General features: G+C 32.8%; 13 protein-coding genes, 1 long non-coding RNA gene and 1 pseudogene across 28 annotated transcripts; 5 read left to right on the top strand and 10 right to left on the bottom strand.

Annotated features, from left to right (window-relative positions):
- Positions 1–8,679: 8,679 nt before the first annotated feature.
- On the bottom strand, positions 8,680–9,989 carry LOC110670017 (transcription factor JUNGBRUNNEN 1). The gene is made up of 3 exons (XM_021831940.2): positions 9,662–9,989; positions 9,185–9,489; positions 8,680–9,115 (listed from the first exon to the last, which is right to left on the bottom strand). The coding sequence occupies exons 1-3, from the start codon at positions 9,864–9,866 to the stop codon at positions 8,732–8,734; spliced, it is 894 nt and encodes a 297-aa protein (XP_021687632.2). The 5' UTR covers positions 9,867–9,989; the 3' UTR covers positions 8,680–8,731.
- A 4,647-nt stretch (positions 9,990–14,636) lies between these two features.
- Positions 14,637–15,826, bottom strand: LOC110670016 (glutathione S-transferase F9). The gene is made up of 3 exons (XM_021831939.2): positions 15,556–15,826; positions 15,398–15,446; positions 14,637–15,288 (listed from the first exon to the last, which is right to left on the bottom strand). Exons 1-3 carry the CDS (start codon positions 15,697–15,699, stop codon positions 14,849–14,851), a joined length of 633 nt encoding a protein of 210 aa, XP_021687631.2. The 5' UTR covers positions 15,700–15,826; the 3' UTR covers positions 14,637–14,848.
- Positions 15,827–18,039: 2,213 nt separating this feature from the next.
- On the bottom strand, positions 18,040–22,011 carry LOC110669985 (protein JASON-like). Its single transcript, XM_058153236.1, has 7 exons — positions 21,729–22,011; positions 21,243–21,291; positions 21,012–21,082; positions 20,340–20,587; positions 19,167–19,902; positions 19,000–19,082; positions 18,040–18,489 (listed from the first exon to the last, which is right to left on the bottom strand). Exons 1-7 carry the CDS (start codon positions 21,897–21,899, stop codon positions 18,381–18,383), a joined length of 1,467 nt encoding a protein of 488 aa, XP_058009219.1. The 5' UTR covers positions 21,900–22,011; the 3' UTR covers positions 18,040–18,380.
- Positions 22,012–31,625: 9,614 nt separating this feature from the next.
- On the top strand, positions 31,626–34,292 carry LOC110651989 (aspartyl protease family protein 2). Of its 2 annotated transcripts, none has more exons than XM_021807472.2 (2): positions 31,626–31,866; positions 32,274–34,292. In XM_021807472.2, the coding sequence occupies exons 1-2, from the start codon at positions 31,782–31,784 to the stop codon at positions 34,010–34,012; spliced, it is 1,824 nt and encodes a 607-aa protein (XP_021663164.2). In that variant the 5' UTR covers positions 31,626–31,781; the 3' UTR covers positions 34,013–34,292. The 2 variants fall into 2 exon arrangements, with proteins under 2 accessions (XP_021663164.2, XP_021663165.1); XM_021807473.2 differs by having other exon boundaries at positions 31,629–31,867; positions 32,385–34,292.
- Positions 34,293–36,278: 1,986 nt separating this feature from the next.
- On the bottom strand, positions 36,279–40,728 carry LOC110651986 (probable alpha,alpha-trehalose-phosphate synthase [UDP-forming] 7). The gene is made up of 4 exons (XM_021807466.2): positions 40,152–40,728; positions 37,505–39,512; positions 36,876–37,149; positions 36,279–36,733 (listed from the first exon to the last, which is right to left on the bottom strand). The coding sequence occupies exons 2-4, from the start codon at positions 39,481–39,483 to the stop codon at positions 36,422–36,424; spliced, it is 2,565 nt and encodes an 854-aa protein (XP_021663158.2). The 5' UTR covers positions 39,484–39,512; positions 40,152–40,728; the 3' UTR covers positions 36,279–36,421.
- Positions 40,729–40,858: 130 nt separating this feature from the next.
- Positions 40,859–46,418, bottom strand: LOC110651987 (ATP-dependent zinc metalloprotease FTSH 2, chloroplastic). 3 transcript variants are annotated; one of them, XM_021807468.2, is made up of 5 exons: positions 46,207–46,418; positions 44,013–45,227; positions 43,624–43,937; positions 42,905–43,145; positions 40,859–41,275 (listed from the first exon to the last, which is right to left on the bottom strand). In XM_021807468.2, the coding sequence occupies exons 2-5, from the start codon at positions 45,225–45,227 to the stop codon at positions 40,934–40,936; spliced, it is 2,112 nt and encodes a 703-aa protein (XP_021663160.2). In that variant the 5' UTR covers positions 46,207–46,418; the 3' UTR covers positions 40,859–40,933. The 3 variants fall into 3 exon arrangements, with proteins under 3 accessions (XP_021663160.2, XP_021663163.2, XP_021663161.2); XM_021807471.2 differs by having other exon boundaries at positions 46,048–46,393; XM_021807469.2 differs by having other exon boundaries at positions 46,149–46,393.
- A 14,666-nt stretch (positions 46,419–61,084) lies between these two features.
- LOC110665058 (WD repeat-containing protein 26 homolog) lies at positions 61,085–73,578 on the top strand. 2 transcript variants are annotated; one of them, XM_021825036.2, is made up of 5 exons: positions 61,085–61,319; positions 63,632–64,450; positions 68,841–68,942; positions 70,757–71,386; positions 73,197–73,578. In XM_021825036.2, exons 2-5 carry the CDS (start codon positions 63,653–63,655, stop codon positions 73,410–73,412), a joined length of 1,746 nt encoding a protein of 581 aa, XP_021680728.2. In that variant the 5' UTR covers positions 61,085–61,319; positions 63,632–63,652; the 3' UTR covers positions 73,413–73,578. The 2 variants fall into 2 exon arrangements, with proteins under 2 accessions (XP_021680728.2, XP_058009217.1); XM_058153234.1 differs by having other exon boundaries at positions 63,552–64,450.
- Positions 73,579–74,071: 493 nt separating this feature from the next.
- LOC110665059 (oxygen-evolving enhancer protein 2, chloroplastic) lies at positions 74,072–75,671 on the bottom strand. Its single transcript, XM_021825038.2, has 4 exons — positions 75,282–75,671; positions 74,877–75,109; positions 74,701–74,751; positions 74,072–74,529 (listed from the first exon to the last, which is right to left on the bottom strand). The coding sequence occupies exons 1-4, from the start codon at positions 75,535–75,537 to the stop codon at positions 74,269–74,271; spliced, it is 801 nt and encodes a 266-aa protein (XP_021680730.2). The 5' UTR covers positions 75,538–75,671; the 3' UTR covers positions 74,072–74,268.
- Positions 75,672–79,107: 3,436 nt separating this feature from the next.
- LOC110665057 (reticulon-like protein B8) lies at positions 79,108–84,690 on the top strand. 9 transcript variants are annotated; one of them, XM_021825029.2, is made up of 8 exons: positions 79,162–79,214; positions 79,477–79,552; positions 81,027–81,148; positions 81,340–81,529; positions 81,619–81,799; positions 81,902–82,049; positions 83,976–84,045; positions 84,382–84,690. In XM_021825029.2, exons 4-8 carry the CDS (start codon positions 81,349–81,351, stop codon positions 84,549–84,551), a joined length of 750 nt encoding a protein of 249 aa, XP_021680721.1. In that variant the 5' UTR covers positions 79,162–79,214; positions 79,477–79,552; positions 81,027–81,148; positions 81,340–81,348; the 3' UTR covers positions 84,552–84,690. The 9 variants fall into 9 exon arrangements, with proteins under 9 accessions (XP_021680719.1, XP_021680721.1, XP_021680720.1 ...); XM_021825033.2 differs by lacking the exon at positions 79,162–79,214 and adding an exon at positions 79,228–79,387 and having other exon boundaries at positions 81,035–81,148; XM_021825032.2 differs by lacking the exon at positions 79,162–79,214 and adding an exon at positions 79,228–79,387.
- Positions 84,691–84,899: 209 nt separating this feature from the next.
- Positions 84,900–88,481, bottom strand: LOC110665056 (putative receptor-like protein kinase At3g47110). Of its 2 annotated transcripts, XM_058153228.1 has the most exons (3): positions 87,682–88,481; positions 85,714–87,213; positions 84,900–85,497 (listed from the first exon to the last, which is right to left on the bottom strand). In XM_058153228.1, the coding sequence occupies exons 1-3, from the start codon at positions 88,382–88,384 to the stop codon at positions 85,079–85,081; spliced, it is 2,622 nt and encodes an 873-aa protein (XP_058009211.1). In that variant the 5' UTR covers positions 88,385–88,481; the 3' UTR covers positions 84,900–85,078. The 2 variants fall into 2 exon arrangements, with proteins under 2 accessions (XP_058009211.1, XP_058009210.1); XM_058153227.1 differs by having other exon boundaries at positions 85,714–88,481.
- Positions 88,482–90,529: 2,048 nt separating this feature from the next.
- LOC131183373 (uncharacterized) lies at positions 90,530–92,527 on the bottom strand. Its single transcript, XR_009151482.1, has 2 exons — positions 92,078–92,527; positions 90,530–90,722 (listed from the first exon to the last, which is right to left on the bottom strand). It is a non-coding gene; the product is annotated as an uncharacterized LOC131183373 (long non-coding RNA).
- An 801-nt stretch (positions 92,528–93,328) lies between these two features.
- Positions 93,329–97,093, bottom strand: LOC110665055 (uncharacterized oxidoreductase At1g06690, chloroplastic). The gene is made up of 10 exons (XM_058153226.1): positions 96,713–97,093; positions 96,338–96,429; positions 96,218–96,258; positions 95,945–96,109; positions 95,834–95,856; positions 95,633–95,704; positions 95,245–95,412; positions 94,466–94,548; positions 94,037–94,099; positions 93,329–93,871 (listed from the first exon to the last, which is right to left on the bottom strand). The coding sequence occupies exons 1-10, from the start codon at positions 96,933–96,935 to the stop codon at positions 93,686–93,688; spliced, it is 1,116 nt and encodes a 371-aa protein (XP_058009209.1). The 5' UTR covers positions 96,936–97,093; the 3' UTR covers positions 93,329–93,685.
- A 493-nt stretch (positions 97,094–97,586) lies between these two features.
- LOC110665053 (protein NPG1-like) lies at positions 97,587–104,122 on the bottom strand. Of its 2 annotated transcripts, none has more exons than XM_058153224.1 (6): positions 103,989–104,122; positions 103,246–103,482; positions 101,541–101,793; positions 100,211–101,421; positions 99,779–99,926; positions 97,587–98,372 (listed from the first exon to the last, which is right to left on the bottom strand). In XM_058153224.1, the coding sequence occupies exons 2-6, from the start codon at positions 103,417–103,419 to the stop codon at positions 98,053–98,055; spliced, it is 2,106 nt and encodes a 701-aa protein (XP_058009207.1). In that variant the 5' UTR covers positions 103,420–103,482; positions 103,989–104,122; the 3' UTR covers positions 97,587–98,052. The 2 variants fall into 2 exon arrangements, with proteins under 2 accessions (XP_058009207.1, XP_058009208.1); XM_058153225.1 differs by lacking the exon at positions 97,587–98,372 and adding an exon at positions 98,392–99,675.
- Positions 104,123–107,026: 2,904 nt separating this feature from the next.
- On the top strand, positions 107,027–116,898 carry LOC110664991 (uncharacterized; annotated as a pseudogene).
- A 6,632-nt stretch (positions 116,899–123,530) lies between these two features.
- LOC131183141 (protein LIGHT-DEPENDENT SHORT HYPOCOTYLS 10-like) lies at positions 123,531–126,320 on the top strand. Its single transcript, XM_058153223.1, has 2 exons — positions 123,531–124,231; positions 125,904–126,320. The coding sequence occupies exon 1, from the start codon at positions 123,666–123,668 to the stop codon at positions 124,188–124,190; it is 525 nt and encodes a 174-aa protein (XP_058009206.1). The 5' UTR covers positions 123,531–123,665; the 3' UTR covers positions 124,191–124,231; positions 125,904–126,320.
- The last annotated feature ends 11,726 nt before the right edge of the window (positions 126,321–138,046 follow it).

Here is a 138,046-nt window from a genome sequence, read left to right as displayed (position 1 = left end):
AGACCCTTTTTATAGATGGCAATGTATAAGATACCTACGAAAATCATCATATCTGAACTCGAACGTGATTAATATTATTAAAATCTAAACTCGTTCTAAATCCGATTAAAATTTATTCTCAACTTTCTGAATTCATCCTAAACTCGATTAATATTACTCCGCAAAAAACCCTAATCTATTTAATTTTATATATTTCAATTAATATTTTACATAAAAATTTATTTTAATTAATAATTTATATTTTAAAAATTTAATAATTTTATAAATATTTAAATTTTACGACGGATATTATTTTTCAAATCCGAACTCATTTCAAATTTGATTATATAAAATTTAAACCTGTCTTATTAAGATTCGATCAGATCAAGTACTCGTAAAAACCTGATCCGGTACTGTCCCTAATCCCTTTTCCTGCCATTTTTTATGCGATTGAGAACCCTAAAACCTTAAAATGGAAAAAAGTTTGAATTTTTAATGAGAGAAGATTTTTCAACTACCTATCAATGTCAAATATCCGACTGTAAGCTTCTTCACAGATCTTATTGAATTGGTCTTGATTAATTTTGCATCGTCCGATTGCCTTGTTAAATTAAAAAAAAAAAAAAAGTAAAATTAATAGCCCAATTTAAGAATTTTTATTTGGTGAAACTGACATACATATAATAATTTCATTATAACCGTTGATTATGATGAAATTCACGTGAGACTCACTATATACATTGATTTCATTGTATAGTTTTTTTCAATTTAGACCTTGCTGCTGTTTGGTCCGGTTGAAGGTGATTTTGATTCAATGATTCAAAGGACTTTGAATCGGACCATATGAATATGATATTTCAATCTCAATTTTGATTTTGTTTTATTTATATCTAACCAATTGTTTTTTCTAATATTTTAAAAGGAAAAAATCAGTTTGAATTTGGAATCAAATCAAACTAGATCAATTGGCTCAAATCCAATTCAATAAGGAGAAAATAGTTATATCACTTTTGATTCGAGTTAAACTGATCTAATTCTGAACCTAAATCAGACTATAGTTGAGACTAAGCATATTAACTCCATCTGTCAATTTGACACTGTTAGTTTTAAAAAAATTATTTATAAATATAATAAAGTTGAATCCATACTTTCACCGCTCTTAAAACGGTATCAATTTTGGGCATTTTATAATTGTAAAAAAAGGTTAATTTTGTCTTCCGACAATTTGTTTCTTTTTTTTTTTTGGCAAAAAGTCTTTTAAGTCCCTTAAAATCAAATAAACTCTTATCAATTTAGTTGATGCATTTAAACTTTTGACAATTATTTTTACTATCAAAATGTTGAAAATTTGGATTAAAGAGGCCTAATCACTATCACGTAACTTACACGTGATGAACATACTTTAGTTGACGTCCTCTACTACTCTCTCACTCACTCTCTCTTTGTATTTTGAAGCTGTGAATCTTTGGTAGTATAAAGAAGCTTTGCATTGATTAAGGATATGGCTTTGTCATCATCATCAACACGATCGACAACAGCTACACAACGTAATTTCATTAATAAAAGATAAATAATTGAAAATATAAGCGTTGTTCATTGTTATTATCATTTAGCATGCCTTGTTCTCAATGTAAAAAAAGAGCTTCAGGTGCTGCACGATCCATTGACACTAGGCATTGCTGGACTCATGTTTAATGGAACACACATAGTGTCAAGTGGAAGCTTCTAAAAACGAATTTTTTATTCATAAAAGTTTAAATGGATCAACGAAATAGACAAAAGCTTATTTGACTCTTTAAGAGTCATTAACAAAGGCTTATTTTACCTTTTTTCCCCATTTTAGCTTCTTCCTTTGTTTTTCCTACTGCCAATGCCGTTTTTTCTTTTCTTTCCCTATCCCTTTGAATGCACACAAGGGCTCCCCCTACACCTTCAACAAGTGCACGAGGGAAAATGACGTCATTTTCCTCTCTTTACGACATTTTGATAGGGAATAGATCACCTACTCTTGCTTTTTTCGTCCTCTTCTGTCAATTTCTTTTGAACCTACCGTATGGGTACCCATACCGATTCATGCTTGATTCAGAATTGGTGTAGGGGAAGATGATATAGCTTCGTAAGTACATTAAGTCATCAACTAAAGACACTAGCCTTGAAAGGATTTGAAAAGCTATACTAAAATTGGATTTTTTGTTTTGTTAGCTGATCTCTTGGTCATTTTTAGTTCTTGTTATGCTGGTTTAAATTGCATGTTTTGGATATTTCTTTATTTTATTTAACTCTAGCTTGATTTGCATTTTTTGCTTTAATAATTTTTTTTTTCACCAGTATTTATGTACGTGATTGATAGATATTTAATTAATGTTCATTTCTATCACATAACTTAAGAGTTAAACTCTCTACTACTCTCTCACTAACTCTATATATATTTTGAAACTCTAAATCTCTGGTAGTAGAAGAAGTTTTGCATTGATTAAGGATAGAGCTTCGTCGTCATCATCCAAGAGGGCTTGAATTTATTTTTGTGATATTAAGTTCTTTTAGTGGATATCCAAGAGAAACATAAATCTATTTTTGTGATATATACAAGAGCCTGTATTATATAAGTGTGAAGTCTTTGATTTGTTATGTTTTAAACACTTTACCCAAGAATGCATTCTACTATATTTTATAAAGAATGCTAAACATAAGTAACTACTACAGCAATTTCAAGTTGCATTATTCAATTTTTTACTGATAATTACTTTGTAATTTAGGATTTACAGAAAATTCAAATATTCTTCGACGTAGTTTGGATTAGAATTATTTGGGTGAGTCTACTTTAAATTTTGTCAAGAGAATGAAATAATAAGTCTCAAAACATCACTTTCCTTCAAATGATTGTTCATCATCCACAGCAACACGCGAGCTCATTTCTAGTTGGCATTATAGATGGTAGTTGAATACTATAGCTTCAAATTTTAATTTTTTTTAATTTCTTTTTTTTATACAGATAAAATTTTATGTGTATTTAATAATCTAAACCTAATTAACTTGCAATACATTACATGTTATAAAATGTATCCCACTGCCTTGCATACACTAGCCCAAGCCCAACAAGGCTATTTATTTTCTCAATTCATTGTTTTAAAATATATTCTATGTTTTATGTAGTTTTTTACTTTATGTATGATTATTATTAATTAATTAATTATTTGTTTTACCGTTTAAATATTGACACAATTTATTAGCATTCAATATTTTTTTCTTTAAATTTATATATAAATTTTATTCCATCTATTCTATTTTCTCACAAAAATCTAAATAGATTGAGCCATATTGTCATTTTTTTTAAAGAATTTACTATCAAGGTTCTTAGACTGCAAATTTATTTAGTTTTGTGATGCTAAAATTACCTTAATTGGTATATTAATAAATAATTGCTTGATTTACTATAAAAGTAATTGCATGAGGTTTTTATTTTCATAGATTTACTTAGTTTAAATGTAGATTAATTATAATTTATTAATATTTTTAAATGCAAGAACATATTTTGTATTTTTTTAATTTATTGTTCAACCTTAATGATGTTAATTTTGACCATAAGATTATGAAAAGTTTAATTATATTTTTGCCTATATTTATGTGAATTTCTCTTAAATTAATTTTGAGTTGTTATCTTTGTAGATCTTTTAAAAAGCCAAAGGCCCATTTTCTTAAATGGAATGAAAAATCAGGATAAAAATCAAACTCAGCTAATAATCATGTAACTTGAACTTATCTGAAATTAAAGGTTTTACTTGTGGAGTGTTCACCAAATCAGAATACAAATCATACTCTGCTTCATAATCATGTAACTTAAGCTCGCCCTTTTCTTAATATGATAATGGTGCCCAGCCAAACTGAATTTTCCAAAGTCAAAAACACTAACTTTGCGTCAAATCCTCACAGCCGGCAATACAGCTTGGAAACCAGAAGAGTAATGAAACATGGAACCATCATGTGCAGAGCTCCATTCATCAAATTACTCGTCTTTTCCACAAACGGTTTCAAGTGGTAGTACTTCACTATCCTTTCACACAACGTATCAAAAAGTGGATCAATGACGATCAAAGGCTCTCTGTGAGACGAATAGCAAATGGTATAGTCCAAGAAATGCATCCGAATGCCCTTAGATGAGCTAGCTTTGATATCATGGTAATTGCAAATAGGTATCGCTAAGTCTGACTCTAACCACCAGCGAATGTAGATTGTATTAGATCCATATTCACATACAAGAATTATTGGCATCCAGAGAAGGGAAAAAAAAAAGAAAGGCAAACAAGAAAGTGGTCATACATAATAGTGTTGCTGACAAGCCATCTATGTTCTTCCTCTTCTTCGTCATACTCAAGCTGGGGGGAGACGAAGGCATCATGTTCTGAAACACTATTTTAACACCATTTAAATGCCGTTTAAGTCACATGATCACGTAACCCCAAAGCCCAATTGTATTATTTTTAATAATTGCATTATGACCCAATTAACCTCAACTTTATTTAGAGCCAATTAACTATTTTAAAATATTTGAAGGGCATAAGCAAACTTTTGGCCTTTTTAAAGCAATAAGAACGAAGGGGGAGCGTAAGAAAAGAAAATAAGACAAAAAAAGAAAAATAAAAAGGTAATTTGAATTTTTTTTTATTTTTCACCACAGTTTGAAAGTATTAGTTACAAAGAATTCCCATGCTGCTGCTGCTGCCTTTAGTATTGCACAACTTCCTTATAATTATGTATTATATTAAATATTTAATCTTTAAATTACTATGATGATTTATATAATTATTACCAAAAAAGAATCTTATAATTCTAATTTTATAATTATAAATTTATAATTATAAATCTAACTCATTAATCTTAAAATAATATATGCAATGAAAATTTATAAACTTACTAAAAATATATAATTAAATTTATATTTATATCTATAATTCATAATGTAGTTATTACATAATAACCTCTATAACATCCCTCATTATTTTCAAAAAAAAAAAATTAAGAATACTTAATAAAATATTGAATAATACAACAAATAAGTTTTAAAATTACCTTTTTTAATTTTAATTATTGTTATTATTACTACGCATAAATGTAAACAATAATATATTTTAATAGGATAAATAAATAATTTAAATTAATATTATAGATTCTATAAGTAACATTTTAATAAAATTTTATCTATAATCCTTTCATTAATCTTAAACTCTAATATCTCATTTAAAATTATATAAAAATTTAGTAATATAAGCATTAAAGAAATACATGAATAACTATAATAGTAATTAAAAATCTAATAAAAAATTATAATCTTAATCCTAATTTTATAAGTAATTAACAAAAGTTTATGCATAATTTGTTATTGTTATTCATTTAAAATTATATACATAATTAAATTACATTATATCTAATTTCAGTAAGTAAAAAAATTAATAATATAAAATTATATAATTAAATATAAAAAATTAAAACTACAAGAATCTGATGATTATAATATGAATTTTTATTTAGTATTATTTTTTTCTCTAATTATTCGGACATAATTCTTTTTGTTTTCTTATAAAATGTATACATTCTAATAAGATCAATACTATATCATAGAAATTATGAGTTTAATAAGATGCATGAACATTATTTATTTATAATGTTGATATTTTTTTATTATAAAAATTTTCAATCAAATAAACTCTCTTAAATGGTGTGATGATGTGTTCCAAGTTTAGCTTTTTACTATTTTATAGAAATTACATAGGAGAACGTATGAACTGCCACAAAAATACATAATTAATTTTATAAACCTCCTAGATTTATGAAATTATATTTTAATTATAAAATTTTCATACTAAGTCTGATGCCTATGTAGAACCATAAAATATTTAGGATCTAATTAAGTCTTTCAATTTTTTTAAAAAAATTAAATAAATCTATTAAATTTTTAACAATTATCAAATAAGCCATCAGAGACAATTAAGCCTTAGACTACAATTTACCTTTAAAATAAATCTACTCAAAGCTGTGTAGCTATCTTCACCAATCCTATCTATTTGATTTACAACATTCTAATAAATAACAATTGCATATTGAAGTAGATTGATAAGTTATTCTCACCAAATCATTCAAGAAACTTCTTTATTGAAACTATAATGAACATGATAAATCTACAAAGAAACTTCTTAAATCATTCAGAAAAAATAATTTATCAAGCAAAATGATTTGTGATTTGATTTTTTCAAAAACATCTTCAGTGTTATATATTTTTTAAAACTTAATCATATCATACTAGAATAACACCCTCGCGTTGCTTCGGCATTCCAAGATTTATAAATAGATGATATTTAATGCAAGAGCTCACAACCATCATTTCTATATTCATCGTAGACTATACAGGAGATGGATGTATCACAAAATTAGTTTTTGATGCTTATAAATTGTTCGATTATAAACATCGATTTGCTAAGTCTATTCAGTCCGATGCACAATCCATATGAAAATACCTCAATGTACTTGAATATGAGAAGTTAATGGTAATTTCAATATAAAAAATGCCCTATCGCTATAGCAACGCAGGCGTGGAAATAGGAATATGAATGACAAATATTCAACAAAAAATAAAAATGGCTCTGCTTGGACAATCTTCAATATTTTGTCAATGGAAATCCCAAAATAAAGATAATTAACTCAGTAATAGATCATTAGAGAAAGAAACTTGGAGCAATTTTCATCTTCAACAGACAAAAGTAACAATAATGCACACAGGATGAAAGTTGATTGGATCAACGCTAAATAGTCAATTTTATCATGAAGCCACCATAAAAAGAGGAGCAAATCTAAAGGCAAAGAATGAGGTAGACAAAGCTTCAAAGCGTGTGGAGCAAGCATGAAGCAGCAGGAGCAAAACAGAAGAAAACCACAGAGCAAAATAGGGGGAAAACAAAAGGTGCCATTTTCAGCAAGTGGCGCAAGCAGAATTGTCGAGGAAACATGGGCAAAAACACCAAGCAGCACCAAAACCAATAGGCCCTCCCTCAACAATCTTCCCTACATTTTTAATGAAAGTCACAAACTGAAACCTAACAACCAAGACTTTCATCAGAGTACCAATCACTAGAAACAAAGTTGAATCAGGCAATATTAAAAAACCAGCATTCTAACATAAAACTTCTTGAAGAAAATTAATTTTATGCCTTGGCTATTAATTAATACCTAGCAACTAAATCTTTAATCAGAGTACCAATGAACTGAAACAAACTTGAACTGGCCAATGTTAAAAAATTAGCTTTCTAACATAAAGCTTTAAAAGAAAATGAAAAAATTGTTTTCCAAATTTGGCAGGCGACAAAAATTTTTTGCCTTTAGCTATCAATTGGTCTTTTCATATAAAAAAATTGTCAAATCTAACAACTGACGGCAACCAATGCAAATTAAATAACAGCACAGCATACTTCTCTCTCCCAACACAGCTATTACCATACCTCTTTCCCAACACAACTATTACAATACATAATAACAACCTCGGCTATCCTGATGCACTTTTTTACCAAACATCGCGGATGACACAAAGGCAATAATACACTCACCATACATGCATACAATCAAATCTAGAGAAATCACCAAAAACACAATAATTTCCCTGAAATGACAGCCCAAAATTCAAAGGGTTAATAGTATCTAGCAACAATTAGATGATAACAAAGTACCAAAAAAATACATAGCCTATACCTCCTTCCCATGGAAAATGCAAGAGGCAAGAACAGCAAACGTTTGTTTTTTTTTTTTTTTTTTTTTAAACACCTAAGCAAAATGCTCAATGACGCTTGTACCACCAGTTGCAACGACAAGTCCAAACTTAAATATCTGAGCTTCTTTTCTATTCATAATTTGGCACAAACTCATTTGTGTTTTTGACAACCTAAGCAAAAGTTCAATAGTATTTTCACCGCCTACTTGCAATAACAGTGACGTTACCTTTCTTCAAACTTAAATATCTGAGTTTCGCCTCTATTTATAGTTTGCCACTAATTCACTTTAATAGCAGAGCAAAATCAACTTCTAAAAAAGATGTATCTATTTTGATGTAATTGACTGTATGTACATTTGTAAATTGGTCATGAGCAATTGTACAGATTTTGTAATAATATTATTTTGATTTTCTAATGTAATTTTTGGACTGATAAATATAAATTAATTTTTCTTTAATGCAATATGCATGAACTTAATTATTACTATTTTTGAAATAATTGAATTAAAATTTTGAGTTGTGAAATATTGATTGAATTGTGGAGTTTGGAGGAAATTGTGCTGATTTGAATTATGATGGTGGTTATGATTTGATGAAGTGTTATATTAGAAGTGTTTTCTACAGGTAAAATTTTCGGTTTTCTGAAATACAGTCAGTATTTTGTCGAAATTTTTCTAAAATTTACGGAAAAATAAAAATGGATAAAAATTTTACCAAATCTTTAAACTTCAAGTAAATGTTTTTAATACCTGCTAGAAAGGCTCACCACTTTCAAAAAGTAATAAAATTGTTTTAAAATTTCTTATAGTGTATTTAATATATAGGTTATCGGTAGACGGAGTCGATAATTCATTTGTTATATTACGGGATCATGTTATGCCTTAAAAATGAGTAAAATACAAAGAAAAAAAAATTCGGAAGAGTATAAAGAGTTAGGGAAAGATCAATGAGGAATTAAAAAGGACATGCATGTATAGTTCTCTACATCGATCAATGCATTTATTTACTGTCATAAGCTAGAGATGGATCAATGGCTAGGTCAACCACTGTTCTTAGCTCATCCCAGTTTCCATTTGCAAAGAAATCATGATCTCCAATTGGATTCCACAAGCTTTGATGAGCTGCTGGGAAGGAAGCTTGATGGGTTATGGAGTTAAACTGACCCATTAGCAAGTTTGTTCTTTGATTTGGTTGAACCAACGACGATGAATCTCCAAAACTCACTTGTTGCTGGTCACTAATGTTTTCAGATTCAAAGCTACTGCATGTCTTTGAAGTTGAATCAGATGGGTTTGGCTTCTTTGTTGTTTGCTTCAAATCTACAGGTTTGTACCTTTTGCTAGATGGTATTCGCTTGAAAATTCGACAAAGCGTCCAAACTTCCTGCATCACCATGAAAATGGGTTATTCTTTATTAATAGAGAAATGGGAATGACAAGAAAAGTATCTTACAGCAATATTGTTATGAGGTGAAGTGTTGGAATTGAGAGGAAGACGAAACTCATGCATCATCCAATCAGTTTTAGTTCCTTTTCCAGCAGTTCCACGGTAGAATACAAGACATTTCTTGAGGCCAATGCATTTTTTAGATGCTTTGATTATTGATGATGATGAGTAAATTGGCTTGTCAATTCCTGTGGCTTTCCAGAATCCAGATCCTGTTACTCTATTTGGTCTTATGCTGTTCCTGTATTTTCTTCCTCTAATGCAGAAGAAGTACCACTCCTTATTGTCTCCCACTACACTACTAATAACTTCTGCATCATCCACCACGTTAAAATTTAAATAAATAAACTAATAAAGGGCAAAGTCCATGAAAATTATATAATAAGAGCAATAACAGCTAATAACTCCTGATCTCAAAATAAATAAACTAGTTGGGATGGGTTATATGAATATTTTTTTGCTGGGATAAGAGATGTTACATACTTGGAAGTTCCCAGGGATCATATTTGTAGATATCAATGTGTTTGATAAGTTGAAGAGCGATGGGTTTGTTTTCCACCTTCCGGCGCAGATAGAAACCAACAAGCTCTTCATCTGTGGGATGAAATCGGAACCCTGGAAGAGGAGCCATCTCTTCATCCTCCTCCTCATTATTAATATTAATCCTTTCTGAACAACTACTGCCCATCTCTCTTCTCTGTCTGGAATATCATATCAGATAGAGCATGTATGTGTATATATTAAGTCCTCTCCACTATCCATGTAGAAGCTTCTTATTATATTATGATGGATGAATTGGTTTTGTTCAAGACAGGACTTTTCAAATTCAACATCATATATATATATAAAGATAATTTATATAAAAAGATTGTAATAATAAAAGTGTTTATATGTAACAAAACATATAAGAAAATAAAAATCGAGGCCTTAATAAATTCAATAAATAATTAAAAAAAAAGTTGAAAAGCAAAAAACACGTATTAAAAAGAAAAAAAGTAAAAGGCACGTGAGATAGGGCCCTTTGAAAATGGGCACATAAACGTGTACAAAAGTCAAAAGCGACAGAGCATACTCTTTGACTAAATGTACAACCCAACATTAACATACCTTAAAATTCAAACCAGCGTACCCTTTCAAAACTTTCAATGATTTGGAATGTACGCAAAGCCCAACATCATATAAATTAATAAATCATAATAAGAATTTTCTTACTTTTAACCAACTTGTGTATACTCGTTTAATGAATAATTGATATATTATTAAAATAATAATAAATCTTGTATTATAAAATATGATGAATTTCATTATAAAATATAAGTTTATAATTTTTAATTAATTAAATATATAAAATAGCTCATACACTCAAGTATATCTAGAAATTTTCCTTTGAACATCAAATTAAAATGTCAATATGATGCTTGTCCATTAGCAGAACAAAAGAAGCTTTCATTTAGTATAAATGAAATACAACATTTGACATTCTACATATAAACATTTGGGTCCTTTTGTTATTTATTCTTCACATAGTAACAGATATTTCCTAGCAACTGTTGGTGATTACTACGTATAAAAATGGAGCCACCTTTCACTGTTACTAACAACAGCAAAAAGATTTACTCACCCCTCCTGTCATTTCAATTCCAGACCACTCACTCAGTCCCCAATAATAATAATAATAATTATTGTTATTTATTTTTTATTTTAAATTAATTTAAAACTATTTTATTATTATTTTCATTAAAATAATTTTGAAACAATTTTATCTCTAATAAAGTGTAATTCTCAATTTTAATAGTGTTACAATCATTTTAACATTTTGGTTCTTATTTTGATCTCTTTATTTTTTTTAAAAAAATATTATTAAAAATAAATACTTTATTTTTAATAATATTTTTACATATCATGGAATCTTTGAATATTTTATCCCAAAATTTTTCTTTTAATTAGTCGAATATTCTAAACCAGAAGAAATGCTTAAGTTGTCTTTAAACTTTTATTAAAGCATTTTATTCTTTTAATTAATTTTTAAATTTCTATCTATTTATTTTTATAACACCCTAAAATTTTAAAATTTATTATTTTATGAGTATTATTGATATTTTAATTTTATTTAAATTTTAAAAAATTATTTGAGATTTTTCGGATTTTAAAAATCGGGTTCGATTTTCTGAAAAGATAAACTTTGATGATTTTTAAAAATTTATTTAAAGACCACGTAGTAAAAATAAAAATATATTTGGAGTCTACAAATTTTTCTGAGTTTTCTAGAATTTTTTTTGGAATTTTTGGACCTCGTTTTCGGTCCCAAGGTAGAGTAAAAATTTATAATTTTATATCCTAAATCGAACCGACCGAATCAAACAGGATCGGATCGGACCGGTCGAATCGAACCGGTCTTCTTCTTTTTCTTCCTCCTCCCCGCGCGCGTCCCGACCTCCCTCCCCTTTTCTCACGTTTTCTCTCTCCTCCTCCTACCGCGCGCCGCCTCTCACCGCCACCACGGCCATCCTCACCGTCCCAGCCCACCGGCCGCAGCCTGGAACGCAGGTAAACGGCGCTCGAAGCTACACGACACGCAAGCGCGCAGCTTCGTCTTCCCGGTCGAAATCCGGCCGATCCGGCTACCAATCGAACCGGGTCTTGTGTCTAAATCCATCTACTCGTCGATAGCTTTACATAGACACCAAGAACACCGAAATCCATTGAGCGATTTGTCTAATTTTTGCCCGGGAAGTTTTAGCCCATTTTGACTTTTGAGCTAAATTTTTCGCAAACCGTGAACCCCATGAGAAAACCGAGAGTACCATAGCGCTCCACTCGTCGAGAGCTTCGCGGCAATATAAATTTCAAATTTTTCCGACACCGTTTTTTGGTGGGTCCCACGGAACTTTGCAGTGTTTTTCCGAGCATTAAATGAGCTTAGAAAATTCCGTAAAATTTATGTACTAACCCCCGTGTTGTGGGATTCGTGTAGGTATCATCAATTCGCGGAAATTCGACAGTTGTCCGTGCCTGTGAATTTCCGACCAGACAGACCGGCTACCGGAAAAAGTCTCCGAATTGAATCGAAGTTTTGACTACCCCACCATTGTCAAACGTCCCGAGCGCGTCCCTGGAGTCGGAATCGGCAAAGGTAAACCCGAACCTTGCTTTTTCGTAATTTTCTAGTGCTTAAATAGGATTAAAAATCCATAAAATATTCGTGGTAGTTCATAAAATTATGATTCTTTTTGCAATAGCCTAGTAATATTACTAAGGACCGCGGGGCAAAGTTTTAGAATTTTTAGAGCTTGTTTGGGCAGTTTTTGCAAAAATAATCAATTATAAGGACTAAATTGAAATTTTACATATTGTGATGGATGACTGATTTGATGGGCCCAGGAGGGGCTGTGTGATGTGATTGAGTTGTGGATATATGAATTGTGAATATAGAAGTATATTTTGAGCCCTTTTGCAGGTTGGGTAGGTCCTAGGTATAGGGGACACTCTGCCGGATTTTCGGCACGACTTAGGACGTATTTGGTCTTGTTATGATTTGTATTGAGTCAATTGTATTAAATAATTGTAATGTAATTGTCAGGTGAGCGATGACCTCCTTCCTCCGCTTGACCACCACAAAGGACATTGCCAAGTCTGTGAGTAAAATATTAATTTGAATTGTAATTTCAATATTATTATACGTTTAAGCATGCCCATGCATCACTTATATGTATGTATCTATGTAGTTAAACTTTAGGCACGTTTTATGTTGCAAAGTGCCATGGATGTTGTTGTGGTAATTTGGAGCAGTGTGTGTGCGTTGGCGTGCATGTGATGTGGTGTGTACTATGGATAGGACGGGTAGTCACGGCTTGAGATCTTCGCTGGGACCCGATCCTTCGGGGGTAGTCACGGCTTGAGTTCTTCGCTGGGACCCCGATTTGGTTTATTAAGCGAAAGTCCGGCTTGAGTTCTTCGCTGGCACCAGATTGGATTTAAGAGAACTGTATAGGGGATCAACTCCCATATATTATGATTGATATTACTGGGTGTGTGAGTGCTCCAAATTACCTTTTTGCTGTTATGATGTGAATTTATTGCTGATGTTGCATTTCACTCTACAGGGTGCATTAGTTTCAGATAGTTATAGAGATTATGGTTAAAATTGATATTTTACTCTCTGAGTCGAACGCTCACTCCTGTTCAATATTCCTCCTGGGGTTAATAAATAGTTAGGCTTACTACGGGCCTCGGGGGCTTTAGGCTGGGCCAGGTTCTAGTACCGGTCTGGTCCATAGATTGGGTCGTGACAATTTTAAATCTTAAAAAGTGTTCATGTATGATTTCAGTTTTTTTTACTATTTTTTTTTCATCTTTGTTATTTTAGTTGTTTTACATTTTACTATTTAATTATTAAATTTACATTAATTATTATTATCCTATTTGAAGACTTCTTTATTTTATGATAAAATTGTAATTATTGTTATCGTTGTCTAAAAAATATTAAAAAAATAATGTCTATATTTTTTTTCATAATATCTATTTAGAGTTGTTAATATATTTATTTTATAAGTAACTAATAATTAAATTTATTTTGCTGATAAATTATGACATAATTATAATATAATTAGTTTATTCTATAATAATTAAAAAAATTTTAAATAATATACACATACATTAATTTTATATATTAAAACTATTATCATAAGAATAGTGTTAGGCTTCTTTTAGATAGGTTGATTAATTTACTCTTTCTAATCAATATTATTATTATATCCTTTTGTAACTAGGAATATAATGAATAAAATTAATAGATAAATGAGAATAAATATAATATTAGGTATATTATAATTTTATATTATATATAATATCAATGACAAAAAGGCTAAGATAAAATAAAATAAAAAAAATAGGAGCATATTATATGTTATTACAATAATTTTTAAAAAAAAATTTCAAATAAAATTATAAATCAGAAGAGTAACTTTAGCCGATATATTAGTATTATATTCTTTTGTAACTAGGCTGTATTAAATATTTTTATTATCAAATTATATCTTATTTAATATATTATAATAAATAAATAATAAATATTATATTATTTATATAAATTGATCTTAAACTAACTATATACACTTACCTAATACACTTACCTAATATGCAATATAGTAAATGATTAAAATTTTATTTAATTCAAATGACTGAATGATTTTAATAATATTACTAGATTATAATTTTATTTTTAAGATGTAAGTATATTATTTTATATTATTATAAAAATATAATTGCACAACACGGCATCGCGTGGGTTTAAAGCTTGTTTAATCTTAGAGCAAGGAAATTCTATTTTGAGAATGCAACTCATATCATGTCAATAATTTATGCATGTAGGTTAAGTGTGTGATTAACTTTCTAATCCTTCTCAATAATTGGTTAATTAAACATTATGGTGTAATTTTATTTATATAATACATAGAGAGAAAACAACTCTAATTAGGGATTTCATACATAATAGTTGAAGTCTGAAGACAATTACAACACATTATACTTGAAGATCCCATACTTAACACCACAAGAAAAGAAACACAACAAGGCAATTATCCAAACAAAGAACATAAAACCCCAATAACAAAACACAAAACAAACATAGAAAGGGAGGGGGGAGTCCTTAACATTGATCAAGACATCATCTTAAAGTTGGAGGACCTTCTTCCAAGATGGCCTGCTGCTAATCTGATCCCACCAAGCACTCACATGCTTTCTACTCCTAATCATATACTCCTTATTTATTGGACCCACCAAGTACTGGGTGAAGGGTAAGTGGCTAAGGTCAGCCAAGCTAAAGAAATCTCCAGCCAAGTAGTTGCTCTTTGAAAGCCTCTCCTCATAAACATCCAAAACCTTTCCCAGCTTTTCTTCACTCTCTTTGATCACCTTCTCATCAGGAGGAAAACCCAAAGCTGAGGCAAATAAGATGTGAAGGGTCAAGTTGTAAATATGAGGGTGGAAGTTTTGGGCCTCCACCTCTAGCCATTGCTCCACTAATCCCCTCTCTTCAATGCTCTTTCCAAGCAAATCAGTGCCTTGTGACTTGTACTTTTCAGCATAATACCTTATGATTGCTCTTGATTCTATCCATCCAATCAAATACTAATCAAGATCAGATCAAATCAAGGAAAAGACTTACTTAAAAATTGATTTGACAGAGGATTATCGATCATTAATTGATTAATTAATTACCGTATAAAGTATAATCTCCATCTTGAATTACAGGAAGTGCTCCGAAAGGCTTGAATTTTGACGAGAAACAGAAGCAAATTCAGAGCAAATCAACTTAAATATAAACACAAAAACATATATAGATATAAATATAGAAAGAAAGAAAGAAAATCAGGAACCTGTAACTTGAGATACTCAGGGCTTCGATGCTCTCCTTTGATGAGATCCACAGGAACAGCCTCAAATTCAATACCCTTCTCAATAAGGCAAGCGAGAACTCGCTTCGGAGAAGCATAAGCAGTTCCGTACACCTTCACCACCATTTCTTTTAGGATTTTGATCTGAGATTTCAGGCAAGAATAAGTGGCTGAGTGACGCCTCCCATTTGTGGATTAATAAAGAGCTGAAGCTTAAAGATGGCGTTGGTTGGTCAGGTTTTTTAATTTTTTTTATTTATATGAATATTATTATAATATTAATATATGGAGGGTTGGCGGATGAGAGCAACACCATGTGAAAGTTGCGCATATGCATGAATATCCACGTGTATTCATCTCTGCCGTGGTTGGTAGGAATATTGGTCCCCACTTAACCACTATGGAAATTTTAATGGAAAATTTTCTTGAATACGACTTTGCCGTGCCCAAAATTTATTCGCTGCGTTCTATAATTATATATTTTAATCAAATTTAATAGAGTGGTTGAAATTTAGATAACAATCAATTACATCCTCCACCTTCTCTTTTGGATTTAGAAAATTACAGCGGGCTTCTCGTAAGCCGCATCATTTTTGTGATGTGATGTATAAAATCAATAAAATAAAAATGTCGATTATTAATCCATTTATTTTTTTTTTCGACGATTAGTTTCATCCTATTATTATACTTTCAAATTTTTTTTTAAAAATTATTTATAAATCATGTTGATATGCTTTAATCTTATTTATATGAAACACCACATGGCATCCAAGATGTACAGAATAATTCCTGATTTGATTTAGGACAATGATGAAGCCAACCATTACTTTTAAGGGCCAAAGTAAAATTTAATATGTATTTATATATATTTATAATTTTTTTCATAAAATACAGATATTTATTTATTTCATCCATATCATAACACCTTTTTGCTCCTTTAACTTCATCATTATTTAAGATTAAATTAGATCCTTTAATAATGAATGAATCGATTCAAAATTATTAATTCTAATTCACATTAAAAAATAATACTCTTTCTCAAAATTATAATTCCAATTTTAGTTTCAATTTCAATCTTGATTTCAATTTGATTCAATCTGTTTTTAAATGCAATGATCTAATTTTTTATTTTTTTAAATAAAAAAATTTTAATTTAACTCTAAGTGAAATCAAATAATTCTAATGCAATTTTTTAATTATTCACTAGTAAGCCAAAAAAGAGTCCAATTAAATTTCAGCCCCCATTTTATTCCAAACCGGCCTAGGCTAAATTGCCGAAATCACTTTCTAGAAATCCATATTCAATAATAAGTTGCGGATTTCAAAAGCCAACAAGAGCATTAAAAAAAAAATGAATTATTAGGCTGTGGCCTCATCTATTTTGGAAATAGCAAATGAAATCAAAAAATAAATTATTCAACATGAAAAAAATAAAAATAAAAGGGAAAATGACTCTTCTTAACAATATACCTATGGATATAAAAGTTTCTAAATCCGTGGATTTGATCCATTTTTCTGATTTTGTCCTTATTTTAATTTATAGAGGATGATGACAGAATCATATTCTCCTCGTTCGAAATCTCGTGATTACAGTAATATATTATTATTTTTTATTAAAAAAAATTTATTTTTTATTAAAAAATAATTTATTTTTATACATTTAAATATTATTATTTTAACTAAATATATAAATATATTATTAAAAAAATATGTAAAATTTATATTTCTAATTATATTTTATTTTTTAATAAATAAATTTATATTATATATTAATAAATTAAAATAAAAAAAAAAAATTCCATAGGAAATCCGTCCCCTCACACTCCAGCAGAAAATACCCTGTCACCCCAAACTCTTGTGAAATAGGAAAAAGAAGAGCTATCCACATCTCCTACCCATCACGTTGCCATTCTTAAGTATATCAATGAAATTTAGGCTCTAGTACTAGAATTTACTCAAAGCTGTGAAATAGAGTTGTCTCTAAAATGAAAAAAATTTAAAATTAAAATCTCAATCCAACTAAATAAAAAAAATGTATGTCTTCACATATATAAAATCAAAATAAAATTCCTTCCGCCCCTTAATTTCATCAATTAAATTTTAAAATCCAATAAAAATTCGATCCATCATAACAAATGGAGCCCGAGTTCCCGAGTACCAACTTCCTTAGCTCCTGATTCTGCAAATACATGAAATGGTTTACTAAGGTCTCTCTTTTTTTTTTTGGGCCCGCCAAGGCAATTGCAAGAGTTATTGATTGCAGATGTACTCGATTCTTTTCAGATGTCAGAAAAAAAAAAAAATTCAGCATCATCCTAGAATTTGCATTGATTTTTTTTACTGGTTTTACGAAGACGGAAAAAGAACTGTGCATGCTAAAGTAAAAAGGGGAGCTGCAAACACCACATGCCCACCCAATATCAGCTAAGAGAGAACACTTGGTGGGTAAGAGAAGAAAGATGTCCCTACAGGAAATTGAAAGGCATGATTTGAATGTCAATAGAAGACACGTCGAATTCTTTATATTAACATGAGCAACATGAATATCCCATTCCAAAGTAAGTTTTTGCATTACTGACTTGAATGTACACTGCAAGCAGCTGCTGATGCTGTTGAGTGTTTTGACACAAACATGTTAACAGTTGTATTTGCACCATCAGCTTCGAAGTTCAATGGCTTAAAAATCCACAACCATGATATTTGATGCTTCAATTGAGATTCAAAAGAGGTTAAGTGCATTTGGCGACAGGTCAACGGTAAAATAAACTCACAATTCATTGGAACATCAACAGCGATATCTTTACTCATCAGAATGAAACAACTGACTTGGAATGTGTTGAAGCCTGTAACTTAGAAAGAGCAGTATCACTTTCATCGTGCTCATCAAAACCTATGGGTTTCCCATTGACTTGCTTGCTGTGCACATCAAACAAAGAAAAAGTTATCATTTATATACGTGGCAAAGGTTTATGATCCTCAATGAATAGGTAATGCTCTAATTTCAGCCTTTTTTTTTTTTTTTTTAATTAAGGCAGGCAAACGAAAAGAAAAATAATATGAAATTTTGATTAAATAACTTGTCAGTTTCGCTATCATTTTACATAAAGCAGCTTCTGCTGATCCAAAATGCTATCCCAAACTGGCACACAGTAAGTATGTCTTCATGTAATATAAATTAAATTATATTGAAAATGTAGTGCTCACTGTCCCAATTTTGACCTTGCAGAATCAAAGTTCCTAACTTCCTGTTGGGCAAGAGGAGAGGTTTTGGGAGGAAAGGCAATATTTGCTCCTTTTTAAAGTTGCCTCCACAGAAGAGGCATAAGTTTGAGAGGAAAGGCAATTTTGCCTCCCGACTCATGCCTCATTTTTTTTCCCAAAAACTTAGATTAGTACTATAATGCATGAAAGGTAGCAGGCACATACTTTTGTGAGATAAAACTCTCTTCAGACAGTGCCTTCTCTAACCTCTCCTCAAATGGTGTTGCATGCCAACTCACTTTCTGATCCTGAAAGCAAAGGGAGCATTCCTTAAATCCAGCTGCAAATGTCGCAAGCGAGGAGAAGAGAATAAATATAGTTATGGAACATACTTCCTTGTATTTATTAGTTGAATTTGGGATTCCATTCCCATCCCACCACTTTGGGGAGATACGAGAAGGCTCATTCTCATTCCAATGAGCAGCAACCATCCCAATGATAGGCCTGTCCATAGGAGTTCTACCAAAATGGAAATTTTTGCTAGATGCAGTTCCACCATTTGGATCATCCTTATCATGTGCAAATTGTTGAGGCTTCAACCAAGAAGACAAGCTTGCTTCCACCTTCAATTCCGGCACAGAGGAGGCTTCTTTCTCTCCAACTGATTTAGGTGTCGAATTTTCCAGCTGCACTGAAAATTCTTTCAGCTGACTTGACAATTGATGAGAACTAGAATCATCTTCCTGCAGTACCTTCCACTGAGAGGCATTCTCAACTGGATTCAAGACTGGATACACATACTGAGACCTAATCCTAGTCTTCCCATTTGCTAAAAGCTCTGTAGGGAAAACTGTTCCAGGTGTTTGCATCTCATCTGAAAGTTTTAATGGAGTTGGTTTAGGAGAAGGCTTTGATACACTCATGTACCCTGGGGATTCAAATTTCCTTAAAATCTGGCACCCATTTTCAAATGAAGACCCTTTAGACGAAGAGGTATCAAAATTGCATTCAAAGCGAACAGACTTGTTTGTGGGTGGAACATTTGTTGCCATTTTGAGACTTCCCACCTCACCATCTTCAATTGAGGTGATGGATATCCTTCCAGTGTCCTGTGCATTGGGCATGCAGCTACATGAAAGAAATGGAACGGCATTTATCAGCCATCGTGTTTTTTATGAATGAGTTCTAAGGCATAGTAAACAATAAAGCATGTTGATTTCTAAATTTTAGCAGATGGATTCCAAGGCATAAAAAGCTGTGCAAAATGTTGAACGATTTGATGAGCATTTCATATATCGCATCATTCCCAAAAGGTTTCAAAGCTATAAAATAGAACTTTTCACAGACCCTTCTTAACAGCGACGAACTTCCTTCTTTGAAATCATTAGAAAGGAGTCGGTGAATAAGATTGCCACAAACTATCACCAAGCCGATTGGGAACCAATTTTAAAAGGTTGAAAAACAAGACAAAAAATTTCACTTCCATGTGAGATATGCTTAATAAGAGGTTACTTGTGTTTGTGATCAACTTTTTGATGACCATTCATTACGATTAGAAGTTCGACCTGCTAGGTGTGTGCTCTGAAGAGGCTGAAAGATTTCCCCACTCTTCATAAAGTTTGATGGGAGTAGGGGGCTGATCAATTTGCTGATCCAACTGAAGTTTCTTGATGGAAGTGTTGGGAAGCCATGAGTGGAAATCTGAAGACTCTGAATCTTTACCAAGAGGAGCTGAACCGTTTAACTTCTGAGATGCTTTACGAATTTCAGAAGGTGTCTCAGATAAAGTGCCACAGGCTTTCAGAAATTTGGCCTGCAGGGAAAAGAAGACGACCAAAAATATATAAAATTAAATAGCAGCTGAATTCCTATTAGTCATAACATTAAAGTTGCATATATTATTTAACAATCTACAGATAAAAATGACCAAATTATAATAGTAATAAAAATAACCAACTCTATTAGAAAGTTGAGGTTGAACTAAAAGGATCAGGAAGAAATTTAACGATTTCAGACTCCAATATAATCTAACAGTAGAATCTTCAGCAAAAAGCCCATTCATAATCTTCTAAATGGAACCTCCAATGTATTAAAAAATAATCTAGGGTACAGAGGTAGAGGTACACCAGGAATTTTGCTAACTTTATATTGAAAGCAACAAAATAATATATGCATGGTTTCAAGCAAACCAAATAACCCATTTCGATTTTCAAGCAAACCAAATCATTAAGGGATACCTCATTTATCAATTCCTTGTTGATTTGAGGAGATCCCGAATGATGGCTTTTCTTGTCATTGTCTTCTCTCTCTGTTAGAGGGGAGAAAAAAAAACAGTAAAAATACAATTCAAAAGGAAACGGCGGAGGGGGGGGGGGTGTGGGTGGCGGGGGGTGGCTGGGGGGTGGTGATTATCAGCTTGAACTAAGAAAAAGAGCAATAATATATGAAGGATATTGAACATTATTTACCTTCAGACAAAAATAGATAAGATAAGCGATTTTTAGACACCCAAGCTTCCTGATTGACATTCACAAAACAAATAACAAACAGTAAATACCGCAATTGAATAATTTTTTATTCCGCATGATTTACTACGCAACCAAACAGATATTGTGAATTGCAAACACAACTACAGATCTTCCACTAAAAATTGGGAGAGAAAGAGAAACCTATCTTTTCCTCAAAATCAAAAATCACTTTTCTTATCTTCCAGAGTCAACAAAAGAAGACAAAATTCCTTTCAATTGAAACTCATAATGAAAAAAATAAAATTGCTAATAGAGTTCCATTTTCCTAAAATTCTGTCCGAGAAAACGCTCTGTTCTAATGAAATTTCTGTGCAACCAAACAGGAAGAGGAACAAAAAATTAAACATAAATATATATATATATATATATATATAGAGAGAGAGAGAGAGAGAGAGAGAGAGAGAGAGAGAGAGAAAGCACGAGTACAGTTGGTTCAGATCGAGAAGAATCAGAGGCCATGTGAGGTCGCCGGCGATCATTCCTAACACGAAAACAACCAAAGAAACAGCCCATGGCTCTTGACACCGATCTGTCAATAAACCTCAGCACCGATATGCAAATCAATCCAGTTTCTCGCTCCAACAATGCGCATATCATATCATCCAATCCGCCTTTTTTTTAATTCGATTTTTCTCCTTCTTGAGGGATTAATCGGAGAGAGAGAAAGCGAGAGAGTTGTTGCGTCGTTTTTGAAATTTGAACTAACTAAACGAGGGAAAGAATTTAAGCCTCCAAAATGAAAAAAATTTTGCTACGTTTGTGTACGTGATGGTGTATGGACCGTCCAATACATGCCATGTGATTGCGACACGTAGGCGGCTTCACGTGTTTGGACGATGAAAGATTACTTTCGATCTTTCCCTTTTCCAAAAAAAATCTTATTTTGCTAAAATTCTTTTGTCTTTATGCTTTTGTTGAAAATGTTCAAATTATTAACCTTTATAGTAATAACGTTGCTTTCTTGAACTGAATTTAAGTCTCACTTTTAAATTTTATCTAAATCCAAAAAGATTTGATTAATCTTTTTTAAATAAATAATATGAATGGTAAAAAATTTTAAATCTTTAAAATAAAATTAAATATTTAATTATATAAATAAATAAATTTTTTATTAATCATATTTTATTTTATATTACCTTTTTGGTATGAGCAGATCTAATTTAATAAATTAAAAAATACTTAAAAAAAAATTTACTATAATTTCATGATAATTATAATTACTATTAGAGCCGTGCATGTTTTTAGTATCTCAAATCAAATTAGAATAAAAAGAAATGAATGTTAAAATTGATGTTATTGTTTTAATTCAGTTTTTATTTTTATTAAAATATAAATTAAAAAATAAATTGAATTGAAAAACTAAAGTCAAAATTAATTTTATATAGATGAAATTTAAAAATTCAATATATATAATATATGTCATTATAATTGCAGCTGTACCAGTTTGTAAGTACTAATGGTTACTTCGTGGTCTATAATCAATGTAGAGTTGTTGTGACTTGCAGCTTCTTCACAGTGCTGCAGAGTTTCAAGGCTTTTGGGGGTCTGGGGGAAGTGGGTATAGTATTTAGTAACACTCGTTAAGTTTGAATGATCAGACAAGGTCTATAATGACTTATCACTGTTAGCTTTAGTCCCGCGCATGTTGTTGATTTCTAGAAGCTTGATGCTTGAATATTTGCATAAACCAACTGAAATTTGAAATCATCCATATTTATTATCTCTGTTTTTCTTTATATGCATATTTCTCACCATTGGTGCAAAAATTGATATACTTTCCAGAAACATTCTAGAGCAAGGTTTTCAAATTCGGTCTGAAACATTAACCCAGTAAAAATAGAGGATTAAGACTATAAAATTTAGCCAAATCGAATCGAGTTCAACTAATTTATTAATAAATAAATATTAATATATATATTATAAAAATAATAATGTAAAGAAAACCGTCGGTCCTGGGTTCAATAGTTGCACATGTTAAGAGGTCCATTTTTCCATTTTAAATGGAGGAAAATCGTGATTTAACCACACCAAATCGGTCAGTGGTCTGGGTGACGATTACCCCAGTCCCACTGGTGGAATCAATCCGATCCAATTCTGAAAACTATGTTAGAAAGCATAAAAGGAAAGTGACACCTATACTTGGTATCTATTTGATAGGCACCAACGGGAGATTTGAGGTGTATTGGTAGGTGGACTAGTTGGGTGAAGTATTCAAATTGTCGGTCAATCTTGCAAAACAAACCAAGGTAGAGGGCCAAGTGGCCCTCTACTGTTTTTAGTTTGGCCAGAATAACCAAGGAGCGAGTCGAGCTTTGTGCTGCCGGGGCATTTAATGCGAGGTCCGTTTAATGACAGTAAGCTAAATACTGCGAGGAGAAATTGGGCTACAGATGGGAGAATAAGAACGAGAGGCCCAATATTTGACTGACGGCGTCCTTAAGGCATCTTACTCATAATGATGACTTGGAGTAGTCATTATTCGCATCTCATACCACGTCGGCACGTGAGGTCTCATGAGAGGTTTGAATGCAAAATAAAGGCATATGCGACGGTCCAAGTCCGGTGTCATAAAAATAGGGACCGGATTGTTTTTCTTTTATTACCATTTAACACTGCTACTTATTGTACAGGTATAGGGCATATATATTTGTATTTAGGTTTTTTTTTTTATTTTCTTATAATTTTTTCTTCTGATTTCTCAAATAAAAAAATTATAGTTTTATATGTTTTTTTTAAAGTACTCAAATACACTTTATAAAATTATTTTCTCTATTTTAAAATTTAATTTTTGTTGTGAATATAAAAAAAATTATTAATTTATATCATAATTTTAAAGTTTTGTTAATTTTAATGATTAGGCAACTTAATTGTAATTATCATTAACCTTTGAAATCATTGAAGGCTATTAAAACCATGTCATTGTGATTCTTATAGATATTATAATTTTTTTTTTAGTTTGATTTTCATTTATTACGCTAATATGAAATAGTATAATTTCATTCAATCTTATTAATTAATTTTAATTTTGGAGTGGACAAAATTGATTTCTAATCCAACAGTCTAAAAAATGCACAAAAATATTTATGCCTCAAACTTTTTGTTTTAACTATTAAATAATTTATTTTAGATATTTTAAAAAGTAATAATAAATAAATTTTAATTATGAAATTGTATTAAAAAAAATGAGTAATTGAATTTTATATTTAAATATTCATTTTGATTGTGGTAACACCTAATTGAATATCAATTTCCTATTAAAGTAAATTAAGATAAATATTCATTCTAATTTCGATTAGGTGTATTTAATATAAACTCGATCTCATATAAAAATAAATTTTAATAATATTAAGTTAAATATTTATATCTAGTTTTATGTATAATTAATTAATTAACTTATAATGTGAATGGAATGGTGGATAATATGTAATTTCTTTGACCCATTTGGAAGTAAAACAATTCATGACTATTAAATTGTTTGTATTGCAGAAAATAAATGAAAAACAAAACTATTTAGTAATTAAATATTACATATTTTTGGGAGTTCAAGTCTTGATATGCTATTCTCCACGTCTTTGATTAAATTGACAAAATTTATAGTCCATGCTTAAAAAAAAAAATATGATGTCACTTGAAATGACTCAGAGTGGGGGGGGATAAGAAGATTTGAAATTCTTAGAAGAGTTCAATGTAAGAAAGCAAAGCAGTTTCAAAGTCTATGCATGGGCTGTGTTTTTTACATTGAACATTGAAATTTTGTTAAAATCCAAATGCAAGAAGACAGATTTTGTAATGGAAATTATCAATTGTTCAAAATCTTTTGGTTTCCAAGAAACAAACACTTCTTATTGAATATTGACAATCAACTTTGAGGCAAACCAAACGTTGGAAATCTCACTTTTCCTTGCACCAAACAACAATTCTTCAGCAAATTCCATCCTTACAAATCCTCGTTCGTTCAATATTCAATTCTCATCCCATATTTATTTTAATCGATGATATAATCGAAGAGGCACGTTATCATTGAAAAGATAAATAATTAAAAAATAAATAGATGGCATATTTTTAATCAATATTCTCTCAATTAACATTTAATAATTAAATATTTTTATATTTAAAATATATTTTTTTTTTCAAAACACGTTATTTTGATATCTAATCCTCATCTTCAAATTTAGACTTAGTCATTGAATAAATATAACCTCTTAATCACCAAGTAAATGGAAAAAGGGGCACTGGATAAATTGTTGTAGTTCATGTGGTCAAAGAAATCATGGCAAGACTAAATTAAAAAAAAAAAAAATCATTATCACCGATTTGTATTTACATGTATTTTATTAAAAAAAAAAAAAAAAAAAAAAGCTCACTCCATCACGTGAATCAGCCAAGTTGAAGTAGGACCGCTCGCTTTCCTCGTTGGTAGCATTTATTACTTCAAAGTATTTCCATTTTTTTTATTTCTCTTATACGATTTACACCATCTTTTCCCTTTCATTTCCTTTTTTATTTCAACATATAAATTATTTGAAGAGATTTCATTTTACTAAAATGTTTTCTTAATAATTACAGGTAAATTTTAAGTAAATTTTATCATTGTCTAATATCAGACGGTTAAAAGAATTTATGTGTTACCATTTAAATTCTTTTACTTATTAATTAGTATAATACTTATGTTATATATGAGTAATTTTTAATTTTTATTTTTTAATTATATTTTAAATAAGATAAATTATTATTATTATTAAATTAATTTTAAATTAAAGTTTCACTTTCATTTTATTTTATTTGAATAAATTTTTACCTATTATAATAATAATAAAATTTTAATTAATTTATAGTGTAATTAATTAAAATATCTATTTAATTTTTTTTAATATATATATTAATAATAATTTTCATGATTATTTTATTTAAAATGTAATAAAAGTATTTTATTTAAAAAATAATTTAAATATTATAAAATTTTTATATTTTATCTCATAATTTATGTAAATTGATTTTTTTTATAAATTACAAAAAATATATTAGATTAATGAAAAAAATAATATTATTTTAAAAATATATAAATATAATATTTTTTATTAATATAATAAAAAAATATTAAATTACTAATAATAAATTAAATTATTTAATTTTAATAATAGTAAAAATATATAACATTATTATTAATTAAAAATAACATTCTATTATATTATTTTTAAAAAATACTATATCTAAGTGTAATTTTTTTTTAGTAACTTGATACACTTTTTATAAAATAATTTTTTAATAAAAATGATTATCATTTAACATAAATTTATGATAATAACATAAATACATTTCATAAAAATTAAAATTTTAAAATATTGTTATTTTTTATTAATATAATAAATATTAAAAATATATACTTTTTTTAAGAAATATATTTCATAATTTTAATACTGTAACTTTAATTTTTTTTAATTATTTTTATTTATAATTAAATTTTTTATACAATAACATTTATAATTTATCTTTAAAATTATATTTTTATATAAAAATATAGTGAATCGATAATTTATACATAAAAATATAAATATTTAATTAAAATTTAAAAATTATTATATTAAAAATTATTGTTAAAAAAATATAGATAATCAAAATATTAGTTATAGTTGTAACACCCCAAAATTTTAAATTTTATTAGCATTTTTGGTATTTTAATTTTATTTAAATTTTAGGAATTTTTTTTGAGATTTTTCGGATTTTAAAAATCGGGTTCGATTTTCCGAAAATATAAACTTTGATGATTTTTAAAAATTAATTTAAAGACCACGTGGCAAAACTAAAAATATATTTGGAGTCTACGTATTTTTCTGAGTTTTCTGGAAATTTTTCGGAATTTTTGGACCTCGTTTTCGGTCCCAAGGCAGAGTAAAAATTCAAAATTTTGTGTCCTGAATCGAACCGGCCGAATCGAACCGGCCCGGATCGGACCGGTCTCTTCTCTTTTTCTTCCTCCCGCGACGCCCTCCTCTTCTCTCTCGCTTCTCTCCTCCTCGGCCACCGCCTCCTCGCCCTCACGGCCTCCCACTGCCCTGGCCCGGCACACGCCAGATCGGCCGGAACGCGCGATCTCACTTCCTCGCAAGGCTGCGTTCGCTTCCCGGCTAAATCCGGCCGATCCTGCCACCAATTGGACCGGGTCTTGTGTCCAAAATTATCTACTCGGCGAGAGCTTTCCATAGACACCAAGAACGCCGAAATCCATCGAGCGGATTGTCCGATTTTTGCTCGAGAAGATTTTAGCCCATTTCAACTTTTGGGCTAGATTTCTCGAAAACCGTGAATCCCACGAAAACCGAGGCCACCAAAGACGCTCCATTCGTCGAGAGCTTCGCAACGACATAAATTTCAAATTTTTTCGACACCGTTTTTCGGTGGGTCCCACAGAACTTCGCAGTGTTTTTCCGAGCATTTAATGAGCTTAAAAAATTCTGAAAAATTAATGTACTAACCCCCGTGTTATGGGCTTCGTGTAGGTATCCTCGATTCACGGAAATTCGACGATTGACTGTGCGCAAATTTCGGCCGACATGCACTGCTAGGAAAATTCTCCTAATTGGACCGAGGTTTTGGCTAGCCCCCATTGTCAGATGTCCCGAGTGCGTTCCCGAAGTCGGAATCGGCAAAGGTAAACCCGAACCTTGCTTTTTCGTAATTTTCTAGTGCTTAAATAGGATTAAAAATCCATAAAATATTCGTGGTAGCTTAGAAAATTACGATTCTTTTTGCAATAGCTTAGTAATATTGCTAAGGACCGCGGGGCAAAGTTTTATAATTTTTAGAGCTTGTTTGGGCAGTTTTTGCAAAATGATCAATAATAAGGACTAAATTGAAATTTTACATATTGTGATGGATGACTGATTTGATGGGCCCAGGAGGGGCTGTGTGATATGATTGAACTGTTGATATATGGATTGTGAATATAGAAGTGCGTTTTTAGCCCTTTTGCAGGTTGGGTAGGTCCTAGGTATAGGGGGGACTCACGATTTTCTACACGACTTAGGACGATTTGATCTTTTCTTTGTTTGTATTGAGTCAAATTTATTAAATAGATGTAATGTAATTGTCAGGTGAGCTGGGACAGCCTTCTTCCTCCGCCCAGCCGCCACAGTAATTTGTCGTCAAGTTTGTGAGTAAAATATTAATTTTAATTGTAATTTCGATATTATTATATGTTTAGCATGCCCATGCATCACTTATATGCATATATTTATGTAGTTAAACTCTAGGCACGATTTATGTTGCATTCATAACTGTTGATGTGCCATGGATGTTGTTGTGGTAATTTGGAGCAGTGTGCGTGCGTTGGCGTGAGTGTGATGTGGTGTGGACTATGGATAGACGGCGATCCACGGCTTGAGTAATTGGGACCCGATCCTTCGAGGGGTAGTCACGGCTTGAGTAATTCGGGACCTCGATTTGGTTATTAAGTGGAAGTCCGAGCTTGAGTAATTACGGCACCAAAGTTGGATTTAAGAGAGTCAGATAGGGGATCAGCTCCCATATGTTATGATTGATACTACAGGGTGTGTGAGTGCTCCAAATTACCTTTTTGATGTTATGATGTGAAAATGTTGTTAATGTTGCATTTCACTCTACAGGGTACATTAGTTCTAGATAGTTATAGAGATTATGGTTAAAATTGATATTTTACTCTCTGAGTCGAACGCTCACTCCTGTTCAATATTTTTTCAGGCTACAGGAGGATTTTATTTTGGATAACCTGCTTTTCTCCCTCGCAGGTCAATTATTACTGTTTGTATAAACTTGTTAAATCTTAGAATTTCCGCATGTGTTAGAAATGTTATTTGATTTGGGTCTGTAAACTAAATTATTATTTTGGGACCTGTAAACTTAATATGCTATGCATGTTTGATGGATTGGATGAGGGAGCTGAGCTCCCATTTATTATTATGTTGATGAGTATGTGGAGGGTGAGCTGAGCTCCCCAATTGACTATATATTGTGTTTACAGGTCGGGTGAGTCGAAAACTCCCCGTTGGTAAGTCCATTTTATGGCGGACTGTCCGTTTGTTTTCTTGATATTGGGCCCAAATGGGCCTTAGAGTTGGGTTAATGAACAGTTAGGCTTACTACGGGCCTCGGGGGCTTTAGGCTGGCCCAGGTCCTAGTGCCGGTCCGGCCCATAGGTTGGGTCGTGACAATAGTTGTATTAGATATATAATTATAATGAAATAAAATATTTAAAAGTTTAAGAAATATTAAATAAAAATTTATAAAAAAATTAATAATTAAATATATATTAATTAAATATATTTAAATAAATAAATTTTGAAAATGATAAGTAATAATTTTTAAAAAAATAATAAAAAATAACGTAAATAAAAAAAGATTTGAAAGCATTTAGGTGAAATTAAAATATTTGATGAGAGAGTAGTGTTTGATATGCATCACATGTCTCATATGACATACTATATACAGCCAAATAAATAAAAACTATTTAAATAAAAATTAATCTATAATTAAATATTATTTAATTAAAAATCGATAACAAGTATTAAAATTAATTTTTATAATAGTAAAATATTTTTTATTTACTTAGTCGTCTTAATTAAATGGTTATAAGTTAACAATAATAATAATAATAATAATAATAATAATAATAATAATAATAATAATAATTAATTTTAAGAAAGTGAAATAAAAAAATATTTAATTATTAATATAAAAAATAATACATACTAATTATAAATAAATCAAATATCTATATTTTTTTTTTATAATTTTTTTATGTAGATTTTGTCTTTCAAATTTTTTAATAAGGATTTCATAATAAAAATAAAAAAATATAATAATTTAATAAAAATATTTATTAAAGATATAACATAATTTAAGATTGATTAAATTATATGATAGTTTATTGTGAGATAATAAATTAATGGTAATTTTTTTTTTTAAAATTAATGAACATTAATAATATTTTATTATTATTATTATTGAGGATAAAACATAATAAATAATATTTTTACATAAAAGAATTTATAAAAAATGATATGAATAATTTTTAAATATTATATTTAATTATAAAAAAATCTTAATTTTTAAGAATTAAAATTAAAAAATAATAATAATTTAAATTATAAATGTTATGGTAGTATTGTAAGTAATAATGATAATTAAAAGATAAATAAAAAAATTAAATAATAATTTTCATAAAAGATATTATTTATGATTTATTATTAAATAATAAATTAATAATCAATTTTTTTTAAATTAATGACTTATTATTATTATTATTATTATTATTATTATTATTATTATTATTATTATGGAGAGTAAAATTTGATAAATAATATTTTATATAAATAAATTTATAAAAAAATAATTTAAATAAATTTTAAATATTATATTTAATCATAAATGTCTTAATTTTTAAAAATTAAATTTTAAAAAATAATAATTTAAATTATAAATATTAAGATAGTATTGTAAATAATAATGATAATTAAAAGAGAAATAAAAAAAATTAAATAATAATTAATATTTATAAAATAACATAAATAATTTTTAAATATTACATTTGACTATAAAATGTCTTAATTATTAAAAAATTAAATTTTAAAAGAAATTATAATTAAAATAATAAATATTAAGATAATATTGTAAATAATAATAATAATTAAAAAAAATTAAAAAATTAAATAATAATTAATATAAAAGAGAATATTCATAAAATGTGATACAGCAATCTTTTAAGAAAAGGTGCTATGTGTCATTTTCTTGAAAATACTGTTTTATTTTATATATATATATATATATATATATATATATATAAAATTAAAAATAAAGGATAAATGATAAAAAATTAATATTTTATGAATAATATATGAAATTCAATAAATAACAATAAATTTAATTTACCTGTTTTTTTAAATTGCTATTAATAAAATTAACATATGTGATAAGAAAAAAATTATTAATAATAAATTTAATTTAATATTATCATTTAATTAAATGTTAGCATAAAAAAATTAAATATTTTAAATATTATCACGTAATATAAATATAATAATTTAAAAATCTTATGTGATAATAAAAAAAATTTGTTAATTTTATATATATAAAAATAGATTATTTTCTTATTTTTTCAATTATTACAATCTCAAAATAATTTCTCTTACAAGTCGATTTTTAAAATAATCTATTCTCAGGTGGTGGTGTAACCTTAATGAATAATGATACTCAACTGTTATACATAATATCACTTTTACTGTTGTAATAAACAGATTTATAAATTTGTAATGTACTCTTTCTGTGTCACTTTCTTGTAGAGTTAGTCAAAGAAAATGGGTTTTTGTTTGGTTATGGGTTCAAAAGCTGGATTGATTTATTATTAATCAAGGTCAAAGGCACCACTACATCACTGAATAACCTGTTTTCACGCGAAGAGACTTTTACTTGATTTTTATTTTAATTTTTATAATCCGTGTTCAGCAAATGAAACAGGAAACCAAGAGGAAGAAACCCAAAAACAAGCTCAAGAACAAGGAGAAGAAGAAGAAGAAGAAGAAGAACAAGACCAGGTAAAAATCACCCACCAATTAAACCATCATTTTCTCTTCTATTTTCCCTTTTTAGTTTGAATCCCACCATTAAGTGCAGACTGCGCTCTTTTATTATTATTATTATTTTTTTAATTTTCTCCTTTCTTTTTCTCTCTTCCCCTCATTTCATGTGAAACCGCGTCTCCACAGTGCCTTCCTTGAAATATAGTAATTCAAAGTCTAAGTTTTTGATTTTGATTCTTAGCTTCTAACATACAGAATCCATAAATACTTTAGCTTTGCTCTTCTCTTTTGTTCATTCATTTTTTCTTAAGCACCAAAACTTTTCCTGTTCTCATCTTTCTGGGATTTTTTTTTTCCATTTTCTTGGCTGAAAACCCAGTCGTTGTTTATCTGTTTTTTAGTTTCCTACAAACGGTATTTGCTTGGATTTTCTCTTTGACCAAACAAGAAGTAGTGGTTGCCATGTTCTCCAAGTTCTGTTTCCTTTTTCTTCTTCTTTTGCTATTTTCTGGTGCTTTTGAAGCGATTGCAGGAGTAAATGACCACAAGAATAATGTAAATCGCAATATCTCAACTCTTGCGGGAATCGAATTGCTTGACCACATGACGTTCAATGCAGTTTCTTCTTCAACAATAAAAACAGATTGTAGCCTCTCCAGTTCAAGGAAAGACCAACCAACAAAATCAATAGCTGCCCTAGAAGAGCAAGATGACGATGATGATGAACTTGATGGTGATGAAGGAAAAGATTCTAAGAAGACGGTGAAACTTGAGTTAAAGCACAGGTACAGGCCGATGAATCAAGAATCTACCGCAGAAGAATCTTTTATCGCTTCCACCACTCGGGATTTGAGCAGAATTCAGACTCTACACAAAAGGATTGTTGAGAAGAAGAATCAAAATGTCATTTCAAGACTAAAAAAAGACAAGGAGCAGCAAAAGAAAGTGTTGAAGCAACCTGTGGTTGCCTCAGCAGCATCTCCGGAATCTTATGCAACTGGGATTTCCGGGCAGCTCATGGCAACCTTGGAGTCAGGTGTCAGCCTTGGCTCTGGAGAATACTTTATGGATGTTTTTATTGGTACCCCTCCTAAACACTTTTCTTTGATTCTTGATACTGGCAGTGATCTTAATTGGATTCAATGCGTTCCCTGTCTTGATTGTTTTGAGCAAAATGGGCCTTATTATGATCCTAAGGACTCCACTTCTTTTAGGAATATAAGTTGCCAAGATCCTCGGTGCCATTTGGTCTCATCACCTGATCCTCCCCAGCCTTGCAAGGCTGAGAATCAGGCATGTCCTTATTTCTATTGGTACGGTGATAGTTCAAATACAACTGGTGATTTTGCACTAGAAACCTTTACGGTTAACCTTACATCGCCTGCTGGGAAGTCAGAATTTAAGCAAGTAGAGAATGTGATGTTCGGTTGTGGTCATTGGAATAGGGGCCTTTTTCATGGGGCTGCAGGCTTATTAGGACTTGGCAGAGGGCCTCTTTCCTTTGCCTCCCAGCTTCAGTCTCTATATGGTCATTCCTTTTCGTATTGCCTTGTTGATAGAAACAGTGACACTAATGTTAGCAGCAAATTGATCTTTGGCGAGGATAAGGACCTCTTAAGTCATCCTGACTTGAATTTCACTTCTTTGGTTGCTGGGAAGGAAAACCCAGTTGATACATTTTATTATGTTGAAATAAAATCGATCATGGTTGGAGGAGAGGTGCTAAACATACCTGAGAAGACTTGGATTGTGTCCTCTGATGGTGCTGGTGGTACGATTGTGGATTCTGGTACTACACTCAGCTATTTTGCAGAACCAGCTTACCAGATTATAAAGGATGCATTTGTGAAGAAGGTTAAAGGCTATCCAAAGATGAAAGATTTCCCAGTTCTGGATCCTTGTTATAATGTCTCTGGGGTTGAGAAGATGGAGCTGCCTGAATTTGGAATCCTATTTGCAGATGGAGCAGTATGGAATTTCCCAGTTGAAAACTACTTTATTCGTTTTGAACCTGAGGAAGTTGTTTGCTTGGCAATTCTGGGGACTCCTCAATCTGCTCTTTCCATTATAGGAAACTATCAGCAGCAGAATTTCCACATCATGTATGATACAAACAAGTCTAGGCTGGGATATGCACCAATGAACTGTGCTGATGTGTAACATTTCTCTAGGATTGAAATGGTAAGGGAAGAAGCAGTACAAATTGGTGTTTCTGGAAGGCAATTTTTGGTTTTATTTTCAAAATAGTTCTAGCACACAGAAAGTTAGATTCATTTTTTTCCTTCCTTTTTTTTTTTTTTTGAGATTCACCTAATTATACTCATAAACATGACAATAATCTATCTCACAAAGTGTATCAAATCCAGTTATATGCACTTTTTAATTACTATTATTTAATGTTATTCATGAAGCTGAGCAATAACAAGCTCATTCTTGTTAAGATGTAGGTGTGGTTGATTATTCTGTGTTCTTTTCTTGCGCTTCCACCTTTGATTTGATACTGCTAGTTGTTATATTCGAGGAGACTGACTGAATAAGTAAATGTTTCTCGTAAGCCTTAAATATCAGAGTACTTAGATTATGCTTCTGTGCATGCTCTTTTAGAATAGCAGAAGATATTGCCTTGGATTCATTCATTGCAGATTCAAGAGTTCATCTTTTTTGTTTTGAGTTCATGGTTTTTACCCACGAGTTTCAATACACTTACTGATATTAAAGTCATCTTTTGAATAATGAAATTTCAAATTTGAAAGAATTCAATTAAAAAAAAAAATTGTTGTTCCTGCATCAGCAGCATAATTATGATTATGAGATAAGAATGTGTTTCAGATGTGGACACATAGAGTAGAATCTTGGTTGTTTTCTATCGTTAATTGTTATATCAATGTAATTAAATAGTAGGTCAACTGTTATGTGCGCAACCCAAGTGCTGTCTGCAGACAAAGAAATGGTCAACCCTTTCGGGTTTACACTTATTATTATTATTATTATTATATTTTCTTTTTAATTTTTCTTTTTTTATGTGCTTCAAGATTTTGTAATTTGATTGACTTGAAATTCTAGCACTAATTGTATTATTGTCTCCTCCCCTCAACCCCTGCCACAAAAGCCCTCATCCCCACCTCCCTCTCTCTCTCTCTCTTTCTCTCTCTCTCTTAAAAGGAATAGCCTCCTCTCTTATTTCCAACCTTGTTTTCAGATTTAGCTCAATTAATGAATAGTGATGACAGAGTTAAAAAAAAAATTAAAATTTAATTGAGGTCTAATTGATATATTATTAAATAAATATTAAATATATATAATAAAATTAATAATTCTTTAAAAGATAATAATAAGTGTATTATTATAATTAGTAATTTAATATATTTTATAAATAAGTATTAAATGAATATAGTCAAATTTCAATATAAATATATTTTTTAAAAAGTAATTTAAATTTTAAATTTTCAATAATAATATTTTATAACAAAATAAATACTTAGAAATAAAATTTTTGTAATAATAAATTTATTTTCATCAATAAAAAAATAAATGTTAGTATATTAAAATTTTATGGCATAATAAGTAAAGAATTTTATATATATTTTTAGATATTAAAAAATTCAACATAATTCAAGTTAATACATTAAGATAATAACATTAGTTATTCAAGTTATGAGTTTATGAAAATTTTTTTTTTTTAACTTTTACACGTTAATAATATTAATTATTTTATATTTTTAACTTAATTTAAAAGAAAATCATTTATTTTTTTGTTTAATTTATCTTAAATTGAATCGAAATTGGATGAAATTAAACTAAATTGTGTCCCAATCGAAATCAAAACAATTACTGATTGAAAACTGCCATCGAATTGAATTAAAATCGGCTCAAAATCACCTATGAAATCAACTGGAACTACCTCTACTTAGTTAGATTCCAATTTCACTCTCATTAAATGCCCTGAACTGATGGTATCAATCTAGACCTGCTTCTAGTTATAGGCTCTTGGTCTTCCCCCATAGCAGGTGAAGCTAGACACCGCCGAGCTGTAAAACTGACTCTTCCAACTTCACCAATCGCTTTCAGTGGACATGAGTTCCAACGTTAATTCAAAACTACCATCAAGTCTATTTTTAATCACTTAGCAAATAAGCCTACCACCAAACTGGCTTTCTTTCAATGAACAAATTTAAGGGGCTTTGTAATGGGCATAAAAGAGCCCTCTTCTTCATCTATCTTCCACACCATTTATAAGCGGATGGTCAACCAACCTCATGTTTTGCCTCAAAATATTGGCTTTAATTATTCGAGGCTTTCTGATAAAAGAAAATTTCAAAGCTTTTTACCTTTTTTAATTTTAATTTTTGATATTTGATTATTTTATCAATAATTAAATTTTAATTCTAAGCTAATTAAGATTAGCTATATGATTTTTTTTTTTTAAGGAAAAAGGAGGTTAAAATTCGATATATGGTAAAAAATTCTATGTAACTCCAAAAACTCTAACAATGCTACTGCTACTACACTAGGAATACTCCAACCTAATCCAAGAACCACAAAAAGTTTTATGTAACCTGAGAGAAGATTTCAAGGCGAACTTCCTATTTCTTCTTCAGATAATGGCAACGGATCAGAGACTTCAGCCAGAGATTCAAGCATACTTATGACTTCGGCCGTGTCATCTAGATAATATTTAGCTTTGCTGGGCTTTTGTCCAACTGTGCAGCCAAATACTGAAGCGTTCAGAGAAAGAACATGTCCCAACAAGGCGTTATCAATTGCTTCAAACATGTCTTCATCAGATCTATCATCTCCAATGCACAGCACAAAATCAGCCTGTTTCCCGATGTCAACCATTGATTTAAAAATGTTTTCTGCAACCAGGCCTTTGCTGACTCCCTGAAAAATGAAGAACACATTCAAATTTCCCATTTCTGACATACATCGGTGATCTAAAACAATTGAGAGACAGGTGAACGAGAACTTAAACGCACAGAAGCATAATATCCTACCTGAAAATAATTAAAATATGGCCACATACCTGAGGCTTGACTTCCACAATAAATTGACCACTCTTTACAGCAACAGGTTCATTTGCTAAAACACTCTCCAGATGATCCAACATCTCTTTTGCCTGCGCTGATCCAAAAGTCAGGTCTGCATCCCGATATTGCCATACTAAAGCACTTTCCTTGGTTTCAATGGAAGAACCATCAGTAGCCTCAGTATACAATTTCATTACAGGCTCAGCAATCTGCATCCATCCATATTCAGAGCTTGGGCCATAGGTTTTCCAGTCTTCACCCTGTGACCGCCTAAAAAGTTGCAAAATAAAACCTTGTCAAGTCCCTTCTTCTTTTATAATAGAAGAAATCTGACATAGCTTTGTGTTAAAATTTCTGTCGGTTTTATTGGATATACCAATATCTTATGACACGTTCTTTTATCATAATATGTAACACAATAATATCTACACTAATAGAAACTCAAACATTATATATGAGAAATTGAATAACAGCAGACAATCTAAAACATTAGACACTATCTTTTATAGTCCAAGCAAGAGGTATCCTTGCAGTATGGGTCCAGGGGAGCAACCTCAATATCCTAAACCATTAGAGCCCCAAGTGGCCAAAAAACAAAGGGAGAGAGAGATAGAAGGAAGCAGACCTCAGAAAGTACCCATGTTCTGCTGCAATTCCAAGTTTCCTACAGGTAGAAAACCACTTGCTTAAGCTGTCTCTACTTCGTCCACTGACAATGAAAACTGTATTTTTCAGATCCCCACAGAGTCTATTCAGGATTGAGATAACATCCTGACCTGGAGACTTACTGATGGAGTTTTGGGACATCAGAGTGCCATCGTAATCCAACATTATTGCCCTACTCTTAGCCCTTTTGTAAGCTGAAACAATGATAGCTACTGAAAGCTTTCTGAAATTAGGATCAAGTGCCAGTACTCTGAACCCAAAGCCAATACCAACTCCCCAACACTTTTTCCTGAAATTATCAGCACAATTTCTTTCCAAGTCTTGCAAGAAAATTTGTGACCAATAAGCCACATCATGTGTGCTAACATACCGACAATGCTTCTCATGCCGCAGCTGTTTTTCAGTGTCAGAAGCTGAAATAGCCTGAATCATTGCCTCCGCAGTTGCTTCAATATTCCAAGGGTTGACACGAATTGCCCCACTTAACGATGGAGAACAGCCAATAAACTCTGACATCACTAACATGCTCTTCTTTGATCCACTGAAATTGGTACATGATTCAGAACCAGATAATCCCTGCCTGCACACAATGTATTCGTAAGGAGTAAGGTTCATCCCATCCCTCACAGCTGTAACAACAACACACTCAGCAATGCTGTAATAGGCAATTCTTTCACTGATGGTTGGCCTGTCAATGAAAACTATTGGTTCATATCCAGGCTGCCGAAATTTATTATTGATCCTCCTGCAACTTTCTTGTATTTCCACACATATATCCCCTAAATCAATTCCTCTACCTCTTGCAGGGTTTACAATCTGGACCAGAACAGCTCTTCCCCGCCACACAGGGTTGTGCCTGAGCATATGTTCCATTGCCAAAAGTTTCAAATTGATACCTTTGAATATGTCCATATCATCAACACCAAGCAACACAATTTTCCCTTCAAACTGCTGTCTGAGCTGGCCTACCCAGCATTCCTTATCTGCCTGTTTCATCAATGAAAGAATCCGACCCATATGAACCCCAACTGGCATAATCTTGATCCCAATAGTCCTTCCATAGTATTCTAGGGCCAGGTAGCCCCTCTTCGACTCATATTCCAAACCCAACATACGACTGCAACAGGACAGGAAATGTCTAGCATAATCAAAAGTGTGGAAACCAATAAGATCAGTGTTCAGTAAAGCCCTAAGTATTTCTTCCCCTACAGGAAGGGTCCTGTAGATCTCAGATGATGGAAATGGACTGTGAAGGAAAAACCCCATTCTTATCCGCTTAATGCGCTTTCTCAAGAAAGTTGGAAGCACCATCAAATGGTAATCGTGAATCCAAATAAAATCATCATCTGGATTTATAACCTCAACCACTTTTTGTGCAAACAATTTATTCGCAACTACATAGGCTTCCCACAATGACCGATCAAACAGACTGCCGTGATTAGCAGACAATGGCAACATGTAATGAAAAAGTGGCCACAGCTGCCTCTTGCAAAAACCATCATAGAATTTTGTCAAAACATCAGGTGGTAGAAAAGTGGGTACGCATTTAAATCTGTCTAATAAAATTTGCGAGACCTCATCTTGTTCCTTTGGAACAACATCAACCTGCAATGACCCAACAAAAAAGACCTCCATATCTTCAGGTAAACCATCCTTAAGTTGCAAAACCAGTGAATCCTCATTCCAACTAAAAATCCATCCCTTATTATCAGGTTGTCTCACTGCTTTCAAAGGAAGCTGGTTTGAAACAATAATCATCCTGTCTGTAGAAACCATTGAGGGGTTATCAGATGACGCACTAAGTTCCCTATCATCATTAAGCTCAGAGACATTCCCTGGAACGCTCATTACCCTCGGAAGCCGCCTCTGCTCTCTAGAGATTTTTGGGAAATTCCCTGCTGCCAAGTCTAATAAATTGGTGCATGATCTTGACATCATCTTTGTTACTTCTAATTACAAAAAAAAATCTGCAAAAACGGATTGGTCTGCGTAAAGCCATCATCATCACCTATTTAACTTTCATCGGAATTAAAAAAACAAAAACCCAAAACATATCGCAATATGCATTGAGGATGCAGCCAACAACCGTATGATCCATTTTTTAAACATTCTTAGAGACAGAAAGAATCAACTTCACACGTAGTAAATGTCTTTCAAATCCTCTTCAATCCAAATTGGAAGAAAAATAAAAATAAAACACAATCTTACACTATCCATTGCATCCAAACTCAAAAACAAAATCACTGTCAATATCAGTCCAGAAGTGGATATCAAACTAACAATATAATATATATATATATATAAAATAAAAAGCTCCATTATTCTTTTTCTCTTGAAATTATGCGATGCAATTCTGTTTAAAAACCCGTCTTTTCACATAAACCCTAACACTAAAAATACAAAAACCATAGCCATTACACCATCCAGCCCTTACATTCCACAATTCAATCAAAATCAAACTACGATACACATATCGCAGCACCAAGAACAACACATTCAAACGTTACGCAGATGGATTAAACACAAAATGGGAAAGAATGCCTCTACGTAGCTAATCCCACCAACATCCACCAAAAAAAAAAAAGAACGTAAAAATTCAGACTAACCTTCGTTTCCGAGGCAATGAGAACTGAACCCTGTTGAATTCTAAGTTTTACGTGAATTTGTAGGGTTTTATCATATTAAGAACATGTACATATGAGAATCTCTTAGGTCTGTTATTTGCAAATCCATATATAATCATCGCCTAGTGTAAAACAGGAAAAAAATATTCGGAAGATCTTATTCTCATTATCAAGAATTAATATTAATTAGTTTCTTCCTATTTAAAGCAAATTTCATTAATGATTTCTTAATGATGTTGTTTACGCATTAGAAACACGTAAAATTGCACTTGCTAGTCACTTACTCTTCCTGACAGTCAACCAGAACTGGAGCTTTTCATGAGCCAAGCCAATGGAAACTGTGATACGTAAATGTGCATCTCTCCCGTCAAGTTAGCATTGGAATATATGGCATTGGATAAGGTCAGCCAGCCGACTTTTTGCCTAGACTGCCAGTTGGCATCGTGCCCATTTAAGCTTAGAGAAATCACGTCGTACCGTCGCGTTTTTTTATTTTTGGAGCGTGGCTTGCGCGTGTTCATGAGTAGGATTGCCAGATAGGATTTGGAGCGTGCAAGCACGGATTAATAATACGTGACCCTGGCCTTTGAGCTCCAGGAGGCATGGGCTATGTTAATTGTGAACAGCTAATAATTTTTATATTGCCGTATGGCCACTAATGGACTTCAACTCAATGTATGGCACTGTGATTACCAATTAATTATAGATTTAACCTTGAAGATGTATGATCGAAACGTCAATAAGTATGCTGTGATATATACTAATTACACTGTCACCGGGGAAGGTACTGAAGGAGGCACCCTATTTTCTGCAGGAATCTCAACATATTTTGAGAGGATTGCTCGGAACTCATCACCGGTCATCGTTTCTTTCTCAAGTAGGATTTCCACAATCTTGTCAATAGCTTCACGGTTGTTCCTTATGTGGCCCAATGCAATACCATACGCGCTATCCGATATCCTCTTGACAGCAGCATCAATATCTTCTGCGAGCTTTTCTGACATTGAATTCCTTGCCATCATTCTCATAATGACATCAGCACTTTGAGCTGAGGAGTCCATGAGTGACCATGGACCAATTTCAGACATTCCAAATGTAGTCACCATCTGCGACAGATTAAATTCTCACAATTTCATTAAATTGTTTTGGCAAAACAACAACAAAGGGAATTTAGAGGTATGCACAAAAGTAAGAAATGCTAAATAAATCACCTACAGAAAGGGTAAGGAAAACTGAGCAACTATTAACTTTAAAACAAGCTGAAATTCCAAGTCAAATTTCAAAGCAACTTAAAAATGTAAAAAGAAAGGGAAATTTATATTGAATTTTACCACTAATAACGATTTTGTCCTTAGGTTTTGGAAATTGAACTATTTAATCCCTAATTTTTGCTTCTATCAAAATTACAAGTCCCTTCCTCCCTACTCTCTCTCTCTCTCTCTCTCTCTCTCTCTCTCTCTCCCCCCCTATTATTTCTCTCTCTCCTTCTCTATGCACTTTTTTTTTCCTCTCTTTCCCCATCTTAATATCTCTTCATAGCCCTTCCACACAACACACAGAACCACCACAGACAGAAATCCAAGCACAACAAGCTATTTCATTGCAACAAATAAAAGAGATACATTAGCTAAATCAGAGAAAACAAAAGATGTGAGATTTCCTGGGACATCTTCCATCCGAAATCTCTTATTACTCTCATATACAAGTAAAGCCTCCTTTGCTTTTGTTTCATCAATTATAATTTCAATTTCAATGCCCCAAAAGTTCCACAAGTTCAATGTTCCCTAAAAATACCAAAAAATTCCCCAAATATCTCTCTCTCTCCTCTCCTAATTTCATGAATTATGATTTCACCAGTCATCCATATCAATTAAAAAAAAGAAGAAGAAGAAGAAGAAGAAGAAATTAAATCAACAAAGATAGGAGAGCACAAGACCGCACTCAACATCATCACCACCTCCTCTTAGCTTAGGGCCTTCACTACTAATTGGCTTAACATCGCTCAACACCAGCGTTCCGAAAACAATGACACTACCTCTTGAACCACGCTTATGATTCAAAATGGAAGAGTCAGAGAATTGAAAGGACCCAGAAATCAATGAATTGAACCACGTTTATTTACCTTGAACTGTTTCATGATGGAAAACTGAACAGACCCAAAAACTAATAATGGGTGTAGGAGAAGAAGAAGAAGAAGAAAAAAGACCACTGGATTGGATGAGAGTGAGACTCGGGCGACGCTATGGAAAGGATGAGAAGAGAGTGAATGAAAATGACCCAAACAATTACATGCCATTTGAGAGAGCTAGGTTCTGCAAGAAGGTTGAGACGAGATTTGAGAGATGAATTCTATAAACATTTGAGGAAGCTGGGTTCTATAGGAAGGCAGAGAACGGTTTTTGGGATTAATTTTGATTATGGAGCAGAGAACTTGAATGTCATTTTCTCTCGCAAAAGTGAGGTACTAAATAGTTCAATTTTCAAAACCTAAGGACCAACTCATTATTAATGGTAAAATTCAGGGACTAAATAGTAAATTTCCCTAAAAGAAAAGGACTTCCTATATGCAAAAAAAAAAAAAAAAATTAATGCTATCACTCTCTGACATAATTTTCACTCTAAAATGACCACACAAAAATAAATGACAAAACCCAAAAAAGCAAAAAGAAATGGCAGTCTTAGTTTAAAAACAGTAATGCATCCACTGAAAGCAGATAACAGAAATGCTCTATTACCTGCTTTGCCAAACCAGTGATCTGCTGCAAATCACCAGTTGCTCCAGTAGTCACCTCAGGCTCACCAAAGATCACTTCCTCTGCAGCTCTGCCACCGAGTCCACCAACTATTCTTGCAAAAAGTTGCTGCTTGGAGATCAGGGTAGGATCATCTGCAGGAATAAACCAGGTAAGACCTCGTGCCTGACCACGTGGAATTAGTGTGACTTTCTGAACTGGATCATGCCCAGGAGTCATTGTTCTGAACAAAATATATATAGAAAGCATTATTAGGTTCCTTTTTCAATGAAGCAATATAACTCATTAGGTAAACCACATATAACTAAAACTAAAAATTAAATATAAATCACCCACATATTACTTTGTCAATTTTCAAACAAGAAAATTTTAGATATCAATTTGCAAACCCAAGAAAAATCAAACATCAAAAATCCAAAAACCAAGCAAACATTAGCTATTAAGTATTCCTTGTAAGGGTGTTTATTGTGCTCCAATTGCTTTTAAATACAAATAAGTTCACTATTGTCCATTTACCGTCAGTCTCTGTAAAAAAAATAAATAAGATAAAAATAAAATAGTTGTGACTTGTTATCTGCCTTCAATCTCTTCAATTTCCACATGTTGTTAGGTTTTTCTTTTTCTTTTCTTTTCTTTTCTTTTAATTTCTTTAGTTCATATCAGCAGAACTTTCGAAAAAAATTTAAGGGCTATTCACTTACCCACAAATAGCATGGCCAACTTCATGATATGCAACAAGGCTTTTACTCTTCCCATCTGTCATAACTGTTCCTTCCATTCCAGCAACAATCCGATCAATTGAGTCATCAATCTCTTTGGATGATATTGCAGTCTTTCCACGTCGACCAGCCAATATAGCTGCCTCATTTAAAAGGTTTGCAAGATCAGCCCCACTGAAACCAGGTGTTCTCATTGCTATCACATCAAGAGAGACATCTGCATCAAATTTCTTGTTGCTACCATGAACTTTTAATATCTCTGTTCTTCCCCGTATATCTGGAACATCAACAGTCACCTGCATTGAAGCTTTATGATGAATACTTCTTTCATAATAAAGAAATGAGAGAGAGAATATGTTTTATATTATTACCTGTCTGTCAAACCTTCCTGGCCTCAACAAGGCAGAATCTAGAATGTCTGCCCTATTAGTTGCTGCAATGACAATGATACCAGTGTTACCCTCAAAACCATCCATTTCTGTCAAAAGCTGGTTAAGGGTCTGTTCTCTTTCATCATTTCCTCCACCAATGCCAGTACCTCTTTGCCTTCCAACAGCATCAATTTCATCCACAAATACAATGCAAGGAGCATTATCTTTGGCCTTCTTGAAAAGATCACGGACTCTAGAGGCACCAACACCAACAAACATCTCAACAAATTCAGAACCAGATATGGAGAAAAATGGAACACCAGCTTCACCAGCAATGGCCTTGGCTAGAAGAGTCTTTCCAGTTCCTGGAGGACCAACAAGAAGAACACCTTTTGGAATGCGAGCCCCAACTGCAGTGAATCTCTCTGGCTTCTTGAGAAACTCAACAACCTCCATGAAATCCTGCTTTGCTTCATCAACTCCGGCAACATCATCAAATGTCACACCAGTGTTTGGTTCCATTTGGAACTTTGCCTTTGATTGACCAAAACCCAGGGGGAAACCAGGCCCCCCAGGACCACCCATGCCTCCAGATGAACGTCGAGAGAGAAGGAACAGACCCCCAATTAAGATTAATGGGAAGGCAAGATTACCAATCAAATTAAATAACAGGGAACCCGAGTCTTCTTGAGCATTATGCGCTGCAAAGTCAATGTTCTTCTCTCTGAACTTCTGAAGAAGTTCTTGGTTGAGTCCTGGCAGTTGTACACGGACTCTCTGCACCCGGTTTCCTAATTCAGGAGAAACAGCCTCCACAATAGCAATGGTTCCATTCTCAAACAAATCAACCTTTCTGACTCTGTCCTTATCCAAGTACTCCAAAAATCTGGAGTAAGACATCCTGGAGGAAGAAACCCCTTGGTCATCAGCATATGCCTTCCCATTTCCCAGTAAAGTGGGTGCAACAAGTCCCACATTCCCAAGCAACTGCTTTAAAAAACCTCTTCTTCCTTCACGCTTTAGAATTCCTCTTCCTTCCTCATGCTTCTGGCCTAAAGATGCTTTTATGAGAACTGCTTTTGATGTCTTACCTAATAACTGAAATCTTGAAGGAAAGATAAGATGCCTGCCATAGACTTCTTTGCTCAACTTTTTTGGGTCATCATGGGTTGATAAACCATTATTCCCTACAATGCAAGCTGATGATGCTGCCATCTGGCAGGAAGAGAAAGCACATATCATTCCATTGAGAAAATAAAAATGTACAGAACAATATTTTAAAATTCAACATATAATAAATGAATAATCAAATCTTTTAAATTTTCTGTCGTGGAACTATGGGCAAAAAATGCAATTAATACATGCTTAGTTTTTTAAAGAAACAAGAAGTTTCCAAAATGGCAACAAAATTGCCAGTAGAAGCATAGTATAGGGTTGCGTCTCAGTGCAAAGTTCAGAGAATGACACTTTCAAAGCATTTAGTTAGCATTGTGCAAACAGACCTTTTTCCTCTTTTCTTTTGGTCCCTTTATTATTCTGTGGCTTTTAAGTATCTATTCCCCAAACTATATGGAGATTACTTAACTAGAAGAAGTAGCAGCATGAATTTCTAACTAAAAGGTAATTATGATTCCTTTCATAAGAAGAAAATCCTCGCTTCTTCAGTGCTCATGATTTCAATTATAAAGTTCCAATCATATGATTACTTGTCATTCAAACAGGCACAGTCAATCTAGGGATCTCAAACACCACTTAAATTTGCCAATGAAATACATAACGTGCGAAAGGACATGGAAGCATCCAGCTCAAAAACTAGCAGGTCCTACACTACCCCTTTTTTTTTCATGTAATTCTAGTTTACCAAGCCAATAGTTGGATTTAATTGCTACGCAAAGCAGTATTTAGTTCATCTATTCTCATCTTCACATCCAATTTCATTTTCTACAATTAGCTACTGAAATCTTTACACTGACACAACAGAGTGCAAAAAAAAAAGCGATTTCAGAAACAAAAAAAAAAAAAAAAACCATTTCACCTTCCTGCAAAGTTGGATTCAAATTCAAGAGTTGCATAACTGGACATATGTAAGATTCAAGAAAAAAATAACTCAATAAACGAAAAAACCGATAGACCAACCGTCTGAATTGGAAGAACAAAGGATTTCAAACATTAAGCTCTCATCAGAGCAGCGTACCTAGAGTGACTGGCATGAGAGAGACCAGTAGAGTCGTAGAAGATCTGATGGACAGTAGCAGAAGCGAAGTTATCGTGTCGTTGAAGAAAGTGAATGTGGATCGGAATCGTATACGTGGCGCTTTTGTGGCGGCTGAGTCGTCTCGTTTTGCTTGCAATTTCCCCCTTCTTGTCTTTGTCTCTTTGTGCACCGCTCGCTGCTCACCATTTTCTTTTTTAATTTATTAGCCCTTTAGATATTTTGCATCAAAATTGTGTTTTCCTTTTATATATAAAACATGTGTCTAATTTTTATTTTTAAAATGAAAATAATAATACATAAAAAAAATTTTCTAATAGTTTAGACTTAAACATTATCTAGAGGATAATAAAAATAAAAGATGTAAAATAAAGAGGAAAAATATTAAAATTTATTTGGGAGAAGATTCTTCTTACAGAAACAAAAATAATGTTTTTCTTGATTTTAAAAAATAAATTTTATATATTATATGAGAAAGAATGCACAAACACTTAGCTTACTCAATAATTTATTCCATTTAAGAAAATAAAAAATAAGAAGGATAGAAAAAATAATAGGTGAAAATTAATAAAATTAAAGAGATTCACTTATTTAGAAATTAGAGAAAAATAAAAAAAAGTAAAAAATAAATAAAATTTTCCTTGAATATGCTTAATTTAAATCTCACTAAGTTAGAGAAAATAAAAAAGGATAAATAAGTGGATCAAATCAAAATAAAATAAGAAAAATAAATTAAGAAATTTTTTGATATTTTCACCTTTATTTTATTTTCTTCTTCACCTTTACTTTCAAATAAAGTTTAAGTGAAAAAAAAAATATTTTTTCTCCTATTTGAATATTTAGATATTAGGAAAAAACAACAAAAAAAAAAAAGAAAACGTAGTATTTTAATAGTAATATAAATATATATATATATATATATATATATTATTGCAATTTAAAATTTAATAATAATGATAAAAATATAATTTCATTTTTTATTCACTTTCTCGAAAAAATTATTTGTAAATCTCATATTAATTTTTTACTCTATTTTTTTTTCGTTTTTATATAAGTGAATGGTGAAAAATATGTTTATTTTACTTCTCAATTTTTTTTCTTCTTTATCTTTCACCGTTCTAAATTAAAAAATAAATAAATAAATAAATAATAATAAATCATTATCTCTGCTTTCTACCGCTAGCAATTAAGGGGTGGGCCTCAGTTAGCCTCTTAAAGGCTGGCTCCAAATTTAAAGCCCAAACCTAGGCAGCGAAAGGGCTTGGGCAAGGTGGACGCATTTCAATATTTTAATAAATTAATTTTAATTATACAATTTTAAATAATGCAACTATTTGTAAACAAAAAGTTAAATTATATAATATTTGTTTTTTTATTATATATAAAATATATTAAAATATAAATTATATAGTTAGGTTAAAAATGGGAGCTTTGTCTCTCTTTTTAATAAGATGACCTTTTTTTCTCTCACTCTTAATAGTCGTTTTTCTAATTTAATATGAGGTCATTATTTGCCTTTGTGAGTGGGGTACGGCTCTTTCCATTATGGAATGATAATTCTTCCTTATCTACCTCCTAATTTGATTGTTGTATAGTTTTATTGTGCTGTTGTTTATCATGAATTGCAGATTTAGTGCTTTTTTTGCAAGGATTGTTGTGTAGATATGCTATGGTTAATGTTCTAATAGTTTTGTGCTTGAGTTACCCAAGTTGGCTAGTAATCTCAAAGGATGTGGGACAATGTTGATTTCTGATTTCCTTTTGGACTACATAAAATTGAGAAACTTTAGCTCTGCCATGCATTTCCTGGTTCTTCCAGCTTCTCCCTGATTATTTGCTTACTTGGCCAAAAATGATCTTCTCCTAACTTGTCTATTTATGGTTCTTAGTTTTGGGGGGCTATGTTCAATTCAATTGGGCACTTTGCTTGTCCTTTTATTTGGTTGAGTTCCATTACGTCTGTACATCTCTGAGTGATATGCAGCCTCCTCTTTATAACTTTGTGAGAAGATAGCAATGATATTAAGCCCAATATAGTTGCTAAGTCTTGTGTTGCGAATCTTTTGTTGGCTCTATGTATGTTTTCTTGATGTTAAGCTTTTGGCCTTTCTCATTCTAGGGCAAGGGTTGAAAGTGTAACTAAGTAATTTTTGTAAGAGGAATTCAGCTTAAAATGGCAGACATAATAAAGTGAGCTGTCACTTTTTTTATTTAGATAAGTATACGAGTGTTTGACTGAGTGAGCTGTAATCAAATCTAAATTTGTCAAAAATAATTCTAACTTATACTTATATTGAAATTATCATAATCTGAGTTATCAAAATTTATTATTTTCAACGCTCCTAATGGGTCACTCCATTATTAGTATGTCTAAATTTTTTAAAACTTTCACCTAAGCTCTATATTATATACGGTCGGCCTTGGGCTAACTTGTGAGCCGCTTCATTGTCCATGATCATTTTCATCAAAATGTTATATAAATATAAATATGAATTGAGTTATTATCATCTATTAATTCAACTATAGATATGAATAACAATTATAGTTACATTATGAGATTGAATAATTGTTTTGGATGAAAGATACAAATTTTATCATTCATAAGATCGAACAACTATTTTTATTGAGATATAAAGATTTTATCATTAAAAATAAAATAGTAGGAGGTTAGGAAATTTAGAAATCATCATCAATGTTCTTTGTTGCATCTGTATAGTTGTAACATATTTGATTCCATGCATTATAATAGCTTTAAATTTAAAATTCATTCTCATTATATGTTTTTACTTTCCTTTTCCTTCATTTTGTTCTTATCTAAATTAGGAATGGCAATAGTGTGGATCGAGGGCATGAATCGCTCTCCCATCACACTACACAAGAGTTCGGGGTTGAAAATAGGGATTTCCTTGTCGAGGAGAGGTGTGGGGCAGGTTTTTTCATGATTATTTTTTTCAACTTTTTTATTTAATTTATTACTATATAGTATAATTTTATTTATTAAATATTAAAAATATATATTTTAAATATTTTTTTAATAATATATTCATATTTTAATTGAAATTATATATTTAATCATATAAATATATAAAAATAAATTATTTTATAATCAAAATAATAATATATTCTTGTGTTGGATTAAGAATGAAAGAAGATTTTTATGCTCCTGTGCCATATAAATCAGAATAAGAACAAAGTCGAGAAAAATTAATCAAGTTCAATGCGAGTTAAATCTAATTCGAGAACTTTTATCCTCTAATAATTGATTACTAGCAGACAGTGTAATTGTCATTATTAAAGACTGTAATCAAATAATTAAAAAGAAAAAAATGTACACTTTGGCATAAAATCAAATTAATTATTAAATGTGGAGTCTTTTGATAAAATCAAATTAATTTATAAATTTTTAATACAATTATAAAATTATCGGCTTATGTAACACCTATCACTTAGATTAGACGTAACATTCATTCAACAATGAGATATTCTTTTTAAATAAAAGTATTATTTTAAATATTAAAAAAAATAATTTAAAAAAAATTATTTTATTATTTTAATATTATTATGATTAAAACTTAAATTATTTATTAATACTCTTTAATTAGTATATTTAAAAAAATAATTTTCTCAATAATAATTTAAATAATAATACTAAACAGACTTTTAGCAGTAAAAAGTGTGTTAAAAAATAAATTCATAGAAAGTTGAATATAGTTTCACATATAACATAATATATATTTATAGTATATGAATTATACAACACATGTGATATAATTTCAAATAAATAATACAATGAAATGAAATGTATATATGTAACAAATTAACAACGATTACGTTGACTTAGGTAATTAATGTGGTAGAATTATACATGAACATGCAAGCATGCAATAGAGTAGTCTTATATTGATAGAAGCCGAAATCATAGCGTTCGAGCAATCAAATCTGATTAACAATTTCAATGAATCAATTCATTTTAAATATAATTAATTATAAAATATTTATATTCATCCAAAACCTAATTATTATTGTTAAATATTATTTGAAGCTGTTTAAATTTATATATATTAATTAATAATTTACAAATTAAAAATTTAATAATCTTATAAAATATTTAAATTATACTTAAGTGAAATATAACATTTAAAATTTATATATATTATTATAAAAATATATTTTTATTTAATTAATTTTTTTAAAATAAATTCAAATAATAGATATTAATACATAAAATTTGAGTTTATAAATTTAAATTCCCTCTAAATTAGAGTATATATTGTTTGAATTGTTGTCATCCACAATAAATAAAAAAATATATGAAATTTTTATATGTTATTAATTTATTAAGTAGTCTATATTTAATATTATTTTATTAATTTTTATTTATTATATTTAAATGTATACGATAATTAAAAAAATAATTAAGTAATATATTTTTATAAAATGTAACGCCCCTAATTTTTAAATTTATTATTTTTGGGTAAATATTGATATTTTATTTTATTTGAATTTTAGGAAATTATTTGAATTTTTTTTTGGATTTTAGAAAACGGGTTCGATTTTCTGAAAATATAAACTTTGATGATTTTTAAAAATTAATTTAAAGACCACGTGGCAAAATTAAAAATATATTTGTAGGCTACGCATTTTTCTGAGTTTTCTAGAATTTTTGGGCCTCGTTTTCGGTCCAAAGACAGAGTAAAAATTTAAAATTTTATATTCCGAATCGAACCAGCCGAATCGAACTAGACTGATCGGACCGGTCCAATCGGACCGACTCCTTCTTCTTCTTCTTCTCTTTTTCTCCCGCGCGCGTTTCCTCCTTCCTCTCTTTCTCTCCCGTTTTCTCTCTCTTCCCTCCTCCCCTTGTCGCGCGCGCCTCCCTTCCACCTGCAAGCCGTGGCGCACGTCTCAGCCGCTCGCCACGCCGCGCTGGGCAGCGGAAAAAGCGCTCGAAGATACGCGACGCTCAAGCGCGCTGCTTCGTCTTCCCGGTCGATCCGGCCACCAATCGGATCGGGTCTTGTGTCTAAATCTATCTACTCGTCGAGAGCTTTCCATAGACACCAAGAACACCGAAATCCATAGAGCTGTTTGTCCAATTTTTATCCGGAAAGTTTTAGCCCATTTTGAATTTTGGACTAGATTTCTCACAAATCGTGAACCCCACGAGAAAACCGAGAGTACCAGAGCACTCCACCCGTCGAGAGCTTCGCGGCGATATAAATTTCAAATTTTTCCGACACAATTTTTCGGTGGGTCCCACGGAACTTTGTAGTATTTTTCCGAGCATTAAATGAGTTTAGAAAATTTCGTAAAATTTATGTACTAACCCCCGTGTTGTGGGCTTCGTGTAGGTATCTTCAATTCTCAGAAATTCGACAGTTATCCGGGTCTGTGAATTTCCGACCAGACAGACCGATTACCAGGAAAGTCTCTGAATTGGATCGAGATTTTGGCTATCCCACCATTGTCAGACATCCCGAGCACGTCCTCGTAGTCGGAATTGGCATAGGTAAACCCGAACCTTACTTTTTCATAATTTTCTAGTACTTAAATGAGATTAAAAATCCGTAAAATATTCGTGGTAGCTCAGAAAATTATGATTCTTTTTTCATTAGCCTAGTAATATTGCTAAGGACTGCGGTGCAAAGTTTTAGAATTTTTAGAGTTCATTTGGATAGTTTTTGCAAAAAGAGTTAATTATAAAGATTAAATTGAAATTTTACATATTGTGATGGATGACGGTTTGGATAGGCCCAGGAGAGGCTGTGTGATGTGATTGAGTTGTGGATATATGGATTGTGAATATAAAAGTGTATTTTTAGCCCTTTTACAAATCGGGTAGGTTCTAGGTATAGGGGAGACTCTGCCAGATTTTCGGCACGACTTAGGACGTATTTGGTCTTTTCTTAGTTTGTATTGAGTCAAATTTATTAAATGATTGTAATAAAATTATCAGGTGAGCCGGGACAGCCTTCTTCCTCAGCCCAGCCGCCACAGTGACCGCTGTCAAGTCTGTGAGTAAAATATTAATTTTAATTGTAATTTTACTATTATTATATGTTCAAGCATGCTCATGCATCACTTATATGTATGTATCTATGTAGTTAAACTCTAGGCATGTTTTATGTTGCATTCATAACTGTTAAAGTGCCATGGATGTTGTTGTGATAATTTGGAGCAGTGTGCGTGCGTTGGCGTGCGTGTGATGTGGTGTTGACTATGGATAGGACGGGTAGACACGGCTTGAGATCTTCGCTGGGACCCAGTCCTTCGGGGTAGACACGGCTTGAGTTCTTCGCTGGGACCCCGATTTGGTTTATTAAGCAAAAGTCCGGCTTGAGTTCTTCGCCGGCACAGGTTGGATTTAAGAGAGCTGTATAGGGGATCAGCTCCCATATATTATGATTGATATTACTAGGTGTGTGAGTGCTCCAAATTACCTTTTTGATGTTATGATATGAAATTATTGCTGATGTTGCATTTCACTCTACAGGGTGCATTAGCTTAGATAGTTATAGAGATTATGGTTAAATTTTATATTTTACTCTCTGAGTCGAACGCTCACTCCTGTTCAATATTTTTCCAGGCCAGAGGATGATATTTTTGAGGTTAACCTGCTTTTCTCCCTCGCAGGTCGTTTATTCATGATTGTGTAATTTTATAAACTTCTAGAATTTTCGCATGTGTTAGAAATATTTAATTGATTTGGGTCTGTAATATAAATTGTTATTTTGGACCTGTAAAATTTTTATCACCTGCATGTTTGATAGACTAGATGAGGGAGCTGAGCTCCCACTTATTTTTATGTTGATATGAGTATGTGGAGGGTGAGCTGAGCTCCCTAATTGATTTTTTATTGTGTTTACAGGTCGGGTGAGTCAAAAACTCCCCGTTGGAAGGTCCATTTTATGGCCGAACTCTGTCCAGTTGATTTCTTGAAATTGGGCCCAAATGGGCCTTAGAGTTGGGTTAGTGAATAGTTAGGCTTACTACGGGCCTCGGGGGCTTTAGGCTGGCCCAAGTCCTAGTGCCGGTCCGGCCCATAGGTTGGGTCGTGACAAATGTGGTATCAGAGGTTAGGTTCCAGATTCTTAGGGATTGTTTGTCTAAAGTGTTGGGAAGAGTCTACTAGGAGTCACATGCGGAAAATAGGGTCCATATTCGTCTTGCATTGTCATCTTTGCTTCTAGTTTTTGCTTCATATAATTTTGTATAAATATGAGTCTATAGAGCTGTGTAACAAGTTGTTTTGAATATTATGAGCTAATGCTGCTGAATTTCAGGAAAATGCGTAGAAGCAGGAGAGCTGCCACTGCACCAGAACTAGATGTGCCTGATGAGGTGTCAGCACAGGATGAGGCACCTGCCCCGAGGAAGTGGGGTAGGAGGCCTAGAGCTGCTCAAGTAGAAGAGCAGCTGCCACCAGTTCAGGATTAGTCTTTTATGGCACAGGGTCCCATGGACCGTGGCAGCTACTCTAGCTGGGTTGCAGAGAACCATCGACATGATGGCGCAGTATATGGTCCACCCTCCACAGCAGCAGTAGTCCACCGCACCAAGAGGGGAACCTTACAAACAGATAATCAATTTCAAGAAGTTAGTGCCTGGTACTTATGATGTGTCAGACGATGCATATCGGTTTTTGAATTCCTGCAAACAGGCAAGAATAGAGTTGCAGTTGACTGATAGAAGACTTATAGAGTGTATACAACATGTCATGGGGCCTATGCCTATACAATGGATGAATGACTACATATTACCTCGGATAGAGGGTTTGTCGTGGACTCAGTTTGTGGAACTGTTTATCAACCGGTTTGTACCAGAAAGCTTTAGAGATCAAAAGCAGTGGGCCTTTGAGGCCTTAAGACAGAATGGCAGGTCTGTAGATGAATATGCTACAGAATTTCTAGAATTGAGCAGGTATGCCCCTACATCAGTTGCTATAGAAACTATGAAGGTGAAGAGGTTCTTAAAGGGGCTTGACAGGAGGTATGCAAACCTGGCCATGATGTCGAATCAGTCTTTTGATGTGGTGGTTGATCGAGCCAGACAGATTGAGATTAGCTATGCTGTGGATGACAGCGGAAGGGCAAAGAAAAATAGAGCAGAGGGTTCTTCAGGTGTTTCTCATATGTGTGCCCGGATAGTGGTGGCCAGAGTAATTACAGAGGAAGAAGTAGGAACAAGAAGAGTGGTTTTAGACACAAATCTCGAGGGTTCAGACCAGGGTACAGATCTAGCAGTGGTCATAGTTCGGTAATGCAGCCTGGTGCAGTTCAGATCCTCCTTGGCACCTTGTGCACAAGTGTGGAAGAGGACATTCAGACCTTGTATGATGGGTTTAGGAGTATGCTTGTGTGTGGCCAACTGTGTCGGTTGCTAGGGAATGCCCTGTGTTCAGCGAGCCACAGATGGGGTCACAGGGTTCTGTTGCAAATGTTCCTCGTCAGTTGTATCCTGGTGCTTCCAGCATGGTAGGCAGTCAGTTCAGTGGCCAATAGGGCCAAGGACAAGGGGGACGTGGATTTGGAGGCAGATCAGGAGGTAGAAGTCAGTATCAGGGTTCTGCCACTCAGGGTAGGGGTCAAGCTCGGGTTTTCACCCTGACCCACCAGGATGCTCAGGCTTCCAATGCAGTTATGGCAATTATTCTTCTGGTCTGTTCCTATGAGGCTCGTGTTTTAATAGATCCGGGTGCTACGCACTCATTTGTCTCCCCTGTGTTTGCCATGAGATTGGGTAGAAACCCTACCACTTTAGAATACCCTTTGTCTGTAGCTACCCCGCTCAGTGACAACATAGATGTACATATGGTTTTTCCAGGTAGCCCAGTAGTAGTGGACGGAAAGATCCTCCTAGCAGACTTGGTTCCTCTACCAGTAATGGATTTTGATGTAATCTTGGGAATGGATTGGTTGGCAACTCATTATGCCACTTTAGACTACAGGAACAAAAAGGTGTATTTCCATATACCTGGTGAGGAAGAGTTTAGCTTTGATGGTGACAGGGGCGTGGCTCCATATAATTTGGTGTCAGCAATTAGTGCTAGAAAAATGTTGAGGCATGAATGTCAAGGGTATTTGGCATTGGTGAGCGATACATCTGTAGGAGGTGTCAACATGGAAAATGTTCATGTTATCAGAGAATTCATGCATGTCTTTCCTGAGGAGCTTCCAGGTTTGCCACCAGGAAGGGAAATAGAGTTTTGCATTGATGTTGTGTCAGGTACAAACCCCATATCAATGCCGCCTTACAGGATGGCACCAGCAGAATTGAAAGAGTTAAAGGAGCAACTACAGGAGCTTCTGGACAAGGGTTTCATATGTCCGAGCACTTCATCCTGGGGTGCTCCTGTTCTATTTGTGAGAAAGAAGGATGGGTCATTGAGATTGTGTGTTGACTATAGACAGCTGAACAAGGTGACTGTGAAGAACAAGTATCCACTTCCTCGGATCGATGATCTGTTTGATCAGCTCCAAGGGGCTAGATTCTTTTCCAAGATAGACCTGCTATCAGGCTACCATCAGTTGAGAATCAGGAATGAGGACATGTCCAAAACGACATTCAGGACAAGATATGGTCATTATGAGTTCTTGGTGATGTCTTTTGGACTCACTAATGCACCAGCAGCCTTCATGGACTTGATGAACCGGGTGTTCAAGCCATTTTTGGACCGTTTTATCATCGTATTCATAGATGACATTTTGGTATACTCTCGGACCGAGGAAGAACACTTGTGGCACTTGAGGATGGTGTTGCAGACGTTAAGGGAGCACCAGCTATATGCCAAATTTTCAAAATGTGAATTTTGGCTAGAAAGCATCTCATTCTTGGGACACGTGGTTTCTAGTGAAGGTATTCAAGTGGATCCCAAGAAAATTAAAGCTGTAACTGATTGGCTTAGGCCTACAACAGTCACTGAGGTGCGAAGTTTTCTGGGTCTAGCGGGCTACTATAGGCGTTTTGTGCAAGATTTTTCTAGGATAGCGGCTCCCCTAACTAAGTTGACTCGGAAAAATGTTCCATTCATTTGGACAAAGGACTGTGAGGAGAGTTTCCAGAAGCTTAAGGAGTGTCTAACCACCGCCCCGGTGTTGACACTACCGATGAGTGGCGAAGGATATATCGTGTACTGTGACGCATCCAGAGTTGGCTTAGTGTGTGTTTTGATGCAGAATGGAAAAGTAGTGGCTTATGCTTCAAGGCAGTTGAAGAGGCATTAGCAGAACTACCCCACCCATGATTTGGAAATGGCGGCTGTAGTCTTTACACTAAAAATCTGGAGACACTACCTGTATGGTGAAGTGTGCAAGATATACACCGACCACAAGAGTTTGAAGTACATCTTCCAACAGAGGGACTTAAACTTGAGACAGAGGAGATGGATGGAGGTTCTAAAGGACTATGATTGCAAGATGCTTGGAGCAGAAAATCTTTTGGTAGCTTGGCACACATTTCAGCAGAGAAGAGACTGTTGATTCAGGAAGTACATGAGTTGATGGATCAAGGTTTAATCCTAGATATTTCAGATGAGGGGGTATTGTTGGCTCATTTTTCACTGAGGCCAGACTTGCGAGACAGAGTTAGAGTTTCCCAGCACAGAGACCAATAATTGATGAAGATCATAGAAAGAGTACAGTAAGGTGAAAGTGGAGAGTTTGGATTTGCCAATGATGGTGCCCTTATACAAGGTTCTAGAATATGTGTGCCCGATGTAGACAATCTCAGAAATGAAATCATACAAGAGGCACACTATATACTGTACAATATCCACCCAGGCTCCACCAAGATGTACCATGATGTGAAAGATAGTTATTGGTGGAATGGCATGAAGAGAGACATAGCAGACTTTGTGTCCAAGTGCTTGAATTGTCAGAAGGTGAAGTTTGAACACTGTAGGCGTCGGGAAGCTGCAAGAGCTCCCTATCCCAGAATGGAAGTGGGAAATGATTACTATAGATTTTGTGACTGGGTTGCCTCGTACCACGAGAGGAAATGATTCGATATGGGTAATTGTAGATCGCCTGACTAAATCTGCTCACTTCTTGCCTGTGAAGACTACATATTCTGTGGCACAATATGCCTGACTTTACATTCGAGAAATAGTCAGATTGCATGGAGTTCCTGCTTCCATAATATCTGACAGAGGGCCCCAGTTCACTTCTCTGTTTTGGAGGAAGTTGCAGGAGGCACTTGGCACACAGTTGAACTTTAGTACTGCTTTCCACCTCGCATGCACGGACAGTCCGAAAGGACAATCCAAACACTGGAAGACATGCTTCGCATGAGTGTTTTGGATTTTGGAGGTCAATGGGATGATCAGCTAGCTTTGGTGGAGTTTGCCTACAACAACAGTTACCATTCTAGCATAGGGATAGCACTCTATAAGGCACTATATAGAAGAAAGTGTAGGTCTCCTCTGTGTTGGACGGAAATAGGAGAAGTGAAGGTGCATGATGTAGACCTAGTGCAGTACACTTCAGAGATAGTTCCTTTAATCAGGGAACGATTGAAAACAGCTTTCAGTAGGCAGAAGAGTTATGCAGATCCCAGACGGAGGGATGTGGAGTTTGCAGTAGGCGACTACGTATTCCTGAAGGTTTCTCCGATGAAGGGAGTCATGAGATTTGGAAAGAAGGGCAAGTTGGCACCTCAGTATATTGGACCTTTTGAGGTTACTGATAGAGTTGGAATAGTTGTCTACCGGTTGGAGCTACCACCCAACCTTTCTCATGTTCATCCTGTGTTTCACATCTCCATGCTCAGGAAATACATTCTTGATCCTTCTCATGTACTACAGCCGGATGTAATAGAGCTAAAAGAAAACTTGACGTTTGAGGAGCAACCTGTAGCCATAGTGGACTACCAAGTGAGACAGCTAAGATCAAAACAGATCCCTATGGTTAAAGTTTTGTGGAGGAGCCAGTCAGTGGAAGAGTGCACCTGGGAGTCAGAACAGGACATGCGTAGCAAGTACCCTTATCTGTTCAATGTGTAATCTTGTACTTTATTCTGCCTTGTGTAAAATTCGAGGACGAATTTTCTGTAAGGGGGGAAGAATGTAACACCCCTAATTTTTAAATTTATTATTTTTGGTAAATATTGATATTTTATTTTATTTGAATTTTAGAAAATTATTTGAAATTTTTTTTGGATTTTAGAAATCGGGTTCAATTTTCCGAAAATATAAACTTTGATGATTTTTAAAAATTAATTTAAAGACCATGCGGCAAAACTAAAAATATATTTGTAGTCTACGCATTTTTCTGAGTTTTCTAGAATTTTTTTTGAAATTTTTGGGCCTCGTTTTCGGTCCCAAGGCAGAGTAAAAATTTAAAATTTTGTATTTCAAATCGAATCGTACCGGATGGAACCAATCGAATCAGACCGGCTCCTTCTTCTTCTTCTCTATTTCTCCTGCGCGCATTTCCTCCTTCCTCTCTTTCTCTCCCATTTTCTCTCTCCTCCCTCCTCCCCTTGCCACGCCGCCGCCTCCCCTGCCACCCCAGCCCGCCACAAGACGCCCTACCAGCCGCTACCTAGAAGGCGAAAAGGCGCCTGCGACGAACGCAACGCGCAAGCGCACCGCTTCGTCTTCCCATTCGAAATCCAACCGATCCGGCCACCAATCGGACCGGGTCTTGTGTCTAAATTCATCTACTCGTCGAGAGCTTTCCATAGACACCAAGAACACCGAAATCCATCGAGCGGTTTGTCTAATTTTTTCCCGGGAAGTTTTAGCCCATTTTGAATTTTTGGGCTAAATTTCTCGCAAACCGTGAACCCCACAAGAAAACCGAGAGTACCAGAGCCCTCCACTCGTCGAGAGCTTCGCGGCGATATAAATTTCAAATTTTTTTGACACTGTTTTTTGGTGGGTCCCACGGAATTTGTAGTGTTTTTCTGAGCATTAAATGAGCTTAGAAAATTCCGTAAAATTTATGTACTAACCCCTGTGTTGTGGGCTTCGTGTAGGTATCTTCAATTCTCAGAAATTCGACAGTTATCCAGGTCTGTGAATTTCCGGCTAGACAGACTGATTATCGAAAAAGTCTCCGAATTGGATCGAGGTTTTGGCTATCCCACCATTGTCAGACGTCCCGAGCGTCTCCCCATAGTCGGAATCGGCATAGGTAAACCCGAACCTTACTTTTTCTTAATTTTCTAGTGCTTAAATGAGATTAAAAATCCGTAAAATATTCGTGGTAGCTCAGAATATTATGATTCTTTTTTCATTAGCCTAGTAATATTGCTAAGGACTGCGGGGCAAAGTTTTAGAATTTTTAGAGTTCATTTGGGTAGTTTTTGCAAAAAGAGTTAATTATAAGGACTAAATTGAAATTTTACATATTGTGATGGATGACGGTTTGGATGGGCCCAGGAGGGGCTGTGTGATGTGTTTGAGTTGTGGATATATGGATTGTGAATATAGAAGTGTATTTTGAGCCCTTTTGCAGGTCGGGTAGGTCCTAGGTATAGGGGAGACTCTGCCGGATTTTTGGCACGACTTAGGACGTATTTGGTCTTTTCTTAGTTTGTATTGAGTCAAATTTATTAAATGATTATAATAAAATTGTCTGGTGAGCCGGGACAGCCTTCTTCCTCCGCTCAGCCGCCACAGTGACCGCTGTCAAGTTTGTGAGTAAAATATTAATTTTAATTGTAATTTTACTATTATTATATATTCAAGCACGCCCATGCATCACTTATATGTATGTATCTATGTAGTTAAACTCTAAGCACGTTTTATGTTGCATTCATAACTGTTAAAGTGCCATGGATGTTGTTGTGGTAATTTGGAGCAGTGTGCGTGCGTTGGCGTGCGTGTGATGTGGTGTTGACTATGGATAGGACGGGTAGACACGGCTTGAGATCTTCGCTGGGACCCAGTCCTTCGGGGTAGACACGGCTTGAGTTCTTCGCTGGGACCCTGATTTGGTTTATTAAGCGAAAGTCCGGCTTGAGTTCTTCGCCGGCACAGGTTGGATTTAAGAGAGCTGTATAGGGGATCAGCTCCCATATATTATGATTGATATTACTAGGTGTGTGAGTGCTCCAAATTACCTTTTTGATGTTATGATGTGAAATTATTGCTGATGTTGCATTTCACTCTACATGGTGCATTAGCTTAGATAGTTATAGAGATTATGGTTAAATTTTATATTTTACTCTCTGAGTCGAACGTTCACTCCTATTCCATATTTTTCCAGGCCATAGAGGATATTTTTGAGGTTAACCTGCTTTTCTCCCTCGCAGGTCGTTTATTCATGATTGTGTAATTTTATAAACTTCTAGAATTTTCGCATGTGTTAGAAATATTTAATTGATTTGGGTCTGTAATATAAATTGTTATTTTGGACCTGTAAAATTTTTATCACCTGCATGTTTGATGGATTAGATGAGGGAGCTGAGCTCCCACTTATTTTTATGTTGATATGAGTATGTGGAGGGTGAGCTGAGCTCCCCAACTGATTATTTATTGTGTTTACAGATCGGGTGAGTCAAAAATTACCCGTTAGAATGTCCATTTTATAGTCGTACTCTATCCGGTTTATTTCTTGAAATTGGGTCCAAATGGACCTTAGAGTTGGGTTAGTGAATAGTTAGGCTTACTACAGGCCTCGGAGGCTTTAGGCTGGCTCAGGTCCTAGTGCCGGTCCGGTTGGGTCGTGACAAAATCATATTAATAATTGATTAAATTAATTTTTATTTTGCTTAATTATTTATTTTATTTAATAAAAATAAAAAATAAATATTTTTTATTTTTTAAATGTGAAATAAATAAAAGTAGAGAAAGTAGAATATAGTAATTAAATAAAAATTTTAACAACATTATATTTCATTACATTTTATTGTACACAAAATCAATAAAATTATGAAAAAAAAATGTAGTTTTACATTATCCAGGTAGAAGTAGAAGCAATTATGTATCGTTCGGCTCACTGTACCTCTATCTTCAGCATTAGGTGCATAACCTTTGGGGAAACTCTCTCCGCCTTTTTCTTTTCTTCAATCTACGGCTTCCACTCTTTCCCTGAAACCCTCTTTCTTTTGTCTCACAATCAAGGCTTCCTCAAAATTTCAAACAAAATCTGGTAAATTTCCATATAATTTTTTTTATCAGAAATGTATTTTTTTTGCCTTGAATCGCTGCTTTGTGTTTGTTTTCCTTTTCTCTGGATGTTCTTCAAAACTGGGTTCGGCCAATTTGAGTTTTGGATCTCGAATTTGGGAACGTGCGATCTGGATCGCAGTTCCATACGGGGGTGGGTGAGGGTTGAGCGATCATGGTCACACTACTTTAATTGAGCTCATAAGCAGTGGATTGTTTGTATTTGATGTAAGTTTAAGCTAATCCATGTCTTCGGAGTTTCTTTAGCATGATGATTGCTTAGTTTCCAACAGTAATTACATCCCCAAAATTTTATATTTAAATGGAACTACTTTGATATCCTGGGTTATCCTGTAATTGAAAAGAGACAGAAGAACCCGTATATTAGAGTTAAATTAGGTATCAAATTTTATAGAAATGGGTATTAACATGACCTTGTGACTATTTGATGATACTTGGAAATCCATAAAGTATTTTTAATGACCTTGGACAACAGGTATTTTCTTTTCTGGTCATGTTAAAATAGTACCTCTTGCTTATCAGAAGTTGGAAATTTGCTTATATAAACTCTTAATCTTGTATTGAGGAAGACACTGTTTTTAGGATAATCCATGAATAAAAAATAATGTTTTTATGTGCTTAAGGACAGAAAGGATAAGGTAATTCTATTTATGCGTTTTTATATATGATTTAATAGAAGAAGGAACAAACCTTTAATTTGGCTTGATTAGGCTTTTGACTAATATAAGATTTATCATGTGCATTTCAGTCAAGGGTAATGTTCTTGAAGTCTGTGTGTGATCTTGTTATTATGTTCAATACCCTTGGTTAGAATACGGATGAAGTCCCTAGATTCATGTAGTTGTCTGAAAACCAAATTATGATACCTCTAAAATCTCAAGTTTTTTTTATGGATATTAACTTGTGGGTCATTGAACAGGGCCTTGGTCTGATGGTAGGAAACATGAACCATAATGTAGAAACATAGGACTGTAAGGAAGTATGAGTTTAGTTGGCTCAGTTTGAGGAGTTTTTGATTGTTAAATCACAGATTCGTATTCCTTTACCATTGGCTTGATATAGTTAGTGTAAAGGGAAACACTGATAATTGGAGTTTGTCTGAGGTTTTGTATCTTTTCCAGTGTTGGCAGTTACACTTGCGCAGAGACATTTATCTTAAAGTTAGGCTTAGCTCATACCTCAATTTCAGAATGGTTCTACTCTCAGTTAGGCTGGTCAACTGACTAAATTTAGGTGTGTACACTACCTTGAATTCTATAAATGAATCCAAGATTGGGCCAGTCTCATTTTTCTATACTGGCTTGTAAGCTATAGGATGACATTACTGAATTTACCATTTTATCTCCTCAATAGAAAGTTGTGGACATACGACCGGCTATTTTATATGATAGTGAGTGTTGAGCACTGAAGGAGCCACATGCGTCTAAGATAAGAGTTGTAGAGATGAGAATGTTAAGGTGGATGAGTGGCTATACTAGACTAGATAAAGTCCGTAATGAGAGTATTAGAGAAAAGGTAGGAGTGTTGCCAATTGAGGATAAGTTGAGAGAAGGGAGATTGAGGTGGTTTGGTCATGTGAAGCGTAGATATACGGAGGCTCCAGTTAGACAAGTAGAGTACATTAGGTTAGAGGATAGAAAGAAAAAAAGGGGTTGACCTAAATTGACTTGGAGGAGAGTAGTACAACATGACCTAGAAGCATTACACATTTATGAGGATTTAACCCAAAATCGTTTAGAGTGGAGAAAGCGAATCCATATAGCCGACCCCAAATTTTTGGGATAAAGGCTTAGTTGAGTTGAGTTGAGTTGAATTGAAAGTTGTGGACATCCAATGGAAATTGATCATTAATTTTTCTTGCAAACTGAATTATGACATTTTAGATTAGCTTTTATGTTACCAAATTATAGCTATTATTTTCAATTCCCAATGGCAGAAGCTTCTGCGTAAAAAACAGAAAACTGGAATAGACATACTGTATTTGAGGAAAGGCGTTGACAGGGTGGTTGGGATGATAGAATTCTTTTTCTCTAATTATCCCTGATAGGAACTTATGATCAACATTTTTTTTTTCAAGTTATCATCCTTATGATTTAGCCTTTCCATTATTGTATGTAATTTCACTTGGTCATTTTGTGGTTCTTTGCTTTATCCTTGCATTCAACTTTAGAATCTACAAACCTATGTTTTGCAGGAAGGTATTTCTTGTGATCCATTGGACGATTTTCATACATATATATTCCTTTTATTGTTTGTATATTGTTGCTATACTAGATGGGCTGAGGTGCACATTTCATGGGAGGAGTGGAGGATGATGAACCAGCCTCAAAACGCATGAAATTAGCTTCTGGAGAGTTGAAAAGTCTTTCCAACGGATCTTCTCTAACAAAGACCATAGTTGGGTCTTCAAGGGACTTGATGGCTAGGCCCCTGCAATCTGAAGGGGACGATGATGTTGTTGGCTCAAAAGGAGTTATTAAAAGAGTTGAATTTGTTAGAATAATAGCCAAGGCGTTATATTCTCTTGGGTATAAGAAGAGCAGTGCTCGTCTAGAGGAAGAGTCAGGCATCCCCTTACACTCATCTGCAGTAAATTTATTTATGCAGCAAATTCTTGATGGAAATTGGGATGAAAGTGTAGCTACTTTGCATAAAATTGGTCTAAAAGATGAAAGCATTGTTAAGTCAGCCTCTTTTCTGATATTGGAACAGAAATTTTTTGAGCTTTTGGATAGGGAGAAAATCATGGATGCTTTAAAGACATTGAGGACTGAGATTGCTTATCTTTGCATCAATAATGGTAGAATCCGTGAGCTTTCTTCCTGTATTGTTTCTCCTTCACTGTGTGCTTCAGTTGGGTCTTCTAATCAAGATGATGCAAGGATGAAGTCTCGGTCAAAGCTGCTGGAGGAATTGCAAAAGTTGCTCCCACCAACCGTTATAATACCTGAAAGGAGGTTGGAATATTTAGTAGAACAGGCTCTTACCTTGCAACGAGATGCTTGCATCTTTCACAACTCCATGGACAAAGAAATGTCATTGTACACAGATCATCACTGTGGAAGAGATCAGATCCCATCTCGAACTTTGCAGGTTAGAACATAATCCTTTGATTGGAAATCAAGCTTTACATAGAGATATTACTTTGTTTCTTTGGTTTAAGTTTACTGCATGTTGGAAGGTTTTCTTCATTAATTGGGATTTATGTTTTGATGATTACTAGATTATAGTCATGCAGAATTGTTGTCTTTTCTGTCAAATTCTTGGATGGTAGAGCACTATGCTTGAGGTTTTTCTGTGAGGATAAGGGCTTCACCTTTCAAGTTATACTCTGTCAATTAACATCAATTACTGTATGATGTGGTATTTATTTGAAATTGGTTTGCTGCAAATTTTTTGGTTTTTTTTTTAATTTATTTAAATTATTGATAAAGAAGTTATTTTTAACCTTCTTCCTGCTCCTCTTTTTCCTGGTGGCCATCCAGCAGTGAGGTGGCTCAGAATTACAAATATAGGTCATGGATGGTGGATTCTTAAGAGTCAGTCAGTCCAAGTTCAGTATCAAGTAATGGTAAATTATCAGATGTTAATTTTAATAAAAAAAAGGGCCGAGGGGGGGTGGGGGGGTGGGGTGGTTAGCAAGGAAGTCAACTTGAAAATCTGACATGGAATGGTTTGAGCAATCAAGTAGCATGGAGGCCTAGGGCTTCAAAACAAGAGATTTGGGGTTTGAAATCAAAAGAGAAAATGGTCTAGGTTCTCTACTTCGAATGGTGTTTGAATTACTTAAAATTTGAGGGCCAAAAATGAATGTTTTGGTTCAGGGGATTTACAGGACCGGTTCATTGGAGCCTTTTTTTTTGTAAGCAAGCTATTTTTTAATTTTTTGAAGCCTTTCTGAAAGGGAAATTGATGAAATTGAGTTGTGAAAAGTGTTTACAGTATTAGGCTTGAACTATGAATTTTTAATTTAAGTTTAAAGTCATTACACACAGCAGCCAAACCAACCCCTAATTTTTATAAGAGGATCGTTGGATTACTTTGTATTAATAAACTCTTGGAATAAATTACAAAAAAGGGTTAATGACCCAAAAAATCTAAAACTATAAGTATTTCCTGTTTTTGTAAAGATTAGGGGCAGTCATTTCTGAAGATTATTGAAGTGGGTTGGTCTTTGGTAATGCCTCTGATGCTGGTTGAAATATGTCCTTTATGGAATGAGAAGCTTTCCAAATTTAGGGTGGAATGTTGTGTTTTGATATGGCTTATTGAGCCTTTGTTACTGAATCTGTTTTACACACCTTTTTTAAGATCCTTGTGTAAAATTAAAACAATACATGGATCTTTAGTTAATATTTGTGGAAACTGCAAGTGCTGATTGATAGACATTGCTTAAGAGTGAAAAAGAAATTGAAAGTGAAAATGAGAGATTGGCGCAAGAAGTTGGATGAAGATTGAGATAAAAAATAAAGAATGTGCAAAAAGTATAGAGGAAAGTGACAAAAGGGGTTTTGCTGTTTGTGGTGATTTTGATAGAGAAGGTGAGACGCAAAGATGAGGGGGAGTAAGATCTTGAAGAAAGAAATACAGAAGAGAACAAAATGGAAAAAGAAAAGATGAGGGGGAGTGAGATCTTGAAGAAAGAGGAAACGAAATGGAAAAAGGGTGGTTTTGTCATTAAAACCCCTTTTACTCATTTACAACTGACATATACCATTTTGATAGGGATAATGGGATATAAGAGAAAACTATGTTTAAATCTCAAATGTCTATATTACATGTTTTTGAAATTAGGATCCTAATTAGCAAGTTTCTAATCGTTCATTTCCAGTTTGTGATTGATTATGCACTCATTTCTGTGTTTTTGTGTGACTAGTGAGTGGACTGTTATATGATCAGAAAGTTCCTATATAATGTTGTGATTAGGCCAGCTAGATGCATAATTGAGATGGATGTGAAAATCCAAGAATGGCTGAATAACAAGGATAATTTTTTGGAGAGGTAGGAGTTGCATTAATTGATGATAAATTTAGGGAGTGTCATTTGCAATGATTTGGCTGTGGCCAAAATAAATCTATGAATGCACTTGGCAAAATAGTGTGAATTTGAGCAGTAGGAGGTCAAAAGAGAAAAAGTGAGCCAAAAATAGTGTGTGCTGAAGCCTGAAGTGGTAAAAACTGATATAATATCAAATGAAGACAATGGAGACAAGTAAACCATATGGCTTCTCTAACTATTTTGGGCCAATGAATTAGTTAAATGGTTTGAGTGTGAATGTGTATAGATTTTGTATTTTTGTTGTCAATGATTGGGGAACCATTGAAGAATTTACAAAAGCAGGCAAATTGTAGACCATAATTTAAGGTTTTAAATAATGGTATCAAGTTCAGTATTAAGCTGTATTGGACCATATCATCTAGCACTGCTGTGCATTTCTTTTAAAGAACGTTAACAGAATAACTCAACTCAATGCTAGAAAAAGAATTTAACCATATATATTCTATATATCTTGTAGATTTAACAATTTATAGTTTTCTAAAATAATTTAAACAAATAATAGTCAAACAACCGAAAAATACCAACATAATATGTTCTTTTTAACGAAGCTTTTGGAGCACCCATTGTGATTGAGAAGTCGAGTGTTTTGATGCTAAAACTAGAATCTGGTGGGCTGAAGTGAAAAACAGGAGAAAACAAGTGTTTAACTGCTGGATGGTAGGTGAGAATATGGTTGTTGGTAGTAAAAAGTTGTAGTTTTCTCTATGTCTGTATTTCAGTATCAACTATAACAACCACCATGCAATGGAGGTACATTGGTCCATAAAAACTACATCATCTCATATTGGGCGATATGAGTGAATAAAAATTCACTGTCCTGTATTGCTGAAACTTGTATTGATGGCTTAAAATTTGGTGAAGTCAATAATTACTTACCCTCATTTCTTAAACCATGATTGTGGTGCTAGAAGTTATCTAGACAGAAACATAAATAGGTGCATGAGCAGGATATTGTGAGTGGCCTTTATGTGCCCCAACTACTAACCCATGTGGCTCAACTCTCTCTCTCTATCTATTTCGCACATGCATATGCATGAACACTCACACACACTTATTTGCACCTGAAACAGTTACCTTCTGCTTCTTTCTTAAAAAGTGATATTTCTGTTTTAATTTTATTTTTATCATAAATTACACTATCAAACTAATGGTATGCTTACAATTACTGGAGAAAGTTCCATCAGTACTTATATAGAATTTGTATTCTTTTATAATAATGAATATCTTTGGCTTCATTAATCTATTTTTTGACTATATACATTAAACATTTAACATTAAGGAACAACTTTTCTCGAGATATCTTATGCTGAACTGGGATCTTGTTCATACTGATAATAGCAGTATTCCAGATATTATGGCCATTCATTGAGCTTGGATATTTTAGGAAAACAAAGAATCTAAGATTTAAGTTGGTGATGTCACGGAAGTATATTACTTTTGTTGAACATTGTCAGATTGTCCTTAGTCAAACAGGATATGTCTTGTAGGAACATAACATAGGTACTAAAAGAAAATAAAACTGATGATCCAACAGAGTGTACATTACAGAAAGTGAAAATAGATTTTTTTTTTTTTTTAATTTGACTAGTTAGTTACATAAATAGGTTTATAGTTAATTTGTATTTTGACTTGCTGATATCTATTAAGTTGGCGACTAATATTTCTTAGATGTGAACGTTGTTTTGTGGACGTAAGATATTTATTTCCTTGAAGTCCTACCTTTCATAAAGTTTGTTTATCTGTCTAGCGCTCTTTCTTTGATTTTCTTAAGGAGTTCATTAGTTTATGGTTAATTGAAGATGGAACTTTATAATTCCTATTTATGTTACAAATGCTTCCTAGTTAGATTTAAATGGTTTATTTTGTGGGAATTCTTGTTAAACTTCATATATGACTCATTTGTGCTTGTGTGTCTGGCTATACCCTTCAAGGAGCATCAACTGGAATGGGTGTCCCCCCAACAGTCTATTCTACCATGTACGATTTCACCTCTCTGATTTTTCTTTTCTCTCCCTCCCCTCACAACTGAAAGGGGGGGAAATTGAAAAATAGAAAAGAAAGAAAAAACAACTGCCCCTTTTTTTATCATTTGATCTAAAGATTGAGGGATTTGTAATTTGTTATGAATATCAAAACTTCCTTTGTTTACTTTGATTGCAGTAAACTATCAGGTTAATGGCTTCTTCTTTGAGAAAAGATTGCATACTTTTAGTTATATATGTTCTTATTAGGGGTGACTAATGAGTTATGACTATTATTATAATTATTATTATTTAAAAAATCTATTGTCCTCTTAATTTGCTTAGTTTGGAATTTTATTTCCTCAGAGTGGAACAGAATGTTTCATTTGCAATTTAGTGTTTTCCTTTTCCGTGTATTGCTGATACCTCTCTATTTAATTTTTCTTTTATCCACACTGAAACAGATATTAGAGGCACATTCTGATGAAGTGTGGTTCTTACAATTTTCACACAATGGGAAATACTTAGCTTCATCATCCAGTGATCAATCAGCAATCATATGGGAGGTATAGTTGATTACTTGGAGAACCTATATGTTTTTCGATTGTATTTTGGCTATCCTTTTTCCATCATATGTTTTTCAATTTACTTTAATGAGATATGCATTTTCTTCTGAGATCATGTTTCCGTGTATATTTCTTTTTCTCCCTTTGTAAGATTTTTGAGTAATGCATATCTTCTTATATAGCATTTTATTGTATCAGTGAAGCTAAGTTTTATTCTTAATGATTTTCCCATGACATATTTTGCATGCAAATAATATATGTTTCTGGTATGGTGTCTTAACACAATAATCAATTTCTGTTGCCATTTCAAAGCATTATCATTGATTTTATCTTTTATTCTCTCTGTCTCTTTCTGAACTTGTTTCATTATTCTCTGTGTAATTGAAGTTTATATAACCACATTTTCATTACCTTGGAACAGAATTTAATGTTTGAAACATCTGTTAGGAACCACCGGCTTTGGCAAATCTTGCACAAATCTCCATGTGGACAAATGACCTAGATAAAAGACATGCTGCTGAAGTAATTAGATTGAATTTATTTTGCATATTATATTGGGTACAACATATCATACTCTAGATGAAAGTATCTTTATGCTAAAAAAAAGGACAAAATCCAATGTCCACAATTTGATGAAAGGAAAAATCAATGAATGTATAAACTGCATTGTTAGCATTTTCTCGAGGTTGGATTGTTTCAGATATCTTCTTTATAAACTACATTGTTAGCGCGGTTCTCAACTGATGACTATGGGCAATACCCGTTTCTTTTTAAATGTAGCCATAGATCTTTTTAAAGATGTAGCCCTAAATGGATGTAATTAAACAAACACATCCTTGTAGACAACCCTACTGGTATGGGACTATGGGTTTAAGGCTTGATTAAATTAATGCTTTGGACTTGTAATGTAATAAATTTTAAAGGGATTATATTGGTAGTATTGGCCAGGGTTTGAACACCATTGTCTTACTCAATAGATGATGTGCCAAAATTTCTTTAAGTTTAAGAAAGCTTTTGCTTTCTTTTTCTCATGTTACTGAAGTCATATTTTTGTTTTGCTTAGAATTTTAGATCGTATCTCATTGCTATACCTGTCAATGTGGCTAAAATATCTTTGGATCTTGTGATGTCCCAATTTTTAGAAGCACAACAAAGAGCAATTGTTGTAGTGATGTTACCCTGGATGATTATAGTTAATTTTTTATCATTAGATTTTATCACAATAAAGAAAATAAATCACCTGAACCGTAATTAATAGCAACATATTCAAGTATGGATGAAATTAATATCCGAATAAGCAAAAACAAAGCTTCTAAGGGGTCTTAACAATGTGACATGGAAAAATAAGGATGACTGATGAGCTGACTAAAATGCTTTCCCTTTTATATATATATATTATACAGATGAAAAAATAAAAAAAAAAAAAAGAGAAAAGAAAAGAGTGGTAAATGGCTTGTTGGTGCATGCAGCCACAAAGCTAATGGCTTCCTGTAGGGTCATGCTAACTAGAAATAAATGACAATCTCAACTAGGTGCAATGGATTTCACTATGCAACTATATACCCGCTCCAAGTAAGAGCACTTGTTACAGAAATGTTTACAAGCAAAGGATCCTTTTCTCTTCCTTCTCTCTTGTTGTTGTTGTTGTTGTTGTTGTTGTTGTGTGTGTGTGTGTGTGTTTTAATTATTTGCTTGATTGTTATGTATGATGCCTTCTATCCAAAGCTTAACATAGCAAAGTAATTTTGTCATTCCATTTATTAGTGCCATGATATTTGATTTTTTTTAACAATAAACTATTAAATACTCGTTAGGTTGATACAAATGGTGGAGTTTCTTTAAAACATCGATTATCTGGTCATCAAAAACCTGTATCCTCTGTTTCCTGGAGTCCTGACGACCGTCAGCTCCTCACCTGCGGAATGGAGGATGCTATAAGGTGCTGGGATGTTTCATCTGGTGAATGCCTCCTTGTTTATGATAAGGCTGGTCTTGGCCTTATTTCCTGTGGGTGGTTTCCAGATGGAAAATGGATATTCTCTGGCATTAATGATAAGAGTATCTGCATGTGGGATTTGGATGGAAAAGAGCTAGAGTGTTGGAAAGGGCAACGGACCATGAAGATATCTGATTTGGAAATAACAAGTGATGGGAAGCAGATCATAAGCATGTGCAGAGAAACTGCCATCCTGTTACATGATAGGGAAGCGAAAATTGAGAGAGTGATAGAGGAGGATCAAACAATAACTTCTTTCTCATTATCAAGAGATAATAGGTTCTTGCTGGTTAATCTTTTGAACCAAGAAATCCACCTTTGGAACATTGATGGCAGCCTCAAGCTTGTGTCCAAATATAAAGGTCACAAACGTACCCGTTTTGTTATTAGGTCTTGTTTTGGGGGACTTGAACAGGCTTTTATTGCTAGCGGTAGTGAAGACTCACAGGTATGGATTTTATTCTCTCCCTATTTTGTTTCTCTTTGATTTTTTCATTTTTTATGGTTCTTTATGGATAATCTTCTTTGAATGCTGGTCTCTCCTTCTTACCCCATGTCCCACTGGGGAGGGAGAGGGTTTTGGTTTTTTTTGGGGGGGGGGGGGGGTGTGGGTTGGTTTGTTGGGCACTACGGGCAGGTGAGTGGTGATAATCTGGGCAAATCATTCAAGAGAAAGGCATTACATGAATTAAATATCGTGTTTAAGAAAAGGAAGCTGTGTTTTCATTCTAGGACTTTTCCAAGAAAAAAGTTGGCTACTGCATGTCCGTGTCACTCGTGTAATTGCTTGACCATGCGATATTTTCTCTTGTAGATCTAAATTTGAGAATTGTGCAACATTTAAAATAACAAAAAATTCTGTCCTCATCATGACTCTAAATCAGAAAGAAAATTGTTTAATACTCAGACTCCACTTGATATGAGTTTAATTGAAGGCCTGAAATTATGTAGGAGCAACATTTAGACCTAAATTTGAGAATGCAACAGTGTGATTGTTTTGTGTATTTGGTTTTGTCTCTAGAAATGATGGAATGGTAATTTGTTATTGTGATGGGTGACAGTGCGGCTCTGGCAGCAATAGTTATAGTGGTATTGGTGCCTAGTAGGCAGTTCGTCCATTCCAGCAGGAACGAATCAAATATAAAATTATGAATTTATTACCACTTGAGCACAATTATGTTAAATCATGAACTCAACTCATTTTCAGCCCACCTTGATTTACTAAAAAATTGAACTTGTCTCAGCCTTTAAGCCAAACTTTGCCCAACATCAGGCTTGATGAAGAGAATGCTCAGTGGTTTCTCTTATATAGGGAGATAGGGAGACTTCCTTCTGGAGTCATCCCAAAACAAAAGTGTGGCAATATCACATATATGTATTAATGTATGTGCGCAAACATTGACATGCACAAAATGCATGCATGCATGTATACAGAGACAGACTATCTGGACTTCAAACTAATTTTAAGATCAATCTTCTCTCATTCCCTAACCTGCTTTTGCATTGTGCATTCTATGCTGGTATTTCAATAACATTTTTGTCTTCTTTTGCCAGAATATGAATGCAGCTATGTTATTTGCGTCAACATTTAGTTGCTCATAATGTGATATTTTCTGTTCTTTCTAGTGGTGAAATAAAAATTGGAAAATTATTCTTTTTAACAGTTTTTTTGGGCCAAAAAGCCTAAGAAATAGGTCAGATACACTAACAGATGTTTGTCAAGGCATGTATGTATATATTAAAATCGTCTTTTATATCATGTTTATTTATCTTGTTTGGTTTTTCTGGAACTTTATTGTATGGTTGATAGAATACATAATCAGGACTCTAATTATTTGCTCACAAATGTTGACTGTTAAATATTAGACATTAGAATTTTTTTGTGATACATGAATTCACAATATGAAGTCTCAGAAATGTCTAGTTCCAGAGTCACTGTATTATATATCTTTTCCACCTTTTCACAACTGAATTGGCTGAAATATGAAGGATATCTTAGTTTATATATTTTGATGTCATGGTCCTATAATCTCTCTACTTAAAAGGCTGTTGTCATTATTGTCACTGATGAATTTTCTGAATTCATCGATTTATCTGGACTTTGAAGTTACAATGATCCTATTTTTTTTTTATCAAGTCAATTTTATTTATGTCTGTAAACGAGTGAGAATGTCTACTTTCTAAGTAGTTATGTTATTTGATTTAGGATCACTAATTTCGTTTTCTGGCGATTTTATAAATCAATTTTGCTTCTGTAGGTATACATATGGCACAGAGGGTCAAGAGAGCTCATAGAGGCTTTGCCTGGTCATTCTGGAGCTGTTAATTGTGTCAGCTGGAATCCAAAAAATCCACACATTTTGGCATCAGCTAGTGATGATCGAACAGTTCGAATATGGGGCTTGAATGGTCTACAAATGAAACACAAAGGTGCTCACAGCAATGGCATCCACTACTGCAATGGGGGAACTTGAAATGAAACTGAAAGCGTAAAATCTAAAGATAAATTCTTCTTTTCTTGACCATTGCTTTCATGTATATGCTCTGTTTTCATTGCCAGCAGAAATTCATACCAATCAACAATGTGAATCATGCAGCAACTATCTGATAATAAATTTACTATCATTAACATTTGGTTAATTCTTTCCTTATTCATTGCTGAAGGGTGTTGGAACAAAAATAATATTTGCTGATGCCTTCCTTCCAGCTGCCAGGTGATAGCTTTATAATTTACCCAAGTGTCCTACTCATGTATAGACCAATGTGAACTTGATTTCATTCATAGCTGTTCTGGTTCATTTGGTACCTTGCACCTAGTAAAATATAGGGCTGTGTAATCTATCAGTCAAGTTCAAGGCTGTGTACCTAGTTGGTTCAGTATTAGGAAATTTTGAAAACTAAACGAAAACAAAGAAGTGAAATATTTAGTTTTTTTTTTAGGAAAATTATTTTTATATATGGTATTCATATATTGAAACTATGAATATATAAAATGACTCGGTGCAGAGTGTTCCATTTACAAGCTCTCTGTTAAGCATAAAACATTATCAACTCTCTTTGTACCATTTCTCTGCAATTTTGCAAATTAATTCAAAGAACTAATATGGGCATTTTCTTGGAAACAAGAAGAAGATAAACAGAGAGAGAACATTTCCACTCATTACAATTAACTTAAGGAAATGTTATAATATCCACAATCAATCTCCTTCCATATCCAACTCTCTAGCTCTGAAACATTGCAAAAAAAGAAGGGCTAGACAGATAACTCAAAACAAACACCATACGTTATTAAAAGTTGATTTACATGCAAATTTTCTTGGTTATGTCTCCTTAAGCAACACTGAAGGAACTAGCTGTGCTCTCTACAAACCTTCTTGCTCCTTTGAACCACCTCTTATCTCCAGCTTGTGCCTTGCAAATGTAAAGATTCCCATCTTTCACAGCCGCTGTGATCAGTTGATGCTTCCCACCTTCGTCTCCGTCAGCAGTCCTTGTTAACACAGACAAAAAGTAATATTGCTTCCCACTGATTGTTGGGGTTGAAGACTCCAATATGTTTGCTGTTGCCACAACATTCGGAGCAAAGCCTCCCTGCAAATCATCAATTTCATGTTTACATCCAAATGAGAATGCACTTATAATTAACTGGTGCCTTTGTCTTGCATCACATGTTATCTAAGAGTATAAAATCCACCTGTAAGCCTGTTCAAAAATCCTAAACGAAGGTGTTAATTCAGAAGGATAATAATTATGTTAAAGTACCTCAGCTTCTGTTTTGCCAAAGTAAGCCTGTTTTCCTAGTAAAAAATTCACCTGCAATGACCCAGACAAATGATTGTGAGATAGGAGCTTCTTAAGAGAAAATTCAATCTTGAACCAGATTTTGTTGGGTTTTAGGCAAAATTGAAAGTAAGAACAAGAAGACGAGAAGGGTTTACCGTAGCAAGAAATTCCTCAGGGGAACCATAGTCAGTGATGGATTTCTTATCAGATGGGGTGACAATAACAGAAACATTGCTGTTGGAATCAAAGTTGTCCTCATATCTAAGAACCTGTCCTGGGAACTCTCTCTCCTTGCTTGGATTCCATTTTGATGGAATTGACAATTTGAATCCATCTCCATTGTATGGCAAGAAGTCTGTGTTTGTTTTAGGCTTGCCAAATACATTGGCTTCATCAAACATTATAAATCATGTTAAAATCCATAAAAATCTACGTTCTTGGTAATTCTCCGAGACTCGTTTCCAATACTGAGAGATAACGAAATTAAAACTAATTGGAACCAATCAACCCAAAAAAGAAAAAGAAAAAAAAAAAAAGATCAGCATATAAGTGATTATTACCAGCTTCACCATAGGCAGCATCCGCAGCAGAAACCTTGGAGCCAATGGCAGCAGCACCAATGAGTACTGTAAGAGCCAATCTTCTGGAAACAACGGCAACATCCTCGTCCTGTGGAGGCTGCTTGTGGGTGGCACGGCAGACGAACTGGTTGGTGGGCTTGGTGGTGCTAGACAGTTGACGCTGCTGGGACAATGAAGACAATCCATTAGGAGTGGTGAGTGCATGGTGGTGCAAGAAGCATGCAGTGGAGGCCATTTTTGTTCACTTGATTTGCAGATACGTCTGCAGGAGGATGATGATGAAAAAAATCCAAAGAATAATGGATGCGGAAACAAATCGCTTGAGTAGAGGTGATTTGTGTGTTGGGGTATGTGAAGGAAAATTGTTGATTTTGTATATTGGATGATGAGATGGATCAGATATTTGGATGTGGAATAAGGTTGTAGAGGCTCTGAGTGGTGCCACGTGGCATTAATACTGCACTTTTTCTGCTGGCAACATCCATTTTGGTTTCAATAAAGAGATCAGTGAACCTAAGACCAATCAAATTCTGTTTAAAAATACTAATGGAAAATAAAAAATTTTACCCGATTTATTAATTTTAGAAATACATTTTATTTATTAATTAATTTTTATATAATTTAAACTCAACGGCCTCAAAAAAGTTCATACTACAAGTGAATCTCCTTTCTCTTGCCATGCAACTCCACAGCCCCAACGATGTCGTTTCTGACACCAATAACAATTGTTAGTATTGTCATGCTAATTATCATACATAATTACTCGACTCTATAAGTATTATTTTTTATAAAAGTTATTACATTTTAATTTTTTTTATAAAATTTATTTAACTTTTATTTAATATTATAAAAATTACTGTAATTAGAAATTAAAAATTTTAAGTTAATTTATTGACTTGTTAACTATTTTACAAATAAAATTATCTAATTAATAGTCGTTGATAATGAAAAAATAAAAAATAAGAAGAGATTTAATGGGAAAGGGGTAATCCCATATGTTTTTGCCTCCTATTTGCTTTTTTTTTTTTTTTTTAAATAAACTAATAAAATAAAATACTCTTATTTGTAAAACAATTAACAAGCCAACAAATTAATATGTAAACTTTTAATTTTTATTAAAAAATTTTATATAATTAAATTAAAATTTAGTAAATTTTATTAAAAAATTAAAATTTAATAATTTTATAAAAATACTCATAAAATTAACAAAATTACGTGTGGTATTTACGTGTATTGTTGTGGTTGCCGTGAATCAATTCATTATCTTGCAACTCATCAAGGAAAAGAAATCTCAATGCCTTTTCTACTTATACTTTTTTTTTTATTTCATTCAATTAGATTAAAATTTAAATTTGAGAATTTATAATTTAAAAGTAATTTTAATATTATAAAATCAAATTTTTTATTAATATTTATCTATGTTAAATTTGTCATATAATTAATATAAAATATTAAAATTATAAAATCTTATCAATAATTTCAACCATTTACCTTTTCAAATGTCAAGTTTTGAGTATGGAGTTGATTTCGATATACCAATTAATAATTTACTTAAGAGAAAATCCCCAAAACCCTAGTAATTAGTAGAGAAAATTCAAAGAGTTAGTATGTATTTAATTGGGATAATTTTATAATTATTTATGTGTATATGTTATAATTTCAAAATTAAGAGTACGTTCTCACAATTTTTCAACACATCATTAATTTAATTCAATTTAATATTGTAGTTATGAAACATTCAATTAAATTAATTTAATAAATTTTCTTTTTTTTATATATTAAATAAATAATATGCATTCAGGCACTTCTCAAGAAAATATATATATCATATATTTATTTATTTAATTTTTAATGTTAAGAATTTTAATAAATAATTAAGTAAATTTACTTGTCATATTATAAATTGATGTACTAGAAAATAAATAAATCCATGCAAAACACTTATTCATCTATACTACACATAAATGTGAGAAGGAGGGATCATTGGTTTTACTAAAAATGCCATTCATTATTTAAATTAATTATAATTATATTTTTATTACTTAAATTATTTTTGTTATTTATAAAAATACAAAAAAAGTATTTATAGATAATTGTTCTAATATTACATTAAGATAAAATCAAGCAATAAAATTCATATTTTTTACCTTACAATCTCTATTTTAAGTGGATTATGATAACTTTATTAAAAAAAATTGTTTGAAAATAACTTGTAGTAAATAATAAATTTTAACTTATAAAATTAAAATATTTATATTTCCATACCATATTTAAGTATATTTTAATTACTAAAGTAATATATATTAAAAATTCTATTGCATGTATATTAGTTATAATTTTTTAATTGATTAAAGTAATATAACTTGTTAATTTTATTTTCTTATAACTTTTTTTAATCAATTTTATTTAGAACTAAAATATAGTCATTCCAATAAATAACTAAATTTAATTAACTATTAAAAATATTATATAATAATAATATTATTATTATTATATAAAAAAATCTCATAAAAAAATTTAAATCATGTGAAAACTAATTCCTATTAAAATTTTAATTCATATTTATTATTTGAATTATATCATAACACTTTTCCTTTTACTTGCTTGATCTTTTTATCTTTTTTCTTTATAATATTAAATTTAATTATTGATATTATTTTAATTATTATTAAAAATTATATAAAACAAAATAAATAATAAATATATATGTGCAATTCGCCATATATTAATTTTTTTTTGAAATATGCACCAAATCCTAATTAAGTAAAGCAGATCATATACTTACATTAATCCATTGTTTAAGTTCTGTTTGATGTTATTGCTAGAATCACTATTTAAAAAAATATTTTTTTAAATATACTAATAAGGTGATAATAAAATATAATTTGAAATTAAATTTGATAGATTTTAATTATAAAAATATTAAAATAATACATTTTTTTCTAGATATTCTTTTAATAATATCTTAAATAACATATATTTTTTTAAAATAATTTTAGTTATTCAAACTTAATGCCAAATGGACACTAAATTATATAAAGCATATCTCTTTCTAAAAAAATATTATAAATAATTATAAATAATGTAATTTAAATAATTAAAATAAATATGTGAGATCTATATTAATTAATAATTAATAATTACGTAATACAAAAGATGTGCAAAGTAAAATTTAATAAGTTAGCTACTACGATACGCTTGATCTTATATGAAAATTAATTTATTAATTATTATATTAAAAATTAATATATAAATTTAATATTATGTATATATACACTTCAATCAACTACATACATATAAATATTTAATTTAATAATTATTAAAATTATTTTTATATAAAACCATTCAATAATACGTGTACAGTTGTTAATTTTACTAAAATTAATTAATGCACGCTGTTAATGTTGGAGCATTAAGCACGTGAAGAGTTTCAATTCCTACAGCTCCCAAATTCTCAAAAAACAAAACGATGTGCCATGACGCTTTGTTTGGCTATTAAATTATAAACTGTAAGGTGTCGTTAAATAACTCATTTTATCTTTTTAAGCAATTTTATTTTAAATAATAATGGGCATATCATTTTTTTTAAAATTAAATATTTATTAAAAATTTTATATAAAATTAATATATTCATTATTTTAATTATATATATTTTATTTGATTTACATAAATTTCATAATACATATTTATTTATAAATTAATAAACTTACTTTTATATAAAAATTATATTATAAAACTGTTTAAAATAATAAAAAATTTACTAAATAATTGAATATTAATTAACTATAAAGCTAGCAAACAGGAATGGGGACTCTCTCCAACGGCTAAATCAGATCGACATTTCCCTCAAAACAAACAAAGCCCAAAGGGATGAGGTTTCGTCCGGACAACCAATTCAGATACGCCATACAGGTGAGGTGTCGGTTGAATCGAACCTCTCCTTCTCTCTCTCTCTCTCTCTCTCTCTCTCTTCAGCCTCCGACCTATGAACAATGCAAAACGGATAAAAAAATGGTATTTTAAAATTAAAAATAAAGATAGAAAAACGTCTAAATGGAGAATCCTGATCTTTTATCAGTAAATGGGTGTGGCCCCTCCCTAGTAGTTCCCTTCCAGTTCAGAATCACGCTAATTTTGCCATTTCTTATTCCTGTTCTTGTTGTTATCTCTGCAGTTACTGCTATTAATCTACTCACTCATCTTCAACTATCTAAGCACAGAAACCCCCTCTAGCTTGTTCCTCCATTTGGGTACTGTTCTTTACACTCCTTTTGTAGTGTTTACTGGTATAATTTCTGCTTCTAACTACTTGATGTTTAGTTATAATTCATATTTACTTGCTTTCTTGTTATTGTTTGGTTATCTTTGTTCAAGTATTTGATTATTTGATTCTACAGGAAGTGGAAGTCTTTGGAAAACGATTTAGGGTTTTCATTTCTTTTCTTTTATTTTCTTTTCTTTTTTTTTTTTATAAACAAAAAAACTTAGTTTATTGATGAATGTTTATTTGCTGGAAGTTCTGCTTCAGCTTATGGACTAAAATCAATTGTTTTTAAGCTTAAAAAAATTAATTAAAATTGTAAGATGAATTGAGTATAAGTAGAATATTAGCATAGGGATGCTCTTCTCTGGTTAATTGATTACTTAAAAATCTGTATTTTGCTATTGTTGAGTTTTTGGCATTTGAGTTTGAAGGTGAAGAAAAACCAAAAAATATGGACCCTAGTCCAGATACTATACGTTACTCTAATGAACCACATTATTTGCACCACTAGTCTAAGGTTAAATCACATGTATTCTAGCATGAATCAAACCATATAATCAGAGTCTTAAGTGTACCTAAGAATTGCAGAACTTTGTACTCCACCAAATGCTTGAAAAATGAGAGTTTTGTTATGCTAATCAAAGCATCCCGAAGAACAAATTTCCTTCACTGTTTTTTCCTTCAACTTTGTAACTTAAACAAACTTTTTTTTTCTTTCTTTTCACAACTGTAGGGACATAACCACCCCACATGGCTTTTGATATATATATGTGTGTGTGTGTGTGTGTGTGTGTGTGTGTGTGTGTGTGTGTGTGTGTCCAAGTAAAACATATGAGATATGGCCAATCATCATGTCCATACGTATGGCAACTCAACTGACATTCAGTGACAAGTTTTCAAATATTTCTATATTAATAAATAATATTCCACAAATATTATTCAAGAGACATGGATCAAGGTTGACCTACATGGATGACCTGGACCCAAATTCTTCCAGAAGGAGATAAAGGGTGACTAGTACATGAAGCATCCTACACTTATAGGCTTTTGGGAGGGTTATGTACGCACCGTAGCGCTACTTTGCATAGAGGTTTTTTCCATGCCTCAAACCCGTGACCTCTAGATCATATTACACCAAAGTGAAAATGAATAGAAGAGAACATATCAAGAAACGGAATTCATTAATTATTTCTGATATCAGAAGTAAAAGCATCATCTGTGATGAATTTCATTTATTTTACGTGAAATGTACTAGCAATGGATTATCCGCTGCTACTTTCATACATTCTACAATGTTCTTAATTCTCTTTTTTTCTTATTTGCTTCTTCTTCTTCTTTTTTTTTTTATTTTTTTTATTTTTTAATTCTTATAGTTCAACTCCTGAATATTTGAATTCCTGTGTGGTTTTGTGTTCCCATTGACCACGGCCACTCCATTTATTAACTGATTGGCTGCAAAGTAAAACAGTGACAGCAGTCAAGCAGCTGGGGAATGAGCTGCTGAATATGTAGAAAACTGAACTTAACAGAAAGTAGCAAATGGAATTCACGATGTAAAGACTGATATTCGTTTCACAGAAAGGTCATTGTCTTAGATAACTTTTATCGATTTTCACAGGAGTATAATAAGAACTGCAATTTTTTCTTTTCTTTTTGTTTCTTTTCCTTTCTCTTCCTCTCTCTCTAATCTTTCTCTCAAGAATCCGTCTATTATTTGTGTGACACGCAGCAACAAGAATTCAATTCATGACAATAATTTGAGTTCTTTTATAGATTGCAACTATGGCTGAGAAAATAACAGCAGAGAAATTTTTAAACAACCTGGTAGAAACCCTTGCTGACAGTATTCCGAAGCAGAAATCTGTGTCATTCTTTGAGGAAGAGACAAGCTCAGTAACTTCTAAATTCAATCGGCTTTTTGGACGTCAGAAGCCAGTCCATCATCTTCTGGGAGGTGGAAAATGTAGGATCATCTTTTTCTCTCACTCTCTCAACAATTTCCATACTACCACTTAATGTTGTCTCACTTGTCTTTTTACCAATATCTTGTAGCTGCTGATGTTCTCCTATGGAGGAATAAGAAAATCTCAGCTAGTGTGCTATCTGGTGCAACAGCCATCTGGGTGCTTTTTGAGTGGCTTAATTACCATCTTCTGACTCTCATATGCCTTGCATTGGTTCTTGGTATGCTTGCCCAATTTGTTTGGACAGTTGCTTCGGGATTATTTAACAGGTAAGGAAAATGAGTTCTCAGTTGTGCTGTTTGTTGTGTTTGGTTCACTAAATATTCTACAATTTTGCAAAATTCTGGCTTGAAATGGTAACTTTTTTACAGCAATAGATCCTCATCTAAGGTCCCCCGCCTTGTACTACCTGATGAGGTATTTGTCAGTGTTGGGAGATCAATAGGAATTGAGGTTAATCATGCTTTGAAGTTTCTTCAGGATGTATCAAGTGGAGGAAATTTGAAACAATTTCTTGCGGTATGTTTGTAACTGTTGAAGTTTTCTTGATAATATTTTCTTTGCTGTGTAATGTGAATTTATTTGCCTTCTTGATCCTACAACCATCTGAATTTTGCTAGCATATTCTTGATCCTTTGTGACCATAAGGTCTTGGGCTTAAGTTGTGAACAGTCCTTTTGTGAAAAAAATTTAGGGAAAAGCCTGTGTTTGATAGAAAACCCTTTTAATAAAATGGAGCCTTGTGCACTGTGGATGCCCTTGATTATTTAAACACTGACACAATGGATATTCACCTTTACAACTATGCAGAGATGGATTTTGCCTATATTTCAGAGACAAATGTTACGTGCAAGTGCTTGACATGCCAATTGATTGTGGGAGATGTTTCTAATGAAAAAATAAACGCTTCTAGAAACAGGTTAATAGGAGTTCTGCAGTTTCTTTTTATATTCTTAAATTGGAAAAAAAAAAAATCGGTGTAGTTGTTTATGTGCTATAAGCTGAGCAAATTCCAAGATTTATATAAGCATCATTGTTCAGTTGGTACATATCTTGAACAATATTGCTGAAAAATGTTTGGGAATATTCCTGTTCTGAACTTTCTCTCAAGCAACTAGAAATTGAATAATCACCTTCAGGCAGATTGTTATATGCTTTAGGTAATTTTATTAAAAGTAGCATATCTTTCTCATTTGGCAATTCTCAGTTGGAACTTTACGTGAAAGTACATCAATGCAGCTGGAATTTGTTTCTCTTTATTATTGAAATCTAGGTACCCACCAAGCGTCATATGGTTAGTTTCACCTACAGTTAAATTCAGTACTTGCAGTAACTAAACTTCATCCAAGTAATTTTTGTTTCAATAAGGTCCCTGGGGCCATATTTCAATTAGTAGTTGCCAAAAATTTGATGTGGCAACTTGTAAGAAATCTGCCTACTGCCCTAATTGAGTGAGAGTGTAAGAGAAAGCAGCTTTAGCTTTGAATGGTTCACTTTGCTTGTCTTAACTTATGTAAAATAAGTTTTACAAGGTACCAAATCAGATTTGGGTAAGTTTCCAATTAGAATGTATCTCTAGTAGCCTTGTTGAAATGTCATTGAATTTTGATGATTTGTCAGCAACTCAGTAGTAGATTGCACAGTTACTGCACGTGAAATGAAGTGCTATATTGAATGACCATTGTTAAAATTTTTACCCTGGGTAGAAGGATGGGAAAAACTATAGGGTTAATCATAACAAATATGTAAAATCACAATTTGAAGAATACAATTGGATTTGTTTGAGGTTTTGTTGCTGCTTGAGGAACATTTATTGCATTTTACACTTGTAAAACCTAGTTGCGTACCTGCATATAGCAGAATAAAATTTCATCATAATAATTTCTGTGTAAACCTAAACTTTCATTATTAATGGTGAGTTGAATAAGTTCTGTCTTTACTGTTATTACAAAATTATACATATACTGAGAATAATATAAAACATATTAATCTGTTTGAATTTATTTTAAATCAAGTTAGAATGTGAGTAAAAGAAAAACTAAATTCAAAAGAAAAGATAAGCAAGAATATCTTCTGATTGCTTTGAGCGGCAAACCTTATGTAGTATTTCTCTTTTTCAGTGTCATGGATGCATTTATGCAAAATTTAAAAATGTGACATAATACATTTTTAACATTAAACTTAAACAAAATTGAAAAATATTTATCCTTTATTTTATAAATTTATGATGTGTAAGGAGACAAAGTAATTTTTTACTGAAAAAATAAATATCATCACCTGATTAGTACAAGTGGCAGAAACTTATTTACTCTTTTAGTCTTTGTTATTCACTTGACAAGTCCAGCTTCATATTCACTTTGCTTGAGCTGTTAGGTATATTGGATGGATTTTACTTGTTCAGACTCTTGATATGGAGCAACTGATTCCAATGTGGAATTCTCTCAGATTGTAGCTAGCTTGTGGGCTGCCGCTGTCATTGGGAGCTGGTGCAATTTTCTAACTGTTCTGTATATTGGTTAGTGTTCCAACTATTATGATGTTCAAGTATTGCAGATTTCATTGACAGCTTTTTGCTTTTATATGTTAATAATTATTTTCTCTCTCTTTTTTTTGCCATTTAATATGGCAGGTGATCCATGTATAATAATTTTACATACATGAGGAAATATTTTTGAATCATTATTAGATCTTTACTAAGGGGAAACAAAACAACAAAAAACTAAGTAAAGAAGAAAGTTAAAAATGAATTTTAAATAAATGCATAAATTAATTTCGTTGAGTCTGAATATAGAGTCCATTAATGATCTTTTCGGCACGTCCTGATTCTGAAAGCTCACTTGTTCTTCACAAGGTTTTGTTGCTGCTCACACTTTGCCAGTCCTGTATGAGAGATATGAAGATCAAGTAGATGACTGCGTGTACAAGGTATTTGACCAGCTTCAAGGTCACTATCGGAAGCTGGATGCTGGTCTCCTCAGTTGGATCCCCAAGCGAAAGCTCAAGGGAAAGAAGCATGAATAGATTGATGTGGTTGGATTTTAATGGTTATGTAGTTACTTAGTTGTTGAATATTGAACAAATGCTATGGTTTCATTCATGTTAAGTTAACAATATTCAATGTGCCAGGTTGATGGTGTTGAATGGTAGTAGTATTAGAGACTGTGAGATCTCAAATTTAAATTTCTGTCAGTATTAATTGTGAAAATTTTTTTTTAAATTAAACAATATTTAATTGAATTTTGCAATAACCTAAATATTCTTTGAGAAGCAATTCAATAAAACCATTTTTATGGGACTATTTTTAGTGATCACAATAAAACTAAATCTATGGTATGGATGAAATTAGCATGAACTATAAAGAACTAGAAGTTTTACGAGAAATTGACTGGCTGATACCATTCAGAGTTGACAAAAAGGAAACTAATAACAGTAGCTTCTATAATGAAGCTATTAACAGTAGCACAAGCACATAAAGAAACAGTTATTTAGCTAATAATGCAGTAATTTCAGCATCAATCAATTACAGTGAACCTAGCTAGTCTCTGTTTTTATCCATAGATCCGCACGCCAAGAAATTTACTCCTGATCAAATGTAGATCTTTAGCAACATCTCCCATTTCCATTCTTTCTTTGGTTGATTCTGCTGAGCAAGCTACACCAATTTTCAATATTGAAAGCAAGTATTCTTTTTGGCTCATTTCTGCTCCTTGTATTTCTTCCTTTTTATATTCGCTTTCTGGTAATGCTGATGATGTTGCTGATTTTTCTTCCATTTCTCTTGGGAGAATGGTTTTGTCCACGGTCTCTGTAAGTCTTTCCGGCAATGCATTCTTCACAAAGTTGTGGAGATTCAGACCATCCACGAACATTTCTTCGGTAGGTCTTTTTCCTGAGAACATCTCTAATAAAAGGATCCCATAGCTATACACATCCCCCTCTTTTGAGGCTGGACTACCCATTGCATATTCTGCATTTTATAAATTCATCTACTTAATATTTCAATAAAGATAATATTAGCAGCTTCTTCATCGTAAAAAAGACTGGTTAATTTTATTCATAGTTATTATATTGAAGTGATAGTCAATTTTAGCATGTTTGAATCTTCACAACTAGAGATCCATCATAAAGCAAATTATGATGGATAAAAGAAAAGGAGGGAAAACATGAGGAGTAGAAGAGTCACCTGGAGGAGCATAGCCAACAGTCCCTTTTATTCCAATTGAGGAGGTTTGATTCCGAAATACATCATTGTTGGTGAAGAGAAGCCTAGCCAAACCAAAATCACTAATATGGGCGACCATTTCATCATCAAGAAGGACGTTGCTAGGCTTTATGTCGCAATGAATGATGGGATTTTCACACAGATGATGAAGATAATGCAATGCAGATGCCACATCAATTGCAATATTTAGTCTTTGAAGAAAATTCAAGTTTCCTGCAGGCTGATGCAACCAGTTCTCCAGGCTTCCCATGCCCATGAATTCAAAAATTAGAGCTTTGAATTCGTTGTTTTTGTAATCCAAGCTCGAGCAATATGTTAATAGCTTAACAAGATTCCGATGCCTAACATTCCTTAACACTTCGCATTCTGCCATGAAGCTCTTGGATGCTCGTTCTTGTCGAAGTTTGAGCACCTTGATAGCCACTGGCCTTTCTCTTTCAATATTAAGAAATCCTTTGTATACAGAACCAAAGCCGCCAGATCCAATTAAATTGTTGGAAGAGAATCCACTTGTTGCCTGATGAAGATCCCTGTAAGACACCTTCACATGGTGTTTATCCGCCATTGAGGAAGGTGTAGGGGATGATCGCTTTCTCGACATTCTTACTCGACAAGCAAGAATCAGGATCGCTAGCATCAAAAGGACACCCAAAACCACACAAGTAATTGTTATTGCTAGCTTAGAAGCATGGGACTTCCCTTTCTTCATCACTTGAGAAGGGCACTTTGGTAGACCCAGTTCTGTTACTCCACCACAAAGCTTGGCATTTCCGATCAGTGACAATGCACTTGCATTTCTGAAAAGTCCTTTGGTTGGAACTTCACCCTCAAAATTGTTAAAAGAAAGATTCAAATATTGTAAAAATGGAAGCCTCTGCAAGCCTTCTGGAATTTTTCCTGTCAAGTTGTTTCGCGAAAGATCTAATTCCTGAAGGCCTCTCAAAGAGGCCATAGATGAAGGTATGCCTCCTTGAAAAGAATTTGCACGCATATTAAGATATTCCAAGCTCAAGCAATCACCAATGGTTGTCGGAATTTCACCTGAAAGGTTGTTTCCCGAAACATCCAGTTGATTTAAATTTATAAGCTTCCCTACTCCATCTGGTAGATTGCCAGTTAGCGAATTTTGTTTCAAATTTAGTAATATTGATAAGGAAAAAAGGCCTGTTATCTCTTGGGGAATATGCCCAGTGAGGTGATTTCTTGCCACATTTAAAAGCATCAAACTTGTGCAGTTTCCAATACTTGAAGGAAGGCTTCCTTCAAATTTGTTTTGTGACAACTGAAGGATAGACAATCGAGTGAGGTTGCCTAAAGAGGATGGAATTAGACCTGACAATCTGTTTCCCCACAAAAGCAATCCTTGCAGTTTCCAGAACTTGCCAATAAATGACGGAATGACACCTATGAAAAAGTTATGCTCCATGCCCAGATCTATCAAGTTGATGAGATTTCCTAATGCTGCAGGAATAACTCCGGTGAGTTGATTACCTCCAAAATATAAACTGTTGAGTTTAATGGATAAATTGGCTATAGAATTTGGTAAAACACCTCCAAAATAATTATAACCAATATCCAAGACTTCCAAATTGCTGCAGTTTTTCAAAGGTGTAAAAAATGCTAAGTCATTTGCTGAGTTGATTCCTAGATTATTCTGGGAAACAACTAGCCACAACAGATTTAAGTGACTTCCTAGATTTGGAACTTGACCCTCAAAATTGTTTATAGAAACATCGAATTTCTGCAAATTGGAAGCATTGGATAATGAATATGGGATTGAACCAGAGAAGCCATTTCCACCAATGTGAAGATTTTGGAGATTCGGCAGAGTGAGGCCTATATTCCGTGGTATACTTCCATTAAGTTGGTTGCTTGCAGTTGAAAAGGTAATGATAGACGAGATATTAAAAAGAGATGAAGTTATAATACCAGATAGATGATTTGCTGCAACCGAGAAAAATGTTAAGCTTATCAGTCTTCCCATGTCAGCTGGAATATTTCCTACCAAATTATTTCTCAGAACAGAAAATCTGGTGAGAGATGAAAGGTTGCCAAGGGAAGGTGGAATCTCTCCTGTTAGATTGTTTACACCAAGCACAAGCCTCTCAAGCTTTGCCAAACGACCTAGCTCTGTGGGAATTTTTCCTTCAACTCCATTAACGGATAAATCAATTATCCTTAGTTGGGAGCAGTGGCTCAAGTTGCTGGGAAGTTTTCCTTTTAGTGTGTTGTTGTTGAGAAGGAGTAGTTGCAGTCGAGAGAGATTAACAACTTCTTGCGGAATTTGGCCATGGAAACTGTTGTTTTGGAGGTCAAGGATCCTAAGAAAACTCAGGTTGCCAACGTAAGGTGATATGGATCCCATCAAGTTTTGCCCTTTTAAAACCAAAGAAGTGACTCTCTGATGGCGGGGACTGCATGTGATTCCAAACCAGCTACAGAAATGGAAAGAATCGTACCAGGAGTTGAAGACCCTTCCTGTAGGATCACTGGTTATCCCTCGTTTGAAATTGAGCAAAGCAAATCGATCGGTCTCGTTACCTGGAGCAAGGCCTTGCAAAAGCCATGGCAAGTTGATAGAGAAGAAAAGAAGAGCAAGTGCTAGACATGAGTTGGAGTTGCAGAGCTTCATTTCGTTTCACTTCAAGCTATTGTGGTAGTCTGGTAGCTGCTACTTTGCGAGTTGCTGCATTAAGTAGACTAGTGCCCTGGTTTTGAATTATTCATGTATAGAATTATAATATTATTAAATTTATAATGCATGTGACTGATCGGTTCTCCTTGTCCTCACTAGGGGTGTGCAAACGGTCGGTTCGGTTTCGAACCGAATCGAACCGAAAAAATCGAAAACCGAAAATCGAAAATTTTAAAAATTGAACCGAACCGATTGATAAGAGAAAATCGAACCGAATCGAACCGATAAATTTCGGTTCGGTTCGGTTTTAAACCGATCAAACCGAAATTTATAAAATTTCATATTTTTAACATTAAATCTAAATAATAAAAACATAAAAACAAAAAAAATTGGAAATCAAAACTCAAAAATCTTTAGATTCGGTTCGATTTTTTTTGATTTCGGTTCGATTCGGTTCGATTCGATTTTTTTTTATTTCCTATATATTAATAATTTCGGTTCGGTTCGATTTTTTATGAAAATAACCGAACCGAACCGATTAAATCGAAATTATCAAAATTATAAATCGAATCGAACCGATTAAATTTTAAAACCGAACCGATTGAACCGAATTAATCGATTCGGTTCGATTTTTCGGTTAAAACCGAAAACTGCACACCCCTAGTCCTCACCCTCCTTGGGCTCAAGACCACGCATGATTGGCAATGTGAATCTTGGAAATTAATTTCTGGCGCAGGCCAACTTGGGAGACGTATTCTAAATGATAGTTTCAATGTTATCTCCGTCTATTGGATAACCTTAATTTTGTAAAAATATACCAGTAATTAATTAAATTATTATTTATTTTACATAATTACTCATAACATAAATATTTATTAGAAATAAAAAATAAAATTAAAAAATAAAATTAATATTTTTTATTTTTTAAATATAATAGATAATTTTAAATAAAAAAAATCAAATTTAATAAATAAAAAAAATGGATGGTGGGAGTATATCTTGTTATTAAACGTCAAGTTACAGGAACAGTTTAGCTGATATGATTGCTATCGTGCTTATCTGTTCCCAGCATCGCTTTCTTTCTTTCTGCCACTGCTAAACGGTGTCACTTGCCTTTGGGTTATTACTATTAAAATCATTTAGTGTTGATCTTCTGACTCCAATTATTTTATGCACTGTGGCGCTCCTCTGGAGTCCTTGTCCTTTTATCTTAATGCTTGCTTTGCTGGCGCCTAGCTGGGCCTTTTGGAACAGGCTGCTTTGCCGTGTCTGTGTTGCTAGTTATATTTCTCCATTTATTTTATTTTTTCTTTTGTTTTTTTCTTTCTTTCTTTTTTCTTTTTTTTTGGCATTTTAGCTTTTGGTTAGTGCTTTAATCCTTTGTTTGGTATTTTCAATGAATAGTATTCATGTAAATAGTATTGTTATTGTGACATTAATTATTGTAGTCCGTAGATGGCTCCTTAGTCAAAGATCTGATTTCTCTTGTGTGGATCAAAAGACAAGCAAATATGGCGTCTCATGGTATTGCTAGAAATGCTTACTTCTTTGATATTATAATGCTCCCCCAAACTTTTGTACTCAACTTTTGTTGGTTAATCCTTCTTGAGTAATATATTTTCTATTTTTTTTAATTATAGGTATTATTGGATTATATACATAAAAGAAGATAAAATAAAAATCACATTAAGTCAATCTTTTAATATTGAGTCTTCGAGTTTTCACATCGGTTGTGGATGTGTGTGTACGTGAGTTTATAAGCGTTGCCAAGACTCTACTCAATCAGTAATTGTCTAGGTATGAGTGTTGATATAGTAAATCTTGCGTTCCCGTGTGTGTGTGTGTGTGCGAGCTTCGATAAAAAAAAGCAAAATCCGATAGGGTGTGTCACGACCCAACCTATGGGCCGGACCGGCACTAGGACCTGGGCCAGCTTAAAGCCCCCGAGGCCCGTAGTAAGCCTAACTATTCCTCAAATCCATAACCAGGCTCACAATTTAGACCCAATATGCCTATAAGATAATTTAAATTAAACTGTTATAATTTCATTTTGGGCCAACTTAGCCCAGAACTTTTCAGAAAACTAAAATCAGGGGGGCCCAGCTCAACCCTATTACCTCATTTATAACCATTTAAAACTCATAAAAATTTTTTTCTTTTCATTTATTAATATGAAAACTTGAATTCATACAGTCTCTGATAGGCTTAATGCTACTACTAGCACATGCGGAGTCCTAAATTACAAATTTAGAGAATAATAATACAATTAAGTAATCTTTTTCATAACCTGAGAGGAAAGGGACAGGTTATTCTGAAAAATGTCTCCTCCTGTAGCCTGGAAAAATATGGTGAACAGGAGTGAGCGTTCGACTCAGAGAGTAAAATATCAATTTTAACCATAATCTCTATAACTATCTAAAACTAATGCACACTGTAGAGTGAAATGCAACATCAACATCATTTTCACATCATAACATCAAAAAGGTAATTTGGAGCACTCACACACCCTGTAGTATCAATCATAACATATGGGAGCTGATCCTATACACTCTCTTAAATCCAACCCGTGCCGAATTACTCAAGCTCGGACTTCCACTTAATAACCAAATCGAGGGTCCAGAATTACTCAAGCCGTGACTACCCCTCGAAGGATCGGGTCCCAATTACTCAAGCCGTGGATCGCCTGGCCCTATCCATAGTCCACACCACATCACACGCACGCCAACGCACGCACACCGCCTCCAAATTACCACAACAACATCCATGGAACATCAACAGTTATGAATGCAACATAAATCGTGCATAGAGTTTAACTACATAAATATATTCATATAAGTGATGCATGGGCATGCTGAACGTATAATAATATCGAAATTACAATTAAAATTAATATTTTACTCACAAGACAATCGATGACTATTGTGGTTGGATGCGTAAAATAGTGACCTCGATCACCTAATAATTAAATTATAAATTTATTAGTACTAAGTTAAGATAAAACTCTAAAGAGGCAATAGACAACCTAATTCATGCCAAAATCCCAGAGTCTCCCTATACCCAGGACCTACCCAACCCGCAAAAATGCTCAAATAACACTTCTAAATTCTCAATTCCCACAATCACATCTCATCAATATCACATGGCCTCCCGCCCTCCAAATCAGACAATACTCAAAATCTTAAAAATTACGTTTTAGTCCCTATAATTGACATTTTTCAAAAATCCACTCAAACAAGCTCTAAAAATTCTAAAATTTTGCCCCGCGGTCCTTAATAATATTATAAGGCTATTGCAAAATGAATTGTAATTTTCTAGTCACCCATGAATATTTTATTCAAGAATTTTACTCAATTCCATAAGTTTCCTACAGCTAACATATTATTAATTCAACCCAATTTAATATTCACATATTTAAACCTCCATCCTCAAGCTTCAACCAATCATATAAAATTTAAACATCTTAATTTCAAACAATCTTATATGCCTATATGCTAAAAATTTAACTAAAATCCATCCATATTTCTCAAAAATATTCTACGATCACCCAAAAATTCAACTAAAACCATAGAATATCTCCAAATAATTTTACTTTCATCATATATTTTTCTTAGAATTTTTCTCCAATTTTTCCTGTTTAAGAAACACTGTATTTATGCTCTACAGACAGAGAAATAATAAAAATTGTCTTACCTGAAGTTTATCTGTGTCTCAAAAATTCCGAAAATTTATGAGGAAGCCTCTGGAAGTTGAACCATCTCCATAGCTCACTGGAGTCACCGCCGGCACCACCGCGCACGGTGGCCGGCCGCCGGTCGCCGACGAAATTTGCCGGGTCTGATCATACCACCATGTTCCTCTCCTCTTCCTCAGTCCATATGTGGTCTCGGATCGACGATCCAACGGTCGGATCGTCGTAGATCTGACAAAAAAGCTTGAAAAACCCGAAACTTCTCTCCTCCATATCTCACTCATCCGACCTCCATTTGCTTCAAAATTGGTATCAAAAGAAAGCTCTCGGAACAAGCTTTCCAACGCCACCGGAATCGCCTCGATCGGACGTCGGATGAAGCCGGAATCGCACCGGAAAACCGCTGTCCACTGTGCGCACGTTTTCTCTCTCCTCTCCCTCTCTTGCCGCGGTTTCTGGTGGTCCTGGTGGTCGCCGGCCGGTGGGGAGCTGCTTGGGACGTCGCCGGCCGGTCACCGGAGAAAGGAGGAAGAAGAAGAGAGGGAAGGAAAGGCAGAGAAGAAAATGGGGGGGGGGGCTTTCTCCTCCCGTTTTTTATTTTGATTTTTTTTTTTTTTTTTTTTTTTAAAACTGCTGTGACAGTGGGTTTTCCCACTGTCACACGCCAATCCCATTTTTCAAATTTTTTTTTTTTTTTTAATTTTCTGGGTTGTTACAGGGTGTGAGTTGAATCCCGGTGTGACCTAAATGGTTTAATGAGGTTCGCGAGTTAGTGGGCATGCCATTGAGGCTGAGCTTTTGAGCTTTTACATCGGTTGTGGATGTGTGTGCGCGAGTTCATAAGCATTGCCAAGACTCCACTCGATCAGCGATTGCCTGAGTGTGAGTGTTGGTACAATAAGTCTTGTATTTACACATGTGTGTGAGTTCTTCGATAAAAAAAAAAGATCTTTTAACATTAATATTAATTTAAAGTTAACTTAACCTATGTTAGATTCATTTTATAAATTTCATCCAATTCAATTAATCAATCGATGCTTATCCCAGCTACTAATCTTGGATTGAGATAATCACCAGCTGCTGTCAAAACTCTTTCTAGCCAAATGGATATGACTTCAATCTTAGTATGGGCAAGTTTTGATTTAAAAAGGAAAACCATAGCCAGACACTTTTGTCAGCTACTAATTTTGATTCTTTTTAATTATTTAATTGAAACTATGCAGATTGCAGAGTGCCTCCTTGCTAGAAAAATCTCCACTCAATTGAAAGACAAGACGCCTTTGCATTATTATAAAATCAACGTCAAGCTTCAAGTCTTCAACAAATGTTAGGTAATAACCACTAATCATGCGAGTTCTGCATTTATATACATTTGCATTGTAATTTTGCTTTGGTCCTGCCAGAGTAGCTTCCTTTACCAACAAACACAACTTAATTGCCTATACCTAACATGTATTCAAGCCTACTGTAGCAAATGCAACTACATGATAGTGAACAACTTCAACACCCCTGATTTTTTTTTTTTTTTTTTAATAGGAAAGTCATGTAGGAGATCAATGAGTTACTACAGAATTGCCAGACTTGCATTTACTTAAATGCATGAATAAAATTTATAACTTTTCAGCAGGGAAGCCAATAACAGGTTGTATCTCCAATGCCATTGAGCGCAGCTCATTGATCTCTTCGCTTGTGAGTCTCCACCCAAGTGCACCTACAAATTCCTTGGCCTGTTCTGCAGTTTTGGCTCCTGGGATTGGAACTACATTCTCCTGTGCTATTAGCCAGTTCAAGGCCACCTGTATAGAGAAATCTAGCTTACAAAAGTACCATTATTTTCTCTATTCAGTGTTAGTCGTGCTTACACAGGTACACAGGCTTGAAGCAACAATTATTGGTACTTTTCATGGAACACAAGCTTGAAGGAAACACATTGATTGAAGTCTTAAAGAACAAGGTTGAACCTGTGTGGGAGTTTTATTGTAGTTCTCTCCTATTTCCTTGATTCTGTTCAGTAGAGGTTGGAGCTGCAATATACAAGCATGCTTCAGCTATGGATTATAAATTTAAAGCTACAATATTTCTATTCAACAGAAGTCAGAACAGCAAAACAAAACTATTTCTTTCTGTCCTTGGTATAACATCCTTGTCATGTGATGTCACAATTAATGGCAGAATTCCTATAAATGGCTAACGTGAATGCATATGGCATTACCAATACACCTTAGAACCCACATGCCTTGAGTAGCCTCCTGACTCTAACTGTTTGAGCCTGCCACTATGACCTAACATTTTAAGCTTTCGTTTTATTTTGATAGCAGTAGATGACTCAAATGCTTATACTCAAGATATTCCTCTACTAGTATACAATGTTGATTGGGTATTACACTTACCTTTATTAGAAACTCTGGTGTGTAAATTCTGCTTCGAGGGCCAGTTGGAAGATTTTCTGGTGTATACTTTCCTGTAAGAGCTCCTACATAAGTTTAATAAATCATTTATTACTCACTACTAATAATAATAATAATAATAAATTGTGATTAAGTTGCTTAATTAATTCAATGATGATTTTTGAGACTTTGGTTTTGGATAGAATAAGTTTCTGTTTAACAAGGTATTACATGAACTAGATCATCCAAATCACATTGGAGCACTATAGGTTTCTTCCCTCATCTACTACTCCTTCTCCTAATATGATTATTATTGTTTTACAGCAACAATCACTCACACTCACATTATTATTATGTTTACTGAGTAAGATTTTCCCTGCTGCCTAATTTGACGGTAGCTTCAGTGTTAGAGCAGAACAACATGATATTGCATTGACAGAAGCAATAAGAATGTCTGCTTACATCCTCGGTAAAAATTATTACATCCTTAATAATTTCAGCAGTCCCGACAACAAATTTTCTGCTAATATTACTAATCAAAATATTGTTTCAAGACCTATCATTAAGCAATGTCATTAAAAGTTCATGGATGGAAGGCCTGGACTTAGTAAAACGATTTCTCCTTTGGCACCACATCCATTCATTTATGCCCCATCAAACTGCAAACCAAAAACTTTTACAACTGAACTAGATAATGATACCTATTAAGCCGTAATGAAGAACTTGAATTGTACTGCAGCCAAGTAAAATTATTGAACATGAACAAATATCTATGAGGATACCTTGAGCAATGGGAGAATATGCAATCAAAGTGATCCCAAGTTCATCGCAGGCTGCCTTCACTCCATTCTCCTCTGGTGCCCTATATATTAGGCTGTAATTCACTTGGTTTGAAGCCAATGGAATACCTCTTTTCTTAAGCCTCTCATAAGCATCACGAAGTCGGCTTTCTGAATTAAGAAACTATATGCATCATAGCGTCCAGGAAAAATCCAAGTAATGTTGATTACTTAGAAACTCCATCATGTGCATTCTATACTAAGCTTCTTTTTTGAGTGTGTGTGTGTGTATGGGTAGGATAAGGGGCTGAGGATGGGGAAGACAAAACTAACCCAACTATAATTGTCAAATCCCTTTTCACAGTTTAGACAACAGAATTTAGAAGATTACCACTGTAGTTTGAAACGCCAACTGCCTTCACAAGGCCCTGCTCCACTGCATCTCCAAGGCCGTCAAGATACCCTGAAATGAACTTCAAATAAACAAAGTTTGTCGCGAATCTGAATGTGATTTGAGTTCCATAAAAAATCAATTCTATTAGCTATTTGTAGTTATTTGCTCAACGAAATAATGCTGTGACAAATGGTCCACCTTCATTTCCCCATATTCCAGGCCTGAAGACCACCAAAATCTTGATGAGTAACTGTGCTTTGGGAAAACACTTACAGATGAAAATCATATATAATCTTGACGAGTACATACCAATGCAGTTGATAAAGCTCTACTGAAGAAACTCCAAGGTGACAAATGGAATCCTTAAGGGCAGTTAAGACACTCTGACGTCCTAGCCTCCAAGGCAAAGCTGCGAACTTTGTTGCAATAGCAACCTCCAATTCAGGATCTGTTTCTTTCCTTTCCTTGATGAATCTTCAAGAAAGTAGTAAAATTAGAATATAAGAACAATAAGGAAGAAGTCATTTGAGCACAAGTTACTCTATTTTAGATGCATATCACAGTTAAATTTTGAGAACGTACCTTCCCAGAAGAGTTTCTGACTTTACAGCACCAAGTGAGAGCTGTGGAATAGATAATAATGCTTACTTTTCATGTCACTCTATTGAGAATAAAAGAAACTAAACAGTATTTACTCCTCACCCTAGAGCCATAAACTTCAGCGGTATCAAAAAAGGTTATACCACAATCAACACTAGTTTCAAAAGCAGACTTAGCATCCTTCATTTTCCTGTCTGTCATCATCATAAAGCAGAAGGAGACGTTAAAACTCTACCATCTGCATATCAAACACTGATTCTACAATAAAATTAATCTGATACCAACGAATCCTTCAATTCACAAAAAATTCCAAAATCCATAAAATGTGAAGAATTCCCAACGCCGAATGTTTCTCTAGCAAGTATATGGAGAAACAATCACAGGGCTCTAGTCAAATATGATTTAGCTTCTAAATTTGGCCCAAAATGCTCCAATCAATACGATTACAAAAAATAAAAAAAATAGCAGTGAGTTTACCGTCCCACTCAAAGTTGTTCCAGTAGCTGTTGTCACCCCATGACCAAGCTCCAATTCCAAGCCTTGTCACCCTCAAATCAGATCCTCCCAATTTCACCTTCTCTTCCTCGATTTTCGAAGCAGCAGGAGCACTCTCAGAAGCTACAGCTCTCACTCTGTAAATTCCCTTCCTCTGACAGAAAACAGAGAGACAAGCACCACTGCTAATATGGGTAGCCATCATTTTCTCTGGAATTCAAATGCAAAGGAAGGAGAAGTGAGTCACTAGTCACGACTCACAGGTGGAGAGCAGAAGAGCGAAAGATGTGAACCAGAGACTTCGATCATCTGGGTAATAAAAGGACAGTCAAACAGGGCCCTAAACTATCACACGTTTTACGCCTACCCAATGGCTCTCTCTCGGCTAAAAATGAAATATTAGCTGTAATTTCTTCTCTAGTGATATTTTTGTTGGGGAATTAACGATTATTTTTTAACATAATTATAGTAATAAATTTTTGTTATTTTAAAATTAACACTTTTAACTTAAGAATAAATAAGTATTAATTTTATTTTATGTTAAAATTAATTAATAAATTAAATAATTGCATGCTTTTAGTATAAAAAAATTCATTTATATGTAGCTACAATTTAATAATGAATAATTTTGAGATAACATAATGACATTCTTTAAAAAAAAAAAATTATTTACAAGAAAAAAATTCAATTGAATTCCTACAAAATTATATTCACACCTTCATCACAAGTCTTCTTTGGTAGACTTAAAAATATGTATTCGCTGTTGATGAATAGACTACACTTCGTAAAGGCTTATTAATTCAATAATAAATATAAACTAACCATATTAACAAACAAAACATTAATAAAGAACTAATTAGAAAACAATGGGTAAGATATTATATTAAAGCAGACAATGTGCAATTAGTTCCCCTAAAAAATATTATAGTTGTCATCTTAAAAAAAAAAAAAAAAGACTATTGCTCAGTTGAACATTCAATTTACAGGGTTGAGAAATGATTACAGATCAATCAAATATTATATTATTAAATACCACCACCAATATAAGCTCTCTAATAATCACATAAAAAAAATTCCTCCCTGCTCTTCTTAGTTTCCTGAATTGGGTTAATAACTCCTCTGTCAGTTTCCTTCTGCTATTATTTTGTGATCACGGACTGCCAAGCCTGAAAATAAGTAGGAAAAATATCCAAAATAGCAAATGTTCCTCCCAAGTATTAGGTATTTGGCTGCAAATAGAGGGGGGGAAAAAAACCCAGTGAATAAATGAATAATCAATTGATCAGAAGGTGATTGATATATCTTCAATGAACCGTAGCCAGTCAATAAATAGAGCTGAAGCTTTCAATGGGATCAGATTCTTCAAGCATGGAGGCTGCCAGAAAGCAGTCTGTGGCATCAGCCATCCGTCCATCATCTTTATGAACCATCCCCAAGTAATACCATGCCATGCGGTTTGTAGGTTCTATCCTCAATGCATCTGAGAGTATGCTTCTCGCAACAGGCAATGCATCAGACCCCATCTTGGATAACAGGGCACCAATCAATATCTTGCAAGGGACAAAAGATGGTTCAAGTAAAAGAGCATTTGCGTAACTGCACATAGCTTCTTGTACATTCCCACGACCTTCATGCATAACACCTACAGAATTTATAAAAAAAATAAAAAAAAAAAAGAATAATGATATCTGAAACAATTACATGCTAAGCATTCCAACTTTGGGAGCATGCTAATATTAAACACCTATAGAAGTTTTAAGGAATAGAAAAATTAGTTAATAAATTTCTATTTTACTTCTTTGCATAAGGGAAATGGCCTAATGGTATGATTAGTTTTGGTCAACTTAAAAACTTATTTGGGATTGACAATCTAATGTTTTACATCAATTGATATGAAAGCCAACTTTTGCCATTGCCATCCGCCACCATCAACCTGCTACGTTCTTGAAAGTTTGAGCAACCCTTCAAACTTTGCTTATGCTTCTTCAGTTAAAGAAAACAAAAAAAATTATAAGGCATGGGCATAAATCACAACCCTACAAATAATATCATGTTTTTAAGAATAATGGTCTTCGCAGAAAGTTCTTGGATGGAAGTTTCTTTTCTTTTTCTTTTATTATTCTGTCTTTCTCTTTACACACACACACACACAGAGAGACACATATACATACATAAGAAAGAAGAACCTCGATTTGACAAATACTTTACCAAGTCGATAGTTTTACCTAATAATTATAAAACAATATGAAAATTATGCATCCATCTAAAGCACTTGTGTGCAGGGCAGAGAGCCAAGCAAGCCTAATTTAAATACATAATATGGCTACATCAATTCCTTTATATATATATCCTTATATTTGATTGGGGGCAAGTGAACCAATCATCATAATAATGTGAATATACCATAATATTTAGAATTTAGTTCAGAGACGTATTGTACCATTTAAAAAAAATGTACTTTTACCGACAATCGTCCTACTTTAGTGTCAAATTCTTCCAATTCAAAGTTTTAGGGCTTACTGATTCAATTCAAGTTGCAACTTTTTATGCCCTAGCAATTCAATATTATTCCACTCGCTCATCCAAATGACAATCAAAAGCCATAAGAACACAGTCGGTTCTCCTGATTTCTTCAAAGTAAACGAGAAGGATTCTCACATCAAACATTAATAGTAATTATGGTGCATCAAGACAGCAAGATATGTCAGAAGTTTACCAATATGAACATTTTTTTCTTGGGAAGAGCCAAAAGAATGTTATATACATTAAAGTCACTATGCTTCAAAGAGCCATGTTTCACGGAAAAGGTCTTCTCAAGTTTCTCCATGAAGTTGCCTTAATCATCCTATCCCTAAACTATCTGCTAAATAATAACTCCAAAGCTCAAGTCCTTTAAGGTAAAAAGCCAACCAAAGCATGCAGCTAGCTCAATCTAGGTGGCTTTCCTAATTCAAGCGAACAAAGCCATCAAAAATTCATGTTCATTAATTACAAAGTACATAAAGATATAGAAAAATAAGCCTTAGTAAATGAAGTTTCAGTTCTTGCCTTCTGTATGCAGCAATTCTGCAGAGTACTGTTTCAATCCTCTGGCTTTTCCCAGACATACCTCCACATCCTTCCAATGCGAAAGCCTAGAGTATAAATCAGCTAGACCATGCCAAACTTCAAATTCATTTACTTTTTCATCCTCAACCTATCACAAAAAAAGCAAAAGAATAAAGACGGAATTTGAAGGAATTGATTACAATCCCTATTTGTGATCATAATGCATCCTACAAGCAAAAAACCACTGAACTAAAATGATATTATAAATAAACAGATTAGCAGTAAAGCATTTAATTGAAATAAAAATATATCTAGATTGATTTTATGGATCTGCTTAAAATAGAAAAAAAAGATTATGAGAAATAGAAGATGAGAAAGACATTTTTCTTTCAGAACAAAGACAAGCATGTAAAGAAGAAGCAGAATCTTTGCCTGAGAAATACTTCTCAGAGGACCAAAAGATTTCCTTCGAGCTTGAACCAATGCAAGAAGGTAACGATAAGTTTCAATAGCATCCATGGGTAGAGACTGGGAGATCTTCAATTTTGCTTTTAGCCTGAGCAGTGGTCCTTGATCCCATTTTGCAGTCTCATCTAAAGCAGCATCAGTGACAACCTCAGCCTCTGAGAATCGCTGTTGAGCAGCCAAAACCAGTGCAAGCAATCTCCAACCTTTTAACATGGAGCCACCAGTAGCATCAATGAACTGCTTTGCACAGCGCAAAGCTGCATTCAAATTTCGTTGCTCTGCATATTGAACTCCTAGCTCGAAAATCAGATCATGATTGTTTGGCTCAAAAGCAACTGCACCTTCTAAAGATTTCAATGCTTCAGACTGAAGACGAGACCTTTCAAAGTCAGAGGAAGAAACTTTAGCTTGCTTTCCCAAACAAAGACCCAACATGCGAACAGCCACACCTTTAAGATGTTCATCAATCCCCTGAGCATTTTCGATTGCCCTTTGTGCATATCCTCCTCCCTCTGCAGCAAGATGAGAATCCTCACTACATATCTTGGCAGCCAACAACAATGCCATGAGATCATCAGGTCGTTCATGTTTGTGTAGAGAGTTCCTCAAAAGGTTTAAAGCAACATTGTTTTGTCCTGCTCCACAGTAACAAAGAGCTAAAGTATTCCAACGGTCAACACGATGAAATACCCCAGGCATGATCTCTTCAAGTTGTTTCGCTACAATAGAAGTTTGGCTGCATAGAGATAGTGCAAATGTTAAATGTTCCATAACTGATGGATCCCATTTGGTTTTGCCTAGGTAAAATTTCCTAATAAGAATCATCAAAAGTAAAACTGCCTCTTCCAGATTTTGTTTAGGTACATATGAACCATCAATCTGAGCAGCTAAACTGAGTGGGCCAGCTTCCACTCCACTGTGCAGTAAAAAAACTGCAAATCCTTTCTGAATTCTTGCACAGCAGTCATTATCAAGGTTCCATTGACTGAGGAGAGCACGTCTATAAGTAGACATTGCTTCCTCATAGCAACCAGCCTGCTTCCAGAGCTCTGGGAGGAGCTCTACGGCTTGACTAACTGTATCTTGCAGTCTACTATCTACTTGCACATCAGGTATGCCCTGCTGGAATATCTTCTCCACAGCATCAAGAACGTTTTTACATTCATTAGCAGCATCTACAAGACCATGCGGAACAAATTTCAACAAGCAGGAAAAAAAACGAGGGATTTGTGTTCAAAAGTTAACAGTAAATCAGCCAAGAGTCTTTTGATCCAACAATAGAAGAATGACACACCACTTAACCTCCCAAGTTTCTGAAGAGACTTGGCTTTTAAGTATATTGCTTCAAGAACCAAGCCAGCAGCATGCTGTGAAACTGCATTCTGTGAATCATTGCGAGAGCGAACCTTCTTAGTGGGCTGTTTCTCAGAAATGGATGGTTGTAATCTTTCTATGGCTGCTTGCAGATCAATGCCATCAAAAACACGAAGGGCACCTTCAACATTGCCTCTTTGATATTCTAACCTTCCAAGAAGGGCTCTTGCTTCCTGCAAATTTTCATAAATAACCATGAATCATATTTCATTCATGCTTTCATAACTTTACATCAAATGGCAAAATTTCAAGTGAAAAATTTATGATTTACAAGCAGTATCATAGAATATGAATGAGCCGAGTAAATTTGATATCTTACTAGTCATACAGCACTAACAAAGCCAAAAAATGTTATAAAAAGATGAAAACTCATGCAAATATATTAATGACACCAAAGCCTGGATCAGGTAGAGACAGAAGACGACCACCACTGATATGACCATTATTACTGCCTTTGCCAACACTGCCACCCATATCCACTCCCCAGTGATTCCGTAAGCACCTTGTGTTGCTTTCATATATGCCAAACAAACAAAGCAACAATACCCCCATTTAAAGCCAAAACCTCACCCCAGAAAAATATACTAAGGCTGCATTTATTTAGCAGAAAATGACTTGTATATGAAAAATCAATCATTCTCTCTTGTTAGTTTGCAACACTTAAAAATAGCTCAAACTTTTGTTTCCCGGCTTTAGAATACACAAATTTTAATTTTCATTCTAGGAATAGACCTTGTGAATGTTTAGACCCAGGATACTAATGTATGCACAATTATTTCAAATTTTACATGAATGTAATAGACAATTTTAGAGAAAGGGGTAGATTGAGGCAGTTGGTCACTACAGTGGGCAGCAGTGATGTGCCCATATAATTCTCTTGTGAGTTCCTTCCCATGTTGTGAGTCACAGAGTTCCCATTTTCAAAATGTCTTTGGAATAGTTTAATTTTTCTTTTGACTATGAAAACATTTTCTATTTATCAAATTTTCTTTGCACCACATACAAGGGAAATTGTGAAATATATTTCTTTTCAAAATAATATTTTTCAAAAAACAAATACAGCCACAGATAAACACAAAGCAGCACAGCCCATCGAACAAGCCAAATCCAGCCCTTATAATAGCACAAACCAAAAATCTCCAATAATATTGGCAAACATCCTCACTCTTTCAACAAAAGCATCACAGTTTACTAAACAGCACCGTAATTACAGGCAACAACAAACATCCCAAAAGATATACATCTCCATAAAACCCAATCACCCATCTTTTAAAGTATCAATCTAATCCATAAACACAGAATCTACAACACCACCAGCACCCATGCTTCATAAAAGATAAAACAATAAGCCAAGAAGCTTAACAAGATATACTAATTCAAATAATAAGCCTAAAGCTTGAACAAATTAATAATGCACAAAGATCATCTTAGGACAATCGTGTCACCTTCAGTTATACAAGGATTTGTACGAGAGCTTCACTATATGAAGCTGCACAATCGTGTTATCTTCAGTTAATTTGTATGAGCTAAAACAAATAACTAAATTCATTTAAATAGTATATATAAATGTAACAATGCATACTCAATTAACAACAGGCAAGCATCAACAAATTTATGGAATTAACCTCAAAATTAAGTTGCAAGCCTTCTCTTAAAGAAGATTCTGCCTCTTGAATATTTCCCTCATCAAGTTTTGCTTCAACTTCAGTTGTTTTCATACAAATCCCATTGGCACATAGTTCTCGAACCAGTGTTTGTTCTTCATTCTCACTGGACCCTGCAGATTGGCTCCCTTCCATTTGTGCTCTCTCCCTCCTCTTTCCTCATAAATTTCAAACTTTTATCTCTAATGCTTAAAACACCTTTGAAGTAGAACAAAACACCTCATCAATAAAGGAATCAAAAAGAAAATAATAATAATAATAATAATAATAATAATAATAATAATAATAATAATAATAATAATAATAATAATATGAGCACCACAATAAGTTATAAGCCTAAAACATTTTGAAGTGAACGTTACAAATAAAGAGAAACAAAAAGAAGCAACAACTGAGCATTTGAAAATCCAATCTAAAAACCCAACAATGATCTTCATCAATTTTCATTATATTTCAAAAGAACAGAATCCAGCAAACAAGACAAAGAAAATCTGAAATCTTAGATATGAATTGAGTGGAAAGCCATAATTTGCACGACAACAGAAACAAACGTTACATGAAAAAGAAAAAGACAGAAAATTTGTAAGGCATGATCGATAGACGAGAAAGAACTAAAGTCGGAAAATGAAAAGAACAACAGAATGCAAATTCCTTCTCTTTATTTGAATTAAAAAAGAAAACAGAGAGGGAGAAGATGAACTTACCAATCAACACGCAGGTGCTTTTGTAAATGGATCAACGAGAACGACAATGCACATTGAATGAAAGAGAGATCGAGAGAGAGGATCTGATTTTTTTTTAAGCATTTAATTATTTTATTTTATTTACGAAGAAGAAGGTGGCTCAAAATTTAGACGGAGCATACGGATCCGGCCGTGCGGTCAATGCTCCTTATTAACGTCACCATCAAATATTTCTTTCCAAATTTTCCTAGTTAACAGCGTGGGTAATTGGTTTATATAGGCTAGAATATTTTGTTAAAATTGTTATAATTTTATTAAATATTGTGTTTTGTTATTAAATTATTTATGTGCATGTATATATTTTTAAATAAAAAAAAATTAAAGTATTTGAGAGGGTGAATTAGTGTGTGTGGGCAACTCCCTGCGCAATATCAAGCGGTATTGAGAATATATGGAGTGAATTTTTTTTTTAATTGTGAATTAAGTGTTTCATATTGTAATATATATCTATATATATAATTTAGAAAATTTTTAAAAAATAAATATATAATATAAAATAATTGAATATTATAACATATGTCCTTCAAATTTAATTATAGTTAACATAAATTTAAAAAGACTGTCTATAATTGATAAAAAAATTATTAGTTATAATTATAATTATAATTTTTAAGTAAATGAAAAAAATATATTTCTAATAAATAATAACTCCTTGGCAAATCGTAAAGGGGAACAAGCACGTCAAAACAAAACGAAACGAAGCAAAATTTTCCCGCTGGCAGCAGGGGTTTCCCACAATCCAGCATGTGGCAGCATCTAATGGCCCCATGCTCAGCACTGTTAACAGGAGCCTATTCAGCTTCAGAAAAAGTAATCAACCACAATTACAAAAAAACTTTCAGGTTTGTTTGGTTAGGGATAAATTCAAATTTCCAGAAAGTATAACAGAATGGCCCATTATTGGTTCATTGGTTGCCGTAATTATTTAACTTCCCAATAAGTTAAGGTATTGCATTTCCGTTGTATACGACTGTGGGGGAAGTTGCCTAACTCAAGGACCTTCAATTCCCTTAGCATCAATTCTTTTAACTTTCAACTTTACTTCTTTTGATTTTCTCTATAGTTGCATGGAAGAAATTTCATTGTATTATTTTGTATTTTTAAATGCATTCATATAAAGAAAAAAAATAATTAAACTCAATAATTTTTATTATATTTTTCTGGTAAAATTTTTTTATTATATTTTATTTATTATCATGTCGTAAAAAAATTATATGTTGATTATTATCTGGTTTGACTGTTGAAAAGGTATAAAATATGTTTTGTTAAATTGAATATTCAAAATATTACCCTTATATTAGAAATAGAGAAATTTATATCATTTTTATTTTATATTAATACATTTTTACTTTTCGAGAATTTAGTATATAAATTAAATACATTCGAATAATATATTTTATACTTTTATATTTTTAACTTTTATTTGAATTTAAATGATAATAATAAAATTACTCTATTTGTAATTTGGAAGTTGGGTTCGAGTTACCGAGATAATTTCTCTATTAAATACAAAATAGGGTTATGATATATACATCAACCCTTCTCAAAATCTATTGAGTGTTGGATGTTTCATACATTGGATCATCTTTTTTACCTAAAATTGGAAAGACACAAATGCCCTCCAATAAAGGCAAAATCACTAAATTACCTAAAATTGGCACTGTTACATTAATTGTGCCACTCTCTCACAAAATTAATGTTTTTGTATCAATATCAATGGTAACGATATGTCGTTATGATTGAAGGCGGTCAAGGTCACATTCATGCCCACTTTGCTGAAGAGAGTTAATTAAAGATATGCTTCTGAAGCCTCTATATTTAAAGACAAAACAAGAATTTAATTCTTAATATACAAAAATTAGAAGGAGTTTGCAGAGATAAACATATTTTTCCTAGCAGATTAAGAAATTTAATAATAAAAGAAACTCCTCTATTTGTTTGAATAAAATTACACACATATATATTGTATTAAATTTTAAAATATATTTAATTAATTGCAGTAAGCTTGACAGTTAAATAGAGTTAATTATTGCATACACTAAAAAATAATATTTTCTTAAATGCAGTAAAATAATTTTTATTTAATTATAAAAAATTTGAATATACCGACTATGCACAGTTTTTAAGGAAATCGAACCGAATCAATAAAAATCATGTCAAACCGAATTTATTTTGATATTTTAGTTTAATTTTGATTTTTCATTAATAATCGAATCAAATCGCATCAAAACTAAATCGAACCGCATCTAACCTGCATCAATCGAGAACCGAATTTATATATATATATTTTTATATTTTTTTAAAATATATTATATACTTTCAATATAATTATATATATTTATGTATATATATATAATTATGAACTAAATATAATTTAATATTACATTTCATTTTTTATATTTTCTTAATAATTTTAATTATAAATATATTAAATTACCTTATCATTCTTAATTATAAATATACTATTATCTTATATTAATATATATATATATTAATTTTTAATCATATTTATATCTTATAATTAAATATTATATGATTAATAGATAGTTAAAATATATATTATATAATATTTTATTATATTATATAATATATTTAATCATAAATTATATATGCACATTCTAATTAAATATTAAATAATTTAAGTATAACTAAAAGATATATTATATTATATATTATATATTAATAACTCAATTTAAAATTTAAATACTAATTAAGTATGACTTTTTAAAGAAATAATTATATAAAATTATTTTTTGAATAAAAAATTAAACTAGAATCACACTAAATCGAACTGAAATCAAAAAATTAAAAATTATATCGAACTGAAATCAAAATAATAAAAAATTAAACTAAAATCATTTCAAAATTTTAAAATTTTGATTTAATTTTGATCTCTAAATAAATCATGAATTTGAACAAGAGGGAACAACTTAATACCGAGTGCACCCACCAAAACTGCTGCTTTATACTATAGAGCAACAACCGACCAATAAATAACAATACCCAACAGTGTGGGTGCAGATTCGGCCTCCAGAATACAAAACCAATTACTTATTTTTTAAAATAATCCGAAAACATCGTCCCTTTTAATACTGATGAGAGAAATCGACCGTTTGTATTGGATGTCTTGCGTTTCTGTCAGTAACACTCAAATATTTGGATTTGATTGGAGAGAGCACTGATGAAGCTCTACAGAAACGGTGAAATCTGGGACTTCGAACACGAAATTGACGTCCCCGGTCACCGGCCTGTAATTTTAGGATTAGACGGCAGAACAACGTCCACTGTCTGTATATGCATGCCGGTCCAACCTTTTTCCAATCCTCTTCCCGACCCGCTTCCAGTCCTTGCTCGTGCCGTCGCCGGTTGCTCCAACCACAATAGTGTTGGTGGTCAGTACGTTTCTTCTGTTACTATTTTCTCTTCAATTTAAATTACTGCGGCATGTGGAAAAAGCTTAATTTGTCATCATTAATGGTAAATTGGCTACATTACATGCTTTGTTTATCTAAATTGTTCCTTGAGAATTACTTGTTTGCAATAATGCTCTCAATAATTAAACAATTTATACATCTACAAGATTCGGGAATAATTTGTTTAATAATGGAGTTTTGGGCTAGAGGTATCTCTAATTTATGTGTTGTTCATATCTTGGCTGTTCAGCAGTGAAACTGGTGGCTGCTATCCATGACTGCAATTTGGGCTGACCAGATTGCAGACAAGATGATTATTTCAATAATAGGAATAGCACATATCACTAGTCTAACTGTTTTGGTTATCAGTCCTTTTGTATTTTGCATGTTACAGAAACTGCGGCTAGAGAGACATTGGAGCAAGTTTTTGGCAGATGCCCTTTCAAAATCAGGTTCCAATCGTTCTGCAGTTCAAGCTGTTTGTCTAGCAGTTTCAGTTGTTAATCATCCAACAGATGAGCAAAGAATATTTAATTGGCTTAGGTTTGCTCTCTAATACTGATAGTCAACTGCAATTTTTTTTTTTTTGCCATTATTTATGGTTCACACTTACATGAACAATGTCTAGAGTGATAGGCAAAGAATGCTACCTGTTTAAGTATGAAGTCTTTAACCTTAGAAGTGTTTGATTTATATGTTGACTGTGATATGCATTCTTTAATTCATTATGTTTTGATAATGGAGTTTGAATTCAAGTAGTTTGAGTAGCTAGTGGAGCTGATTTCAAGCATTACAATGCTTAATTTGATAAAGTTTTTATATAGATATAAATTATAAGTACATAATATTTAAATAATGACACATGAATTCGAGCATGAACTAAAGCTTTGATTCTATATTAGCAAATAAGTTTACATATATATATTTGTGATAATTGAGTGAAGTCAAGTATTTCAAGTATCCTGTTGAGTTGAGTTCAAAGTTTGGAAAGTAAAATTTGATTGAACTTGAGTCATGTTTGATTTGTGCACTTTATTGATTCAATTGGGCTCAATCATTCGCAAAAATAAAGTCAGGGAAAAAAAAAAAGAAAAAGTAAAAGAAAGAGGTATCAGTAGCATAGGCAAGTGACAATAATTAAATATCTTAATGTTAACTAAAGAGATCAAACTACCATAAAATTGCACACTTCTAAAGAAGTTTCTTCCCTTTTGTTTGTTCGACATCACTAAAATCAATCACTGCAAGTCAACTCTATTTAGCCTCAATCCCATTTACTCCATTTTGCTTGGTCTAGGTCATATTTTCTAAAGAGTTTAGAAATGGCAATTCTTTTTTTTTTATCACTTCATCCTTGGTGATGGTATGCCTCGAGTTTTCCTTTTGTAGCTTAGATGTGCTCAATTTTCCGTTATGGCATATCCAGTAGTCTATGCAAGAACCTAGACATGTTCAAATGATCTAAATTCGGATAAATTTTAATAGCTTGTAACACCCATAATTTTTAAATTTATTATTTTATGGATAAATATTAATATTTTATTTTATTTAAATTTTAGGAAATTATTTGAAATTTTTCGAGTTTTAGAAATCGGGTTCGATTTTTTGAAAATATAAACTTTGATGATTTTTAAAAATTAATTTAAAGATCACGTGGTAAAACTAAAAATATATTTGGAGTCTACGAATTTTTCTGAGTTTTGTAAAATTTTTTCGGAATTTTTGGGCCTCGTTTTCGGTCCCAAGGCAGAGTAAAATTTTAAAATTTTGTATCTTGAATCGGACCGACCGAATCGGACCGGCTTCTTCTTCCTTTTTCTTTCTCCCCGCGCGCGTCCCGACCTCTCCTTCTCTCTCTCCAGTTTTCTCTCTCCTCTCTCCTCCCATCGCCTGCCAGCCGCCACCCAGCCCTCCCCACCTCGCCAGCGTGGCCTCCCTCTATCGCCAGCGGCCGCCTGGAACGCTGGGAAACCGTGCGTGCGGCGCGGGTCTTGTGTCAAACAATATCTACACTTCGAGAGTTTTTCATAGACACCAAGAACACTAAAATCCATTAAGCGATTTGTCCTATTTTTGTCCGGTAAGTTTTAGCCCATTTTGACTTTTGGGCTAGATTTCTCACAAACCGTAAACCCCACGAGGAAACTGAGAGTACCAGACCGCTCCACTCGTCGAGAGCTTCGCGGCAATATAAATTTCGAAATTTTCCGATACCGTTTTTTGGTGGGTCACACTAAATTTTGTAGTGTTTTTCCGAACATTAAATGAGCTTAGAAAATTTCGTAAAATTTATGTACTAACCCCCGTGTTGTGGGCTTCGTGTAGGTATCTTCAATTCTCGAAAATTCGACAGTTATCCGGGTCTATGAATTTCCGGCCAGACAGACCGGCTACCGAAAAGGTCTTCGAATTGGATCGAGATTTTGGCTACCCCCCATTATCAGACGTCCCGAGCGCATCCCCGGAGTCGGAATCGGCATAGGTAAACCCGAACTTTATTTTTTCGTAATTTTTTAGTGCTTAAATGAGATTAAAAATCCATAAAATATTCGTGGTAGCTCAGAAAATTATGATTCTTTTTGCATTAGCCTAGTAATATTGCTAATGACCGCGGGGCAAAATTTTAGAATTTTTAGAGTTTATTTGGGTAGTTTTTGCAGAAAGGGTCAATTATAAGGACCAAACTGTAATTTTATATGTTGTGATTGATGACTGTTTGGATGAGCCCAGGAGGGGCTGTGTGATATGATTGAGTTGTGGGTGTATGGTTGGTGGATATAGAAGTGTGTTTTAAACCCATTTGCAGGTTGGGTAGGTCCTAGGTATAGGGGAGACTCTGTCGAATTTTCGGCATGACTTAGGACGTATTTAGTGTTTTCTTGGTCTGTATTGAGTCAATTGTATTAAATAATTGTAATAAAATTGTCAAGTGAGCCGGGACAGCCTTCTTCCTCCGTCCAGCCGCCACAGTGACTGCTGTCAAGTCTGTGAGTAAAATATTAATTTTAATTGTAATTTCGATATTATTATATATTCAAGCATGCCCATGCATCACTTATATGCATATATATCTATATAGTTAAACTCTAGGCACGTTTTATGTTGCATTCACAACTGTTAAAGTGCCATAGATGTTGTTGTGGTAATTTGGAGCAGTGTGCGTGCGTTGGCGTGTGATGTGGTGTGGTGTTGGCTATGGATAGGACGGGTAGACACGGCTTGAGATCTTCGCTGGGACCCGGTCCTTCGGGGTAGACACGGCTTGAGTTCTTTGCTGGGACCCCGATTTGCTTTATTAAGTGAAAGTCCGGTTTGAGTTCTTCGCTAGCACAGGTTGGATTTAAGAGAGCTGTATAGGGGATCAGCTCCCATATATTTATGGTTTGACATTACTGGGTGTGTGAGTGCTCCAAATTACCTTTTTGCTGTTATGATGTGAAAATATTGCTGATATTGCATTTCACTCTACAGGGTGCATTAGCTTTAGATAGTTATAGAGATTATGATTAAAATTGATATTTTACTCTCTGAGTCGAACGCTCACTCCTGTTCAATATTTTTTTCAGGCCACAGGAGGATATTTTTTTGAGGTTAACCTGCTTTTCTCCATCGCAGGTCGTTTATTAATGTTTATATAATTCTGTTAACTTCTAGAACTTTCGCATGTATCAGAAATATTCATTTGATTTGGGTTGTAATATAATTACCATGTTGGGCCTGTAAACTTATTATTATATGCATGGTTGTTGGACTGGATGAGGGAGCTGAGCTCCCATTTATTTTTATGACATATTGAGTATGTGGAGGGTGAGCTGAGCTCCCCAAATGATTACATTGTGTTTACAGGTCAGATGAGTCAAAAATTCCCCGTTGAAAGGTCCACTTTATGGTCGGACTCTGTCCGGTTGAATTCTTGAAATTGGGCCTAAATGGGCCTTAGAGTTGGGTTAAGTAATAGTTAGGCTTACTATGGGCGTCGGGGGCTTTAGGTTGATCCAGATCCTAGTGCCGGTCCGGCCCATAGGTTGGGTCGTGACATAGCTGCCCTTGAACTTTAGAGGTTATAACAGAGCTGCCCCTGAACCTAAAAATGTAGTATAAAAATCCTTGAACTTTGAAATTTTACACAGTAAAATCTTTTAACTCTCACTAGCCAGTTTATACAATCTAGAGTAGCATTAACGTGGACAATTTTCTCTCCTCTATGTAGGGAAAACCGGCTATGAATTTCTTTACAGAAAAACCATGAAAGAATCCCAGTCACATGAGATAATGAAACGATAGATGTATAGTAACCGGTTAGAAGGACTATGCACTTGGAAATATTTTTGCTTTCCTTATATGCTTTATCATAGAAACAATAGTTGGAATTAGAACCTTTAATAAGAAAGACAAAGTCTCCGTTTGGGATTGTAGTTGGGGGGCAAAAAAGCTGTTTTTTAGAAAAAACACCATTTTAGATGTTGAAAAAAACAGTTTGAAAAAAGTTATTTTTTTTGTTTTGGAGTTCTTATGACTTAAACATGTCAAATTTAATAGGTCCCTGTATTATATGAAATTTTTATGTACATATATATTACATTTCTATTGTCCCTATAGTTCCTTTTTAACTTCAATAAAGTCATTTCTCAAATCTGCTATATCGTGATTTGCAGGGATATATTCCCAAGTCGTGAAGCTATATGTTCAAAATGATGCTGTGGCAGCATTGGCAAGTGGAACAATGGGAAAGCTTCATGGCTGTGTTTTAATTGCTGGTACAGGGACTATTGCTTATGGATTCACAGAACATGGCAGAGAAGCTCGGGCTGCAGGTGCAGGACCCATCTTAGGTGATTGGGGAAGGTCTGAGTTCTGCATTTTATTCTTTATCTCCTTCTCTCCTCCCCTCCATCTCCTAGTGATGCCATGGTATAATTTTGTGGATGGAAGTAAAGGAAAGAAAAGAGCTTTAGTAATCTGCTTTCATTTTTGCCTTAATTTCTTGCAAATCACTTGCTAAGGTTCTAAAGGCCACCATGTACTTGAAGAATTTGCCTTGCTTGGGAGTATAGGAGGGTACTAGTTTATTGTGTCATCTTGCTTGGGCACCCAGTTGAATGCCTGGATCTCCTTTGACTGCAATAGATTAAACTCAACTTAATGGTACTAGCAGGGTTTTAAACATCAGCTAATTTGTAAGCTGGCTGCTTCTTTTTGGAAAAATGGTTTGCCACCCTGATTTGGTACAGCTATTTTGGCATCACATAGGAATTGGCTTGTAATGACTGATACAGCCTGATATCTATTAATATGGCACTGTGTAGTGGCCAAACTGACTGGGCAGTGGATAAAAGGGTGGAAAGGAGAGAGAGGACGCTTGGGATGGGGCCATACTTGGATGCAGGGGAAGGTGCCATTTGGATCTCTAGATCACTTTTTCTATTAAAATTTTTGTAATAATTTGCTATATCAACCCATTTGTTTTAATATGATTTTATAAAACATAATTCTGAAGTCAGTTTTAGTTTAAAATATCCAATTCATAATTTAGGCTTAATATTACTTTTTAGACATGGTTATTGAAAACAACAAATACTCTTTTAGATGTTGAGAGTATTGATATGTTGTATATTTGATTAAATTCTTTTTTAAACTATGGATTTGAGTAATTTAAAAAAATTGCAATAGCACCAACTACAAAATACTTGGACCAACTAAAACTGTCACGCTTTGACTGCGACACCTTGAAACAGTCACACCAGAACTGTGTTTGTGATTTATTGCTCTGGTACTGGGTTTGAGCACCATGCTTTTCTTTGGACTACTCTATACTAAATGATTTATTGTCATTTTCAAAATCCTTAAATAGTCCTATCATCAGAAGAAACTTCAACAACAATAAACAATGACCAATCAAAAAATATGCATGTGGCTTCAAATAAAAGTGGAGCTCATGTTTGTGCTGACTACAAGAGTACTTAAAAATATTTTGTTATTCACGAGTAACAAGTTGAATTATCATCTCATCTCAAATTATTTTGATACATGAATATATACATGTACTAGTGCTAGGGTCTTTTCATGTAATTAGTGAATTAGTATTTTTTATTTCTCCTTAAATTTGAGTATATTTTTAAGAGAAGTGTCATCTATGATCTAACTGATATTTGGTTTTGCTGCAGTGGATATGGAATAGCTGCACAAGCATTAACAGCAGTTTGTAAGGGCTCATGATTGTCGTGGTCCTGAAACAATTCTCACATCTAGTATTTTACACACTTTTGGTCTTTGTTCTCCAGATGAACTTATCGGGTTTGTGTTCTAAGACTTATTAGTGCCATCTCTCTGAGCTTGAATTTGTAAATTATTAGTTAAATGTTGTACAAATATAAATATATTTAAAATTATGTAAAAGGTTAAATACTTGATTAGGCTCATGATTAACTGGAGCTGAGCATTGAAATGCACAAAATTTGCTCAACTCAGTACTCAACTTTGATCTTGACTCCATTAAAACTGATTCAAATTAGAATGTTTTGCTAGTAGGATCCAAGTAGCTCATGAGTAGCTTGACTCATTTACACCTCTAACTTGAAGATAGAAAATATCTATGATGAAAATATAGTTCTTTGAATCAAATTGCTCTTTATTTTTTTTTTCTTTTAAAATTATGTATATTCACTTGGTTCTTCTGAGTCATGTAAATTGAAGCCTCCATTTTTTGCGTGGAACTTTGTATATTTTTTAAATATCCAAGAATTGTTTCTTAGATATATTTTTTAAGAATTACTGGAAAAATAATGTATTTGTACTTGTTTGCCACTTTGATCGGAGTTCACATGATAGTTGATAAAATGAATACCAGTTATTGAATAATATATTGCATTTTACTTTTGAAATATAGGTGGACATATGCAGATCCATCTTGGGCTCGTATTGCAGCTCTTGTTCCAGTCATTGTATCTTGTGCAGAGGCCTTTGATGAAGTAGCAAATAAAATCTTGCAAGATTCAGTTGAGGAGTTGGCTTTAAGTGTGAAAGCTGTTGTTCAAAGACTTGGCTTGTGTGGTGAAGGTTGGTAATTCATGCTAAATTTAAACAGAAATTATTGTTTTGGTTCCTATCACTATAAAATAGGGATAGAATGTTATCACTTAGCTTGTTGACCTCAAAAACTTCTGATGATTCGGTAATATATTGGTATAATTACGCTGGTATTTAGTGAAAAACAAGCTCATTCAAGCTAGGGAATTAATTCAATGATATTTGATTATCTTGTATATGTTGAAAATTAGATAATGTTGATGGACATGGTGATTTGAGTTTATTTGAATTTGAATTACATTTTTGGCCTTGCCGATCAGATTGATTTTAGCGTATGATCCATGAATTATTATGATTTAGATGTCCTGTCTTCATGGTTTTTAAATGTTTCAGGACACCAATAACATTGAATGATTAAATATTAGGAATATTGTTGATATGTACTTGAAAGCTATTATGGATGACTAGATAATCTTTTATTGTTGTTCTACCACATTTTCCTTTGATGTTTTGATCGCCTTTTATGCTTATGTGATACTGTTGCAGATGGAAATGCTTCTTTTCCCCTTGTTATGGTTGGTGGTGTTCTTGAAGCAAATAAGACATGGGATATAGGAAAAGAGGTTGTAAACTGCATCTCCAGAGACTACCCAGGGGCTCGTCCAATTTGGCCAAAGGTATCCATAATTTACTTTCTTTCCACTGTAAGTATTTTTTCTTGAACAACTGTTCAGGTTCATTCTTCTGTATAATTGACTTCATTGACACTAATTGAACCAAGCTTGGCTGTGGACATTAGCGGCCTAAAAGAAACTATATTAAGTGCACTTTTATGAATGAAGATTGATTGAATTAGTATTTAGTAGTAATAATTTGTTGGAAATATTAATTGGTATTTTCTAGTCTTTAAGACTTTTATTAGGGGGAAAAGAAAGTATAACCCCAAGGAATCCGGAAAAGGAAAAAGAAGAGTATAAAAGGGTATTTACTAGCAATGTGCCATGTCAGCACCTGTATGTGGTGTCAAATATGTAAGGGTTGCCATATATTAGCAGACATGGGCAAATAAGCTAGTCCAGAAAACAAATGGAGAAGGTTTCTCGTATCATTGTTGATGGAGGTTGGTGAAGAAGCTAGTTGATAAGAGTAGGATTTGTTAGACATATGGAATGCTAGGATTGTAACAAGTTGATGGAACTACTAGCCACAATAGGTTGTAGAAGAGTTAACATTGCTTGCATCTAGGAGACTGAATGGATAGGAAAGGAAAGAAAAGAGATTGGAAATACAGACAAATAAATTATGGTACACAGAGAAGGTGAAGAATGATTTGAACTGTTTAGAATTGGATGAAGATGAAGTTGTTTAAAGGAGTTGAACAGTTCAGAATTAGGTGAAGGTGAAGTTGTTTGTGATTAACTAATGTTATATGTGGAAGAGTAGTGGCCATTCCACATACTGCGTGCATGTATGAATTCCTTTTGGGTGTGCAAGAAAAAATGGTTTTTAACATTTAGCAGTAAATAAGCTTGCCGTCTTTTCTTTATTTCTTTCTTTTTTTTTTTCTCTTATTTTTTCATTTTTATTTTTAAAAATAAAAAATTGGTGTTGGGTTGCCATTGCCAATCCCGAGAGCTCTTGTTTCATGTATATGCATATGGGCATGCCTGAAGTTGATCCTTCTCTTGAAACTGGCTTCTAAGAATGTGTTTGTTATGTAGTGAGTTTCTATTGAAGTTGATCCAAGATTTTGCAACAGCAATTTCTTAACTTATGAAGCCTTATTTTGCTATTGAGGATCGTTTTTATCTATTATTTCCATTGCACGACTGAGATTGTACAATTAAAGTGAACTAATTGTACAATTTGACTATTAGATTAGTGTAGTTCATTAATCCTATACTTTTATTTCTATACATGGCAGAATATCTGTGTTTTATGCTAGATATACCAACACACACACACACACACACACACACATATATATATATATATATATATATATATATATATGTATTTTTATCCCTTGCCTCACCATCAGGTAGAGCCTGCGGTGGGGGCAGCATTGTTAGGTTGGAATTTCTTCACGAAAGAGACTTACAAGGAAGCTAACAAAAGGTGACTAAGGTTGCCAAAGAGCTGAGTTGTACAGAAGCAAGTGTATAAAGTGGCAGTTGAAATATTTTTCTCGGTGGGGCATAAGAGGTACTCTATTTTTTCCTTTCCTTTTCTTCTCTAACAGGGGAGTTGGTTTTATCTAAGGCTGCACTGAGCCAACTTGTTCATAACCAACTACAATAATAGTGATTTAGTTATATTAATTTAATAAATGTTAATTAGAGAATATAAGTTTGATTTTTTGTTAATTATATTTTTAAAAAATATTAATGATAATTATATATTCAAAAAGAAGTTCGGCATGTTTGAAGCAATATCCATTTATGATTTAGGTCTTTGTTTGTGTGGACTAATAAACAAGCACATGGTATAGGTAATAATATATCATTTAAGATGCTTTTATAGGCTTACTTTCAGCCTTAGATTATTATGCTTCCATTTGGTCCAATATTTAATTATTTTGTGTGAATATGAGAGCCGCACGAGCCTTGAAAAATGCAGATGATGGAATTATATAATTTATACTGCTAATTAATGATTTAAATTATATAATCGCATTATCTTCATAAAGTTTAACAATAAATTTCTGTTACTAATTTAAAACCCTGTAGCTAATTTATATTAATAATAAAAGAATTTTGTTGCTATTTTGATTGTTGCTAATCAGAATTTGGTTATTAATCAGTAACAAATTAACAATAAAATTTAGTAGATACTTTTTATTGTTAATTTATTAACGGATTACATTCTGTTGTTAATTTAGTAAGGGATCATAGTCCTTTATTAATTTAAAAAGTTGAAATAAATTTTTAAATGAAATATTAAATTACTATAAAAAAATAATGTGCAAATATTGTTAAAATTATTAATAAAATTATAATTAAAAATTATATTCAATATGTTATAATAAAAAATAACTAAAAATAAACTATTAATGAAAATGTTTATTAATGAATTACTGATAAATAATAAACTAGTATTAAAAAAACTAATAAAAAATGTTAATGAAAAATAAATTGCTGATAAAAATTATTAACTAAAAGTTATCACAAATATATTATAATAAAATACTAATAAATGTTACTATTAAACAAATAAAATATCATTAAAATACTATAAAAAATTTTAACAAAGAAATTTCTAATTAAACTACAAACAAAAAAAATAACATAAATATATTATAATAAGAAGCTATGAAAAAAAATAAATTGCTAATAAAAATACTATTAAAAAATAATTCATTAATAAAAATTACAAATAAATATATAATAAATATATTATAGTAAAAATTACTAAAATACAAATGATTAATTAAAAATATTATTTATCAGTAAATTAATAATATTATTTTTGTTTATGCCTTTTTTCATGTTTCTTAATTCTTCTATAATTTTTCTAATTTCTTTTCTATTGTTATTCACCAATACAATATAAATCTACATGTGTAAAAAATTATATATATATATATATATATATATATATATATATATATATATGCATCTGCATCTACCAACATGCCTGCAAAAATACACACACACAATGATCATCGTGTGTGATGGCAATCATAAAACATAAAGAAGTGACAAAATTCACCAAGTTAAAAGTTAAAAAAAAGGGGTGAGAATATGTAGGGACATTATTAATTGGCCAAAACTATGCCGACAGGCTGCATGTTCATCTCATCTTTGTGTTATAATTGTGAGTGAGTTAAACAAGAGCACGAGCGGAGATCAAAAAGGGAACCAATCATTAACAATAACAACCAAGAATTGGGTAGAATTGGGAATCTTTTCTATTTTCTATTCTCAAATTATAATTAACTTTTTTTATTTTTATTTTTATCAGAGTTTAAATTTGTAAATATTATATAATTTTACTGAATTGAAATTTAATCATTAACTGATATTAAATTTCTTTTACCAATATATACCATTGAATCTTATTATGCTTGAACACTTCTATTACTCTCAAGCCTAAACCGTAGTGGGATAGCTTGCTCATGAATTTACCTACCTATTATGGGTTGTTTATAGAAGGAAAAAAAATCAAAGTAAATTCTATATTAGAAAGGAGAAAAAAAAAAAAAAATATATATATATATATATATATATATATATATTATAGGAGAGATTATTTGATATTGACTCAAAAGGTGGAAGGATGACAAAGAGAGAGTGGTGCACCATAATGGAGGACTTCTTTTTCAATTGTTTTGATGAGGCTTTTGTCACAATTGAAATGTCATTTTTTATGACTTATTTAATACAAAATCAGTAGTATTTTTTATTATATTATATTTTAAATTAAGTGTTCTTTTAATTTGGATCTAATAATTGTTCTTTTTTCCTGTCTGTATATTGATATAAATATTATTATTTTATTAACCGTGATTTTAATTTATTTTTTTAGTCAGAACAATAATTTTAATGCATTATGCCATTCAAAACGATGTTTGGATTTTAATGCTTTATAGTCGACAAAATAATTTTGATGTAATATAAAATTAAACATAAATATAATTAGTCATTGCATCAAGATCAACATATATTCACCTAAAATGTTGCTTTAAGAGGCTATAACAGCTTATATATTGTCTTTATTATTATTAAAATTTAAAAATGACAAGGACAATAATTTTTTTTATAATATCCATTTACTTTTTTTTTATTAATATACCCTTATATCTTAACATTTTAAAAATAGTAATATTAATTAAAATATCTCATGTTATATCATAAGGTGCATATGTAAATGTGAGAGCTTCACTTGTTTTGACAATAATTTAAATTATTAGTAAGTTGCACACTTGCACTAATCGAAATCAACTTGTTCTATCCATACACTCGGTTGAGAGGCCTTGCTTCTCATTTATTGGCATTTCAAATTTGCATCACATGGTGAGATAAGGTTTTGAGCTATGATGAAAGAGAATATATATATATATATATATATATATATATATATATATATATATCCCTTATTAAAAAAGGAATTGTTGAAGTTATTAACATATGATGATCTTAATTACCTATTTTTAAATATGTTATGGATTAGTCTTTCTACATCGAGGCAGAAAATATTTCGAATTTGAATCTTTTTATTTATTTATTTTTAAATTATTTATTTTTACAGCAAAAAAAGAATAGTGCTACTTTTCATTATATAGCTTATCAATTTTATATAGCAAATCTGTTATATCTAGCCTATTAGCTTATATATATATATATATATATATATATATATATATATATATATATATATAAATTAGGGATTAAGTCAATTAATGAGATTTATAGGATGTTTAGCTTAACTTATAAAAATATGCTTATAAGCTAATATGAACTTATAAGTATTTAAAATTTTAAGTAGTTACGTGTTTGATTAAAGTGATTATAAGTGACTCACTTAATGTGTTTGATAAAAAATAACTTATAAATATATTTATTATTAAAATAGTTAAAAATAATGTTAAATGAGATTTATGATAAAATTTTAAAAATTAAATAATGATAATATAATAAAATACATGATTAAACTAGCTTATAAACACATAACATATAAACACCAAAATTAAAAACTCGATCCTCCCAACTTTTTTTTTTTAATTTTATAAACTCAACTTATAAGTTCAAAAATTATTATAAACAAACAAATCAATTTAAATTTTGAATTTATAAGTTAATTTGATCAGTTTATAAATTAAGACAAGCACCCTCTTAATTTCTTTTTTAATTGTTAGACTAATAATTCACTCAAACTCGGTTTATAATATAGATGATTTAATTATAAAATCTATAAGAACACACTTACAATGTTGACGATATACCATTATATTTTTTAAATCATTGATGGTTGGATTGCTTTTTCCATACAAATGCATTATGCATCATTGGTGGTTTGATTGTATTTTCAATGGTGTTGTTGAGATTAGTTATATTTGAGAATGTGTTTTGCAAGAAAGTCTTTTTTTTTTTTTTTTATGTATAATGTTTCATAGTTGCTTCTTAATTTGTACACATAATAAAGATATAGAAAAAAAAAAGGTAACTTTCAAATTAAATAAGCATTTTTTTATTTATTCTAAAATCATATATTTTTAAGGCTGAATTTTGAATTTAATAGTTATATATTTTTAAAATTGAAAATTCTAATAATTACGTTTAGAATTCAATGCTTACATTTATTGATTAAGGTTTCAAATTTATGGGAGGTTATAATTAAATAGGATGTAATTGATATATGATAATGAGTTTAAAAATTATTAGATTAAATTTATGTATTTAGATTTATATAAAATTAATTAAAATGTATATAATAAATATATAAATTCATGCTCTATTTATTTTGTAGAAAATATTTTTCTGAAATTTTTTTACATATTTTCTAATATTTAGAGCTTTCAGGAAAATAGATCAATTAAAAATATTTTATTGATCAAAGAAAAAATTAAATAATTTTTAAAGAAAATGACTTTCTTTCTTTAAAAAAGAATATTATTTTTTACATTTTGATAAATTTATTAAAATATAAAAATACTTATACATGATATAAACACATATTATTAATTTAATATTATAATTAAATAATAAAAAATATTTTAATGAAAAACATTTTATTAAAAATAATTTTCATAAAAAAAATTTTCATATACAAATTATTTTATAAAAAATAAATAAAATATTAGATATAAATATTTACTTTAACAATTATAAAACATCAAATAAGCAAAATATGGGTTTAGTTTCTCTTATAATCACAAAACTCATCTCATTGAAGTAATTAAATTTTAATTAATTTCTTAATTTAAACATCTTGAGTGGTTAAAGAAAGAAAACAAGAAGAAAGAGAGAATATTACCATTTTGTAAAAAAAAAAAAAAGAAAAAAAAAAAGAAGACAGTGAATATCAAAAGTTCAATAAAGATGCCATTCCGTACTTTGACTTAAATTTGGCCGGATTTTGATTTCTCTAAGTTTTATTATTACAAAAATAAAAAAGATAAAGTAAAATTTTTTAATAATATTACGAGCAGTTTCATATAATAATGGCTGCTTATATTAAAATTAAAAAAAAATTATATAATAATAATAATAATAATAAAATTGAAGCTATTCATTCATTCTGATCACATGTGCATGGGTGCATTACATAAAATAATCCAATTTTCTTTTGATTTGATTTGTAAATAATTATTAATTAATTAAATTAATCAGATGGTCGCAATTAAAGGATATCAACATCAATCCAATAGGAGGGGTATCTTATAAATGGGACCCAACAAGATTGGTCAGTTGTCATCTCCATCAAATTGACGTGTACCTCAGGATTCCTCTCACTCTCAAAATCATGGCAAGTGAGAATTTATTTTGTTAAGTTCAAAATCAACCACATTAGGTTTAATTCCAAAACATCTTCACATGCTATGCTAAACCTAATCTTTATTTTCAGCATTAAGAAAATAAATTAATAAAATTATTTTCTTGATTAAAAATAAAATTAAGTCATTTTAAAAAAACAAATTTTTTTTTTAAAAATTATTTTATAGACTCTAATAATATTATTATTAAAATATAAAAATATTTATACATGCATTATATAAATATATATTATTAATTTAATATTATAATCAAATAATAAAAAATATTTTTTTTGTATAAAATATTTTCCCTGAAAATAAATGGAAGTTCAAAATAATTGTTTTTCTTGTTCATGCCTTTGGCTTTGCATGTCTATGTATATTCATGCACCAAGAAAAGTAGGGAAAATGGGGAGAAATTTGGGTTGAGGAGGGACCATTTGGCTTTGATAGGCATGTCATGATGCTTCTAAAAACCTGACATAAAGCATTTTTTTTGCTCTTGTGATAGAACATTGAGTCATGGGTGGTTTTTGTATCTCTTGTTTTTTAGGGTTTCTGTACAAAACTGTTATACCCATTTCAGATCTTCTCTCTTTATATATCTCTCTCTAAATATTTATTGACAAGGACATCAAGAACAGCAACAGCTTGTCTAAATTCATTCTTCCACTTGATCTGTCAAATTTAATAAGCACCTCAACTGCAAAATATTACTGTTATATATATACGTGTGTGTATAAGAAGAAGAAAATATGAACCTTTTATCTGTTTCAACATATATACCAGATAAAAATGAAGCAATATATAGATATTATATAGTTGAAGCTTTTGGGATCCAAAGTGATCAGTTGAGAGGTACTTGACTAATTAATAAGTTGAGACTTCAGTGTGGCACTTATTTGGAACCTATCCGGATGAGCAAACCAGGAATATACATAAGAAATGTGTTATGCAAGCAACACTATGCCTATGTGAGTAGACATATAGGGTCTTGAAAGCATTGAGTTTCACCTTTAAGATATATGGTATATGGTAATAATTCAATTAGAGGCAAATATATATCTTTAATTGTTACAAATAATTGATACATCAATAGAAGCTATAATATAGAGTATACATGCAAAAATAAAAATAAAAATACAAAATTCTTTATAAATAATGGGATTCACACCGTAAATCATAATTAAAAAGAAAAATAACAAAGAAATTTTTTTTTTAGACTAATTTATTATAAACTCAAGATATACATAAGTGAGATTTATGTATTTAAGAAGTAGACCGATTATATATCTCATATTTTGAATTTATAATTAACTATGTTTAGGTAAGAAAAATTTATATATAATATAACTTAAATAATAAAATTTAGGTTGAAAAATGGCATACAATAATTGTACGTTTAGAGGAAAAATGTATAGTTAATGTCAAAGGACAAATTAATATACATTATTATAGAATAAAGGGAGAAAAAAAAAATAGAAAGATGAAGAAGAAGAAGAAAAAGAGGATACAGAAAGCAACAGCAGATGGTCCCACGGTATGTCTACTCATCACTAGTCCAATGATGTGAAGTTCATCTTCCTCTCCACTGACTCTCTCTTACCCTATTCTTTTCACCTCTTTTTCTCTCCCTTTTTCTCTCCACTAATTCATTCTTTGCCTTATTAAGCAAATTAAAACCATACTGGACAATCTCTCCATTAATGAATTTGATCGCAACCCATGTCGGGTGAAAGAGGAAAAGATTTAGCACAAGGATCCAATGAAGACCATCTACAGTCTTCTCCTGGTGCTGCTGCTTCTCCAAGCCGTTATGAATCTCAGAAAAGAAGAGATTGGAACACTTTTGGTCAGTACTTGAAGAATCAGAGGCCTCCAGTAGCTCTTTCTCAGTGCAATTGCAACCATGTTCTTGAATTCCTGAGATATCTAGATCAGTTTGGCAAGACTAAGGTTCATCTTCAAGGTTGCATGTTTTATGGGCAGCCTGAGCCTCCTGCTCCATGTACCTGCCCTCTCAGGCAGGCTTGGGGAAGCCTTGATGCCCTCATCGGTAGGCTACGAGCTGCTTATGAAGAAAATGGAGGTCCTCCTGAGACTAACCCTTTTGCCAGTAGTGCTATTCGCGTGTATCTAAGGGAGGTTAGGGACTGTCAGGCTAAGGCAAGAGGTATTCCATACAAGAAGAAGAAGAAGAAGCCCAGTAGCAAAGGAGATGATGAATCAAGCTCCGCCATGCACTTCTAGTCTTACATGTTCATATCCTTTTCTGGATATTTTACTATATGGTAATTTTTTTTTTCATTATTATCGCTTTTCTAGCTCTTAATTATTTTTTTTTAATTTGTTCCTTATTGGTTAATATGTGATTGATATTTGATGATGTAATTAATATGTGTTTCTTTTGATCTGCATTAAACCCTCAAATCAATTGCAAACTGAATATCGATATCTCTTGCCAATATATTATTTTGTTTAATTATGACAATTTTGAAAACAACAAGAACCCTAATTTCCTTATACAATCTTCATATATTAAAGATCAATTAATTAGTCGGAAAAAATTTAATTAATTAGTGCCCTTTACTACTTTCAAAGATACATCAAAGCTAGCAACGTTTACTATATATAATTTATATAGTTTAGTTGACATCTTTTTCAGATGAACAAACAGTACGGCTAATTCTATAATTGATGAGGAGAAAACAGCTTGATCTCTCTTATGCACACAGAAGCTAGCACATCATATGCAAAAGCATTCATTTAAAATAAATTTTATATATATACTTTTCCCTAATTAATTAGCTCTTTTAAGATTCTGAGGATTTCCTTCCCATGAGTGTTCAAGTGAGACATATCATGCGTCTTTGGCACGTTTATACAAATAAAATATGCAAAGGAATTAATGATTGATACCCCACATTAACAAGTTTAAGGTTTCTTGCAAATATCTTATATATTTATATAGATTTCTGTGTGCAAATTCTGATGTAAAATTTCTATACAAATCCCATTTGGCTGTGGGAATCTCCAACTATTGATGATGATGCTAACTTAATTAATATTTTGTTTGTAAATTAATTAATTTACGATAAACCCATTTAAACTAATGCCCCACCAATTGCTTTTCTCTATATATTAATGCATGTATAGTGCAGAAGATCTCTTTGCCAAGGGCAGTTTTGAAATTTAGTATGTTGCTCTTTGTACCTTCTTAGATTTGCTTGTTCTCCAACACCAGATTTTGTGGGGCAGAAGGTTTTATTTTATTTGATAAATGCTAATAATGCTTCCCCTTTGCATTTGTTTGCAAGTGAACTTTTGTTGTGCAATCATCAGGGATGATTTTTTTTTCGTATACGACCCTCAAAAGAATACTTATACTCTCTGTTCCTAGTTACAGCCTCATATATCTTCTTGTGTCTTTCTGCTCTATGGAGAGAGATCAATTTCTAAAGGTCTGCATGGACCTAGTTACAGCCTCATATATCTTCTTGTGTCTTTCTTCTTTATAGAGAGAAATCAATTTCTAAAGGTCTGCATGGACCTAGTTACAGCCTCATATATCTTCTTGTGTCTTTCTTCTCTATGGAGAGAGATCAACTTCTAAAGGTCTGCATGGACCTGCATAAAGGAGAAATTAATAAAATACACCTTCTCAAATTCATTTCCAATAATTATAAACTTAGAAGAAGCAGAAGCAGTCATAGGGTTTTGTTATTGGAGTATACCCTCTTAGACTTTTATGACCAAGGTAAAATTTGCTGTTTCTGTACAAAAACAGAAGAAGCACAAAATCACTCTAGAGTTTTGTTATTTCATTCTTTTATTCTTAAAATCAGAGACAGGTAAGCTATCTCACACACCGACAGGTGTCTATGCATATAACAATTTGTTCTTACTTCTTAGAGTTCTTTCAGGCTCTATGTGCATTCTTGATATGTGTATCGATCCTTGCAGGATCTTGTTGAAGTGCATGTGGTTGGAGAATCAAGAACTGGAAGAAAATTGTTAAAAGGGATAGTGAATATTTTTGAAGTTGCTGTTTATTTCTTTGCTGTCAATTGCGTATATGATGCATGGTATCGTCATAGGGATGGAGCTGATGATCTTTTGAAGTACTTGCTGTAACTTTTTCTTTGCTATCAATTGAGTATATGATGGTATGATCAAGGGATATGGAGCTGATGATCTTCAAGAACTCTTCTCTCGCAGGATGTTCTAATGATTTTTTTCTCTCTCTCCCTTTATTATTTGCCGTTCCTGAATTTGTAAGCTTGCTTTTGCAGTACATCTATCTCTATGTTTTGCATATATGCCACTGTTGTTATCTCAACACTAATATGATTGCAATATATATATTTTTTCTCCTTTTTATCCCTTCTTTCTCATTTTATCCTATATAAATAATTAGCTTTATTTATTTATTTTTAATTGTGGAAGACGGTATCTGGTAGTTTGGGAAAAGATAAACCATCCATGCATGCTTGCTAAGAGATTTAATTTGAAAAAGAGTCTGGTTTGTGATTTTGACAATTAGAAGGCATTTTAACTTGTGTTTTTAGAAAATTAGTGGTGTGACTTTTAATGGAACTTATGTTCTATAAATTTTATTGCATATATCTAGTGTAGATCATTGAAAGCAGTAATACATTTTAAAATTGAGAAATTTTTACAGGAGTTAACGCTATCTGAGAATAATTAACTGATTTGAGAAGTTTTACATTACCATCTAAGTAGTAAGTCCATCTTAAAATGAGTGCTCTCCTATTCTAACTTTCTCATAGCCTATAGTAGCTTAATTGAGACAACCACGGATTAGTTCTCTTTGTCGAAATAGAATGAGAGAAATTTTGAGAATTTATTAATTTATCCTTTCTAATTAATTAAGTTGAACCATTCAAAGGCTATATTGTTTTCATATAGGCCAAACATTTGGGCAATAGGAATAATAAAATTAGGGGAAAGGAGATTTATATATTTATTTGAAGTGCGTACTGATCATGCTTTAGGGTTTCTGCTGCAATTTATTATTTTTTTCAAACCAACATTATGCTCCTGGGAATCATAGAAATGTCTGCATATACTGAAACATTTATATGTTGGAAATTCTAACATTTATATGAGCTTCTCAGGAATATAAAATCATTAGAAATGCAAAAGATTTCTGTCACTTCTATGGCTTTTCATTCTCTCAACCATAATTACAACAACGAAATTGAATCATCAAAGCAAAACAATTTTGGTTAATTAATTAGTTCTTACTTTTACTAATAGAATTTTTTTTTTTTTTTTTTTTTTTTAAGCTTTGGGGCTCTAGCCAAAACCAAAAATTGTTAACCTCTCAAGAAGTTTTTTTTAGATGACCCTTGCAAGAAATTAGTTTCTTAGAATTAAAAGGAATGATCTTATGAACCAAAAACTATTTAAGACTTCCATGAAAATAATAATATTAATATATATTTAAGATTTAGAGTGTATGCATATGCAATTTTTTCATAGCTTATGTTCATTCTTTAATTTTTGTGTTTGTGATAATTAAAAAAATAATTTTTTAATTGCCTTTCATTAATTTAAAAAAAAGAAAATGCCATTTCATTATATATATATATATATATATATATTACTTTATATATAACCTTCATGTCTAATATGTTACTTGATTTTATTTATTATGTTAACATTTGTATAAAATGATGTTAAAAAAATGTTGTTAAAGCCTAGATTTACTGTAATGATTTGTTCTTTTTATGCATAACATCAAGGTTATATATAAAGTAATATATATATATTATGCATAATAATGTCACATTGTTAAAAATTTTAGGTTACAAGATTTATGCATAATATTAAGTGCTTCTGATAATTCTTATTAACATGATTTTTTGAATTTTTAACAACATATAAGACATGCTGCTGCTGAAATCTAAATTTATTATAGTAAATAAAAATGAAATTATTTTATAAAAGAATTCTCATATTTAATAGGTATATTTTAAATGTGTAACTTTATTAATTCATAACCTTATTACTTGTTTAACATTCATATGCAAACTTTATCAATTAATTTTATGTATAGAATATTAATATAACTATATTTATGGATGAATTTAAAAATAGATTTCATATATTAGGCTGAAATGCATAAGATTACTAGTCCACAATGAAAGCTTAGAGAATGCTTCATTGCCACCTTATGAAGGAGAAGTTGCTGGTTGGATTCAGAATTCAGATATTGATGTTGTTTGGCTTTGCCGTTTTATAAGTATTCCATATATATGATTGATGTCATTTAGTTGATTGCTAAGTTTCTGCTCAAGGTTTTCAGCTGCGATATTCTCAAGCTCAAGATTTCAAATAATTATTAAAATTGTTCGTGAATTTTAATTTAGTGATAACTAAATTATATCCATAACTATAAAAGTTTGAATTTAAAATTTAATTAAAATTCAAATAATAATAATTAAGCTTTTATATATATATATATATATATATATATATATATATATATATATTTTTTTTTTTTTTTTTTTTTTTTTTTTTTTGATACAAAGGAGGGGGTAACCCCAGAAGTAACAAAAGAAAAGTCATTACAAAGTGCAATTCGGAGAGTAGTAACTTCCCGCAAATCCCACATTTGGTGGAGAAGTGAGAAGTTGCAAACCCATAGGATTGTCCACTGCCAAATTGGCAAGTTTATCAACAACCATATTATACTCCCTATAGCAATGGGAAAGCTTCACTTTTCAGGATTGATTCAGCAATTCTTTGCATTGGGAGAGGAGGTTAAGGAATCACAAATTAGGAACTCTATCCACACCTGACAGTAGATCAATCATTGCTTTGGAGTCAATATTAACTTCAACCTTCCTATACCTAAGGTCCAAAGTCATGCGTAGGCCATCAATTAACACGCGAAACTCGGCTTGCATCGAGTTGCAAATACCAAGCCTAGAAATAAAACCAAAGATTCAAAATCCTCTGCTATCACGAAGAATACCTCCCCCACCTCCTCTACGTGGATTCCTCTTCGAGGCTCCATCAGCATTAAGTTTAACCCAACCATCTGCTGGAGAGTTCCATGAGACCGCAACAACAGTTTTAACAGGAGTATTGTTGGAAGCAGACAACCAAGCCCAGTGGTTAGCCAAAACCTGAGAGCATAAAATTACCATCTTTCCATCAATGCAAGGATTATGGCCTATAAAGATAAGATCATTCCCCCACTGCCAGAGCCACCATAAAGTAATACTCAAAACCTGAATAGCAAAGGAGTGAAAACGAGGAGAAGGAATGAGAATATCAGCATTTACAAAGCATTCTTCAATGTACATTGCATAGAACTGCCGTAATGACCTATGATCCAAAACCATAGGCCAAATCAAATGAGCCACCTTAAAAACATGAAGTAAGGATTGTTGAGAAGCATTACAATAAACACAACCTGCATCCATTGTGAATCCTCTTCTATTGCATTCACAATTAGTCATTAACTTTCTAAGAAGCAGAAGCCAAATAAACAATCTAATCTTCTGGGGAATTTTAATTTTCCAGATCATCTTCCAGAGAGAATTATCTGAGGTTTGATTAGAATCTAATTGCATAAGGAAAGCTAACTTAACAGAAAAATTCCCATTGCTAGTTTTACTCCGAGCCATCTGATCAACAGCATGAATATCTGGAATAACCGTATAAAGTTCCAAAAGAGAGCCAACATCATTAGGAAGATAAGAACAAATCTGTTGTGCACTGCGAAAGCGTGTAAATTGTAAAGAAATAAAATAAACACACAAAACACTAATATTTACGTGGTTCACCCTCTCAACATAGGGCTATATCCATGGGCATGTCTTGACTCCTTTCTCTTCCATGAACTCAATTCTTTATGCCCTAACTTTTGCCTGAAATGCTCTTTCGAGTTTTCATTTCAGTGGGCTTGCTCTAACTTTTGCCTAAGCGGCCCTTTCGAGTTTTCCACTTAGCGAGCTCTCTTTTTTTCTTTTCTTTTTCTTGTTCTTTTTCTCTCTTTTTTTTTTTTGAAATTAGACAATCACAAGGGCATTCATATTAAACACTTATTCTGTCATGCTCACAAGATAATAGGTTAAATCAAAACGATGCAGTTCAATTACTTAATCTTTTGATGTATCCCTCAAGGCACAAATATTCACCATCATAATTAAATAAGCTTCTTTATTTATTCATGTACACCATTACTCCCTCTTACATTTAGTTTTATCAAATTTTCAACATTCCAAAGTTAGAAATAAGCTTTATAACCTGCTGAATGACCTTTTTAGATTTTCCATCCAGATCTTCTCTCATCTCTCTTTTTGCCTATACCACCTTTTGCAGATTTTCAATCTAGCATTTTTTTCTTTTCCTTTTTTTTTTTCTTTTGACCCTTACTTTTGCCTAGACCGCCATTTGTAGGTTTTCAGCCTAGCGGGCCTATCTCACAAAAAGTACCATTTAAGTCCATCTAAATTGACTGATTCTTGAAATTCATTCCCATCAAGGTTTGATATTCTTACTGTGGCAAGATCTTTTTGACTATGTATGGACTATCCTAGCTTGGGTTAAACTTTCCTCTTAAATCAAATGGGACGGGCCGAGCTTGTTTCAAAACTATGTCTCCCTCTTTGATCTTTCTTGGCTTCACCTTCTTATTAAAGACCCTAGTTATCTTCCTCTAATAAGCCTGTGTATGATACAAGGCTCACATTCTCTTTTCATCAATCAAAGCTAGTTCTTCATATCTCTTCTAAGTCCACTCATTTTTTAGGATCTTATCTTTTAGCATCACTCTTAAGGATCTGACCTCTTGCTTAATGGATAGCATTGCTTTAGTCCCATACACTAAAGAGAATAGGGTTGCTCCTGTGGATGTCCTTGTAGTACTACAATAATCTTAAAGAACATAAGGGAGTTTTCTAGACCAATCCTTATATGTTTTGAGCATTTTTTCCTAACTAGAACCTTTCCATTCATATGGAGACCACACATTTTTGCATGTACTTATTTCATTATTTGCTTAGTCTATTTTTCTATCACACATAAAAGTTTGTAGAATTACCCCCCTAGCTAAAGTAAGTTGAGTGGCTAATCTATAAATTGTTGCTCTATCTCTTTTGTTAGCTTATTGTGAGTATTTTCTCACTTCCAGAGACCTCCTTATGTCTTCATACCATTTTCCTTCTCCCTCTAGGTTCATATGTGCTATTACTAATCCTTCATAGCACGAAATTTTACTCCTCATTAGGATAACTAGCTAAGTTAACTTTTGATTACTCTTTTCCTATGAGGATACCAGTGTGGCTTGGTAATCGGCCATCTGATTCTAAGCTCAAGGTATTTGCTTCTTGATACTTTGTTAACAAGGCTATAAATTTATTTCTTTCTTCTTGGGTTAAATCTTCAGCTAACTTAATGTCTTTAGGATTATTTGGTGTACCCAAATTAATAGAGATCGATTTTGATGTATTAATGGAAATTGATTCTAAATGATTATGAATGCCATGCATATGCCCATTAGAATAAACATCAAACAAGTAAGCAGAAGGACTGGTCATATTGTTGATCTTCGCCTTAAAATCAGCATCAAGTATATCAGAAATGGAAATATCAGTATCACTACTGTGAGCATTATAAAAGACAGACTCAAACTTAGGGGTGTAGCTTTAGGTGCTTGGCTTTCATGTAGTCTTTAAATCAATGGTGTTGATTTTTTGCTCTAATTCTTTCACATGTGGTAACCCCTAATTATATGTCAAGGTAATTACCCCCTCTTTCAAGAACTTAGGAGGCTTTGGCTCTTCTTTCTCTTCTGTTGGCTCATAGCCTAAACCATGACTCGTGATCTGCCCCTTCATCTCAAGAAAAGTGACCAGACCATCTATACTTTCTCCTAGATCTATGCTAAGAAAAAACTTCATCCATTTCTTCATAGTAGCCACTTTTTGATCAATCTAGTTTGCATAGATCCCAACAACTTGAAAATCAAACACTAGTGGCACTGAACCATCTAGTTGTAATGCAACTATCTCCTCATCAAAATCATTCTAGACATCCAAAGGACCCTCATCATAGCTAGAATTATCACAAATGTTAACAACCATTATAGACTGCGTTTCATTGGGCTATTGGATGGGTTGGATAGGTTCATTGGGCTTTTTAATAGATTGGATAAAGTCAATAATTCTATTAGGGTTATTTGGGGTGATGGAGATCATATAGAAACCTAGTGTAGATGAAAGTTTTGGTTAGGCATGGGGCTTTTTTGTTGATTTTCTAGGTCAATTGTCCTTTTAACATCAATTAGGTCTTAGATATCATGCTTAAGTTAAAAGCATCAGTCGGTGTCATGACTATGGGCTTTGTAGAACCGATAACATTGGTTGATATCATAGCTAGGTGAGAGTGGATTTGGTAGTAGTCTGGGTGCTAAGAGTTGAAATTCTCCAAAACTTCGGATAAGGGTTGGCTGAATTAAAAAAATCTCCTTAGGGTGTGAGAAACAATTTGAATCTCAATGACTTTAATGCCACTTAATTGGCCTACCTTGGGGCCTCTTTCTAAAGTTGATCACTGTAACATCCTCATTTTCGCAGTCCGTACGTCCTACTATTCCGACAGCTAATGTTTGCCCAGAAAGTCGGAATGTCTAGAACTACACTGTAATGACAGTGAGAAACTATAAAATAATGAAATATGTGATGAGAAAAATTAAGGAAAAATAAAAGAGATAAAATGTGACTAAGTTAAACGAGCCAAACCCATAGCGATGGGTGACCGCACCGGAAAGTTACGGCGAGGACCGTTGACTAGCCCGAGGCTGCGAGAGACCCCGAGAAATATTTTTGGGACATAATTAAAGGTTTACTGAGGTGTAATTGACATTGGAAATATCAAAGAAATATTAGTAAGTCAGTATAAATGAAAAACGAAAATTAAAGAAATCGACGGTACAAGGATTAAATTGGTGTCACCGAAAAATCAAAAATACAACTCGAAGAGGAGCATTTTGGTCAATTGACACCTAGATTTGACTTTTGACCTAAATGTCCATAAAGAATTAGTACTATTAAATTTTGAAAATGCCATGAAAAATGAAATTTATGTATAAAATGTCATTAAGAGAAATTAAGGGGGGTAAACTTAAGATAATTAAAAGTTTAATTATATTAATATATATTATAAGTTAGTGGACCACTATGGGAGTATTTAAACAATTAAATGGACATGTGTAATCCCATTACATCTTCTTCTTCCTTATGATTCACTTTGGCCGAATTCCATTTCCTTTCAAAACCTCCATGGCCGGCCACATGCAAGAGCTTTAATCCTCATCTTCAAGCCATGGTTCTTGTAACTCACTTCATTAAAAGTGGTCCACACACCTTGAGCAAATTATGGGGAACAAAAAGGAAGATTTATGGTGAGGTTTAGTAAGCTCCAAATGAAGGTTAGTGCTTAATCTTCTCATTTTCCTTCACTAATCCTTGTGTTGAGCTTTGGGTAAGTTGAATTGCTAAGAAAAATTGAGGAAATGATTGAGTATTGGTGAAACTTAGTTTTGGCAGCCATGAAAATGCATGGTTAGTGACTTATTCTTATATTTAATGGATGGGAATTAAGGTTGATTAACTCAAATGGAAGTTGTGGTAAGTTAATATCCAAGTATGTGTTAGTGCTTGAATTAAGGGTTTGATAATGGGACTTTGATGCTTTAGTAAACTGCCATGTTGGGCAGCCTTAAATATCATGAATTTGCGTGTGACTTTATGAAATTTATCAATGAAATATAATGGTGTTGAATGGTAGGCAGTTTGTGTAATTGCCATGGTAGTGTATGTGTGATATATGTGTTATTGTACATTGAATTTGGGTTGAAGTAAATATTAAACATTAATGGTATATTGTGTGCATTGAGCACTTGAGTGTTCTGCCCAAAATGCTTGCTGGAATTGTGTACAATATATATAGAAGTGCCATGATTAAATGTTGAAGTATTGGGAGGAGGATTATCAAAATTGAAAGTGTGATGTTCAAATGCAGGTTGTGTATGTTGGCAGCACTTAAATTAGGTCACAAGTGCAAAACTGTGAACCTAATTGGTATGAGGCCAATGGGGGGTGAAACTAGACACTAAATAAACCAACTTTTATGTAGAAATATTGGCAAAATTCTGCCTAGAAACTGACCTTAAAAATAACCAAATCCGGAATGACAACCTTGCAAACCCAGATTTTTTACTATATGAACAGTAGTCATTAGGATGACCATAACTCACTCAAAACAGGTCCAATTGACCTGAAATTTTTACCATGGATAGCTTAGACATAGAGCTACAATTCTTATGAAGACACCAAAGCCCAGAAATGGCCAGAACCAAGTCAAATAGCTTGTACAGATTCGGGTACCAAAACTGCCAGAACTAAATGTGACCTAAAATTGACTAAATTTTGCACTAAAAGTGCAATCTGTCTAGGTTTAGTAAATTGACCATATCTTGGTCTATACAACTCAGAATGACCTGAAATTTTTCTAGAGGTGCAATAAGACATAGAACTTTAAGCTAGACCAATCTAGCACACAAAAATTGAGAATTTGACATTTGCATACAATGATGCTTGAGGTAATTTGGCAATGAATGCCAACTTGTAAAAAGGGTAAATTGCATTATATTGTCAGCATATTGAATTGTAAATTGTGTTATGTTTATTCTAGAAACAACTTATCTATATTACCTAAAAAGGTCAACATATGCATTGACTTATGAAATTACATAATAGCTAGTAAACTATAGAAATTGAAAAATTAAACAATTAATTTATAATGTGTCCTAGTTTGCCTAGTTGACTAGCTTAGATAGGTTGGCATGCCAATAGGATTCTGACAGCTGTTCTGTAAATGGCTTTACATCATATTGTGTTTTATGGCTTATTATGCCATACTATGATTTTAATAGCCTATGGCTATACAGATTGTGTTATTATACTCGGCTTAATGCCTGATTGATTATATGGCTTTTTAGCCGCACTGTTTGCACACCGGAGATACTTTGTGATCAATGGTGTGACGGCCCGAGATACTAGGTACCCAGTGCTAGTATATCCGTTTATCCAGTCTGATCAGTGTATAGGCTACACGGGCAGTCAATTAAAACATTATTCAATTCAGGCAGTTAAGTTAAGTTAAGTATACGAAAATTTCAGTACAATTAAATTAAGCATTAAATGAAATGAGTAAAAGAGATTAGCAATAGAAACATAACGAAGATACAATTTGCAGAACCGTAGAGACTTAAAATACAATACAGTTAGAATAATTGATTCCTGGATATCCAAATTATGATTTATTTCTTTTTTTATTTGTATATATTATTTCTTGTTATATTATTGCACCACTAAGCAGAAATGCTTAGCGCGATGGAATTGCTTCCTCGCGCAGGTACTGAAGGTAAAACCAGTAGACTGTCGACTGAGATTTTTAGAGTCCATTAGCGCGATGGAATTGCTTCCTCGCGCAGGTACTGAAGGTAAAACCAGTAGACTGTCGACTGAGATTTTTAGAGTCCAGATCTGCAAAAGTGTCAGAAGAGTTCAAGATTGTCACCTCCTTAGCAATGCATGTAGATAGGGCTCATTTTAAGCATGTTTTCTAATCTGTACATTATAATTACTGCTTCTATTGTAATGTGAATTAGTAACTGTAATTCATTTATATATCCAGTACTTGATAAATTTATGTACTTAATTGGCAAATTATATAAGTTAATGAAATATAAGAATTCTGATATTTGAATTGATTATCTAATCATAATGATTTTGAATGAGATTGAATTTGAGAAATTTTGAGACTGAATCTGAGTTTGAGAAACTGATGAGAATGCCTTGAGATAATATGAGTTATGAATTTGAGCATATATTAAAATTGTTTTTGGCAGGTTTAGAAGAACTGTTAGTCCAAATTACAGTCGGCACTCTGTCGGATTATCATTAAAATTTTTAAATTTTTTAAATTAGTCAGATTTTGATAAACAGTAAAAATAGCCTAAACCTCAGATAAAGTTTTTGAACAAGTAAATCAAGAACTATAATGAAATAAGATAAGATTAGGTGCTCCGGCACGCCGTGTAGCACGCCTTGCTCGACTACACTGTAGACGGGTGAAAGGTGTTGCAACCACAATTTTCTCTTCTAGCTCAAACATCTTGGCGTTCAATATTTCATTAAGCACGATCATAGTTTCTTCCATCTTAAGTAGTGCAGGTGAAATCTTTACTAGTCTCTCCCCTTCCCTAACCTAAGTGACCTGATAGGAAGTCTCTTTGGTGTGTTTCGAGGCTATATTTTCTCAAAAAAAAAAAAAAAGGATTTAAGGGTTAACCTAAACATGCTATGTACATGAATGCAATGATGAAGGGACCATTTTTTTCTCTTTTTTTTTTGTTTTTTTTTGCCATTACCTTTACAAAACCAAAACCGAACTACACCAATAGAACCAAAACTGGACTAAAACCAAATCATATAAACTGAACTAAAATCGAACTAAAGACTGAATCAAAACCAAAAAGAACATATCTAAAACTGAATCTTTACCCCCTTATGCCTTCAACTCTCACGTGCAGGGTAGGAAAAAAATTCTATTCTATACTATGGTACACTGGACACACCAACAAGGGGTGGTCCAGGATGATCCTTCCCTCACAAACAAAGGATTTTTATCCTTAAATTTTAACCATAAGTAAGCATCCTCTTGCTTAACATGGGTTTTGAAATGGACTTGGGCCTATACATACATTGGGTTTATGTATAGGCTTAGGTTCATCTCAACTACCACTAGAACTTATGGTTTGAACAGTAAAGTTATAAATCCAGCACAACAAAAATCTACAGGATACCTAGGGCTGAAATCTATGACTCATGGGCTTCATCAAGTAGGAGAAGGGTCACTCATGCGAGAGCTTGTCCATTAAGCACAACGGCCGGAGCTGTAGCTTTTTTATATACTCGAAGGTACGGGCATGGGGTGCTAGCACTCACCAATTTATCATAGCTCGAGTGGAACTATGGTCTCCTTGGCTAGGACTAGCGGGGCTAAAAAGGGTAAGGGTGATTTGTGTGATAGTATAATGCAATGCAAAAAGTTTAACAGAGGAATAATATTAGACTAATAAAAACATGTTGGAGTAACTATCCATTTAGTCCCCATTGGAGTCGCAAAAACTAGAGGAGGGGGATTGAGGCGAAATATCATCCACTAGAATTATATAAAATGCACCAGGTAATACCCAGGAAAGATAGTGGAGTTATAATGGTCTCACTTAAGTACCACCTCCTTAGACAGTATTTCCTAGACATGCACTTCATACAATCCTAATATAATCAAACCACTAGTAAGTACCGTCTTCCCATAATACTACTATGGTACTAAGGATTTATGCGATGAAGGCATAGATAGACAGAGGTCACCACTCGGGTGATAACCGGAACATATTCAGTGTTTCTTCCAAGGGTCATGGATGGCAACTTACTCCTTGTAGAGTTTCCATAACCGTCATTACCATAGCCCAATGTATAGGTTCAGGATAGTGGATATGTAAGGGAAATGTATTAGGCACCCCTTACCCCTGGTCTAACCTTGTTAATTCGAGTGTTAGTCCTCTACTAATGTTTCTAGAAGTCTTGTTTATTATTCATTTATTAAACTTTATCCTAAAAATGCAATTCTAATCCTACACACACAAGTAATTCTCAAAAGGGCATGCCATCTTCCACTATCAACAATAATAAATCATCATTACAAGCTCATAGCTATACTACCTATAAACCCAATTATACCCAAGAGAACCTATACAATATCAAACTGCTCATAGTAAATATATTAGTTAGTCTCTCTTAGTCTCCTCTAGACATAACCCAATATATTTACTATTACAACACTATACACAAATGGTGCCTTCAACTCTATGGGTAAAAGCCCTTTCACCAATGGACAAAAATTCTTTTCTCTTGAATTCTATGTCCTTACTCCACCTTAGGCCGAAGCCTCTCTCCACTGCAATGGGCAAGTGCCCCTCATCAATGGGCAGAGCCAAA

The sequence above is a fragment of the Hevea brasiliensis genome, chromosome 9, assembly GCF_030052815.1.
Source record: "Hevea brasiliensis isolate MT/VB/25A 57/8 chromosome 9, ASM3005281v1, whole genome shotgun sequence".
Classification (NCBI taxonomy): Eukaryota; Viridiplantae; Streptophyta; class Magnoliopsida; order Malpighiales; family Euphorbiaceae; genus Hevea; species Hevea brasiliensis.
This window is presented reverse-complemented; position numbering and strand designations above follow the sequence as displayed.

Excerpts from the sequence above, each read along its gene's own strand:
- LOC110670017 (XM_021831940.2), bottom strand. The coding sequence starts at position 9,866 with ATGGGCAGTAGTTGTTCAGAAAGGATTAATATTAATAATGAGGAGGAG. Across the intron at positions 9,490-9,661 it reads TGATCCCTGGGAACTTCCAA|AAGTTATTAGTAGTGTAGTG; the intron begins GTATGTAACATC and ends TGGATGATGCAG. Across the intron at positions 9,116-9,184 it reads CACCTCATAACAATATTGCT|GAAGTTTGGACGCTTTGTCG; the intron begins GTAAGATACTTT and ends ATGGTGATGCAG.
- LOC110670016 (XM_021831939.2), bottom strand. The coding sequence starts at position 15,699 with ATGGTGGTGAAGGTGTACGGAACTGCTTATGCTTCTCCGAAGCGAGTT. Across the intron at positions 15,447-15,555 it reads CTGAGTATCTCAAGTTACAG|CCTTTCGGAGCACTTCCTGT; the intron begins GTTCCTGATTTT and ends TCAAAATTCAAG. Across the intron at positions 15,289-15,397 it reads TGGAGATTATACTTTATACG|AATCAAGAGCAATCATAAGG; the intron begins GTAATTAATTAA and ends TTGGATGGATAG.
- LOC110669985 (XM_058153236.1), bottom strand. The coding sequence starts at position 21,899 with ATGATATGCGCATTGTTGGAGCGAGAAACTGGATTGATTTGCATATCG. Across the intron at positions 21,292-21,728 it reads CTTCTCGATCTGAACCAACT|GAAGCTTGGGTGTCTAAAAA; the intron begins GTACTCGTGCTT and ends AATGTCAATCAG. Across the intron at positions 18,490-18,999 it reads GAGAGTTTTATCTCACAAAA|CAAGCAAGTCAATGGGAAAC; the intron begins GTATGTGCCTGC and ends TGATGTGCACAG.
- LOC110651989 (XM_021807472.2), top strand. The coding sequence starts at position 31,782 with ATGAAACAGGAAACCAAGAGGAAGAAACCCAAAAACAAGCTCAAGAAC. Across the intron at positions 31,867-32,273 it reads GAAGAAGAAGAACAAGACCA|CTTGGATTTTCTCTTTGACC; the intron begins GGTAAAAATCAC and ends AAACGGTATTTG.
- LOC110651986 (XM_021807466.2), bottom strand. The coding sequence starts at position 39,483 with ATGATGTCAAGATCATGCACCAATTTATTAGACTTGGCAGCAGGGAAT. Across the intron at positions 37,150-37,504 it reads GAACATGGGTACTTTCTGAG|GCGGTCACAGGGTGAAGACT; the intron begins GTCTGCTTCCTT and ends GCAACTTTTTAG. Across the intron at positions 36,734-36,875 it reads TTGTGGAAGTCAAGCCTCAG|GGAGTCAGCAAAGGCCTGGT; the intron begins GTATGTGGCCAT and ends TTCATTTTTCAG.
- LOC110651987 (XM_021807468.2), bottom strand. The coding sequence starts at position 45,227 with ATGGCAGCATCATCAGCTTGCATTGTAGGGAATAATGGTTTATCAACC. Across the intron at positions 43,938-44,012 it reads CAGGAAGGTTTGACAGACAG|GTGACTGTTGATGTTCCAGA; the intron begins GTAATAATATAA and ends GCTTCAATGCAG. Across the intron at positions 41,276-42,904 it reads TCACTGGTTTGGCAAAGCAG|ATGGTGACTACATTTGGAAT; the intron begins GTAATAGAGCAT and ends AATCTGTCGCAG.
- LOC110665058 (XM_021825036.2), top strand. The coding sequence starts at position 63,653 with ATGGGAGGAGTGGAGGATGATGAACCAGCCTCAAAACGCATGAAATTA. Across the intron at positions 64,451-68,840 it reads TCCCATCTCGAACTTTGCAG|ATATTAGAGGCACATTCTGA; the intron begins GTTAGAACATAA and ends ACACTGAAACAG. Across the intron at positions 71,387-73,196 it reads GCGGTAGTGAAGACTCACAG|GTATACATATGGCACAGAGG; the intron begins GTATGGATTTTA and ends TTGCTTCTGTAG.
- LOC110665059 (XM_021825038.2), bottom strand. The coding sequence starts at position 75,537 with ATGGCCTCCACTGCATGCTTCTTGCACCACCATGCACTCACCACTCCT. Across the intron at positions 75,110-75,281 it reads TGCTGCCTATGGTGAAGCTG|CCAATGTATTTGGCAAGCCT; the intron begins GTAATAATCACT and ends TGTTTGATGAAG. Across the intron at positions 74,752-74,876 it reads CTGAGGAATTTCTTGCTACG|GTGAATTTTTTACTAGGAAA; the intron begins GTAAACCCTTCT and ends GGGTCATTGCAG.
- LOC110665057 (XM_021825027.2), top strand. The coding sequence starts at position 81,349 with ATGGCTGAGAAAATAACAGCAGAGAAATTTTTAAACAACCTGGTAGAA. Across the intron at positions 81,530-81,618 it reads TCTTCTGGGAGGTGGAAAAT|CTGCTGATGTTCTCCTATGG; the intron begins GTAGGATCATCT and ends AATATCTTGTAG. Across the intron at positions 82,050-83,975 it reads ATTTGAAACAATTTCTTGCG|ATTGTAGCTAGCTTGTGGGC; the intron begins GTATGTTTGTAA and ends GAATTCTCTCAG.
- LOC110665056 (XM_058153227.1), bottom strand. The coding sequence starts at position 88,384 with ATGAAGCTCTGCAACTCCAACTCATGTCTAGCACTTGCTCTTCTTTTC. Across the intron at positions 85,498-85,713 it reads TGTTGGCTATGCTCCTCCAG|AATATGCAATGGGTAGTCCA; the intron begins GTGACTCTTCTA and ends TATAAAATGCAG.
- LOC110665055 (XM_058153226.1), bottom strand. The coding sequence starts at position 96,935 with ATGATGGCTACCCATATTAGCAGTGGTGCTTGTCTCTCTGTTTTCTGT. Across the intron at positions 95,857-95,944 it reads GAGCTTTATCAACTGCATTG|GCCTGGAATATGGGGAAATG; the intron begins GTATGTACTCGT and ends GGTGGTCTTCAG. Across the intron at positions 94,549-95,244 it reads ATATTCTCCCATTGCTCAAG|GAGCTCTTACAGGAAAGTAT; the intron begins GTATCCTCATAG and ends AAACTTATGTAG.
- LOC110665053 (XM_058153224.1), bottom strand. The coding sequence starts at position 103,419 with ATGGAAGGGAGCCAATCTGCAGGGTCCAGTGAGAATGAAGAACAAACA. Across the intron at positions 101,794-103,245 it reads GCTTGCAACTTAATTTTGAG|GAAGCAAGAGCCCTTCTTGG; the intron begins GTTAATTCCATA and ends GAAAATTTGCAG. Across the intron at positions 98,373-99,778 it reads AGAATTGCTGCATACAGAAG|GTGTTATGCATGAAGGTCGT; the intron begins GCAAGAACTGAA and ends TAAATTCTGTAG.
- LOC131183141 (XM_058153223.1), top strand. The coding sequence starts at position 123,666 with ATGTCGGGTGAAAGAGGAAAAGATTTAGCACAAGGATCCAATGAAGAC.